Source organism: Apus apus, chromosome 5 (assembly GCF_020740795.1).
Source record: "Apus apus isolate bApuApu2 chromosome 5, bApuApu2.pri.cur, whole genome shotgun sequence".
Taxonomy (NCBI): Eukaryota; Metazoa; Chordata; class Aves; order Apodiformes; family Apodidae; genus Apus; species Apus apus.
In genome coordinates this window covers 62132163-62254058 of record NC_067286.1, presented here as the reverse complement: position 1 = coordinate 62254058, position 121896 = coordinate 62132163, and the positions used below count along the sequence as shown (strand labels likewise).

The 121896-nt window shown below is 46.9% G+C and overlaps 1 protein-coding gene across 17 annotated transcripts; it reads left to right on the top strand.

Annotated features, from left to right (window-relative positions):
* Positions 1 to 2364: 2364 nt before the first annotated feature.
* KTN1 (kinectin 1) lies at positions 2365 to 78758 on the top strand. 17 transcript variants are annotated; one of them, XM_051620455.1, is made up of 44 exons: positions 2365 to 2447; positions 24476 to 24924; positions 26622 to 26759; positions 29137 to 29304; positions 31534 to 31664; positions 33721 to 33837; positions 36659 to 36799; positions 38758 to 38864; positions 40352 to 40484; positions 41260 to 41347; positions 41664 to 41830; positions 42481 to 42549; positions 44183 to 44220; positions 44820 to 44910; positions 45233 to 45301; positions 46044 to 46081; positions 46199 to 46289; positions 48640 to 48708; positions 50035 to 50069; positions 50189 to 50279; positions 51189 to 51257; positions 52100 to 52137; positions 52813 to 52903; positions 53059 to 53127; positions 54712 to 54749; positions 55408 to 55498; positions 55603 to 55680; positions 56576 to 56613; positions 57595 to 57685; positions 57787 to 57855; positions 58281 to 58318; positions 59214 to 59304; positions 61307 to 61393; positions 63203 to 63292; positions 64373 to 64456; positions 64907 to 64996; positions 65075 to 65167; positions 66478 to 66549; positions 66996 to 67079; positions 67273 to 67356; positions 69687 to 69770; positions 71124 to 71216; positions 76679 to 76802; positions 78264 to 78758. In XM_051620455.1, exons 2-44 carry the CDS (start codon positions 24507 to 24509, stop codon positions 78266 to 78268), a joined length of 3990 nt encoding a protein of 1329 aa, XP_051476415.1. In that variant the 5' UTR covers positions 2365 to 2447; positions 24476 to 24506; the 3' UTR covers positions 78269 to 78758. The 17 variants fall into 17 exon arrangements, with proteins under 17 accessions (XP_051476415.1, XP_051476406.1, XP_051476405.1 ...); XM_051620446.1 differs by having other exon boundaries at positions 24476 to 25029; positions 64376 to 64456; XM_051620445.1 differs by having other exon boundaries at positions 24476 to 25029.
* Positions 78759 to 121896: the final 43138 nt, after the last annotated feature.

Genomic DNA, 121896 nt, shown 5'->3' with positions numbered 1-121896 from the left:
ACCATTAGCCTGGCTGGCTGAGCTCTGCAGGGAGTTTTTTTACCTCAGGTTTCTCAGTCCCCATCATCGAGGTGGTTTATTGCCTTACATCTTGGGCACTGGCACACAGCTTATGATTTACAAGCATTTGCAGATCCTTAAGTCATGCCTTATGCTGTGATGTTGTGGCAAATGGATGAAACACTTGAAGGATCAGAAATGTCAGTGGTACATTTTTTGGCTGCCCTTCAGAGCAAGCAGTGACCAGACAACGGGACAATTGCATCCGAGTGCTGGAAAGCAGACGAAAAGAAAAACCTGTCACTGTAGCAGCTGGATCGGAACACTCTGCTCCTCCATTCCAGCTCAGCTCCCAGGAGGAGGAGCAGCCCTGTCCCTCCGGCACCCTTTCCTGGCTCTTGACTCCAGGTTTTTCTCTCCCTGTGGGCAGGACCCTCCCTCCAATATTGGTGGGGTGGCAAATCTGTTCCCACTCCTGGGAAATAGTTCTGGAAAACTCTGCAGTGGACCAAAGCATTTAAACATTGGCAAAATCTGCTAGTGCCAAGCCCCACAACAACCACTGCAGCTCCCAAAGTGATCATTGTAAGCAAGATTTGGCTTTAAGTTGGCACCTCGCAAGCGCAGGGTGCAGATGCTGCCTTTGGCTGGCTCACGTGCTGCTCAGCAGCATTCCTGCAGGAGATGGGTGACCAGCTGGGATGTGCTGAGCCAGGGAAGCTCTGGGATGAAGCAGCAAAACCCTGCCTGGCCAGATGATGGCCAGTGCATGCGAGGGCTCAGCTTCCACCAGCATCTGCCTTGCACTGCTGCCTTGGGTTGGCCCAGATAGTTTGGAAACGTGGCAGGAGCTTGAACCTGAACGCCACACCCGAAGAGGGTGATGATGAGCCCTTCGTGTAGCTCCATGCAAATCCTTTTTTGGGACCAAACGCTGCCGAGCAGTTGATTTTTCAAGGATTCTTTGGGACAAATAAACAAATTGTTTGCTCTGAGTGACGAGGCCTGGAAGTTCTACACTGTGGAAATGAGGGGGGGGGGTGAGTGCAAAGCCCTGAGGTGGTACCAGCCTTCCCAGTTCTCTGGGAAAACTCCCTTTTGCCTCTTGTGGACAGGATGCAGCTTTTCCACATCAGCGTTCCGGACTTTGGGAAGCTGAGAGTTAATGTCAGTCACGGAGCTGGATGGGTGCCCTTGGTGGCTTCTTGGGCTGTTTTTTCTTGTCCCCAGGTATGACAGAGCATCAGTGTTCATCCCACGGACCCCTAAGCTGCTGATCTTAGGCACCAGCTGCTGCCATGTTTAAGGTGAAAAAAAATCTGTCCCACAAGCACTTTGGGAGGCGTCCACATCTGAGGGAAGAAGTCAAGGCTTTAAAAAGTCAGAGCTGAAAAAATCTAGTTAAACTCCCCCCTGCTGTGATTGCAGACTGGCAGGGCCGTGGTTGAATGAGGCCCTGGTGTGTTCTCTGCAGTGAGCAGATCTGCTCCATGCTGCAGATCCAGGCACTTTTAAGGCAATTAAAGGGAATTTAGGGGCAACCCTCGATTCTGGTCGTGAGGAGGTGTCCCTCATGTCCCGGGGAAGGTGCTGGGATAGGCTGGGAAGGAGGTGGAGAGGGGTGCAGTGGGAGCACTGAGGGGGGTCATTAGGAAGGGTGAGGGGGTCTCGGTGGGTGATCCCCGTGTGTGTGGGGGGGATGGAAGTGGATAGATACATGGACGGTCTGGGCAGTGGGATCCCCACCTGGGGTAGGTCTGGGGAGGGGTGGTAGAGATCCCCACGCACGGGTGGGGAGATCCCTGGGAACCTGTGTGTAGGAGAGGTCCTGGGGTGTGTGTGTGTGTGTGTGTGTGTATTTCCCTGCTTGGGTAGGGTCTGGGGGGATGTACCCAGACGTGTGGGAAAGCTGAGTGGGAGAACCCCTGCGTGCGGGGGGTCTGGGTGGGCGATCCCTGTCCACGGGTGGGCGATCCCTGGGGACACCCGCGTGGGACAGAGGTCCGGGTGGGCGATCCCTGTCCACGGGTGGGCGATCCCTGGGGACACCCGCATGGGAGAGAGGTCTGGGTGGGCGATCCCTGTCCATGGGTGGGCGATCCCTGTCCACGGGTGGGCGATCCCTGGGGACACCCGCGCGGGAGCGAGGTCTGGGTGGAGCCACCCCCACTTCTGGGGGTACCCGTGTGGCTCCCCCGGGGGCTGCCCAGGGGTGACCCCGTGCGTGGGGCAGGCAGGCGGGTGCCGGGTGCCCGGGGCCGGGGTGCAGCCGGCGGCAGCGCCGCGCCTTTAACGGGGGGGCCAGGCCGCGGCGGACGTGCGGTGCCGCCCCCTCCCGCCCGCCCTCCCTTCCTGCCCGCCAGCGCCGCGCAGGCACCGGCTCGTTGCCGCTCCGCCCTGTTCGGCTCCGCACGGCCTGGCCCGGGCTCGGCCCGCCGCGCCTCACGGTGAGTCCCGGCCTGGGGAGGGGAGCGGAGCGGCCCGGCGCTGCGGAACGGAACGGAACGGGGGGGCCCGGGGCCCGCCCGCGGCCTGCCCGGCGAGGGGCTGCGGGGCTTGCGGGCCTAGGCCTCGGCGTGGCCGGGCCGCGGGGCGGGCGGGACCGGCAGGTGGGCGGTGGGACCGGCCCCGGGGCTGCGGGTCCCGGTGCCGCCTGCCGGGGCCGGGGGGGGGTGGGGGGCTGCGGGCGGAGGTCGCGCCTCGGGCCCCGCTCCCGGGGGAGCGGCCGTGGGGCCGGGGGCCTGCAGCCTGCGGGGCAGCCGTGCTTCCCGGGCAGCCCTGCCGGTAGCCTCCCCGAAGGCAAGTTAACCGCTAAAAACGGAGGAGGGGGGACAAAAATACGAAGTAGCAGCCGTCTGCTGTGGGTCTGCGTCGTTAGGTGCCCTCTGCCAGAGGCGCGAGCCTGTGAAGGGCGGCGAAGTTAGGGGAAAAAAAAAAAAAATCAAGAAAAATCCCTCCCCAGATCTGATTGACGAGCGCTTCCCGTGGCTTGCAGCCCGCTGGGTAAGGTTGAGGCGTGACCCGCAGGCTGCGGCGCCCGGCCGGCCTTGCAAACTTGAATGAAACGTCGCGCCCGAGCAGCCCGGCCCGGTTGGTGCTGCTGCCCAGGGCGCCGCGTCCCGCCGCCCTCCCGGCGCTTGGGTTGTTCTCCTCGGGGGTGTTCTGCTTGTGAAAATCGCCTGCGTGCTTCGGGTGCAGCGCGGGTTAGGGGTTGTAGCCCCTCCTGCCTCTCCTCCTCTGCTGGCAGCTTCCCCCTCTGCTGGGAGCCGTCCTCTGGTCAGCAGGCTGCTGCGGAGGGGAGAGAAAAGTTAAGGTGGGCAGCTGCCTTGTACCCGACTCGTTTCAAGGGTCGAGGTGTTTTAATTAAGGTTATTAAGAAACAGGCAGCCTCGCAGCTTTTCTGCATCGGGCAGTGCCGAGTGCTGCTTTCTTGTGAGGGTGCATACACACATCTGTGTGCTTTAGGCTTGTCAGTTTATAACCTTTTTTTCCCCAAAGGCTCTGCTGTGTGTTTTGAGACCGCTGTTGGAAAAACGACAACGCTTCCTTGCTTTGTGGAAGAGGAGCTGAGCTGATACTTTGCAGTAGTCCTTTTCTGTTTAAAATTACCTTCACCCCCCCCCCCCCCCCCCCCCCCCCCCCCCCCCCCCCCGCCCAAATGTTTCCATTGCTGCCTCTGTCCAACAACACACATGGTATTTAGTGGATGTAACTGACAAGTTCTACTTAATGTCTCTTTACATGACAAAGCAGAAATCCCTCAGTAGGAAGTCTGAATTGCTTGCTGCGAAAGTGAAAAGGGGATTCAATTCCCACATTCCACCTTCTTTCACATATTTTTTCTTGCCTGTTCTTTCTCAGTAGATCGCTAACATCATCCTGTTTGGTTTGAGCTGGAAGCATTTCTCTGCCTTGTGGACCTCTTCCCTATAACTGTGCTATAATTTCTGTCCACGAACAGGCTATGCAACTGGCTTTACCACATATTTTTTCTCTTGCCTCATATGCTGATGCTGCTTTCTGCTCACAGTGATTAAAATAACTTTTGTGTGTAACTGCAGCAGGGAAAGGTTGAGGTTTGGATAGAAATGATGATTCTCTGTTAGAGTTATTACCAAATACCTTTTCTGTTAGATTTTTTTTTTCCCCCACTCACCCTTAAACCAGTCTCAAGAAGCTGCTTTCTGCTCTCAGAAGCAGCAGCAGTAGGATGTGAAGAATACAATGAGTTTTAAATTTGATCCTTTATCCCTTGCTGTCATAAAACTGCTGTCACAGATAGCTTGGCCTGTTAACTACTTTGTTTTTGAAACCCCTTGAAGAAAAGGGGAAGACTTGCTCAAGCCCGTGTGTAACTGTGGTGTTACTGGGTTAACCACGTAACAGCTTTCCTGTGCATCATCTGCACTTGCTGTTGGAGACTAGATGGTTGTGGCTCAAAAGTGTCTAATCATTGCTAGACCATCGGTACTGTAAACCCAGGGTTGACAGAATCCTTCAGAAACTGCAATTCCCTGTGAATTTCAGAGGTGATGTGTATAAATAAGTTTTTGACTAGGACCCCTGACTGTAAGGACAGGCGGGGAGAGGACATGTTTTATTTTAAGCATTGAACTTGGTTGCTCCTAATCCCTTCCCCCGCTGCTGCCAAGACACCCACTTCTTGCCATTGACTTCTCAAAAGCTTCAGCTCCCGAGTTTAGTTTTCTGATCATACCCCAGTTACGTGCCTGAGTAAATAGCCTGAATGCCCCCCATGCCACCCTGCAGGGGTGGGAAGAAGCAGAAGATGGGAGGGTAATTCTTCATTCCTCCTCCCTGCTCCAAAAGTCTTATCAGCAAGAGGGCTGATAAGAACCTGGGAGCAGAAGACAGCCCCTGATCAAGTTTAGTTTCCCTGCTTATAGCACCCATCTGTGCTGTGGGTGCCTTTTGTAAAACTTGTTGGGTTTGTTCTTTGCCCCCATCTCCACGGGAGAGCTGCTCCTAAATCTTGGAGCAGTTGCCCAGTTTCCATCCTCGGTGTTTATGGCCTGTTCCTGTAGTTTGTTTTTGTTCGAGCATTGCTGTTTGCTTTAAACAGTTGTTCTCCCTCCCTGGTGTAATTAGAGGGAGCAATTGGATCCCTTCTTGACCACTTGTTTTGGTAGGTTACACAAGTCAAAGTCTTTAAGTCTCCTCCTGTTCTCTTGTCAGTCATCTCAGGATTTCCTTGATGGTGAAAACCTTTTGCCTTTACCCATCAAAACCTTTTTGGTATAAAGGGTATTTTGTGGATCTCTGTTTAGCTCTTAAGTTTCCTGCTCTGTGTTGGCAAAGCAGCAGGATTGGACTATTTAAAAAAAAAAAGAATATTTTGGGGGGGGCCTCCTTGCTGCACTAAGCTCTCAAACTTCTTGACATTCCTCAGGTCATTGTTTAAGGCTAACGAGACAGGGAGTTGCTGGGCTAAATCTGTCCCAGACATATCACTTCTTATTAATGACTGTGCATAAACTGTGGAGATGATAGATTGGAGAATTACCAGCTCATGACTCTTAGGAATCTGTTTCTCCTCTCATCGTTATACAAGGCATCCAAGCAAATAAAACACGATACCTTTTGAAAAAGGCATCTATTTGTGTTTTTGGAAATGTAAAAGCTTCTTCCTGTTGGCATGTCTGAACTACATCTGGTTGTGGGAGAGAGGGTACTTCTGAGCTTTGAAGACTCCATATTTTTTTTTTTTTTTGCTGGAGTGGAGTCTTGAAGGTGATTTCATACAGTGTGGACTTCTTGGCACTTTTTCCACTCTGATGCCTGCGGTCTCTAGTTTGGGAACACATCTGCACCTGCTGGCATGGGCACTGTGTGAGAGACTGATTCCTGCTTTTTTGCCCCCATGGAGCTTAATGGTGGCTGTTATTTTGGAGTTCCCATGTTGTCGTGAGTTGGGAGCAGGAGGAACAGCCCTTGCATGGACAAGCACTGTATGTAGAGCTGGACTCGTCTGCTTCTTCCAGTTGAAGAATTGATCTGTACTGGTAATGGGGGGAGAAGCAGAGTGGATCCAGGTGCTGCTCAGAGCAGGGAGACAGTATGCAGGCATCTGCAATTCCTGCCATTCCTCTGTGAGGGTTTCCCCACCACGTGAGAGCTAAAGTAGCATCTGGGCCAGGTTCCCTGCATTTGAACTCGTCCTCTCTTGGTTGCTGCTATGCCTGTGTGCAGGAGCACTGCAGTCTAATTAGATTGCATTAGAATGAATAAGTGAATCTTAAATGAGCTTATGGGGGCACTGTCAGGTCAATTTAGGCCCTAAATATAGGTACTGGGCAAAGTGCAGGCTCGGTGCACTAGCTATCCATACAGCAAAGTTAAACAGAGATCTCCTGGGAATGCATAAATTGTGCTGCTTTCCCATCCTATTGGCCTGGATGCTTGGATGTCTTGGTACAAGAAATGCCAAAATCCACTCAAATATGGGCATTCCTTAATTGGAGCTTGGTGGGGAGTTGGAAGGGGAAGTTGTGGCTGTGGAAATTGTAATAATCTGAGGTACTAAAGAATGCAAATCTCATGATCCTTTTTAATGCTTCCCATTAACTTTATTTTTTTCCCTAAGTCCTTTAGATGCTGTGGAAACCAGGTAAAAAGAGAAATGGTTTCTATTACACATATGGGCATGAAAACTCTGGAAACCTGCTTTGACTCCTTTCAACACAATGTTGTCTCCTCTTCTTGCAAGTATATGATGCAGAGAAGTTCAGGAGCTTCAAGCCTTGGATTTTGCTGTGCAGCATGTGGGGGATGGGACAGGATCTAAGGTTTTGGGTTAATCACAAGTGAAACAGTTACTTTTCTGCAGCTCTCCTTGTTCTTTGTTTTTGTTAGAGCTTTGTGGCTACCCTGCTTTATCAAAATTCACAGCTCTAAATTCCTGTTACTGCAGAGAAGGAGAAGGTTGTGTTCCTTCCCCTTTTCTTTCCAAGAAGACTTATTTAGAGTGGCTTTTTTTTTTCTTTTTCAAATGTAACCTCATCTTTGCTTGTGGATCATTGAGGCCGTGTTAAAACGCAGAGAAAGTGTCTGCAAATTAGTCTTGTGGGCAAGCTACTAATTTTCTTGCACTAATAATCTTTATTATAATTAGTCTTGTCCTCAGCTAACAATAACAGCTCCTTGCTGCTGTCACTGTTAGGTGTGCAGGATTTTCGGTGGTACTGAAGTATTGAAGGCAGCACTTCTTTCTGGTTTTTGCTTTCCCCTTGAGCACCCTCCCTCCTGGCTGATCCCACTGCTTGTGCTGCTCTGTCTGGATCTGCTTTCACCCAGGCAATCCTGCAAATCACTGCTCTGCTCAAGAACAGCTGGTACATTGCTAACCACTCCCCTGCTGCAGGACACGTCTTTAAGCCCTTTTATGCTGTAAAGTTGAGGAAATAGGAGTGAAACTCCTGGTTTCCTTCAAGTTGTAGTTGAATGACTGAGCATCAGCGAGGGCTTTTTCTGCCTCAGAGGAGGTGTTGATGTTGTCCAGCAAAGCATAAGTTCTTGTTTTTTGGATTGCACATAGATTGAATAGCTAAACTTCTCAGCCTGCCTAACTGGTGTCTGGCTCATTGAGCATGTGTTGAATGACCCAGAGAAAGAAAAAAAAAAACTTGGATTCAGAATTACGTAGGTGTTGAAGGCTTTAAAAGCCTGGTATATTTATGCTTGTGATTCATGGTGCTTCCAAAAACAATCCAGCTCTCATCCTGCAGAGGGGTAGTTCTTGGGTCCAGCATTATCATCTTTCGTTTAGCTGTGTCGCCTGCCAGAGCAGTATAAACTGAACCCAGGTTATTTTGGGCTCCTTATTCTTTTCCTTCCAAATCCCCCCCTGCAAGGGTTTCTTGTAGAAGAAGTGCTGGCTTGATTCTGCTTTACACTCTCCTTATGGGCTGAAAATGGTAAGCAGAGTATTTTATTTCATGGATATGACAACTTTTAGTACATCTTGTTCCTGTCGTCGATGTGAAAATGTGTCTTTTGTCTGCCTGCAGCCGCACAGGAAGGAAGTTGTTGAGTCCAGGAGATAGTGCTTTTATCTTCTCCCCTCTGTCGGGGCAAGCTGCCTGCTTCTCAGCTCTTCAGTTCTCTGTTCCTGTCCTGCTTCTAGTGGGGTGGAGGGGAAAAAATTTCATGGGAAAATAAGAGTGGACTCATAATCTTTTTGCAAGTGCGTTGCTGTCAAGGAAGATGATGACTAAGCTATTACACAAGGTGCAGCTCTTTGGGGAGTATGCCAGGATTGGACTGTATTGTGACTGACTGATAAATGAGCCTATAATATAATCAGCCAGCTGATAATTTTTTAATTAGTGGTTTTATATGATCATTCGTTACAAGGCCTCTTTTTTCTCAGCCTGTTTGTTGTGGAGTTTTAAGTTGAAAAGTCTGTACTCTGTATGAAGAAAAAAGCTCAGTTTGCTGGAGGAATGAATGGTTCCTGAGCTTCTGGTGGGGAGTGCTGGGTGGCAGGAATTTTTGAGGCTGTTGCCTTGCATTCAGCTCCTTTGGGTGTCTCTGCCACGTGCCTGCCCTGTGCTGCTGCCAGGCTTTTGGATGGTGCTGTCGACCTGTCCTGGTGTGCAGGCAGGGTGGAGGGTACTTCCCCTCCCATTTAACTGAAGGGAAAGCTGAGGCCAAGTGCCTCTGGTTGAAGATGCCAAGAGGTCACCAGCAGACCAGCTGCTGATGCTGTTCTCTTGGTCCCATTTGTGTCTGGGACTGCTGAGCTGGCAGGTGGTGAGTGAATGGGAAACAGCTCTACTGTGGTGACCAAGGCTGCTCCTTCATGCAGTTTCTTTTCAGGTGTCTGCTGCAGTGTGGGTGGGAGGCCAAGCCTGGTCCCAGAAAGTGTTTCTTCCTGCTTTCCAAACCAGTTTGAAAGGCTGCTGTGATGATTAGTATTGCTTTGTCTTCCAAGTCATTGCTTGTGTTGTGTGGGGACATCCCAGCTTGGTTTTCATGGAGGTATTGCCTTTTTCTTGGTGCTATGCTGCGCACAGTACCTAAAAACAAGGATGTGAAACCCATTGCAGCATCTCTGCTGCCCTGGGTCAGCTCCAGATATACCTGAGAGCAGCACCACAGCTGCAGCAGATCATACCCATCTCCAAACCTGAGAAATGTTCTGAGTGTAGTGGTGCTGTGCCAGGAAGGACCCTTTCCCTAGGGCTAGGTGGAGATTTTTCTTCCTTCTTTAGCTTGCTGTCATCTTGTGAGACTCAGCATGTCCTTCCTTGTCTTGGACCAGGCAGCATCTGCAGTTCTCAGTGTGGTGCCTTGCTGGAAGGCTGGCAGTAAGTGGAGTTTGCAGGTGGATGTTGTATCCCATGTCACACCTACCGACCTTTGCTTGTGTAAATACCTGTTGGCAGCACATGGATGGGCTGATGGAGGGCTGTGCTGCTTTTTCTCTTAGCAGTGCCTTATTTTGTATTTCCAGCAGTGGTGGTGGAGATGGTCCATCAAAGCTTTGCTTCTTCATGTTCAAACTGACTAAGGAGGACGTGTTTGCTTTAACATTTGTTGAGAAGGTGTCCTTGCCAAGCCTGTTCTAGTGTGGGCAGTGAGAAGCATTGTCCAGAAGAGAGGCAAAGGTAGCATCTCGGAACCTTGGAAACCATCAAGCTGCAGAGAAGTTTTATTGAGGTTTTATTAGGATTTTACTGGGTGCCCAGGGCTTTCCTGTGGCAGCTCAGTGGGGAGTGCCAACAGTCCTCCCTTGTTACCTTCACCTAAGGTCGTTTCCGTATCTTCAGCTTCTGCTACAGTACTGCTAGGATTGGGTTGCAAGCTAAATTTAGTAAACCTCTTTGCAGCTTAGGGTGTGTGTGTGTAAAAACAGATTTAATTTTTTTTGAAGTAACTTTTAAGGGATTGGAGCCTAGTACATAATGTACAATAAAGCAAGTCTTTATCTGCAGGGGTGGCAGTGCACCATGCCAGTGGTGGGAAGAACAGGTATGCTGCTTCTCCACCTCAGGGTGCTGCAGGGCATGGGTTTGGTGAGGTGTGGAGCAGGGTGAGAGGGAGTGTTGCTGAGGCACAGTTATGACTTGGGTAAAATGGTCAGTCTGAGGAGGTATGAAAAGTGCTAGTGAAGGGGCTGGGTTTCAGGAGTTTTAAAAGCTTGTGAAAATTCTTGGTCAGGTGTTTCCATAACAAGTCTGCCTTTTCAGCTCTTCACCCTCCATCTCCCAATTTCTAAGTTTTTTCCATACTGGTTGGGTGCCAAAAGAATTTATTTGCTTCAGGTCCAGCGTACCTATTTCTAAGTAGATTTCTTAATCCTGGCTTCCCAGCACCCCTGGGGCCCTTTCTCCTGGGCACTTTCCAGCTGCACTTCCCCAAGCTTGTAGCATTGCCTAGGGTTGCTGTGACTGAAATGCAGGACCTACCTCTTGGTGGAGCTGTAGCTAGTGAGGTCCCTGTCGTGGTGCAGGAGGTGTTTGGGATAGGTGATGAGATGGGCTCTTAGTGTTGCCCTCTGATGGGGCTACATGCGTTGCCTATAAGAGTGGAGAGGGACCTAAACACATCATGTGGCTCAGAAGGGAAATGGCCACTGTTCAGCAGCAGTTTCTTAAACTTAACGTTGTGCTTTTGAAGTGAGTTAAAAGTTCCAGCTCATAATTAAATTTGTACTTTGAGATACACAGGGGTAACTTGTATGGTGCCAGTGCTGTAGGGATTATTGCTTCTCAAGTCTCTCTTGTTCCTTAACCATTTTGAAACTTTGTTTCTAAAGGTATTAACAGTTCTATACCCAAGCTAGATCCCTCATGCTGTAAAAGTGCTATCTTTATGCCTGTATGATAACATGCTTTAGGATAGATGTTGAAGGACAGCTTTGCTATGGAGCAGTCAAAGTGACGCATTTGCTGTGGAAGTCTTGGGGATGGACGTCTGTTCAGCCTTCAGCTGATGAAAATTTGTGCTGGAGCATAAATACCGGTGTTGTAGGAAGTCCATCCTCAGCAGAAGCTTCTGTGGCCCAAATTCAGTCCTGAATGCACCTCTACACTTTCTGTGTTTGAAGGGTTTATAAAACCAGCATGAACAGTGTTTTAATCTGGCAGATGATTTCAAATTTAATGTACAGTTGTAATAAAATCCAACCTTCTTTTGCAGGTATCATTCCTAATGTGAGTAGGGATTAAAACTCTTTGATTGCTACAAGCAAAAGAGTGGTAGATGCCTCTTGTATCAGTTAAAACATGTTCCCTGCAGTCTAGGGCCTTGCTTAACCTCTGTTGCTAAGCGGGAGGAGTGGTGAGTAGGTGTTGTCTGCTGCTGCATGGGCAGGTGAAGTAAAACATGGCACCCAGGCTCTATATGGAGGCCACAGATTGGCCATTAAAGTGCCCAGCACCTTGTTGGATTGTTGGTTGAGAGTGTGTTTTCCAGCTCGCATTCACAATGTGTTCATGGCCTGTTCCTGTGCCAGCATTGTCCTCTGGCTCCAACCCCACCCTGCAAGGTGGGAGCTGGAAGAAGCTGATCTCTGGGATATGGCCCCTGTTGGTTTGGGTGAAGTACAGAGCAACTGTACGTGCACTGAGGAAGCAAGGGTAGCAAGTCATGCCTGCTCAAGCCTGGCTGTTTGGATTTTTCAATGTTTTTGTGTCTTTCTGTGGGTTTCTAGTAATGAAAGCAAAAATAGGCACACTGATGCAGTGCTTACACAGCTGTGCAGGCTGAAGAGGTGGCAATTCCAGCCAGGGAGGCTCGTGGTACTCATACTTCCAACATCCTCATTTGGTATTTGTGCTGTGCATGTTGATGATAATTCTATTTATGATGCCTCTGTCAACTTATAGGAACTTTGACTTCTATATAGAGTCTGCATTTCTCCTATCATCTAGCCTAAACTGAAGTTACCCTTCTAAAATCTCGGGATTGAGAACTAACTGCATACCCTGAGTTTTAAACTCCTGGCATATTTGAAAATTGATTACCATTCTGTGAACTTGGATTGTTTAACTGATGGATGATTTCTTCCACTTCTTTTTTTCACTATACTATATGTGGTGAGAAGGGAGAAAAATCTTGCCTGTTGATTTCATCTCCCTTTCCAGCTGTGGAATTATCAAGACTTAGCCTAATAATAGGGTACAGCAATCTTGTTTCAAACGTTGCTTTCTGATGCTCTCATTTAGGTAGGTCCCTGCCACACTTACAGCAATTTTGATGCAGCAATCACACCTTCTTTCCCTTCAGAGAAAACTGAAATCACTCAACTGCTTAGAGATAATGTGTGCCTTAAATAGTACCTTCAAACTTCAGGTAGTTAGAAGAAACCACATGAAAGCATCTCAATCTGATATAATTCACAATCACTTAAGAGGTTTGATTTCCCTCTATGAGTTAACAACTCTCCTTTAACTTGCAGCCAGTTTCCAACTCAGGTCAATCTCATTTTCCTCTAGGAATTCAAATAGAGAAGAGCATCCATCTGCTGTCAGCTTCTCCTTTTGTCCATTCCTGGTTAACAATAGGAACGTTGAGTCACTGAGAGGTTAACGAAGCACTTTTTTTCTTGTCAGTGGTCCAATTTCTTTGTGTAGCTGTGTCAAACAGCAGACTGAACAGAAATAATGGGAAAAATCTTGTTGGTGGAATGACTGGGGTTGTCATTTTGCAATACCAGGGTAAAGACCTGCTTAAGCTTCAGGCTTCTAGCTGTGTATGTGGTGGTTGATTACAAATCCCTCGGCAAGAACATGAAGTATTAGTTCCTCTGCATCTTTTGCACTTAAACAGTGTTGGAGCTAGGGAGATCTGAATGATTCCAGTTGATCCAGCAGTAGCTTCCCGCACAGTATTAACAATGGTTTTGTTACAACAAGTCTTCTGGGGTTTGGCATTTGGAAAAGGGTGAATTGTAGCCCTTAATTATGAAGTGCAGGAACAATTGCAGCCGGACAGACAGGCAGCAGTCCAGCTCCTCTCTCACTGGGCAAGCAAAGCTTTTGTGCTGTGCCATCCCACTGCACAAATGACCCTAGCAGGCTGTTGCTAGATTGATTGGGTTTGATCTCTTTTAGGTAGGGCTCTGAAAGCTCTAATTTTGGGTTTATCACAGTAGTCCTTCAGGCTTCTGCCCTGTTGCTGTGAGCAAATGTGTTTCTGTGGCTGCCCCATGGAGGCAGCCAGCGGGGGAGTGCAGGATTAAAAACCAGCTATTAAATCCAGTTGTACTAGAACACTAGTGGCTTGGTCTGTGTAGGTGCTGTGGCAAAATAATTGCAAGGAAAGCTTTTTTTCTTTAGATTGGTTATTGGGAACAATTTCTTCCCCAAAGGGTTGTCAGGCCCTGGTCCAGGCTGCCCAGGGTGGTTTTAGGGTCCCCATCCCTGGAGGGATTTCCAAGCCATGTAGATGTGGTGCTGAGGGGCATGGGTCAGTGGTCGCCTTGGCAAGGCTGGGTTAATGGTTGGACTTGATGTCTGAAAGGTCTTTTCCAACCAAAACAGTTCTGTGAAGGAGCAATGTTTTGCTGGCAGCTTGACCCCTTTGCTTCTGCAGGTGATGAAGAGCTTTGAGGAGTCTGGGGGAATTCAGGATGGGAAGGTGTGGGACGGGTTGTTGTCTGCACTGTATGGGTGAGCTGTGACTTGCTGGATGCCACCTGGGACAGAGAGACTTCTTTTCCTCTGTCTCTTATCAGCCAGTGGGTGAGGGCATCCCTTGCTCAGAAGAGCTGGGTGGTGATGGGACTTGCAGCCATCCCTGCCAGCAGCAGCGCTTCAAGAAATCCTCACCTTTTCCCTCTGGAGCACCTCTCCAGGCTGGTTTTCTCCTACAGTTGGAGCCAAAGTGCACCCAGTATCACAGAGGTGTTTGCTGCTTGCCCCAGCCCTGCTTCCTTTCTAGGTGTGTCGTTAGCTGAAGATATCATCAGCCAATTCACAAATGCACTTGGACCCTGCCGTGAGAGCTCATGCTGGGAAATGGAAAATACAGAACTCCTCTCTGGGACACAACTTCACTTCTTTTTTTCTTTCCCCTCCTGGGAGCTGCTGAGCCTCTGTGGCAACTGCCATACGTATGGCAGTGCCTTCTCCTGTTGGGAATGTTAAAAATACATGCTACAATTTTCCTTTTCAACATACCAAAATCTATTAATGTGCTGCTGCTTTGGTTAGTCATTTCCTCTTCCTTTGTTCCTTTCACAACAGGGGAAAGGACTGCGGCCACATACTTCAGTAAAATCTGGTATGGTTAAGGAGAATCTATTTAGCTTCAGACTTCTGGCTTAATACCTTTTTTGGCAGAAGAAGACTTCTGTTCTCATCTGTTAAATACACATTTATAAGTGTGGATAAAGTCACTTTTATGGTATTTAGACTAAGCATATCTTTGCCTGGTTTATTTTTGTAGGGGAAAGAAATTCTAGTATGAGCAAAGTTAATACTCCTACCATGAACTTAATGTATTCTTGCAGGAAAACTTGGGTGATATGTTGCTACAGGAAAATTTCCAAATTCTCTCCTTTATTTCAAAGCTTCTTGTCTTCTCCTGTGCCATCACCTTTGTGCAGGCACGCTGCCCCTTTCTTAAGTTCCTGCAAGACCTTGTTCGATGTGGGCAGAAACTTGGTAAAAGCACCAGCATGACACTATTTGGCTGCACCTGGCTCAGTTGTGGGATTGCTTTGGCATTCTCCATGCCATTGGGGTGTGGAAGTACAAAGGTTAATGAGTTCAATTATTAGGAACTGGATTCAATTCTGAATTCAGCTGTATAAATTCTGCTTAAACGTTGCTTCAAGTGACTTGCTGAGACTGGGTATTTTTGTTTTTTTTGTTTCTCTGTTGCTGCTGCTTTGACAAAGAATCTGGAGAAAAGTTTTAGCACCGGGTGGTCTGGAGACCTGCAGAACAAGTGGTAGGTTTAAAACTTTCTTGTGTGTGTCTGGAGAAATTGGAGTAGGATAAAATGTCTCCTGACTGGAATGGTTAAGGGCGAAATTTGGAGAATTGAGCAATAAATTAAAGACAGACCTCTTCAGAGGTGTGTGGTAACTTCAGAAATAGGTCCTCTAAATAAAATGCCATCCTTGTTAGCAATCTGTTGTGGTTTTCCTGTCGTTCTGGTGCTGAGGACATCTGCTTTGCCCTGGATTCGAAGCAGAGGACAGCTTGTGCCTGCCCGGGGAGGCGAGGCCTGGGCAGTGGGGCTGTGCCTGCCAGGCAGCCTGAGGGAAAACATTGTTGGTGGGGCTGTGGGAGGCTCCTGGGCAGGTGAGTACCTCTTCTGGGATGCATTGGCAGATAAGCTTGGGTCTTTTCCTTGGCTATTTGCAGCCCTTGTATACAAAAACCTTGGTTGTTTTTTTTAATTAGCATTAGCCAACCCCCCCCCCCTCGAATGCCATTCATACTTTCACAGAAATCTGTAAAGGCAAAAAAAAAAAAAGCTGGACCAAAGGCATTTTCCTCTTTTGTTTCTGCTTCATCTTCTTTTGCTTTTATTTTTTAAAATATAAACAAGAATACATAACACAGGAATGTATATTTAGACATTTACTGTATGCACTGGGAAAGGGAAAAGGTTTCATTCCAGCTGTTTTTTCTTGGCAGATTTGTGAAAGTATGTGAGGAATTTGAGTACTGAGAAGCTACTACTTGTACCTGCTTCCCTCTGTAGAACTGACTTGAATGTAAAGCCAGGAAAGAGCTGTAGCATTCAGCTTCCTAGTTTACTTGGAATTTGAGGCTCTGCCTCCATTGTGACCGAGGGGGTCAACTTGTGTAATTGCTCTGGGTGTGGTAGAGCTTGTTTTAATCAAGCTAAAGTAATTGAGCATGGCAAGGGTAGGTCCAGAAGTCTCAGAATAAATGTGCTAGTGCAACTTACTCCTGTGTCAGGAAAGGATTAAGTGGTGTTGGAGTAAGATAGCCTGATACCCTCACAGCTGAGACAGTTCACCTGCCTGGTTTTGGCAGAGCCAACTTTGGGAATGATGTGGTTATGTCAGCAGAGGGAGCAGGGGATAAGATGGGTGATGAGCAGCTCTGTGACCCCCACGGTAAAGGACATGCAGACAGTTGTGCTGGTAATGCAGAAACCCTGTGTCCTAGGAAAGGGTGCTGTGCGTGCTGAAAGAGCCATGGCAAAACCCCGAGCCAGCCCAGCTGGAGCTTTCTTACCTGCCCCCTGTTTCAGGGAACGATGGCTGTGCTTGGAGGCTTTCTGTGGATCTGAGGTGAGGATTTTGCTGTGAATATATATTTATACAATAGACCACAATATATGTCAAAAGGCCTTTGTTGAGTTGCGTAGTGGCTTTAAACTTGTGTAAATGGCTTTTGTGTGTGGTAAACCCGAGCTGCTATGGACTGTCACATCAACTTGGCTTGTACAAACTTTTGTTAACTTTCCAGACAGCTAATTGGAATAACAAAACAGACATGGCCTGATTCCTCCCTCCTGTCCAGGTGCTGGGCACAAACACGTTTCAGGTGTGGTTATGAGTGTTTAATGCTTCTGCCTGGCTAACCCAAGAGTTCATGTTGCAGGAGATCCCTTGATACTCAAAAACTACATGACATGCAGAACTGCTGCTCAGACTGGTAATCTAAACTCAGCTTTGGCCATTAATCTGCTAGCTTTGTCCTTTATTTTTAGTATGTAATCCTGCATTAAAGCCAGAACTAACGAGTTAATGGATGTTGGGTTTATTGCAATGTGGTGTCGTACCTTCAGCATGCCTGTGAGAGCTGCTAGTGCGAAGCAGCTGGGGGGAGGACAGCAAAGGTTGTTTTTAATCAAGTTGGTATGTTGAGACTATTAGAAATGTTAACTTAATTCTTTGCTAAAATGTGGTTAAAAGGTGCAGCTGCCTTGCTGGCTGGGTTCTTTGGCTCTATCTGACAGCTTTGGAGAAGTGAGAGTTGACTGCTGCCCGGCTGGCAGAGGCAGTGCCTCTCTCAGTGGCTGTGCTGGCATTTTTTCTTGCCTTAGCATCAGAATGGTTCCTGCTGTTGGATTCGTGTGGTGACTTGTGCAGCCCTCCTTGCTCTTGACCTGTGCCTTCGAGTGTCACGCACGTGACAGAAAGCAACAGATATAACAGGATCTTCTGGAGCTGCTGTGTGAGCGAGTCACTGGCCTTGGCTGCTATCGCTGCCCACTTGAGCAAAACCCCAAGCTGAGAAAACCAGTGTCTGCCTTCAACCTTTACTTTAGATTTTGCTGCTCATTGATACTTTGTGAGAACCTGTGAGAAAATGCAGTGAGCGTTTTTGTTGGGTTTTTTTCCTTCACATTTTGAGAAGTATCATCTGCCAGTTCCCCATGCACAGAAGCTTGTGGTGATTGAAGAGCAAATGCTGGATCTGGTCTCTGCTTGCAATGAGAGCAGGGAAGGGGAAATACTTAGCTAAAAGACTGAGCTTGCTGCTAGGGTGCTGAAATACCTCTTGAATAGTTCATGGTGTTGTGGGCAGAGCATGTCTGTACATGAGGGTGTGAAGGAAGGAGCCAGGGAAGCCTCGGGAACTCCCTGGAAATAGCGATGGGAAGATGCAGACTTGCTAAGTAATGCTCTGAGCCCTCTCAGGGTGCAGTCCTCCCCCAGCCTTCTCCTGCTGGAAGAAAGAAACCTTTGATCTCCGCAGGCACTCTGGAAGAAGGTAGTGTAAAGATAATTTGTTATCTTCTGACTTTGGAGATAAGGTGTGTGTTAGAAGTCAGTGATTTTAAGGGAAATCTTGTGGAGTCCGGTGGGGTCAAGGACTCTTTCCTCTGGCCCTGATGCATGCCAGTTTTTTATATCCCAAATAATATGCACTTGCAAAAGATGCAAGAAATGCTTTGGTTTCCTAAGACTTTTCAGTCCTGAGCAGTATCAGTGTCTTTGTGCTCATGCTTGGATGAGCCTTGTGGGTTGCTAGTGGGAAGGGGTCTGTGCAGTTGTGGGGTACTGGGGCAAGCTGCTGGGCAGGGGAGCAGGGCATGATTTTCCAGCCTGTTTCCCGCTCTGTGCCAACAACCAGCGTGTGTGCTTTTATCCCTGGATAAATCTGAGATTGCTTGTTCCACTTTCACTGGTGCTAATTCCAACTCTGGGCTTTATCCCACAGCCCAGGTGGTTTCAGGGCGTCAGCTACTGCGCGGTGAATCCCTGCCCTGCCTTGGCTTGTGTGAACTTGCCTGGATGGCCGGGATGCGGTGGAAACCTCCCGCACACTCCCGACAAACCCCTGCAAGAGGTACCTGGGTGCTCACCAGTGTTGCTTGGACCAGAGCAAGGTCATCTGCCAGGTAGTGGTGGCAAGATTGTGTAGTCATGTTGTGCCCTGGGCTTGTTCTCTGTACCACTGCTGCACTTGGCAGGTGTTGGCTCTGAAGATGTATTAAAAAACCCTAAAAGTAAAGTCTTTTGCTGAAGCAAAACTACTCTTTTCTGGAATTTAATAAATAGTGTGTCTGTGTTAACTAACATCAAGCAACTGAGAGCAGACAGAGCCCAACAGATGGTACAAACAGCGGCATGTTTGGAATGGAAAATATTTACCTAGAGGGTATTTGAAGCACTGAGATTGTGCTCAGCAAATGGCTTAATTGTATCAGTGTAATCAAGTGAAGAAGAACAAGATTTATTGACAAGTCTTAGTCTCCTCTTGCTGTTAGCAGCTAGTAGGGGGTGTCAAGCACTGTTGAGCTTCACTTGAACAGGTCTCCTTCCCAGAGAAGAGCAGCTTCAGTATGTGAATGGCTCACTCTGTAATTTTGAGTGTCTACAGATTTCTTCTATAGCTTCACAAATTGTGCTGTCAGGGCAAGTATTTAAATGAAAGAAACTGAGCTTGAACCACTGTTTATTATGCTTCCCCTCCCCCAGTCTTAGTTCTGAGAAGACTTCTGTAAACAGAGCATGGAAATATAGCTACAAAAGTTTGAAAAGAATATGAAAAGTAGGTTAAATTTTGCCATCTGGGTCAAAACTGGCAGGGCCATTTAGAGATACAGCTTGTCCAGGTGGTGGATGCTTCGTGCACACCCCTTAGTTGTGCAAAGTTAAGTGACCTGTGAGAAGATTGCCTGTGATTTTACTGGGAGTTGTGCCTTTTTCCTTACATAGGTGGCAGGTGAGATTTATATATCATATCTTATTTTCCTGTCTTAAAAACAGTGCTTAGGTGTAGTTGACTCCTTGCTGGCGTTCACTGGACAGTATTTTTTGGGGAATGAGTAACCTTGGAAAGGGAAGGCTGAGGAGGATGTAGAGTTGTTGCACGGGGTCCCTTCATTCCTAGCATTGCTAATCTGCTGAAATTAGCCTGAAACTAGTTAACCAACTCAGAGCAAGTTTGATGGATTAAAATCTCTGCCTGTTCTGACAGCTCAGTTTTCACTCTCTGGCTCTTACTGTCACCTTGCAGAGTCTCTGCTGTTTTTTGTCTTGTCTTGGGGCTTGAGGAACATGTCTTGTTTTTTCAGTGACATAATAAGGCTGCTTAAAAACCCAAAACTAAACCAACCTAAGTTTTAACTCTGCTGTTTTTCCTTAGGCTGCAGCAGGGCTGATGTTGACTGAATTGCCTTGAGGTTTTTTTGGCAGCCCTCCTGCCTAGAGCTTGAGCCCAGCAGGGCTTTGGTTAATTAATGCTCGTTAGCAAAATCAGAAAGAGCTGCTTGCTCCCACTCTATGGATGAGGAATAGGTGTGGAGTGGCTAAATATCTTGTTTAATATTGTATTTTATTGTGGCAGATCTGGATTGTTTCCTTGTCCAGCCCAAGCTGCTGGGCATCCTCTCCTGAAGACCTCTGGGGGAAGAAGAGTTTGGGAGTGAAGCTGTTTTCAAGAGAATCCTCTTTGTGGCTGGCTTGATATGGAGCATGTTGCTCACTGTGCAGCTTAAGGAAAAAATACTGTTATCTATGTGAGGAATTTATTGAATGCAGCTACTCCTCTGAGACTTCTTGCTGTATTCCTAGTGACTGTTGAATGTGAGGGCTTGCTTTTAGTCCTCTTGCCAGCATGAGAAAGTCCCAGGCAAAATACACCAATTAAAGAAGCTGTTGCCTTAGCTAAATCATGTGTTGTCTCTTAAACTGCTTAGTATTTAGGAAAAAAACACCAAAACAAAACAAAAAAGCCTTGGTACCTATATTTTCCTTCCTTTAATGTTATTTTTTCTAAAAAGGCACAAATCCCTGGAGATTATATGCACCTTGGGACCCAAGCATTTTACAGAAGCTGTTCATCTAACATGCTGGGGCTGAGCTACCAGTGACTCATTGGCCAAACGGACCTATAATTTATTTCTGTCTTTTCTAGTAAGCTAATCTTCTGGACCTAAACTGAAGGAATATACAGTGAAATGTGGTTGAAACTTGAGATTTAAAAGCCAAAAGCAAAGGGTGTGTTACAAAACTCAGGGCCGTGTGAACTAGCGGAGGAAGTCAGGTGCAAGCAGTAATACTGTGCTGGAGTTCAGAAATAGGGATTTTCTGTGGCACAGGCTCTGCTGAGGGGAACAAAAGTGCAATTCTTTTGTTAAATGAAGGGAGGGAGCAGTAACGGAGTCTGCGCGAGGGCTGGGACAGATGCAGTTTGTTCCCCTTTTTCAGAATGACTAAAGGGATGTTGTGAGCTCTTCAGTTTACCAACAGGACGGGAGCGTGTCTGCAAGTGGGGTGCCTGGCACGGGTGCTAGGCAGCTGGGCTCCAACAAAAGTGCCCAGTAAATATCAGGTTAAATATGAAATATGGATGAAAGGTGAGTATTGAACCAAATACCTGGACATGTACAAGTATCTAAGGTTGTTGTGTCTGTTGTTGGCAGCAGCAATGGGATGTGTACGTGTGATTCCTGTTGGGTGTGCCTTGCCTGGGGATCACAGCTTTGAGTGGGTAGAGACCTGATGCAACTGCCTTGGAAAGGTGTCTGAAGGAGGACTGTGAGTGATCAAAGTCCCCATACCAGCACTTGTGGGGAGGAGAAGTAATATTTTTGTGAGGGCATCTCATATTTCCATAGCTAACAGGAACAGGAGAAATAATAAGATTAAATCCTGAGAACTTAAGCTGATAGATTAAGGTTTTTAAGTTCATGTAGCATTCACTTTTTTTCTGGTTTAATTGAAGGAGCTTCTCTGTCCTGCTTCTTTTTGTGTGGCATAGGATTTTCTCCCTATAGTTTGCTTGTTTTTTCCTAGATGGCTTGTGAATGTAGTATAGGAGGATAAATGGAAATGGAGAAACTTGTTCAGTGATTGTAGATTGTTGGAGGATGACTGGAAACTGTGTGAGCCAGATAGCTCATAGCAAGGATGCCACTTCATACAGATGTCTTGACAAGGAGTAGATGGTGAAGGATGTCATGGTGTCATTCTGCATCCAAGCCAGAGGCAACTCTAGCCTTCAAGAAGTGTTTTTTTAAATGCCCTTGCTCATGCTGGGCTGAGATGGGAAGTCAGTGAGTGTATTGCCATCAGAGCAGAGCTCTGGTTTGCCATTCCTGAGTGTCCTTAACCAGTCCTAGTTACATCCTGAGGCTTTTACTTGTTTGGTTTTTTTCTTTGAACCCTGCTTCCCTGTGAAAAAGCCGGATTTGTGAATGTAATATTTCCTGCTGGACTTTAGAGATCAGATTTGCGTGCCTCTGGTCAGGGTGTTTGGGGTGGAAGTGATGATTTGGCTCATGCTGTGCTTCGCCCTCACAAGCGAGATGAGGAGAGGAGCAGCAACAGGGTCTGCAGAGGCTCTGAAACTCATTGCAAATCTGTGCTCCAGATCCAGCCTAGGGTTCAGATGGTCCTGTTGTACAAGTGGAGTGAAGCACTTGGGGGCCTGGAGCTCCAGAGGCTCAGCAGAGCTAGTGTTGCTCAGCCAGCTCTGAGATCAGAGCTCATCTTGTCCGCTACATATTCCCCACTTGGACTAGCTGTTATTATTGTGTATTTATGACTCCTTTTGGAAGCAGTGGAAGCTTTTAAAAGCATCTAGCCTCTCTGGTCTTAAAGCAACAATCATTTTCTGCTTATAATTGACCCTGCCTAAGTGACCATTGTGCCTCTTGACACTTGATGTCTTGGACCTTACACTGTCTGTTTTGCTGAGTGCATCGTTTGGTCTCAGCATCTGGTGTTGGGTGCTGGGAGATGTGTAGGGTGTGATCCTCCTGGCTGGGCTGCAGCACTCTGGTGAATTTACAGCCAGCTGCATGTTTGTGTATCAGCAAAGCAGGGGTGGGCTGCTCTGGGCTCTTCATGGCTGGCTATTGTAACTGTTGCAGTAATGTATTGTAATGATCAACTTAATTACACTTGTGAAAAATCTGCTTGATTACATATTTACTTTGGGATTAGCTTTTCCCGTAAGCATTCAATATTGACTTTGGCTGGGACAAACTTTCAAGATCTGCTTCCTTCAAGAGATGACTAATATTAGATCACTTAGTGCAGGAAGCTGGTTTTATCGAGTAGCTGTAACTAATAATTTTGAAAGCTCCAGTTTAGTTTCAGGGTATCTGTGCTTTTTCTTTCCCAAAGACAAGCTTTTCCTCCCAATCCCTCTCAGCCCTTCTGAAACTTTCTCTGCTGGATGTAGTTGTAGACCCAAGTGTTTTTGGTGAGCTGTGTGCGCACAGAAAATAAATACAGACTGGGAGGAGACTCAGTGTTAAGACAACTGATGAATAATTAGTGTATTGAAATGTTAGTCTTTTATTTATATAACTTAATAGCCAAATTAGAGCTCCCACTCCTTGCTTTCTGTGCTGCTCAATGCACTGTACAAATATATTATCACAGTAACTCTTCTCTGTCCAGAAACTATCGCATGTAACAACTTTTCCCTCTTGAGCTAGAGCCAGGCTCCAAACCAAGCTCTCTGCAGTGTGGCAGGATGACAGGCCAGTTTATGATTGCAGCTTCCAGCACAGCCAGGAGTTGAGCTAAGCCAACCTTAAATGTAGTACTATCAGGTATTTAAAGAGTAATCCTTTCTCTGCCCACAAGCAAGGAGAGCCTCACATCTCCCTGCACTGTGCAACTTCTGCATGGACTTTATTCCCTGTGCCCTTACTAGGCACATATATTTTCTTTTAAGTGGCAGCAGAAATACTCCAGGCAATACTGCTTTAGGGTGTGGGGCAGTTTCTCCTACTCTTCTGGGGTCATCTCCCTTGTGTGTAAGCCTTTGTGAAGCTCTCATCCTCAGCCTTGGTTGAGGGGAAGCAGAAGGGCAAACTGATGAGTCACTGGAGTCACTAACAAGAGGAGCTTCCCCAAGAGTGTTGGGGACCTTTGCAGGTGTTGGCTGTGTTGGGGGATGCTGCAGTTGGGCAGTGGCTGCCCAAGAAGGTGACAAAAATCATGGGGGAGACAACCCACTTGCCTTTGGCTCCCAAGAGAACAGGTCTTCAAATGATGCTCAAGTTGAAGAGTAATTTATTTCTATGTAGAGGAAAATGTAGTTGAAGCACGTGCTTTCCGTGGTGGTTTTTAAACCAAGTTGATCAATCAGGAGTTGCACTTGTTCATTACAGTTTTGATTGTGCTTTTTCAATGGTTGGTGATTTTTTTCCTTGTAATAAGCAACCTGGAGAGGATTTGGATTCTTCCTGCAAAAATATCCAGGTCTGTTCATAGTGTTCAGTTGTGAAATGGGAAAATCTGGTTTGTCTTGGCCCCAAAGTTATGTTTTTATCTTCATTCTGATTTTTTAAACTCTGGTTCCTGCTTTAAAAATAAATAAATAAATAAAATTAATGCTTGGGGCATATATCATGTTTTCAGCAAATTATCCTGAAGTCATCTGGTCTGTTAGTGCCCTGGAAGCTGCACATTGTTACATGCACAAAATAAGGAACAGATCTCCTATAAATGTGTGGAATTTTCATGAGTTTAAAGCTGGGTTTTAGACTTCAAAAAGCAGTTTTGAAAAAGTAGATTCTTTATGGTTAACTAGAATTTAGGGCTTTCTCTCCCTCCTTTTCCTCATTCCATTTGTGAAGCTGTCATAAATCTGGGAACCAAAGGAAGTCGAAATTTAACTCCCACTTGCGAAGATAAAAATCTTAATTTGTCATGTTTGATTTATGGGATAAAAAAAGTGTTGCTCTGCATCTACTGGTCCTTATTTCACGACCTCTTAAAGTGCTGGCTCATGTATTTCTGAAATCAAAAGCTTCAATTTTATGTAATTCACTTGGGAAGGGAGAAGGAAGAACACGAAGAAAAGGAAGGAGCAGAACTGCTCCCTTCCAAGAGTGGCTTTTTTCTATCCTGTATAACAACTGTGAAGCAAGTAGTAAGTTATTCCAGAAGTTGTTTTATTATTGATACAGTTTGGTAATTTTATTAAAAGCTATTTTTAGGCTTCTCTGAAACAATGACAAAGCTTCTTTTATTATTAAAGTTGGTGGGGGAAATACTGTGAAGGAAAAACTGTTAAACTTTCTTTTTTTTTTCCCCCCCCTATAGGTTTTTTAAAAAGTAGCCAAGAAAAAGCACAATGGAGTTTTACGAGTCTACCTACTTCATCATCCTCATTCCTTTTGTGGTTATCACAGTTATCTTCCTTTCCTTCTGGCTTTTCATGAAAGAGACTTTATACGATGAAGTCCTTGCAAAACAGAAAAGGGACTTAAAATTTCCACCGGCCAAGTCTGATAAAAAGAAAATGGAGAAGAAGAAGAACAAGAAGAAGGAAGCTCAGAATGGGAATATCCATGAGTCTGACTCTGAAAGTGCACCTCGGGACTTTAAGCTCTCTGATGCCCTGAGTACGGATGAAGAGCACGTCGCTCCTGTTCCCTCGAGCGCGACTGAGGCCGCTACCGGTGTTAGAGAACGGAAGAAGAAGGAGAAGAAGCAGAAGGCAGTTCAAGATGATCATGTAAATAAGGAGTCGGAGGGATCCAAGTCTTCAGGCAAGAAAGTAGAACCAGTCCCTGTTACAAAACAGCCCACTCCACCATCTGAATCCTCAGCATCTAAGAAGAAGCCTGGGCAGAAGAAGCAGAAAAATGGAATGGGTATCTGATGTTGCCTATGCTTCCTGCACAGAACGCCAAGCCGTGTTCTGCTTTTGCAAGGCCGCAGAGTGTCTCTCACAACTGTTCTGCCTGATTTCTGTGGGGCAAAGCTCACTTCTAACCTTTTCCTTTTAACGAGCTGTTGCGTTTTTCTCCCTGTTTGCATCTGGCAGCAATGCTCTGGTTTTCCTCCTCCTGTCCTGGCTTTCTTCTACTAAAGATGGTTGAATGAAACAGAGTTGCTCGCATCTCTTCTTTGCTCTATGGTCTGGATGCTTTGTTCTCAAGCTGTCAAAATTTTGATGACCTGAAGTCTTTAGATGTTTGCTGTGTGCATTCTGATGTCAAGCTGTGAAAAAGTAGAGTCCTAAAAGTGGTTGCTCTTATAAGGAAGGGCACCTAGGGAAAATTCCTAGCAGACTGTGCAAAACAAATTAGTGTTTAAGTGCAGACTTAATGTACAGAGGTGTTTGGCTGATTCATGGAAAGAAGTATGTGCAGCTGCTTCTCACCTGCTGCACCTCTATAATTTAATGGAACTGATGCTAAAAGAAAACTGGTCCAGCCATTGCAACTGAAATATCCAACCTAGAACAAATTGAAAGCTAGTTGAAATCACCTGTGACCGTCTTGACCATATCCTCAGCAGAAGTTGACATGTCTCAGTGTGGTTGTTTGACTATGAATAGAAATTAAAGAATAAAAATATCCAGTTTTAGAAAGAAGTGAATACCCAAAGTATTTGCAGATCACCCTTTTGAGATGCAGGCGTGACAGGTTTGCTACAGGGAGTGAGGAAAAAGAATGACATTGCTGCTTGATGTGGTGGAATTTTTTTCCAAAAAAAAAAAAAAGGGGAGAAAAAAGACCCACCCACTACCAACAACAACAAAAAAAAGTACCAAATCTTGTTTGTGGTTGTTCTCTGGAAATCTCTGTGGCATGGTTAAAATGTGGTCTGCAGGCACTGTTCTGAGGGCAGCCACAAGTAACTCTTTTATCCTTGATTAGAGGAGCTAACACCGTAACTATGTGTGTCAGCCCTGACAAGAATGTTCTGCAGCACAGGCTGTGCAAAGAGATACAAAATTTCTTTTAAAAAGAACAGTTCCCTAATGTGAAACACTTATTTTCTGCTTCTCACAGTCCCAGTAGCTATTGGGGGGGGTGGGGTGTAAAATACCCAAGTGAGTTGTTCGTGGGTGGGGGGGAATAAGATACTTCCTGCATGTGGGAAACTAGTATTGGTAACATGGGCTGTCTGCTCTGTCCCAGGAAAGCCTGGGTTGGATTTGGTCAACTGTTACCTGCATTGCTATGTGTTTTGCTTGTAGATAAGATTCCTGTCTGTCAATACTCTAGGTGCTGTGGCTCTTGACTCTGCTAAACCTTTCTACTGCTTTGGGGTCTCATCTGATACAGGAAGTGTATGCGTTTGTGTTTGTGTAACATGGATAACTTTGTATTCTGATTTAAAATACATGAGTTTCTCTTTTCTGGGGGTGGATCTCGGCGGTTGATACAGATGTACTCATTTAAAAGTGTTCATGAGAATATACAGAAGAGCATATTGTCTTAATTGTCTGTTACAGATGATCAAGATACTAAGACTGATTCTATTGTATCTCCTGCCAAAAAGCAAGAGCCAATGCTGCTCCACCAGGAGATAAAGCAAGAAAATGTAGCAGGAAAGAAAAAGGTCTCTGCAAAGAAGCAAAAAGTTGATAATGGTGAGAATACAGTATGTGACTTCGTTCAGATAAACCTGACTGTTAAACTTTTTGCTATCTGTACTTTAGCTTCTCTTCCTTTGGAAAAGAAACTTAAAGGATAACTTTTAATTTGAAAAAGGAGGAATTCCAGTTAGAAAAGATTTGTTCAGCCTGAGATACTGTTACATTTTATGAACATCTGGTACCACTAAGCATGGGATGATTTGAACCTTTTTGAGCTCTTTTGCATCCAGACATCCATGCTTGAATTGAGGAGTAAATATGTTGACTTAATATAAACTGACTAGGCTCTAAGTTGACCTGAGCAAGGCATGTCTGGAACTGCTGCAGTCATCTGCCCCAAACAAGACTGCAGTTCTTTATCTGGTTGCTTTGACCACGTTCCTCTTTTATTGTCCTTTTGTTAGCTAGCTGTTGCTCCAACATAAACTGCTCATCTTTGCTGTCAAGGCCTTTACTGTTTGTCATCCCTCGTTCTCTGCCAAGATGCTGCTTCTTGTCTCCTCTTGGCTCAGTCTGCCTCTGTGTTTGTTTTTTTTACAATGAGTGCCCTTGTGTCTGCTGCTTTGGGAAGAGCGTGACCATGAAGTTCTGTGAGGCCACCTTGTTAGCTTCTCACAGCTCTTCTTTACTGGGACAGCTATGAAGAAGTTGGCGGCTGGTGGACTGCTCCTGGAATAGACAATGTCACTTACTGTTTCCTTTATGCTTTGATCAGGTCTTCACAGTCCAGATCAGTTGTGGGACCTGGTCAGACCAAGGGGGGCTCCCAAGTAGCGTAGGGTTCCTCTGCATTGTAACAACTGATAAAACTTTCAAATTATTCCTGAGAGAAACCTACTGATGGGGAACTTAGTGTTTGTGATTTGCCTATTATGCCTATTCTGTGCTTTTCCTGATGCACTCCCTGAACTTGCTTGAGGGACCACTTTATGGACCACAAACTTGTCTGTATGTGGCTAATGCTCAAATAAGTGTTGGAACCAGCTCAGCTAGTATTAAAGTTAAGCTGTCAGTGTTGCACTGAAATAGCTCATGCATTATTTGAATGTCAGCTGTTTTCTTTTAAAGCCAGCTCTCCAAAATGACAGAGCAAAAGTTAGCTGCAGTGGCCATCTGGATAACCTGAGATGGTACTTGGAGGACTTCAAGTGTTACTGACACAGCAAGATGTCTCATTGATACTAAATAGATTTTGAAAGAAGGGGAATAAAATGAGGAGTGGAAGTTAATAAGGAGAGGAAGGGAAGAGATGAGGATGGTAACTGGATTATGTGGTGGATGTTTGTGCTAGAGGAGAGCTTTTCTCACTTCTGGGCTTGCAGTGTATCTGCATGTGTTTGTGGGCTACTTAAATGGAAAGATTCTAGCAGGTGATGTAGGAGGTCCAGAAACCTATTTTGCTCCTTAACAGCAGCCAGAATACAAACTTTTTTTCTAACTAGCTCTCTGGCAGCCAGGAGTGTATATTTGTCTTACACTGATGCCTGAAACCTTGCATCCCACCCAGTTCCTCTCCTTTCTGGTCTACTGCCTGGTATCTGTTCATCATCCGTTCAGTCTGGGCTGGCTGGGTTAGTGAACACTCCTGCTGTCCATGGCTCTGTGTATGATGTCTTACATCCTGTGGGCAGTGTGGACCAGCAGCTCAGGTGTTGGGCAGGCAGCACATCCTGCTCTTTTGCTGGCTCTTTGTTGTCCCTGGTCTGTCACTCCTTTCTTCCCTCCACTGCTGTTGTCTCAGCAGCACAAGCTCAAAAGTTCTTGAGGCAGAGGCTGATACTCATCCCCATTTATACAATGCTGTGGAGACTCGAGGTCAGTCAGTACCTCTGGGTACCTCTCTGAATATTAATGATGCCTAAAGCCTGCTCTGACAGATGAGATGTCTTCATTAAGTGTAGTTCAGTCTGCATGTGGAATAAGCTTGACTGCTGTTCCTACCATGTGCTCTGCCTAAGTGGTTCAGTTCACTGGTGAAGTAATCTGGTTGAAAATGCTGGCAAGAAGCTACCAGCTTTTAACAGCATTTCATATGCAACCACAAGTGAACCAGTCTCATTGATGCTGTGTGTAACTTTCTCATTAAAGTGAAATGAAAGTAAAAATCTGAAGAATCTTTTCTGCTACAGCTTTGGAAATAGAAATTTAATTGAAAGTATTAAATTACTATGCATTAGAGACCTTTTTTTAATGAACTTACCTGAAGAGCTTTAAGGAGTTAAGCTGTGAAGGATGGTAGAAAATAGAGTATAACTAACTTCTGAGGTTAGAGATGCTTTAATCCAACTCTCTAATGCTATGCACCTCTTCTAAAAATGTTGATGTTAATTATTACAAAGCTTTAACCCGTCCTGTGGACTTCTGATCACAGTTTTGGTGGATGAACCTCTTATTCAAGCAACTACTTACATTCCTCTGATGGATAATTCTGACTCTGGCACTTTGGAAAAGCGAGAAGTGGTTGAAGTAGCAAAACAAAATGTGAATGAAGGGATCCAGAAGAGCAGTGGCAAGAAAGTGAAGAATGAAGCTGATAAAGGTAAGGAACTGGTGGTGCAGTCTGTCTCTGGCATAGCCTGCTTGGAAACCTGAACAGGGCAAGCATGTTGTGCATGTGGGGAGCAGGATTCTCTCTTATTTGCTAGGAAGAAAGGATTTGAGGAGAACATTTGTGGCTGCAGTGCACCATTAGTTCTTGTCTGCGCTCGTTTCTCCCCTCTCTTTGGCACTGCTGAAAGGGCTTTGTGCCATCCGAGTCCTTGTAACTCTGACTGTAGGCTTTTGTGTCCTCACAGTGAGCCAAGGGTGATGGCAGACCACACAGATGCATGTGAGCTAGTTTTACAGGAGATAGTTCAGGCATTGCTGACAGAGATGGACTCTGGGCCTTGCAGCAGAGGCTGTTGGGAGTCTGTTTGAGACTGGGAGTGCAGTGTGTGTGTCTCTGAGTGAAGCACACAGTTACCTGAAACAAATTGCTGGTGGAGAGAGAGTCTGGTAACTTCCAGCAAGACTCTCAATTTTCCTTTTAAGGCAGTTGGAATTGGTAAGGACAGAAGAGATTCCTTCATGCTTTCCTACGGAGGCCTGGAGTGATTGGTGAGCATTGTGTCCCACCCTGAAACTTTAGCAGCAGCCACTGACCTGGCTCAAACCTTGCCAACCTTGGTGAGCCATGAAGTGAGACCCTCAGATTTGTGGGTAGCAAGAGAGGAGAAACCATGTGACTGAGCAGTGATGCCCAGCTCAGGTTTGTGCAGAGGGATGGCTTTTCCAGCATTGTCATCTTGGTCATTCCCTGCACTCTCTTTGAAACTTCTCTTTTTATACTTCTAAAATGCTCACTTGAAAGCTTTCTGGCAACTCTGTGGTATCTGGATAGGATTCCCACTGGCCTGAGGCTCCCGTTGTGCTTCTAGCTCAATGGCTGCATCTCAGTGCCCTGCAGCACCAAAGCCTCTCATGTGCACCCGTCCCCTCTCATTTCCTTTGCAAGCTGTAACCTTCTGTGTGAGCTCCTAATTCTCCTGTGTCAGCTGGGATTTGCCCTCCCAATATAGAAATCTTCCCCTATTCTAACTGTAAGCTTCTTGGGTGCAAGGGCAAGGTCTTCCTGTCTTCAGGGAGCACAGGGCTCAGGCTGCTGTAAATTCCTGGTTAACTGGCCTCTGCTCTCAGGATTTTGGCATATTCCTGGTAACAGCATCATTGATGATGTCAATGCAGCAATGATGTGACCTGAAGTCTCTGGCCAAAATGTGGCTGGATTTAGGAGTAGGAGAGAGTGTGCTAGAATTTCTCAGCATCCTGGAGTCTGTTGTTCAGTGACTTGTTTCTGTGCTCAGTAATTTCTCTTCAGGGTTTACTAACACCAGCAACTTCTTGTTCTGCATTAATTTTTCAAACTCTGGAGAGGTTTGGGTTTGATGTGTGCCTTGGTTTTAGTGGCACATTTAGTACCTGTGATGGGAAACCTGGATGCTTTTCTAGGAGCTTTGTGACATTTCCTGATCCAAGCATCACTTTTAAGCTTTTCCTTTTTTTTTACCTCTATTCCTTCACATACTTTGTGCACTGGTGAATACTTGGCAGAGATACTCCATGCCTCGGTCTTGTGCTTCCGTTTGCTTAAGTTAGGGGGCCACCTAATGACCTATGGACATGCAGCCTGTTCTTTATCAGCAAATGATGAGCATAGTTGAGTTGAATTGTGTTTCCTTGTGTGTCTTTAAACACTGATTAATCTTCCGACTGCTGAGCTCCTTCTGCAGGAATTAATTTCCAAGTTTAGACTGATGGAATATTTTTCTGGTTTCCACATATTGTAATCAGAAATGTGCCAGTTCTTAAACTAATTATCTTCTCATCTGCATATTGCTTGTGGAGCCAGGCTGTCCTTTAAATTGAGAGTTCTGTTTGACTGTCATAATACACTAGAAAAGACTCTTCAAGTTTACACATTCATGCTGGTTTTCCCCCCCCCCAAATCTGTTATGCTTTTTCTTCTTGCTAGCAACACTATAAATGTTACCAACTGTACAAACAATGGTGAGATTTTTTTCCTGAAACTGTCAGCTGGCAAATTGTTATCAGATTTAAATCAGAGATATGTTATGTTTGCTGAGTGTTTGTGACCTCTTGCTTCTTGGCATGTCAGACTGAAATGAAATATAATACATAATGCTCCCCCATCACATGCTCTTTTGAGGCAAAATAAATCATTCTGTATAGAATCCAAAGTAAATATAACCTCCCTTTTGTGTTGCAGAGAATGCTGAAGTAAAATTTAAAGACTTTGTGATGACCATGAAGAACATGATCTTCACTGAAGATGAGGCCCGTTGCATAGTGGAGATGCTAAAGGAGAAATCCAGTGCCATTCATGATGTCTTGCAAAAGGTAAGTGAGTGTGGGTGGAAGGAAGAGAAGATGATTAAAAGAGCAGAAATTGCAAGAGGTGCTGTCAAATTAGCTATATCAATGTTCTGTTGTGATTTCTGCATTCTGTCTTTGGAAGGCTTTTTCCAGCTGGTCTGTGCTTGCTTTGCATGCAGAAAGCAGTTGTCAGATGTCTGTGTGCTGCCATCTGCCATCCCCTGGGCTGGCTGATGGCTTTTGACTGCTCATAAAGAGCAGATATAACCATAAAGAATGAAGCATATAAACCAGGACTGCTGGTGGTGCATGTGTTGTTGGCACTGGGGAAGGCTTTCTGGTGATGTCAACGAGTCATCTTTCACAAATGTGTCAATAGGATAAACCACAATAGAAATAAAGAAGCTGCTGTGGCTGTGCCCTATATCAGCTACTCCTGTGTTTTTACCAGTGTCTTCATCTTAACACCTTTGTACATTCTCATCTGCTGATTTCTTAGATAACTTGCATGGGATCACAGGGTATTTCAGATTTGGAAGGAACCTCAGGGGGTTTGCAGTCCAACCTCATACTCAAAGCAGGACCAGCTCTGAGGTCAGCCCAGGCTGCTCTAGGCTTTATCCAGTCTCCTTTGAAACCTTCAGGGACTGAGACAGCACAGCCCCTTTGGGCAGCCTGTGCCAATGCTCAGCAGTTCCTTTTGAATTGTTGTAGTAAGGCAGTAGTGAGTGGTGACTACCAGTATCTTACAAATACCTACTCCTTCCTCCCGTGACTCATTCTGACTGTTTGGTGCCTGTAACAGCCAGTTTGTTACACTTGAAATCTTGCAATTGTGTGCTCTTCTACAGAATGGAGAACTGGTTGTGTCAGTTCAGTTAATGCAAGAGAGTAGCAAAATTCGGATTGGAAGGGACTTCAGGAGGTCATGCAGTTCAGCTGTCCCCTCAAAACAGGGTCAACGTTGAATTCAGAGCAAGTTGCTCAGGGATTGGTCCAGCTGGGTCTTGAAAACCTCCAAGGACAGAGACTTCACATCTTTCTGGGCTCTTGGTTCAGTGCTTGAGTGAGAGCCCAGCAGTGGTACACTTGAAATGGTATTCCCTGTTTTATTTGGAACAGTGGCCAGCTTGTTTCCTTTTTTTTTCATGTAAAGGGGGGTTTGGTGTTAAAGCTGAACCTCTAGGATGAAAATGGGTTAATGGGTTTGTATAAAACAAAAAATGTAGGTTTCTGTAGATGGTCATGTGAGTATATGCCTATTAGTAGCTCCTGCAGGACATTGGCAGTGTGTTTTGTGCTACGTGTGTACAGCATAACACTAAAGGAAAACTTCAGACAGATTCAGAGTGCATTTATGGGGCTGACACTTCTTTGCTTCTTCAGTTATCAGACTTCATGGAGTAAAGTCAGAGTGTGAACATCCAGAAGGTTTGCCCCTTACCACAGGGGTTTCATTTTTAGGCCCAGTATGCAAGTAGCAGGACCCTGGGGATTGTTCCTCTAGTTCTGTTCCCTGTAGTATCCAGAACTTTGTGTGTCAGTGTGCCAGCAGAAATGTAATTATGTCAACTGGAGCCTCTCCTGTGAAGTGAGAGACCAGATCAGTGTTCCCTTTATCCCTTTGTAGTGGGGTATTTCGAGAGGTTGGGTTTGTTGCATTATGCCTGGTTTGAGGGTGGGTTGGACCAGGTGATCTTGGAAGTCTCTTCCAACCTCAGCTATTGAATGATTCGGCATCTCTGCTTCTTTTTCCTTTCTTTGCCTTAATGGCTGTTCTTTTTTTTCCCCAGTGCCACCACAGCAGCTCTCTTCCCACACTGAAGCACCTTAAGAGCCCATTTATTCTCCTAATTGGTTTCAGTGTGTCTCAAAATGCATTTCCTAGTCTAATGAAATGGGCGCTGCAGGATCCATTAGCAGCAGTATTGGGCACTGGTGGTGCCATGTGCCACATGGAGATGGATGATTCGGGGGCAGGAAGGGGTGTTGCTTCCTCTCAAGTTTGCTGTGCTGCTTGCTAGTGTGCTGTGCAGGTACTTGTGGCATGTTTGATCATTTTAATGTCCTTGTGCTGCAGGCTAGCAAGGCTGAGTCGGCTGCAGCTGTGCATCAGCTCCAAGACAAAGAGAAGATGCTGGCTGCAATGAAGGAGGAGGCAGCTGTGGCAAAGGAGCAGTGCAAGCAGCTCACCCAGGTAATCATGAAGAGGTTCAGATATGTAGAGGGCTGTGGGAGAGGAGCAGGGGCTTTAGCACTAGCAGCCAGCAAATACTGTTTTCCTCAGCTTAGTATAAATTGAAAGGTGGATTTTTTTTTATATTGGGAAAGCTTAGCAAGACACTGGGTTTTATGATGCTATTAATGTATTGATGCAGTTATTTCCCTGTAGTTTTTCCAGACACTTCATTTACTGAGACTTTTAAGTCCAGACTGTTTTTCTTTTCAAAAGCTTACTTTAAAAACAGTTCCTTCATGGCTATAATATGGTTTTGTGGATGCAAATACTAAACTCCTTTTCTGCACTGCAGAAAACATTTGATACATATTCTAGTGTTCACTTGCTTGTGTGCTTCTGGGCACAACAATTGTCTGTTTTCTTCAGGCAGGGAGCTACAGAAAGTGTAGAATGGATACTTAGCCCCTTGATTTGCAGCTCTAATTGCTTTAGACTTCCAGGGAGGCAGATGCACCACTCTCACGACTAGTTTATGGAACGTGACTTTTTTATGCAGCTTTCAGAGGAAAGCAGTTAAGTAGAAGAAATAATTAGATTTGGGGTGAATTTGGAGACCTCTGGGGGGGGGAGATTGTAACATTTTGGCTGGTTGGGAAGCATGTGGGCATTAGGCTCAGGAAGGCTGTGTTGTGGGACAAAAGCTGGGCACAGAAAGCTGGAATTGGCCCAAAGTTGTGCCAGGGGAGGTTTAGATTAGATAGCAGGAGGAATTTCTTTACCAAAAGAGCAATCAGGCACTGGAACAGGCTGCCCAGGGAGCTGGTGGAGTCACCATTCCTGGAGGTATTCAAGAAATGTGTAGATGTGGCTCTTCAGAATGGGCTCTAGCAGGCATGGTGTCTTTTTCTGGGTTAATGGTTGGACTTGGGGATCTTAGAGGTCTTTTCCAACTGTGACAATTCTGTGGTATTGGAGCAGAGTGTCCAGAGGACACAGGATTTGGGAGCCTTAGCAGATGAGAAGGGAGTGGGTATCATGAGGTCCTGGCAGGGCACAGGCAGGTGTATATTTGTGGGTGGGATTGAGAGGTTTGGGATAGTCAATATGTAACTGTAGGGAGAAAGACTTTTGTGTTTGGTGGAGAAAAAGGAGACTCGGGTTCAGGATTGCAGAATGGAAGGGGAGATGTATCTACTGCTGAAGAAGCAGAGGAGATGTATGAAGGAGTTTGGGTGAGGTGGATGTTGGTGTGGTAGGGGAAAAGAAAAATCTGCAAAGTGGTGCTTGTGAAGGGAAGGCAGCAGTTTGGAGAAGTAGGGGTCACTGTGTTTTTTTTTGCCTTCTGGACTGGGAGAGGGAAGGGAGAAGGAGAAATAAATGGACATTCCTGGAAGCTGGGAGAAAGTGGGTAAAAGCAAAGTTGCTTCAGTGCTTAAGTATCAACATAGAAGAAAAAGCTGAGCTTGACTGACAAAAAGCTCTTATCTTCTAATGAGTGTGTTTCTCTGAAAACACTTGTAGAAGCTACAGAGAGATTTTAAGGTGCAGAGATGTTCCTGCAGGGATGCTGATACAGATGATAACTGGAGAGGAGAAATGAGAGCAAGAGGTGCCTGACCTTTGGAGGTATTTGGCAAAACACAAGCTTAGGTGAAAGTTAATCTTCCTAGAATGTCTGGCATTGCCTTGAGAGGGACCACAGATGGGTGGTGGCATTGGTGGAGAGGCAGAAGGAAGCTGCAATAGGTTTTGGTGCCCTTCTTTTTGCTGCATCTTAGCAGGTGCAAATATCACTTGGAGAAGGCTTTGTGTCAAGCTGTTTACACTGTTTGCAGAAGTAACTTAAAATTTGTGTCATTCAAGTTCCTGATTGCCTCAGTGAACATGGGCTTGGGACCTTGTGTCACTTAGTTCATTCAGGGGGAACAGCCTCCCAAAGCTGGTGAGTTGGATCTGAAAGAGAGAATAGCTTTTATTTAAATTAAAATGTGGAAAGAGCTATAATTACTCTGAAGAGATAGAGGATATTCAGGCTCATAATTCAGAGCACTTAAATTGTGTCAAGGCTCCTTGGCACTGTAAGGAGCTGCGTACTGTGCTGTGTAGCTGCAGACACCTGAAGCTTGGGTGGTACAAAGATCTTATTCTGTGATGGGAACTTGCTGGAAATGGCACTGAATGACTTTGCTTGCTACAGCAAGTGCATTTGTATTGCAGAAGAGCAGCTCTATAGATCTGTCAGGTGTCTGTGTTGAATTACTGGCTAATAAATGATTAATCTAAATAGCAATGTGTATTTTCATTGAAAACCATATTATGGCATCATGCTGGTGGGATCCAGGACTTCTCTGACTGCTGCTGGGTTTCTGATAGCTCATCTCATGTTTTCAGTGTTGGCTTTGCAACCTGCTACAAAAGGATTATTTTTTCTAAATTACTCTATTGTTTTGTCACAGTTCGTTAGCAAAATGGAAGAACACAGGTCAACTTGGGTTGGAAATCTAAGCAGTGTTCTGTGTGGTATCTGTGGTTTTAATTGTTAGGGCTCTGAAACTTGGCCAAACTCGATAGAAATATGACTCCAGCTCTTCAGAAGAAAAGTGTTTAAATTGGCAAACCTCATTTTAATAAATGAAATTATTCTGATCCTAAATCCTCATAAAGGTGCTGGCAGTTGGGTCAGTCCTCGCACTGTAACTTCTCCGAGTGAAGATGGATGCTGACCCTGTTTTGATGCACACTTGCTGTATTTTTAGTTATCTTTAAACACTTGACTGTTGGACTCTAGAAGGGAGCAGGATGACTTCTTTCCCTTTTTCCTTTCACTTTCCCACCCCAGGAGCTGGTTACAGAGAAGGAGAGGAATGGTTTGCTTACAGCCAAAATGCGGGAGCGCATCAACACGCTGGAAAAGGAGCATGGCACTTTCCAGAGTAAAATACATGTTAGCTACCAGGAATCTCAGCAGATGAAGATAAAGGTAAATGCTTTACCAAAGCTGGTTTGAGTTGTTCACGCACAAGCAGGTCAGTGCTGAGAAATTGCTGCTTCAGCCAGGCTGCAGCATTTGTTTGCTCACAGGAATTGAGCCTTGAATGCAGGGTGCTGGTAGCAGAACACATCTGCATGAGGATGGGAAACTTGGTGGCAGTTTCCTGACTTAAAAGAAAGACAAGGTGTTCTCTTAGGCAACGTGCATAGTCTATATAAAAGACGATTGCTAACAAGGCAGCTGGTTTCTGGACTAGTTACTTTTCCTTTGTGATATTTCACTGAAATGCTAGTCAATTAAAGTGTAAAATATAATTTAAATGCTCAGCTTAAGAGAGCCACTAATGCTGATGATCATTTGCCAGCTGATAAATCTCATTTTTTAAATTGCAGTACAGGATGACAACACAGCATAATATAGAGGAAACATCATTGCCTGGGAGGGTGCTTTGCTGAGAATATTTGAAGGGCTGACACTTGCTTTTTAAGACTCTTGCTACTCTCTCTTGAAGGTGTATTATAATGGAGTGACCTCAGAAGAGTTTGTTTCAGATTAAGAAGTTTAGTTTTTCTAAGAAAAGGGGCCCTTTTTATACTAACTTGATTGGTGCTTAGATTTCTCCTGCTAGTGATTTTTTGCTATATAGATGTCAGCCTCAAGCCCCATGTGTGAACTTTCCAGCTGTAATACTGTATCAGCTGTCTTGGCACTTTAGAGGGTAGCATCTGGGCAGTTTGGGGGCAGAGACAACTTCCTTTGAACCTAAACAGAGAGCTGCACACCGAGAGGCTCTCACATCTGGCTGGGGAGGGTGAAGGAGGTGTGGGCAGGACTGGGTGGCTTTTGCAAACGCTGCTGTCCCAGGGAAAGTTGGAGAGAGGATGTGCCGAGGAACCCGTGCTCTGGTTCTGCTCCCCCTGCTGATGTGCTGTAGGTTTGCAGAGAAGCTAAAATAATTATCCAAACTTCCAGGTACCTGGGGTTTGTGCCCCTGCTGCTGTTCGAATCTTTGGATATCTGTTGGCTTTAAAAAAATGGGAACACATATCAGAAAAGAGTAATATCCAAGGGTGTTATGTGCCAAGGTGTCTGCTCTACCAGAGACTGCCATCTCCTGCTGTGGCTGTTACACAAACAGTTGTTTGTTTTTTTTTTTTAATACACAAAATCCTCTTTGGTGAATCAGCCATTTGATGAAACTGGGTCTTGGAAATGGTATCAGCCATATCTACAAGAAAAAGTATTATAGCTGTATGTGCTTGGGGATTTTCAAAGCAGACTGCTGGACTGGGAGACTTTTGTCTGCATAGGCAGAGTAATTTTTTTTCTTTCAATTTTGTCTTTTATTGTTTTATTCTGAAGCATCTTTGGGTTATCAGGACTTCTTTCTGCCTCAGTTCAGGAGTGTGTTGAAAATGCAATCAAAGCAAATTATTGCCTAAATAAAGGATCTGTTTCATTATCTTCAGGATATTAGATGAGGAACAGCCTTTTGCAGTTCATGTGCTATAATCTGTTTATTAGTTATTTTATACTTTTTCTGCTTTGTTTGAAGGCTTTGTCAACTTCTCATGTTAATTCATGGTGCATTTGTTTTATTTCCCTTTGGAAAAGTAATTTATTGACAAGTATCTAAAGTTAGACAGCTGAGCAACAGGTATCCTGAGTACTACTTGTGCACTAGTTGGAAGTAACTTGCTTTGCACAGGTTGGTGCACTGTTATAAAAAGAAACTGGTGCTTTTAGTGGAGCAGGAGGGTCTGAGTTGCACAATTTAATTGGAAGAGCTGGTGTGTGAGAGAGGAGGTAAAGCTGCCCTCTGCCAAAAAATCCACTTAGTTTTATTTACTTAAGCTGTGGTGGTATCTACTGTTATAAGTTGATGGGGTTTTATTTCTCCCTACTTTAATCCTTTTTAGAATTGATCTTTTTTTTCTCTCCATCAGTTCCAGCAACTCCGTGAGCAGATGGAGGCAGAAATAAGCCACCTGAAGCAGGAAAATGGTATCCTGAGAGATGCTGTCAGTACCTCTACCAATCAAATGGAGAGCAAGTATGTTAACAGCTACTCCCTGCTCTGTGTGTTTTTAAGCCTTCCCTGAAGAGTTGTTCTGGCTTCTGCTCCTTTTGTTTCCATCTCCTTGGTTGTCTCTGAATTTATTTAAAGAACAGAGTTCTTGGGCTGGGGAGGTAGCTGCTGGTATTTGCATTGCAACAAGGCTTTCAAAACAGGGTGGGTGCTGAGGCTTTAATAGGAAGAAGTGCACAAGTGGTGGTTTTTGCAGGGTATGTATCCTCTCCCCTGGGGCTTGAGGAGAGGTGCTGGTCTCTTGGGAGAACAACAGCTTGAAACTTGTATATGAGTCTGGCAATAAAGAAAACATCTTGACACCTCACAGTTAATGGTGCTGCTGGGGTGGCACTGGGATTCATCTGCTGGTGTTGTGCAAATCTTTGGAGACACAAAAAGGCATCTTAAGGTTTTGTCTTTTGAGAGTTGTGACTTAAGCTGTCCCTGAGCTGGTGGAGAGGATGGTACCAGTTGTAGTAAAAGCTCAGTTCTCTGGTAAGGAGTATAAGTGGATTTCTGCCAAGGGGCTGCTGTCTGTAGAAAGCAAAACCAACACTTCATGTGCTCTCAGATATTTGATTTCTTACTATTGGAGACTGGAATATCAAAATCACTGTCAGGATATAGAAAGAGCTTCCTTTCTGGGCTGTGATTCAGATACTGCTTCTGTGTGGACCTTTCTGTTAACAGCTTCTGCACTGCCAAGCACAGCTCAGCAGAGGTGCCTTCTGCTCCCTGCACGTATCTTGCTGGGTCAGGTTGGTATGATGGGCACTAGAAGGGCACTGGTACTCTGATTTTAGGTGTCCTGCTTGTAGCAATGAAGCACCATTATCTCTAAGACAGTTGCCTAAATGAAGGATTTTTCAGGGTAAACTTAAGATAAAAATAAAATGCTTTTTATTTGCTTAGGCACAAAGGGAAGCCTTTTAAAATTCTTCCCTGAGGCTATACAAGTGCATCTTCTCTCTCTAGGTGAGGGAGTGCATCAGATACCTTAATTTAATAGATAAGGCCATGCAGCAATGTTTAGTCTGAAGAGATGCCTGCAGGTAGTAGTCCAGGAGGAACAGTCTTGAGTAAGTCTGAGATCAATGTTCCTTTATGGGAATAGGAAAAAAAATGTGAATTTTGACATGACCTTTCCTTATGCTGAGCTTCTTCATTCTATATAAGGCTGTCCAAATTGATGCCCATCAGCTTGCAAACATTGTAAAGGAGCTGATGCTGGTGGCTTGTTGCTGACCTTTGGTTTCTGCCTCTGGGTTGTTGCTGCTGTGCTGTTGGCCAAGAGCACCTGACCCTCATCCCTTGCCTGGGATGAAACAGTGTGGGGAGGAAAAAAAACCCATCAACCCAGCTGTTACAGCTCTCTGGCTGCAAATACAGGGCTTAGTGTTGATATTGGAGTAGCTGTTGTCACGGCCTGTGCTTCTTGTCAAAAAGCTGTGAAAAATGTTTATTTTTAGGCAGTCGGCTGAACTGAACAAACTGCGCCAGGATTGTGCGAGGCTGGTGAACGAGCTGGGGGAGAAGAGCAGTAAGCTGCAGCAAGAGGAGCTCCAGAAGAAGAATGCAGAGCAGGCAGTTGCTCAGCTAAAGGTGACTTGGGTTTTCTCTGCCTGTCAAGTTATGCTCAAGGCTTTATTGGAGCCAAGTTCTGAATTGGGCAGGATGCGAGTGGAGTGTGTGGGAATCGCTTTAGCTGTTTCCCTGGCCCCTAAATCTGTCGTTTTTATATGTGCAAGTATCTGTTTTCAGATAGGTTGAGGGGTTTATTTAGTGTTTTTTGTTCAATACTCTGGTTTGAGTGGTTACAAACCTCCCCGTGAAGTGAAACGTAATCTTTCTGATAGATACCTTTAAAAAACTTAGCTGGTGGTGTTGAACTTTGCTTTCTATTCAGGTGAGAATGCCAATCCAGACTTCATTACTTTTTTCATATTTGCAATTAAGTCTTAGTTACCAGAAGTTCTCCCTGCCTCTAGCCCTTGTGGGTGGAGAGTTGGTATCTGGAGTTGAGACATGTTATAATTACTAGATGCAGATTTATGTGGTGCATGGCTAGTCTGGCTTCTGGTGTTAATTCTGATCTTGCAGGGCAAAAATGCTACACTTTTATATTACAGAAGCCATCCTGTTAAGAGCCTGTAATAAAATCCTGCTCACAATTTGCATTTCAAATTAATAGACTAAACTACTCTAGGAGGAGAATTACAGGGCACTCTGTCTCTCTGATGTGCCCTAATGGAAACAAGAAACAGTTTTACTTCATTGCCATATGTTTTGGGAATAGCACCAGAGAGATGCACTCTGAATGTTTCAAAACAAATTAAAGCTTAGACTTCTTTTCATCAACTCTCTCTTCAATGTGAAGGTCCAGCAGCAGGAAGCAGAGAGAAGATGGGAGGAAATCCAGGCTTATCTCAGGAAAAGAACAGCTGAACACGAAGCAGCACAGCAAGGCATGTATCATAGAATTCCCACATAAGACAATTCCCAAGTAATGCTTCCTGCAGAGATTTGGCTGTTGCCATTTGTAACAAAAGGGCATTTTGGAGTAAACGGCTTCAATAAAGCTCAGGTAAAGTCAGAACTGCTTCAGCACCCTGGGGAAATGGTTTGTTGGGATACCAGTTAGTTTGGATGCTGATAAGAGAGCTGAACCTTGGCTTGCTGGGAATCAGGCTTCTAGTCAGCCTCCCTGTTTGCAGTGAAAATGATTTCCCCCAAAGTTAAATATTTTACTTCTGAATTAAAACCCTGACGTTTCTGCTACAGATGTGCAGAATAAGCTTGTGGCCAAAGACAATGAAATCCAGAGCTTGCACAGTAAACTTACTGATACAATGGTGTCAAAACAGCAGCTGGAGCAGAGGATGTTGCAGTTAATGGAGGCTGAGCAAAAGAGAGCTACTGCGGAGGACTCCATGCAGATGCGGGTGCAGGTAGTATTGCTCAAAGGTCTTAAGGTTTTGGCTTCTTTCCTCCCACTTTGTGGCTATGGAAACACAGCAATAGCCTTGAAATGGTGCTTTAGTAAAGCTTTTCCTTACTGAAGAAAGGATGGGAAAAGTCTCTGCCAGTCTATCATTTGGCAACTTATGAAGCAAGACCTTGTGCGTGGTTCTGTGAGGAGGTCTGGGGCCATCTCAGACCTGAGAATCATGCTGGGCAAGTCAGGGAAATGTGCTGACCCATGCAGTTTCCCAAGCTGTGAAATGATGGTAGAGTCTGGGGAACACCCTGGAAGAGCAGCCACGTACCTTTGATGTTTGTGTGAGCTCTTCTGGAGTGATCTCTCTTCTCCTGGCATCAAGTGGTGAGAGGCAGTGTGGACATAGCTCTTGAGGGCTTCAGGGAAACCAGAGGTGTTCAGTGGGGCAGGGTGTATGTTTCTCTTGATACAGAACAGGTTCTTATGCTTCCACTCAAACTGGTTGATCTTAGTGAGGAGAAAAATAGTGTCTTTGAAAGTGTCTTGACATGTAAATGCTAAACTGTTTTCACTAACATAATCATGGCTAAGAGCTAATCATAGCAAAAATTGGCTAGCTGCAGATCTCAGCCTGCTTTTCTTTCTGTGCTCTCTTACAAGGATCTGATAGAGCAGAATGATGCTTTGAATGCTCAGCTTCAGAAGTTTCATTCACAAATGGCAGCCCAGGTACAGCATGTTCTCAGACTTCCTTTTGTAGTCATCAATTGTGAACTTTTAATGAAAGTCAGATTATTTTGGTAACTGCTGAAAGCAAAGACTTGTTAGCATCCTCTTTTCTCATGTTTCTCAAACTGGTTTAAAACTAAAGCTTCTGCTGTCCTTTTTAGGGGAAATATCCACTTATTTCCTCCTCTACTGGCTTTCATTTAAAATCAAAGGGTAGAATACCTTTTTGAATGTTTGTTTTCTGTAGCTTTGCATGTGTATGATTCTCTCTTGTGGTCCTTTGGTCTTTTTGCAGTCCTGTGATCTGCCTGATCATGGTTTTCTCTTGTGCATCAGATTGAGAAAACAGTGTCTTATGATGGCTCCCATATAAAGCTATTTGTTCCTTCCAGAGGTGATTTCTGTGCAGAAAAACAGCAACAACCAAACAAAAAAACCCACTGAACTTGCACAACACTTTTCTCAGTTCTTTTAATCTCTACAATTTTAGTTAGTTGCTTTGAGAAATTATTGCTGTTGTAAACACTGTGTAAAACCTCAGTCACTGAAGTTGCTTCCATGTGGAGCTCGGTGCCAGAAATAAGCTCATGGATTGGATACTCTCCCCATGTAGTTGGGTGCTGAGTTGTTTTAATCCTGGACTTGCCTGATGTAGTTTGATAAAGTTCAACATCAGACTAAAAATGTGTTGTCTGGCTTCTCTTGTGCTGTAACCCTTTGGGTGGGGAGAGTAGCAAAGAAAGAGGCACTTTGCATTTACAGCAACTTCATGATCTCCTCTTCTCATCCCTGGTCCTTTAAAAGGACTTTGAAAATAAATCCCTAGGTTTGTTTGCAGACTGGGTACTGCTCTGGGCATCAGAGTTGGTGAAAATGTTTTGGTCATTAAGAATAGACCCTCTGGGACTGGAACTTTCTGTTCCCTTTTTTTTTTTTTTAATCTGATGCTGTTCTCTTATGGTATGATCCAGATAAGGCCAGAACAGGAATTGTTGTAGAGTCCCATGGGCACAAGCTCTGTGAGAACTAGGATTTTGGGGAAGAGGGTAAGGCTGGATAAGGAGAACCATGTATCTGAAGCACAAATGAACATGGAAGTTCTGTCACAGCTGCCACCAAACCAGATATGAGAGAGTCTGCACAGTTCCCTTGATACCCTGTGTGAGGGGTTTCTCCTGCCCTGTTGTGGGTGAACACATAGCAATAGGCTTTTTCCAAGGGGAAAAAAAAATGCCACTTGCAGATTTAATGCTGCTCTTTCTGTTCCTAACACAAGTCCTGATGCACTGTCCAGGGTTTTCTTCCCTTACATTTGAGTGGTTTGTCAGCAGAATGTCCTGTAAAGCACTTAGTTCTTGGGAAACAAGTGCTTGTGATCCCCATAGCTTGTTTGAATCTGATGAAGGATGAATTCATTTTTTTCCTTTATGTTGCCTTTGGCCAAAGGGGAAGGGCCATCAGCATGTGCTGGTATTCTTTCAATGTTCCTCAGGCAGGAAATAGTTGGAAGCATCCCATGCCAGTTTAACTAGACAAATCTTACAAATGCTATTCCTGGCTCACTCTAGATGGTGATTCTTTGACTTGCTTTACTTTCAGCTGTTTTTTGTTTTTGTTTTTTCCCCTTCTGCAGACCTCAGCTTCAGTCCTGGCAGAAGAACTACACAAAGTGTGAGTATTCATTTCCTGTGGTATTTGGGAGGTGTTACTGGCTTGTCAGGCATGCCACCTTCCCTCCACACACATGCAGAGTGTGTTGGGGGGTACAGGTGAAGGAAATGTCACCATCTCTGCTTTTAATTTCTCCCTGTGGGGTTGACATGGGAGCTGGGAACCCACTTCCTGCAGATCTCCCTTCCATGTCTGGCCTTTGGTTTGGAGCCTGTTGTACGTGGCTCTATGTGCTGCACAGAAAGTCTCCCCTCCTCTTTCCCTCTGCCTGTGTGCAGGGATCAGTGCAGGAATGTGCGTGACTGGGAGGATTGTTAATATTTGGGCTGTGTGGCTGTGCCAGGAGATTGGTCCCTTTGGGAGATGGGGGAGTTGTTGTGTTTCAGAGCTAGAGAATGTCTCATAAGTTTTTTTGGCAAACAAGAAGCATTTAAAATGGATGCAAAAGCTTTTGGACCCAACCTGTACTGTCAGCAGGATTTGGAGTAGGAGCTGGGCTTAAGGGCCAAGATGTATTTGGTGTTTAGTCTGGTGCTTCGTGTGCCACTTTCATCCAAGACCTTTGAGTTCTGATATGCCGTAATTTCTCATTTGTGCAGGATTGCAGAAAAGGACAAACAGATTAAGCAGATGGAGGACTCATTAGGCAATGAACATGCCAACTTAACCAGCAAGGAGGAAGAGCTCAAGGTATAATAAAAGCATGTGGAAGTGCCAGCTGATACAGGGAAGAGGTTCCTTGGCTGTGTGTACAAAATAAAGCCCACGAGGCTGCTGCCTTTGGGTTTAGGAACAGCTCTTTTAGCTACAACTCTGCTGATTTTGTTCTTCTAGGCCAAGCCAATGCTTGATGCTGAGAAGCTGTTAATAAGAAAGCTTGAGGTTTTTTCTTACTGTTACCTCTAGAGTCTTTCAGAAAGTGACCTAAAGTACTTTGCACTGAAGGGTGAGCTGACCTGAAACACTGTCTCTATGCAAAGTGCAGCTTCTTCCTTTTTTCTCCTTCCTTCAGGTCTTACAGAATATGAACCTGTCGCTGAAATCAGAAGTACAGAAATTACAGGCTGTGACAAATGAACAGGTAAAGTAATTGTTTCATTAAGTATTTGATGTTACTTTCTTCCCACTGCCTGTCCTGCCATAAATGCAAATGCAGCTCCCTTGGCTTTCAGCGAGCCACCCTTAAGCGCATTAAAGGTGTGAGGCTGCTGAATCCGGCTAATATGTGATTCCCTGGAGTTCTTCATAGCTGGTGGGAGGCTTCTTGCCCTTCCTTCAGCAGCAGCATCTTTCTTACTCGGATGCCCAAGTTACTGAAGCACTTTGCTTGGTTGGTTTAGATTTGTGGGCATGTGGAGTGCAGGCCACTTCACAGGCGTGAGCACCGCTGTGCTGGGATATGCAGTCCTGCATATCCATAAACATCCCTCCACAAACCCCCAAAGCACACAAAATCCCTCACCTACCTACCTAAGATACCTACCTAAACAAGTATCTTTTTAGAACCAAACAAAATGCTGTCCCTCTGTTGCTGCAATGTGACCTGTTTATGACAGAGGTGGAAATGAAGTGTTTCATTAGAGATAATCCTGATTGTCAAACAAACCTCTTAAAGATCTTTCTCTCTGTGTAATTACATGCTTGCCTGGTATTTATCAGTGTTTTAAAGGTGCATGAAGACAAGCTTACCCCTTTCCCTCTTGCTGGAGAGTCACGTGCTGAGAGGCCAAATGACTTGTTCTGGCTTTTTAATATTGTGGAATGAAAGGTTGATTGAATCATGTGATGTATCCTAAGTCCGTGTTAATCCTCTTTATATCTAGGCTGCTGCTGCACATGAGCTGGAAAGGATGCAGAAAAGGTAAATAGCTCTGGGGTTTGATAAACAATGTTTGTCAGTCTTTTATGCCCTTTTGAATTGGTGCTTTTTGTAAGACTTGGATGAGGAAATGCATTTAACTGTTGTGCTGTGTCTCAGCATCCACATCAAAGATGACAAAATAAGAACTCTTGAAGATCAGCTGCGAGAAGAACTTGCTCAGATTTCAAATACAAAAGAAGAATTCAAGGTAAGAACACAGAATAGCTATTCTTGGGCTTATTTACAGTAAATGTTCCAGGCTTTGGAGATTGTAGAGCAGTTCATACAATTGATTGTTGATTTGTAAGATAGAACTGGCTTTTGGGTGTTGAGGTAAATGACAGTGTTCTGTTTGCTGAGGCAAGAGCAGTGTGAGCTGTCACAGTAGTAGCAACAGACTGTGCAGCAGAGAAGAGGTGGGGTAACAAGTTGGTGCAGTGTCTGCAGCTGTGAAGAGTGAGGTCTTAGAAATCCAGAAAAGGAGGTTGTTCAGTAGAAGCTGTTGCAGTTTTCCTGCATTCCACCATTCCACCTTCTAATACGACTTTCAAGGCATTGGTGTGAGCCTTTGTTGGTCAGATTATCATGTTGTCATGTCTTTTTTTTTTACATCTACCTTGACAAAAAAAAGCTTATTTTCTCCCTCTGTATTTCAAATTGTTTCTCATAAGGCTGCAGCTAAATTGCCAAAGCTTTTAGTTCTGACATCTGGAGTCTGCACAGCTATGCTGGTACTTGTTTCTAGGTGGTGTGCACAAAGAGCAACTTAACTCCTTCTTGCCCTCTGCCACTTTAGGCTCTTTCTTCTGAACTTGAGCTGTTAGAAATAGATCTGCTTCCTGAGAAAGGTGATGACTCCATCTTTTTAACTCCTTTAAAGCCCCTGTGAGGTGCTGCTGCTTGTCTGATGTTTCTGGTGAAGAGTCACTCACTCTTGAGTCTTGCAATGTCAAGTTGGTAGGTTTGCTAGTGAGGAACAGAGGGTAGTGGGCAGAGGCAGCATCCTTTTATAGAGGAAGCCATGCCTCATGAGTCTCCTGGTACTCTTGGGAGACATTAGCAAGCAGGTAGTAAACTTGATTTGTGTATTAAAGTGGCAATTTTTAAAGAGGTTTTGATGAGAGTCCCTTGCAAGTCTCCCTAGTTTCTCTAAGCTGTCAGAGAATAAGAGGGAAGACATTTGCTCAATGAATAAGAAACAAAGTGCAGCTTCAGTTGCTTTTTGTAATAAAGCCCTTGACTGAATCTTCAGTGAAGTGTGTGCTGAGTAATGGCTGCATAAATTGTCTGGAAAGGGAAGTGGGAAGAGATGGCAGGCTTGAGTGAGTTGGCAGGTTTCAAGTTGGTGACAGTTTCGGGGCTTTCAGTGTGGTGGAACCTTCTGAAATGGCAGGTAAAGTGGTGAAAATGCATATGAGGAGGAATAATCTGAACTTCCTTCAGTGTGATGGTTTCTGCAGTAGCTGCTACCCAGGAAAAAGGCCTTTTAAGGATGTTGTGGATGGTTATGTGCTGAAATGAACTCAATGCTAAGTGACAGCAAAATCATCTGGAGGCAGTTCTGGTAGTTCTGGGGAAGTGAATAGAGACCTGAATGCAGCTCATCATAGTGATGCTGTGGAAATCCATAGTGTGCTCTCAGCAGGAATGTTATGTGCCCTTCTAGTCTCTTCTTCCTCCTGTCTTTAATCCCAACCATAAGCCAGACCAGCTCTGATTTCAGTGCTTTCACCTGAGGAAAAGCTGCTTTTTCCCCTGTGCATATGAAACTGGGAAAAAGCAGGTTCAAAACAGAGCATTTCTTTTAATCCTTGTGTTGCTGTCCCTGCTGCTTGTGTTGTTCCTCTAAGGCTTCAAGTCTGAAGCACAGATCATGTGCCCTGCTTTTTACTCTTGAAAAGCACCAAGCAAGTCTTCAAAAACGCTTTGTAAAGCAAAAAAAAACAATAATAAGGGAGGATTTAAAAATACATGTGAGGAACACAGGCAGCTTGTCTGTTAAGGGCTGCTGTGTGTGTTGTGTGGAGTAGGAATGCTGGTGGGGATGTAAGGTCTGTGGTCTGGCTGTTTGTCTTCCCCCATTCACCTTTTTCCAGCCTGCTGTTGGATCAAGGTGGGGGAGCTTTGCAAACCTCTGGTTCCTTGCTCTGCATCCTCAGTGTAAAGGCAGCTGAGAAGAACTAGAGAGGTGATCCCTGACCACTTGCTTTGCCAGATAAATGTGTTGTACAAGGCAGCTATCAAATCTTGACACAATGCTGATGCTGCTTTAGGAGGAAAATGCAGTTTAACTGGCCTCTCACACTTGGTCCTGTCTGATCCTCTGCCAGGGAATAAAGATGGTAAGTGCTGAATTTCTCATGGGAACAGAAGGACAAAAGTATTAATACAGCAAAACAAGCAAGCAAGAAAGAGAAAGGACTCTTTATAGCTTTGTAGCTTCCAAAGAACTCTCTGTAATAACTTCTGTGTTATTTAATTACCTCATTGCCAACATGAAAATGCTGTAGTTGGGATGTGCAGCTCTGGACTGATGCAATGTTTAAATTTTCTTCCAGATTCTCAAAGATCAAAACTCAACTCTGCAAGCTGAGGTTCAGAAGTTGCAGACTCTCTTGTCTGAGCAGGTATAGCTGATGTTTGCTGAGGATGTATCAAATATCTGCTGTTGGTTTGAATTGAGTATTTTTTTCTTAAGCTGGTCCTAGGCTGAGCTCGTTGGTGTCAAAGACTGTTGATTTTTAGGCATTTTCTCCTCTATGGAAGTCTCAAGTAAGGCAGTTGTGGCTGTCCTCCAGACCTAGTCAAGACTGTTCAACAAAATGTTGTTTTTTATTTTTTCCTCCCTCCCCTGAAGGATGCTAGCTTAACACCAGCATCTGCAACCCCTCCTTGTTTTAATGGCAATTTTCTGGAATTAAAAAAACCAAACATCCCCTGAGCAACCAGCCCTTCCAAGGGATTGGACTTTTTACTGGGCTCTGGGGTGAGTAGCGTAAGATCTTTATCCTACTTGTTTTCTTCCATCCTGGAATGAATTCTCAAACCAGTACGTAACCAAAGAACAGACTGATGGAACAGGAAACCTGTTCACATTGTGATGCCTTTTGTCCCTCCTCTTCCATATTTTTGCCCATGGCACACCTGCTGCAGCCTGTGCTCACACAGGATGCTGCAGGCTCAAAGCTGTCGTGTTGCTCAGCCCCATCTCCTTTGAAAGTGTTACCTGAGAGAGCTTTCATGAACACCCCTGACTTTGTACCACTGTGGAATGAGAAAACTTCTGCAACACTGGAAAAAGTCTTGCAGGACAGGAAATTAATTTTCTTTTCTGCACTGGTGTCTGCTAGCCAGCAGCTCTGTTGGGAGCAGCTCCCTTTCTCCTGGCAGAGAAGCAGATTTGCAGCCTTATTCCCCTGGGTCTGGCTGGGTTGGGATCCTGTCTGAAAAACAGGCTGTTTTTCCTTGGTAGCTGTTTTTTTTTTTTTCTTTCTTGTGTGGTCTCTCACAATGGGATGTTGTTCATAAATCATAAGTGCTTTGCTAAGAGAGCCAAAAGTGGAGCTTGTCATCTTGATAAATGCTCAGAAGAGGCACATTTTTCAGGTACTAAGCCGGCTGCTGTGGATTAGATGCTGCACAGTGCTTGGCATGCTTGGCACTCCCTAGGATCACTGGGATCCTTTGTCTCACAGCATTTTTTTTTTTTGCCAGAACTCCTGTAGTCCATCAGTGTAGAAGTATCAAGGCACAGGGGCTGGATCTGTCTCTCCCCTGCAAGACTGACATCTTCCCAGCATCAAACACACATGCCAAGACAACATTCTGCCCTGATTTTGTTTTCCCTTCTTGATTAGTGTGATAACTAAGGTTCTGGTTAACTTGATGCTTTCCAGTTGTTTCTGTTTTTAAAATCCTAAATCATAATGATCACCCTATTCTGTTTTTTATAGGCAAACAAAGACTTGTTAGAGCAGATGGAAAGAAGGTAAGAAACTTTCAGAGGCTAAAATAAAAATCTAATTTTGTTGGCAACAGCTACTTTTGATAACTAAACTCCCTTCAAATGTTAACTCATTTTCCTAATACTCATTTCTGATTTCTCAGCATGAGGGAAAAGGATGATAAAATAAAGACAGTTGAAGAGCTGCTTGAGGCAGGACTCATACAGGTGGCTAATAAAGAGGAGGAGCTGAAGGTAAAAATCTCTCATATTGTCTTTTCATGGGGAATTAAGAGATTAAGTGCTCTTGTGCAAAATGTGTTGGAGTGCTCATAGTGCAGTCTGAGATAATTCCCTTTGACTGAGAAAAGCATCTAATGAAGGTAAGGTTAAGATCTTTTAGGTAAGATGGGCTGAGCATGAGCTTTGGTGTATAGTAAGTGGCTGTTCTCTGCTTAGTCTAGAGCAGGTTTTGCCAGGATGATTACCTGGTGTCTGTTGAAATAGAGTGCCTGTATCTCCAGAGCTGTATGTGTGCCTGCAACAAAGCTGTCTTCAGGGTGTTTTGTAAAACTGGGCAGTATGGGACTCTTGCATGTCTTTGTGTAGTTGATAATCTGAAGGGTTAAATGGATCATAAACTGGTGACACTTTTGGGATGACACTAAAGGTGCTTCCTTCCTGATCTTTGTAAAGAAGCTAATGGTGAGAAATCTGAAAAGCTAGGACAAAAAAAAAAACCCAAACCCCTATCTCTTTTCATCTGGGTTTTGCTGGGAAGCTGTGTCCTGTCTACCTGAACATAGCCAAGACAATGCTCATTTCATAAAGTTCCCAAAGTCCAAGTGCATTGCTGAGACCCCTGAACTGGAGGGGTGGGTGTGTGTTTGTACCCCAGCAGACTGTCCCTTGGCTAAACAAAGATGGGAGCACCTCACCTTGTTTCTCTGAACTCTAGCTTCCTATAGCTTGAAGTCCACTCTGAGGTGTCTGTAGTGAGTAATTAGTTCACTGAATACTTTGGCTCCAACTGCTGCAGAGGGGATCTCTTTCAGGCTTTCAAAGTCTTTCACTTTTACTAAAATAAAAGACTTTCCTGTCAAGCTTAACACTTTTTTTCCCCAACAAATGAGTCTTTCATTACCTGTATGTCTGCTTTCAAAGGCACTGCAAACAGAAAATTCATCCTTGAGAAAAGAACTTCAAAGTCTGCAGATTCAGCAATCAGAGCAGGTAGTACTTTTCATCTAAAACTTTTATTACACCTAAACTAAATCTGAAAGAATCTTGCTGTGGTTGCAAAAGTCAAGGGAAAAACGTGGAGATGTCTTTGAAGCCTGTTGGCAAAGCAACCTGTTTTCTTCTAGGGCTGGTCTGGAAGCTGATGCTTCTGTCAAATACTTGCTTTGCAGAAGTGGCAGAAACGTGACAGATGTAAAAGCTCCAGTCAGCAGTGGTTCTGGGTTGGCTTGAGTTGGCCATGTACTGGTGTGGCTGTGAGTTGCCCTTCTCCAGAAGCCTGGTTGCCCATCCTGCAGCAGCTTCATTATGCATATTGGAGCTTTCTAATGTTAATCCACACCCACACAGGTGTGACTTAGTCCCATCCTGGTTATGTCCCTGTTCAGTGGCACTGCCACAGTATTATTTGATGTGCACTTGGTGGGATTGGGAAATGCCTTTCTTGGACATCCAGCTCTGCTTGAGCAGCTCAGGGGAACACTTAATTTCTAGAAAATCATTTGTGGGAGGGCAGAAGCACAATAATGGTGGAGAGGTGTATGGTAGTGCCAGTGTGGAGAGGTTAGCTGATCAAATGCTGGTCCTGAGCCTCAGCCTCTCCTGGTAAAGGTGGTGTGAGTTTGCTTTTTTTTTCCTGGAACTTACAGCAGACCTGGTTTTATTGGTTTGCCAAGAGCTAATTTTCTCAGGAGCAGCCAGACAGATAAAATCTTTAGGCTGCTACATAGATTACCCAGTGCCAAAGAGCTCAAGCTCTCTGCTCCTTACCCCCAATGCTTGCAGATTATTTTTCTCCCTTCTGTTTTTCTGAGTCAAAGCTCTGTTTTGAACAGGTTTCCTTTCAATCACTGGTGGAAGAACTCCAGAAAGTGTAAGTTACTGCACAGATTTAATTCCTGATTGGTACTTCTGTCTTTATTCTCTGACTTACAAGTGTTTTGCTTCTCTGAAACCTTTTGCTTTTAACTGTGGGAAGTGTGTGTGCGTGTCAGGAAGTATTATCACTTTAGAAACAGATCAAGTCAGATCAAGATCTGTGGAAAATCCAGTTGCTTCACTCCTAAGCAATTAACTTCATAAACCTAATTTTGGCTAGATGAGGAATTGTGCTGAATTGTCAGATAATTGTTTTTCTCCAGTAGGCCCTCTAAAAGTAGTGAGTTGTTTGTTTGTTTTTCTCTGTGTATTTGAATTGATAAGTAATTTGCTGGAATGTCCAGTGAAGGCTGAAGTTAAGTGTGTGTCATTCCAGGGACTCTTGATACCTTAGTTTGCATTTTAGATAGTATCTGTTTAGCATGTGAGCTACTGGGTATACAAAACCAGCTTGTTCTGCCATATTCCCAGTCTTATTCCTCCTGTTTGTTTCTCCTGCTTGTTCTACCTGGATTTGGGATTGCAGTGAGCAGTGGCACCTGCAATAGCAGGAGGCCTCACTGTGGATCCCAGAGGCTGCTGATGTGTTGTGGCAGCAGAACCAAAGCTTGTGCATTTCCTCAAGTAGCACATTTGTTCAGCTGCCTAATCTTGTTCCTCTGCTCTTAAGGATCCATGAGAAGGATGGAAAAATAAAATCAGTGGAAGAACTCCTACAAGCTGAAATCCTTAAAGTAGCAAGCAAGGAGAAGACTGTCCAGGTATCTCTCTCTGCAGCATCTCCCTTCCTCTCTGTGTCTACTGACCATTCCTTTGTTGCTGCCAATCATTTGATCGTGATCGATTTTGTAGCATCCATTCTTGTGGTGTTTTTGTGTTTCCATTGTCCAACCCTGTCTGTTTTGTCATTGAAAAGGCCTTGACACAGGAAATAGAGGCTCTGAAAGAAGAAGTAGGAAATTCCCAGCTTGAGATGGAAAAACAGGTAAAATACTTCAGTGCCAGCAGTGTGAAACGGCCTTGCCTTGGATGCGCTGCTCACTCGTTGCTGTTCTGGTGTCTGTTCTTTTACTGGTGAATGTCATTGGGTAAGGGAGCTTTTTAATGGCAGAGCTGCACTATTCTGGGATGTAAAGCCAAAAATCTGTAGTATAACCACTGCTGTCCTCCTGAAATCGCATTCCTCTGGATGCTTTTTGGACTTTTAGAATGACATTTGGCAAGAACTGCTATAACTTAAAGCATTGGAGCACTGGCTCTGGCTGGGCATAATATTGCATACTGTCCTGCAAGCACAAAACCCTGGGATGTCCTTTGAGGCTGGCACCTCAGAAATCTCAAGTGCTGAAGGTGCTTCTCCTTTTGTCAGCCTTCCTGTGTTGCTAGAACAATACTACAGGCCCAAATAATATCTGGTTTCCAGGTAAACCAAAGACTGTTTTCTTTCCAATGTCCAAAGAAAGCCTGTCTTGGCAGAGGAAGTTTTCCTCTAGCTCTCAGGAATGCAGAATTGGGGGAGTATTGGCTTTTTTGGCATACTTGCTGTCTAGCATCCAAACCAACAGGAACCTTCTCTTCCCTAGGGAGCCCATTCTGCAGGCAGATTCATCCATCCATCGTGCTGTCAGGAAGTTTGCTTGTTTGTGTGGGGTGTGTGGGTTGTTTTGTTTGCACTTTTTTCAGTCTTTCTAGCTACTTTCCAACATGTGACCCCTTTTTCTGCCTTCCTTAGTGTTAAGGCTTTGTCCTTTTCAGGCAAAGCTTTATAGAACGTGTTTCTGTGTTGAGCTCTTCCTCCAAAGCAAATTCCCAGGAACTGGAGGAATTATTTCTGTGTTTCCTTCCCTGGAACTGACACAGAGCCCAGAACAAAATGCAGTTTAGAGTTGCTGTCTTTGGAAAGCTATGTATGAGGGATGCTAGCTCCAGAGGTGGTGGTTTAGGCACCTTATTCTGCTTACAGGAAACCAAGAGAGTTTTGGGAATGTTGTGTTGTGGTGGAGGACTAAACTATGGCTGTTTGGGCAGGCAGTTATCTGCACAGATGACCACTGTCAGCCAGTTTTATATAAAAGGAAGTACTGTCACTAAATCTTGGTTCTTCAATCCCTGTTCAGCCTTGGAATGGGAATTTAAGGGAGTGCTGATACTGCAGAGAGCACTTCAGAGCACTTGTGCAAAGGTCTAAATGATCAGGGATGATCTCTCTGATGTTAGCTGCAGTTGCTAATGAGATGGTTGTCATCATCAGTGTCTGCTGCTTCCTTTGTTTCTCGTGGAGGAAGGGTGCTCTGGAGGGCCTGCTTGAGTTCCCATTTCCATTGTTTTCTGCTCTGGAAGTCACCACATTTGAAATGTGGAGAAAGTAAACAGTGGAGACGCTTCAGTTGTCTTTAATTTATTTTCTCACTCAAAAAAGGGCATTTTTATGCTTATGTAACTGTAACAAATAGTGCCTATTTTAGTCATGTCTAATGGCTTTTTCCCTGTATTTCTCCCTGGAGCAGTTTCTAGCATTTGTGTGTCTCTTCCATGTGCATTGAACTGAAGTACTGATTATTTTCTTTAGGTGTCGATTACATCACAAGTCAAAGAACTTCAGACTCTGTGAGTACAGTTGTTAACATGTCTGCTCTGCCCTGTGCACCCCTTGCTTCCCCTCTCCAGTCTATTTTAATTAAAAATGTTTCTTGCCTGGTGTCTGCTCTGCATAAAGAGCATCTTGGTAGATGTGTCCTTAATAAATAGCTGGTCCTGTCTGAGGCAGCAAACAAAGTCAAGTGCTGCATAGCTTCATGAGCCCAAATTAACCTACAAGGGGTTAAATTCAAGGCTGGAAGGAGGTAAGCAAGGCACTGTGGCAAACTTAACTTGGTGATATGTGTGCTGTACCTGGAGGGTGAGTGAGAACTGAGTCACCATGGTCATCAGTTCCTCCTGTCCCCAGCTCGGGAGGAGAGAGGGATTATTTTCAGATGAGGAAGGCAGACCTGTGTGCAATCCCTGTGACATATGTCAGGGCAGAATTTGTTGGCTTTCACTTAATGAGCAGGTACCATTGATCAAGGGATCTTCTGATAACCCAGACTGAAGTGCAAGTGTTCACACATTGATTTTAGCAGGTGAATTGTTTGTGCCTTTGATCACACAGTTTGCTTTTGTTTGTTATGTGCTGCAAAGCATAGGATGTCTTTTTTTTTTTCTTTCCCCTCAAATGGATAAAAGAGCAAGGGTTTATGCTGTGTGTCTGTGTTTAATGGTACAGGTTGAAAGGGAAGGAAAAACAGGTGAAAACCATGGAGGCCTTATTGGAAGAGAAGGAGAAAGAGATTGTTAAGAAAGGAGAATGCCTGCAGGTGAGCTTCCTTGGTATATAAATGTAAATATATTGCAATATTTCTGACTGTAGAAAAGTTAATTTTACACTTCTAAACTTGCCTTTTTTTTCCTCCGTTCAAAGGGTCAGAAAGATACAATTGCACAATTAACCAGTAAAGTTCAGGAGCTAGAACAACAGAACCTGCAACAGCTCCAACAGGTATGGCTTGCAGAATGGGTGTAGTTTGGGAGTGCTTCTCAGTTCAACTGGGAGATGTTGGTTTTGTTTTCTGCCTCTCACAAAGGGTTTGCATTGGATTCAACCTACTGAGCTATTTTAAATCCTACTTCACTAAAATGGTAGTCTGCAGTGCAGAGAGCCCACTAGTTCAATTGTGTTCATCCAAAACAGGTTTTACACAGGTAACAAGTTCTGAGAGTTTTTCTTTAGCTGGGTGATACTGTCCTTAAGGAGGAGCTTTAATGGTCTGAAAACTTGGAAGCTCCTAGGCAGAATCATGGCTGTGTCAAAGGTACCTCCTTGCCACACTGAAGCAGAGTCTGTAGAGCTATGGTCATGGAGGAACTCCTGCTGTAACTGAAGGGAGCAGCTCCTCTTGAAGTGGTCAGGCCTTGCTGTGGTCCCTTACCTGCTGCAGAAGTTGCAAGTGGTCAAAAGTCTTTTGGCTTTTGATTTTTTGCACTGGACTTGAGAACAGGAGAGTGGGCATCCTTCAAGCCAGGTGTTACTAAGTGGAATATTTCTTACAATAAGGTGATTTTCTAGCTCAGTTTGTTTTTGTCAGTGATAAAGAGGAGAAACTGACTTGCACTGGTATTTTGGGTAGATGCCTAGACATACATTTATCCCAGGGGGAAGGTGGAAAGGAGAGAAACTGGCTGGTGTGAAGTTTGGGATGCTTGCTGAAAGCTGTGCTTCTAAAATCCATGATGTGTTTAGATATTCTTGGAGCAATGAGTGATGCAAAATTTCTGGTATTTCTTTGGTAAACATCTTGCAAGCTTTGTGGTGCCCCAGCTCCTGCAGAGTTCCTGTGAATTTGAAAGCTTTGCTGTGTCACCAAAATGAGGGTGGGAATTGCTTTGTTTTTCAGCTACCTGCTGCATCACAAGTCCAGAATCTGGAAAATCTGTGAGTATGCTTCGTAGCAGTTTCTCAAGTGTCTGCTGCTAATATACATTCAGTGCTGGTGTTTGTCTCAAACTGGAATGTTTGAATTGGTTTCAAGAATTGTATGGGTTTTGCTAAAATCAGCTGTTGGTGGTGCTGGCTGTGCAGCAGCCAGCACATCTGGTGTCCCTGCCCAGTGTGCCAAAGCTGCAGGGCTCTCAGGCTTTGCACAAAGTGAATGATCACCCAGGACTCTATTAATGAGTGAAATTGCTGCTGATTCTTGCATCTGGTGATGTCTCCTGCTTAGTATGTTTAGAAGAGTGTGGATTTAAGTGTCTGTGGCTGACTCGGTGAAAGCAGTGAGCAGATCCCCTTTGCCATTCTCCATCTGAGATGCAACAGCCAATTCTGCAGCTCCTGTTTTATGGAGAAATGCTGCCAGATTTCCCTCTGTTTTGACTCTGCCTTGTCTGGCTGCTCTAAGTCAGAGGAAGGTTGTATGAGACTGCCAAGAAGGGCTCTGTCTTCCATGTGCTGCCCTCCCAGCAGGGCTCCTGTATATCCAGTATGTGTTACGTGGGGCAGCCTCACCTTTGGGAGACTGTCCCTGGCACCTCCAGAGCCAGCTGGCTTGTCACACTTGCCCAGGTGATCCAGGGCTTCTTGGCTCTGGATGCTGTTGAGATCAGCTATGACTTAATGTATTTGCTGATTGACATGTGAAGTGACTAGTCTGATCAGGCCAGTTCTTAGCAGGTGAGTGTTTGCAACACATCTTGTTGCAGCTGGTGTGTATTTTTGTTAGTTTTCTTTGTTTAGAGCCATAGTGCAGTGTTGTTTTTTTTTCCCCCTCCATGTTTATGTGCTGCTTTTGGCTGATCATTATATATAGCATAACAAAATCTATCTTCTACTGCTGAAAACTGTCCCAGCTAGACTGTCTCTTTTTAGCATTAATTGTTACTTTAAACCTTTTTTTCTTCTAAACCACCTCTGCAGCTTGAAAGGGGAAGAAGAACAAATGAAGAAGTTAAAAGCTGTACTGGAAGAAAAAGAGAGAGAAATTTCAAGCCAAGTGAAACAGTTGCAGGTGAGGTTTCAGTAGAAGTGTCTGGTGTTTTAAGGAGGGTATGTATTGTGAGTGTGTATCCATATTTACATGTACATATATTGCTTCTTTTATCTCAACAGGATGTGCAGAAGGAAAACGAATCTTTCAAAGTTCAAATTCAAGAATTAAAGCAGGAGAATTGCAAACAGGTACAGCTTCCAGTTGCAGTGTTACTGAGAATTCAAAGGGGAGGGTGGTAGCTTGTATGGATGACATGGAAGACCAGTGGATGTATTGACCATGCAAATCCAGAGACAGCTTGAGGGCTGAACTGTGCTCAGCCAGCTTTTCTGGCTGTTGCCTGTCTGTTCCTGCTTCCAAATTGTGGGAATTTGCAGCTTTGTGCTCTTTCTTATGCCTGCTGAGTTCTTGTCTAGCTTTTCACCCCTGTCTTTCCACACTTTATCACAGCCAGAGGTTCTTCTGGCTGAAGGAGGCTGGACAGGACTCCCTGAGAGGCCAAGGCTGCAGCTGCTTAGTGTTGCAGCAGTGCTTGGTTAACAAGGCAGGTCCTGCCCTCTGCATCACTCTCTGCTGCTGATCTGCTCCTCATGAGTTTTTGATCTGTTTGTAGGCATCTCTGGCTGTCCAAAGTGAGGAGCTTCTGCAAGTGTGAGTACTGCCAGAAGTTGAATGCAATAGCTAAGTGCTTCATTTCACTTACTGCTTGTGAATTTTAAAAGATGAAATAAATGCCAAATGTACAATATCAGTGCGTGAGAAGTGGCCAGTAAAAAATCTTTATTATCTAATGAAACTGGAACACGGAGATTCTGCTCTCACTAATGATCTTCAGCTGCAGTCTTCTTCCAGTATGTTGTGCCCACAATGTAAGTCAGCCATGATGGATTTAATTTTAAATGCATGCCAGCTTAGCTATGTCTGAAGAGTTAAATGTTGGTGTTTCAAGCAACAGTGACAGGCTTTTTTCTTGGAACTTCAGCATAAAGTCTGAGGGTTGTTCATACTATAAAATCGTCTGGTGCAAATCCTGTCCCAGGGAAAACCTCAGGGGTAAAAGTGTGTTACCTTGTGGAGCTGCAGTGTCAGCTTATACTCTGCTGCACAGTTTGCTGCTGTCATGCATTTTTGGCTGGCTGAATTATTCTTCTTTTAAGTTAAATCACTTCTAAATTGTGGACTAGGCGCTTGAACAAAGAATGCTCTTATCCAGCAGGCAGCTCCTGGTTTGTGGTGTTGTACAAGTGTGGGCTGGCTGACTTATCCTTAGCTAATGTGTTGCCTTTCCATGGCCTTGATAAACGTGTGCAGATGACTGTTGTAGGCAAACAACAGCTTCACAGTGGGCTTTGCTCTGGCAGCCTGTGGTTCACAGAGCAGTGGGAAGCAAGCAGTACTGCCAAGTCAGCGAGAGCAGCTTTTCAAAGAGTGTGTGTTGCTGAAAGGGAAGGGAAGCTGTTTAGGTATATGAAAGGGTGTCAGTGCTTCACTTGAAATTTCTTAAATGTCTTCTGACTTGTTTATGGTTTTTTTTTTGCTAATTCAGGGTTGCAGGGAAAGAGAAGGAAATCACCAGTCTCCAAAACGAGCTTGCCTCCCAAAGAAATGCTTTTGAGCAGCAGAGGAAAAAGAACAACGTAAGGAAATTAATCCAACACCTCCCAGAAAGACCCCCCTAAACCCCAAAGAACAACCCAGACATGTCTGCACAGGGCTCCTTAATGCCCAGGACATGCTGCTAAGAAAATGTTTGACAGTTGTCTGCTGTATTGTCTCCTGGACACCCCTCTTCTCTTGGGAGTGACAAAGCATGCCTTACTTTACTGCTCCAAGTTTCCATTGGCTCTGTGAGTTGCTGATTTGGAGATAGGGAGGAGACTTGCTGGGGGACACATCCCATAGCAAGTTCTCAGACTTGGATTCTAGCCTTGCTCAAAAACGTGTCCATTGCCAAGGGAAGAGGAGGGGTTTTGGGGAGGGATGGTGGGAGAACGAAGGGGGCTGTGCTCTGACTGAGTTATGGTCCTGGTGTGGGGATATGGGAGGAGGCATTACCTTCAGGGCTCTCAGATCTGCTTCTTCCCATCCCTAAGATTGTCTAGTCCCGATCTTCTGAAGGAGATGAAGGGCAATGATCCTTCCTTTACAGCAGCTGCTGATGGTGCAGTATGGGTTGTTTTGTGGGTGGAAGTAAAGATTGTATCTTCCAACACAGAGCTGTGAAGTTGCCTCATTGTAATCTATTACCTGTGTAGAGCAAGATAACGGCACCTTTTAAGTTATACAGAAGAGAGCTGTTAAAATACAGAGGTTTTAGTTCACCTACCACTCCTTGATAGAAGGATGAAATCCAATGAATACTGTGCAATAAGCTTTATTGCTTAAAAGTGGGGCAATATAAGAAAGGTGCACAAGGAAAGTACTGAGAAAGTGAGCTTTTGAGCAAGTAGTGTTGCTTAAGAGCTGGAATAAAGCAGAGGAAAAGTTGCTGGGTATTTCTAGAAGACAGATGAGCTGAGAAGTTAGAACAGATGTGTGCCTGTTGCCTGGGAAATTGCAAGGTCTAAGTGCCCTTGGTGCTGCTAGGGGCAGACCAAGCCTGTAGGTCCCAGCTTTCCACCTCACAATTTTATCCAATTGTGTTTTTAATTCCTGTGAAACAGCCCCTAGGATAGCAGTAAAGTAAAACCAGTGTAGGTACATGCTAAGATTTGGATACCACTTGGTGTGGTGATTAAAACAAGAAAACATTGTCTCTCAAAAATAGCTCCTTGGAGAGTTGGAAAAAAGCTGAAGTCCCAAACACCCTAATCTCCTCCCCACAAGGCCCACCATCTTTGCTAGAGAAGAGCTGAGGCTCTTTTTATAAGAGCTTTCAGCCTCCTAACTGAGCCTGCATGTTGATGTCTTGTGGAGTACACGTTTGATGACCTCGCCAAGAAAGATGCAGGAGCGCAGAACGGCGCGGTGGTGTTTCCGTGCGGATGGATCTGAGGTCTGCTCATTCCTGGGGAAATCCCCAAACCTCACAGGAGGGTTGGTGAGCAGCACACCCGTTTTCTTTGGGCACAGTGGAGAGAGCTGCATGGGTAAATGCTGTAAACTAAGGCCCCCAGCTTGTTGTTTCTAAACTCAGCCCTAGCGTAGTAGCCTTGGGCTGAAGCCCAAGGATCTCTGCAGCTAAACCTGGTTGCAAGGTCAGAGGCATGAATGTGTGCACCTCCATCTACACTGGGGTCCATGCTGGGTTCTGCAACGTGACATGCCTAACACTCTGTTGTGTAATCTGTGGTTTGGTGTCTGTGTTCCTCACTACTTTTGGAAACTTCCCTCTTTCTTCTTACAAACGCAGTCAAAGTGTGGGGTTGCTGCGGCGACACGCTCCGCAGTGACGCTTGGATCAGTTTTGGACAAGGGGGCAGGTTGGGTGGAAATTTTTTTTCAGCCCCCCTTTTCATTCACGCTCTTTGAACGTCACACTTGTTTTTGCTAGTGTATGTCATCCTACCAAAATCACCTGGCAATAACCAGCATTTAAATGCAAATGGTGGAATATAGTGCAAAATAGATCTCTGAAGCGCAAGCGGAAACAGTTTGAATATTGGCTGAACTGAAATCATTCTTTCTAAAAATGATTAGGACCTTCGGGAGAAAAACTGGGAAGCCATGGAAGCATTGGCATCAACTGAAAAATTGCTGCAGGACAAAGTGAACAAGACTGCCAAGGTTGTAATGTTGACTGCTAGAAATTATCGTTAAGCTAGAAGCAGATCTGCAGCTGGTTGGTTTTTTTTTAAATGAAATGGAGCCATTTAACTTTTACTGCAGTTTAAATATAGTCTGTTCTGAGTGGTCATTCACACACTCACCTCTGCTTCTTCCTGTTGTCTTCAGGTGTCTTTTTTTTAATCCTTAGTCTGTGGGCATGCTGATTTTTGATTTCTGTTTGCATAATTGTTAGAGCTGTCTGAGTCATGTTTTTACTTGTGGGGTGCACTAGAATAGAAACTGCTGGTGAGCAACCTGCTTTCTTCTACTGGGCTTTCACTGGGCTTGAATATGTTTATTGGACCTGTGAAGAACTAGGACTAAATTATTATTTAAAAAACTGGGAATTTCTCAGGAGAACTGTGTCACCACAGCTGTGAATTTCCTCCTTGAGAGTAGATGAAGCTCGACAGGTGCTGTCAGAGCCGGTGTTCAAAACGATACGGGCTGCGCGTCGCTCTGAAAGGAGCTTGCGTTTGCTTTGAGCCTGATTGGGTGGTAATTGCCACACTGCAGAATTCAGAAGAAGCATCAAAATAATAATAATAAAAAACAAGTCGGGTAGCTAGAAGCAGAGGAGCTCTGATCTGGGATTGTGCATCTTTGTTGTGGAGGTGTCTCTGCTGGGCCCTGCGTGGGCACAAGTTGTGTACCTGCTTTTGCTCTGTGCTAATGCTTGCCTGCTTTCTCTTGCAGTCGGACCACTTCATCAAACAGCCTTTTGCCACTTCTTGGTGGCTCCTAAATTGCTGCAAACTAACACACTTAGCCCAGCTTCACAACCTAATGTCTCCTGTCTGTTTCTGTCTCTGAATCTCCACCTCCTAATGCCACCGGTCTCTTGCCGCAGAGGAACTCAGAGCAGCAAGGCGCAGTGACACTGATGGCAAATTAGAAATGAAACCAAACTCAAAATATTAGGGAAGGATTTTTGCTGAGAGCAAAATCTGTGCAGGGTTTCAGACTTTCTGCATTAACACTTACGTGGGAGCCTGAGCTATGGCTAAGTTAACCTAACCTGCCATAAGCAAATATCCTGTGGCTGCTCTGCTTTTAAATGCTAAATGGAGCTATAGATCTGGGGTGCCCTTGGCTCTGTATTTATATTCACAGAGCAATGACAAAGAAAACCTGGAGATTGTCACACAGCTCTAATAATTGTTTCCCATTGCACCCAAGCTTGGGGAAGGAGGATGTAAGGAATCTCCCTCTTGAGTACTTCCAAGTTATATTTAGAAGATAGTCTTGCTTTCTTGGCCTGGTTCAAATGTGCATTGACACAAAGTTTCATTTTGACTTAAATTCTCTGGTTTTGATGTGGTGACTTCCCCCCCCTCCACCTAACATTGTTTAAACAAAGTATGGATTTTTAAAAATAATGGTTGATTTGGCCCAACTTCTTTTTTTGAGATCATTCAACTTGAGTGGCAGGGTTGGTGTGATCTGTGGGTGCAGTTACTCAGCACAGTGTAGTTTGTGTTGTGTTGTGAACAAGTGAATGATGCTGTGATTTCTGTACAGACAGGCTAGACTGGAGGAGAATTTAAGGAGATAAAAGCTTAGGCACTAACAGATGTGAAGGCCAAATTCTGAAGCACTTCGGTGTCAATTTTTGGAAACAATTTACTGGCAATCTTAGGACAGTGCCTTTCTGACTTGAAAAATGACTTTCTGGATTAAGTAACTTATTGTAGGCATAGAAGAGGCTATGGCCAGGTCTGTGGAGGGTGTTGCCCAATTTTCACATAGGCCCTTCTCTTGGTTTAGGAGAAGCAGCAGCATTTGGAAGCTGTTGAGGTGGAGACGCGCAAGCTACTCCAGAAGCTGTTTCCTAAAGTCTCTCTCCCTTCTAACATGGTAAGAGAAGTGGTTTTTCCTACCCTATGGCTGGGGACCTGGGAGCTCTGGTCCTGCTGCACTGGGCAATCTGGAACATTTCCCTACAATCCCCTCTGCCCAAGGTTTTTGTGGTGGGACGTGTCTTCTGCTGGTAATACCTGTCCAGCAGCAAAGAGGCAAAGCTGCAGATGATTGTTTCATAAAAAGTGTTAAACAAAGATCGTGATCTTGTTTTTTTTCTACTGCTCCAACATCTGTTTCATCTGGCTGTGTTATCTTGTGTCTAACAGAGTTCATTTTCAGGGGTGGATAAGTTCTTCTGCATGTTTGCTTGCTGATGGGGATCGGTGGTCCCTGGCTGCTGTGCAGATGTTGGCTGCCCACCCTCCCCAGAGGGGCTTCACTGCCTCAGTGCCAGTTAATACAATTCTGGGGGTGGGGTGTGGTTCTTCCCAAAGTTCCTTTTGAAAACCACCCATTTCCAGTTTTACATTTTTGGTGGCTTTCAGTTAGTTGCGAGGCAAGTGTGCTGGGTTCGTGTTGTTTAGGTTGTGTGAATGATGTGAAGTGAGGCTGGAAAAATGGGGTCTGCATTAGATTTGAGACATCTGGAGGTTTTGAGTATTCCTATTGAAATGTATTCTCAAATGTGCTAAAGTCTCCTGATGACCTAGAAATAGTCTTTAAAAAAAAGACTGTTTCTGCAAGGTTTTAGTCTTCCTAGTGAGGTCCCTAGAGTTACATAGCAAGTGTCTGCTTGAACTGCTGAGGGATTTTGGAGAAGATACCTTTAAGTCTTCCAATACTTCTCCTAGAGCCCTGACACTTGTGGGGAGCTCTGTCACCCAGTTGTATTTCAGCACTTCCAAGCCTCCATGAGCTCTGTCTCATAACCTCGTGCTCCTGGATTGCTGCCCGCTGACTGTCAGCTCTGCTCTGCCTGTGCTACCAGCTGAGCAACTGCTGCCAGGCTGTGTGTCAGCTCTGGGGAGCTTGGGGACTGAAACACTGCTCAGGAAGCCTGCAGTGGGGAGGCAAATGTCCTGAAGGGAAGTTTCTTGGAAGTTATTTTTAACTTTAACCAAATGCATTTCCCAGCAGAGCCATAGCGAATGGATGTGTGGGTTTGAAAAGATGGCTAAAGAATATTTGAGAGAGGCATCAGGATCTGAAGACGTCAAGGTAGGCCAGATGATGGACAGCTTCCTCACGTGTGGCTTAGTGTTTTCTGGTATAAATCTTGCAAATTGTGCTTTGGATTGTGAGGTTTAAATTGGGTGGCAAGAAAATTCTTTTGTAGGTATTCGCGTCTTGTAAATGGAAAGTGTATTTGCATCTTTGAAAAGGACCTTGTGGAATCGTTTTATGAAATGGAAGATCCCAGATCCCTTTTGCAATTAATTGCTTTTTCAGGTAGCTCTGAGTTTACTGCAGTAACTCACATGAAGGTTGTGATTGAACAGTGAGGGCTGTAGGTGGACATTGCACTTGCGGTTGATGACCCCTCATGGGTTTGGAAAGACCTGCCACTGTGAATGATACCACCATGCTGCTTGAAATAAGATAAAGAATAGAACTCAAATATGTCAGCTAAGGCATGTGACTCTTCTGGTTCCTTCTCTCCTTTGCCAGGCTATGGAGCAGAAGTTGAAGGAGGCCGAGGAGATGCACATACTGCTGCAGCTGGAGTGCGAGAAATACAAATCAGTTCTGGCGGAGACGGTAAGCAGGACCTCTCTGCCCCTTGATGTCAGCTGCCTTTCTGCTGCTGTAAGCTTTCAAACCCTGCTCTCTTCTTAGGAGGGGATTTTACAAAGGCTACAGAGGAGCGTGGAAGAGGAGGAAAGCAAATGGAAGATAAAACTTGAAGAATCACAGAAGGAACTTCAACAGGTGTGTCTGAAGATCCTCTTTTCGTGCCAGCCAGGCAGGTTGTGCTTGAAGTCAGAGGGTGTGTGAGCCCTGTGAAGGCAGGTGTAGAACAGCCCTGGCTGCCTGGTTTGATGTGGTGTGACCAGTGGATGAAAAGGTGAAGCCTGCAAGCAGTGTAATAGGAATGATCCCTCCTTGTAACAATAGGATTTTGGGTGCTCTGATACTTAGTTTCTTTCTAAGAGCACCTTTAATTTTTTTGAGGAACACTTTCCGTTTTGAAAAAAACCTAAGAAAATGGAGAAAGAGTTGGTGTCTTTAGACTTGTGTGGTTGTTCCTGTTGCCACCTTGGGAGTAGGAAGGACAAATGGAACAGCACAGGTAGAAGGTCTTTGAGCATTTTGGCAAGGCTGTGTCACAGTCCTTGTAGGTGATGCAGGAGGCAGCCAAATGGCACATGGTGATATGAATGCTGAGATGATAGAAAGCCAAGGATTCAGGAATGTACATGTGTTCCATTAATGTGCCCAGGAATATGTTTCTCTGATCCAGCCAAGTCAGTCTGTATTTCTGTTAAGCACTTGTCTTATTCAAAGTCCATTTGTGAAGAGGTACAGACTCTTTGTGCTAACATTTAAGTATCATATAATCATAATCATTTTTTGGAAACTGTTAAAATACTACTTAGTCCATTATGATCAACTAATTACACTCGAAATTTCCTGCAAAGCTTTCCTTTTCAGGAAGGCTCTGTTGCTAGCAGAAGTGGTAAGAAAAAAGGCTTTTATGTGTCTTTCCTAAGCTAGAGTTTAAGTAGGTCAAGCTGCTTTTTCAGAAAATACTATTTCTAAGGTACTTCTGCTTAGTAAATTTGAATGCCAGAGTATGAGCCTGGAGCAAATGGATAGATGATTTATAAGCACCTAGTTTGAGTGGCATATAAAATGCTGTCAGATCTTGAACTACAGATGTGCTGCTGTCTGCTGTGCTTACACAGCCTCTAATAAGGCTGAATATGATGGATTTGGCTACATATAGTACATGGATGGAGACAGTCTTCCCTGACTGGGAAGGGTATTTCCCTTACCATGGCTAAGGGACATCTGGCTTGATGTTCCAAATCTTCTTACACTGGGAGAAGGTAGGAAGAGTGTTCTAATGGAGACTCAGTAGATTGAATTATTTGAGTGAGCATCTTTGTTGATTGCCAGTCCCGGTGATTTCGTCCTTAATATTTAAATTGCAGAAGCATGTTTGTGTGTGTGTGTGGATAGTTTGTCTTAGACCAACCCAACTAAATGATGTATTTCTCTTCTCTTGAAAACTGCAGATGCGTTCTTCAGTTGTCTCTTTGGAGCACGAGGTAGAGAGGTTAAAGGAAGAAATCAAAGAGGTTGAAACTGTACGTGCAGGTTTTTTTTTTTTTACTCTCTTTAAAGCTTTCTGTTACTTCACACATGATTTTAGGCTTATGCTGTAAATCTGAATGTCCTAGGATTTCTCTCCTCCAAGCAGTGTGGCCTGTGCTGCAGTTTAAACTGAATCTTCTGGCCCAGAGAAGCTGGGTACTGGATATTGTCTTATTTTTTTACTTCTGTACTCACTCACTGGGGCTCTTTCCTTTGAGACTGAGCAGTTTACTGCTTGTTGATGATTCTGGGCTTGATGCTTTTTCCTGTTATCTTTTTGAAATGTAATAGTTTAAATCTGTGCAATCACTGGATTTGAAATGCTCTCTAAATGTGATGGAGTATTTGATAGAAATTAATTGTTAATAATAAATCAAGAGAATGACACTGCAAGAAGGCATTGAAAACATCTGTTTTAACTTTGTTTTTCTGTTTCTAGCTTAAAAAAGAGAGAGAACATTTGGAAAGTGAACTAGAAAAGGCAGAAATAGAACGATCTACTTATGTTTCAGAAGTCAGAGAGGTAAACATAACTGACCAAATTGTTCTTTTTGTTTGGCTACTAGTTGGCTGGCAAACTAACCTAATGCTTAGCCCCCGTGGCTGGGGAGTTTATTTGCTTGTGACCTTAGGGTAGAGCAACACACTAATAACTGAGCAGAAGAAAAGTGGGCATCCTAAGGAGACAAATCCTAAAACTCTAAACTTCATTTCAGCTCAAAGATCTGTTGACTGAATTGCAGAAAAAACTTGATGATTCATATTCTGAAGCAGTAAGACAGAATGAAGAGTTAAATTTGGTAAGAAGCTTGTTCTCTGCTGGGCAGAAACCAGGCTCCCAGCACAACTTATCAAGTGGAGACTTATTTCAAATCCTGTCTGTTCTGCTAACCTCTTCAGCTTGATATTTTTGTCCATTGCAATCATTTATGTAGTCTTGACTTTTACAATTTGTCTCTTTCTCTGCTCCTAACAATAGCATGTCTGGTTCTTAAGACTTTTGCTGAAGTCTGTAAGACTTTTCATTCCTGAAACTTCTTGAGAATCAATGTTTGACAGCGTAGATAGATACACTCACCTGCAAATATAATGTCCTTTGAGCAACAGAAGTTGTGCTCTCATCAGTTTAACTTGGGGGGGAAAAAAGCAACCAGTGGATAATCAAGTTTTTGAGGATGCAGCTGTTGTATCTGTGCTCTGCCTGTGCAGAGCCTTTTTCATCCTCCTCTCTATGTACAGAAATTGGCCAGAACTAATGTTAGATGAAGTGTGAGTATCCAGCCATCCAGCAGCTGGCATCCAGATGTGGCTGAAGAGCTGTGCTGGATTTATGCATGCAGGGTGTTTTGCTAGCAGTGCTCTCCAGCCAGCAATGCTCCTATACCAGCTTTTCTCAAGAAGAAGTTGGATGAACTGAAGCCAGACCTACAGACCCAAAGATGCCTGTTTTTTCAGTTTGAGCCTTTTCCCTTCTCACTTGTTTCAGTGACATGTTTAAGGCTGCAGGAGCAGTCAGATCCTTCCTCTGCTTGCGTTTGAGCAGTGCTCTCTTGCTTTTGAGCCAGAACTGGGGAAGGTTGTCTCTCTAACCATATCTTTGTTGGGTTTTTGAGTAGTTGATGGGACAACCTGTCACTGCAGGCTGAGCTGCTGATCTCACCAGGCTGCTGCTGGGTTAAAATAGTTGATTTAAAAAAAAAACCCACAACTCTGCAATAACAATCTGCTGAAGTTAATAGTGTGCTTGGCAAGTCTAGTGTAGCATTGATTAGCATCCTGCCTTGGCAACCGAAGCCTCTCGTTTTGAAAGCAAGGGAAATGGGAATTGAATGGATATCTTGGAGTCAATCAGTAAACACAGACTGCTGGAATATAAGAAGCAACAATTTATTATGTCTGTAACAACAAAAGCTTAAAAAGCTGAGCTCCCTGCTCAGCTTGACTGCAGTCTGATGATGCTGTGCTGGTAGGTGTGTGAGAAGGTGGTAAACAGCTACTGTGGTGCACGTGGCTCAGGAATGCTGTCCAGTGTATGAGAGAGTTTCTTGCAGGAGGCTGAGGGATAGAAATGATGGGATTTTAGAATGTGTTTCCACGTGACTTGTAAGGGGAGCAAGGAGAGAAGATGAAACTGCAGAGGAGCTCAACAGTGCTTCCCCAAAATGTAGCAAAACAGCATCCACCAGTCCAGGTGTTCCAAAGGGTGAGACAAATATCACGTGTAGGTTTGGATTCGGTAAGAATTCAGGGGCTTTGAGTAGCCTATTGTTCACTTCTTTAATTCCTTGCTGGCTCCCAAGAAGATTGACAGCAGTAGTGAACATTAGCACAGCAATACTCCAGAGGCATAAATCCAACTAAATTGGCACTCGAGCTTCTTGTTAACACTCCTGTTTGAGGCTCAAGCCTTAAGTGCTGTGGCTGGTTCTGTTTGCTGTGTTGAGGTGAAATAGATTCTTCAAAAAAAATGTTTATCTCTTTTTGGAAGGGCAGCCAGTATAAAGCACTCATCCCTCTTGACTGAAACTGTTTCACTTTTTTGGATTGAATCTAAACACGATCGACAATTTAATACATGCCTGTCAGTGATTCATGCCTGGGTGTGACATTAACAGACTGGTTAAGTCAACATAGTTGTAGCAATTGGGGCTTTATTAAGATGACAAGTAGAGCTTTTTAGTTTCAGCAAAGTGACTGTTTAGCCTGAATTAGGAAGATGACAATCTACATTTTTGCATATTTGCTGTGAATTAAGTTGAAGGCTGGGCTGACTTCTGTGATAAGAGTGCTGGAGAGGCTTATGTCCTGTCAGTATTGCTAATATTCCTACTGGCAACATAGTTAAAAAGTTGAAAATTAATTGTAATGAAGCTGATGCCAACCATGTCTTTTCTTCTGTAGTTTCCATTCTTTACATTTATCTTCAGAGATGGAGTCTCTCTCCCTTGACTGTCCCTGTAAACCTCATCATACATGTTGACTAATCCAGTGTGTGCGATAATGATTGGTAATCCTTTCTCCCTGTGCAGTCAGTGTGCACTGGGTTAATCCACGGGACAGACAGATGAAATCAGATGAAATCTCTGTGTGTGTGTGAGGGGAACTGATTGTCTTTGTTACTGTTTTGCAGCTGAAAACGCAGCTCAACGAAACACTATCAAAACTCAAAGTTGATCAAAACGAGAGACAGAAGGTAGCTGGGGACTTGCCCAAGGTAAGCAGAGACCCTTAACAGTTGCAGATCTAAGTGTTACTGAAACCCTTTAAGATGTGTAGCTTTGCAGTGCTGGAGAATGTGATTATTTGAGCTGCTTGAGCAGACTGCCTGCCTGGTGGGGTGTCTTACTCCACTCACTGCTTCTCCAAGTGACCTGGACTGGGTGTAGGAGCTCATGCAAGATACCTACATGTCTGTTGAAATGATAAAAATGCAACTAACAGCTCTGTTTAATTATCCTTCTTGAAAGAGTCTCTTGTTCATGATAATTTTATGCCAGTGGGAACAAGTGGTAATTTGGGGCTGACAAAGTAATTCTTTATTTAAAGCAACCCAGCCTCACAAAAAGCCCATCCCACAGCCCTACACCCACACCACAGCCTGAAGCTTTTAAATCCAGTCACAAATGGCAGGGGTTTACAAGTTGGTTTACAAGCCATCTGCACCTTTGCACATGGATACAAATCAGCTCTAACCCAGGGTTAGACTGCAAATCTTGGAAGGTAGCTTTATGCCAGCTTGGTGGGACAAGCAGGTGGGTTGCTGCTGCTCGTCCTCAATGGCTGGTCTTGCAAGAGGGTTGGGGTAGGAAATCTTGAAACATGAGAGGTCTCAGTGCTGTCTGTCACCCCAGAAATGAACCTCTCACAGGAGAATTGATGGAGATAAGAATAGCCTGCAGAATGGCTGAGCTCTGGCTGCAGACTGCAGAACACTTTGTTCCTTCTGTGGGAGGTGCATAGTAAGGAAATTGGGCTAGATTCCTGCAGGACTGGAGTGGGGAGAGCTGTTGGTGGGGCACGTCCTGTCCTGGGACAGATGATCATGAAGGCACTGCTAGGAGATCAGAATACCAAGGAGATCTGCAGCAATAAGGTGTTTGAAACGTTTAGCTCAGGACAAACAGATTAGATGTTGACACAGGAAGGGAGCTGTGCTGATGTCCACGGTTCATGGCATCTCCTACATAAATGCAGGCCTATAATGAGGCTTGTGGAGACCTGCCTGCACTGCTACTCTTGCACAAAAAAAATCTACTGCACATTTTTTTACCTAATCACTTGACATGAGACTATTAAAGCTTCCCTGTAGAACTGCTCCCAAATGCAGGCAGGCTGACACACAGAGTGCTGATTGTAAGGAGACATGTCAATCTTGGCAGATGTGTTGGTCCCCTGAGCAAATCTGGCATAAAACAGATTTCCTCTTGAACACTGATTTCCTGTGTCTCTAGTGCTCTTGGAGAGACAGGCTTTGCTTCCCAGCCTCTGCTAATTGTTGTTCTTCCTTGTGGTGTGTTTTTGTTTGTGGGTTTTTTTGTACTCTTTTTTTTTTCCCCCTCCCCTACAGGCTCAGGAGTCTTTGGCATCTCTTGAGAGAGAAATTGGGAAGGTTGTTGGGGATGCCAATGTTATTGAAAACAGCGACGTTTGCACAGAGTCGGTGAGTGTTTCTGTTGAGCCCCTGCCCAGGGGCAGTGCCAATCTCCTCCTGCAAAGTAGGAGCTTTGGGAAGTGAGGTCCAGCAAAGGAACAGGAGCTGAGCTGCTGATGGTAAATCAAGGCTTGAGGAAGCTTCCTCTCCCCACCAACGTCTCCTGGAGCTGTCTCCCAAGGTTGCATTGGGAGTTCTGCTGCTGTCTGGATCCTGACTTTTTTCCTACAGCTCAAATTGGCAAGGAGGAAGGAGAGAGATTCTGAACGTGAGATCTGGGCACCCAGTGGGTGGCCAGTTTGGCTTGGCCGAAAGTGGGAAGATACCCAGACTTATCCCTTCAAGAAGGGAGGCTGAAAATGAATCTGCTGATAACGAAATGAGCTTAAAATACTGCTGGGTTGGCACTTGCCAACTTCTGTAATGCCAAAGAAGGAAGGCACTTACGTGCCCTGTAACACCAAGGCAGAGTCTGTCCTTAGCCACTGGTAGGTGCCAGAATTCAACTTTAGCTGGTCCTGGGAATTTGTGCTGACCTTGACTTGGTCCAGCGGCAAAATCTTCCTGGCCTGAGCTTCAGTGAGCAACAGGCTTGAGCACTACCTGGTGCTGTGGTGGGAGACTCCAGACTGGTGGAGAGTTTCTGTCCCCTGGTAATGGTGTTGCAGTTGCAGGGGCTGGGATTGGGTGGACTCTGGGGTGGCCTGTTCCCATGTGTGCAGGTGGGTCACCATAAGCACAGATGGTTGCTGAAGTGCTTGTGTGGTGGTGCTCAGAGTGCTGGCCCTAAAAAGACACCGCTGCCAGTGGCTGAGTCGTGGCTTTGTAACTGGGTTTCCACAGCTCCAGAAATGAGACCTTTCACACCAGCTTCAGAATAGCTTCAGAACAGCTTTCCAGAAGGCAGTTGGCAGGAGAAGGCTAAAGGAGGTGCCTTCCCAGCACGTTTTACACAGTTAAGTGGTGTTAATGGAACTCATTACCCATTTGCTTCCAATGGATAGAGTAGAAGGAAATGCTGCTGTTTGAACAGGAGAGAGGAGCAGTTGCTGGTAGGACAAATAATTTCTATTGACTCCTTTTAGCTGCTGAAAGTAACTAGCTCCATCAGCTGCAAGAGGAAGCCTAGGAGTCCTCTGAGGAGTGTTGTAGAAAAGCCTTTGCAGTCATTAGCAGAAATGAAATGGCTTTTCCAGTGTGATCACTCCTGGATGCCAATCGACCCTTGTGTTGTGGGCTCACTGTGTCTAAGCCAGAGATGCAGCTGGGCCTGTGAGACCAGGGGTGGCCCAGCCCTGTGAGCTGGTCTCATGGGAGGGGTGGTAGGTCTGACAAGCCCTCTCCTGTGTTGGACACCAGTCAGTGATGGTGACAGTTGGGTGCTCTGTGTCCCTGTCTGCAGCAAACTGGAGAAAAGCCCTCAAGCCAAGGCCACACAGTTTGCTCTCTGCCTTTGTGGCTTATCATAGAATTCCAGACTGGTTTGAGTTGGAAGAGACCTTGAAGATTATAGAGTTGCAATGCCCCTGCATGGGCAGGGGCACTGGGTTGCTCCAAGGCCCTTCCAACCTGCCCTTGAACACTTCCAGGGATGGGGCAGCCACAGCCAGTGTCTCACCACCCTCACAGCAAAGAATTTCTTCCTCAGATCTAACCTAAATTTCTCCTCTTTCAGCTTGAAACCCTTCCCCTTCATCCTATCACTGCCTGCCTTTGTCCAAAGACCCTCCCCAGCTTTCCTGGAGCCCCTTCAGGCACTGGAAGGTGCTCTAAGGTCTCCCTGGAGCCTTCTGTTCTCCAGGCTGAACACCCCAACTCTCTCTGCCTGTCTCCAGACTTGCTCCAACAGCTCCATGTCCTTCTTGTGTTGAGGGCTCTAGAACTGGCCCTAGCCCCCCAGGGGGTCTCAGCAGAGCAGAAGGGGAGAATCTCTTCCCTGGCCCTGCTGGTCACGCTGCTGGTGATGCAGCCCAGGACACAGGAGTAGTAGAATCCAGGTGGTATATCAGAACAGTGATGCTATCAGCTCTGCCATTTTGTGGCTGGTGACACTATGGAGCCCTCCTGAGCCAGATGTCATTAGTTGTGCCCTGTGGTGGCCCTAGTATGAGAGTTGGATTTAATTGCTTTAGCCTCAACTGCTGTAGCCCCTCTGGCTCATGCCTTGCTCTGCTGTAGCTTCGTGGGCACAACTCTGGAAACCTATCCAGGCTTCCTGTAGAATATCCATCACTTCATTCTGAAGAGGAGTGTGGAAAAACAGTCCTAATAAACCTGTGATTAAGCCTCCATTAGTAAAAATATGTTAATTGTCTAAACAGCCTTCTCGATAGGTAGCCATTGGCAGAGGCTGGAAATAGAACATTATCTTCTTCCCCAAGCCCTCTTTGTTGCTTTTTTTTTGAGGGGAAAAAAAAAATGCTGTCTCCCTAGAAGCCTAAAAACCCAGCTTAAAATAGCTCTCAGACTAAAAAAGAAACTCTTCCAGCCACTTCCACCTAGCAACAGCCTCTTTTTTTTTTTTTTTAAGAAGGACCTGAAAACACATGCTGAAAATTGAGCATATTTGTTCCTTCTGGGTGCTGGAACTAACCCACAAAATTGAGAAATGATGCTTGTGTAAACCCTCAGACACATTCTGTGTGTTTTCTTAAGGCTCCTTTTTTTAAAATAGAGTCATTTGGTTTTTCTAATCAGCTTCCTTGTCACTTGTGGGGCTGGATGATGACTGAAGGCTGCTTCTCAGTCTGCTTTTAAGGAAGTCATTTATATTCAGCAGCTTGCTTAGGCAGTAAACTTATTTTGAGGTTTATATGAAATCTAATGTGCTTTCCCCTCCCTAAATCTCAGTATAAAACATTTCAACATTGAAATCTGGAAATGCTGTACATGTCAAGCCTGTCTTAGCTACTGGGTCTGTGATCTCAGGGTTTCCCCACCACCATCTTCTTCCTCTCTTCATTCCTGTATCCCAAGGACACTTTTTCTCCCTGAATCATGGAGAGCATGGGGCAGGGATGGCTGCATAAGGCCACTCCTGGGTTAGTAGAAGCTGCAGAATGACTGTTGAGCCCAGATCCTTTGGGAGCTGGTCAGGACTGGCCCTGGGAGGGTTGGAGATGTGTCTATAACTTGTGAGTAGACGCACCCTGAGGTTAGTGAAGCCATGAAACAGAAGGGAGAGGAAGCAAGTAAGGGAGAGAAGAGCTTTTCCTGGAGATGAGGGCTGGAGATGGAAAGGCTCCTTTTGTTGCTTCTGCTTGTGGTGGTTTCTACACTGATGTCCATGCCCCTCTCACAGCCAGCACTGCCCTTCCTTCATTTCCTGGGGTGCTAATTCCATTTCCCTCTACACTTCCAGCAGCCTGTATGAGATGGCTGAGCAAAACCTCACTCTTGACAGACCTGATTTCCCCCTTTATTAAAATAAGGGCAAAATAGTTAAAGGCTACCCTAACAGAGATTCCCAATGATTTTTTTCTTTTAAGTAGAAAAATGTCTACCAGTTGCATTCAAGTAGGAGCTTTACCATCTATTGCTTTGTTCTCCTGCCCGAGCCCAGTCGTTCCTGTAATGGTGCAGGTGCTTGAGTTTGATTTACTGCTCGCTCAGTGTTGCAGCAAGTCTAGCAGCATTTCCAGCCAAATGGGAGCTGGGAAAATGGCCCTCCCTGAACTCACTCTAATTTCCCTGAAACTCTAGGGAGAGATTTGCAGCAGCAGGGATGCATCAGTCTCGTTCTGTTAGCAAAAACCACTTTCCACTGGAGCAGAGCCGATGCTGAGCACGTGGAAGTGCCTTGGTGCTCCTGTTAAAAATTGGGTAGATCTGTGTGGCTGACACCAGGGTAGAGGTGCTGATTTTTAGCTGTTAAGTGGCAAAGGAAAGCTCTGCCACAGGCTATCTGCACGTCTGTATCAGGAGCTGAATAAGGAGTAGTAATGTGTGTTTTTAGATGTGGAGTTCTTTGCATGTCTCTGGTGGAGATAATCAATAAAGGTAATAAACCAGGGATTATATCACTGTTAGCTCAGCAAGGCTGACTGGGGGGAGGAGGGCAGGCAAGAGGGAAGAGTCCCTTTTGAGTTATGACACTTCCCTATTAAGAAACCATTTAACTCCTGGAAAAATAAAGCTCTTTCCTTTTAAAAAAGCAAGATCGGCGTTTTTATTTCAGCACAGGAAACCACTTTTAGAATTACAGTCTGGTTTGGGTTAGAGGGGAACTTAAAGATCCTGGAGTTGCAACGCCACTTCAGTGGGCAGGGACACTAGACCAAGTTGCTCCAAGCCCCATCCAGTCTGGCCTTGAACACTTCCAGGGATGGGGCAGCCACAGCTTCTCTGGGCAACCTGGGCCAGGGTCTCACCACCCTCACAGCAAAGAATTTCTTCCTCAAGCCTAACCTAGATCCTCCTCCCTTCCAGTTTTAATCCCTTCCTCCTCATCCCATCATTCCCTGCCCTTGTAAAAAGCCCCTCTCCAGCTTTCCTGGAGCCCCTTCAGGCACTGGAAGGTGCTCTAAGGTCTCCCTGGAGCCTTCTCTTCTCCAGGCTGAACACCCCAACTCTCCCAGCCTGTCTCCAGAGCAGAGCTGCTCCAGCCCTGGGATCATCTTTGTGACCCTACTCTGGTCTCTCTCCAACAGCTTTATGCCCTTGTGTTGGGGGCTCCAGAACTGGACCCAGCACTGAAGGGGGGGTGGGGCTCACAAGAACTCTTGGTACCTTTTTTTCCTGTTCTTCCTGTTGATTGGTGCTTGGACTGTTGGACTGCTTTGCCAAGTCCCCACCCCAGTCTAGGTGTCACTGGCAAGAAGGCTTTCCCAGTGGCTGGGAGCAGAGAGTGAACCTGTGGGTTAGCTGGTGGGCAGCAGCCTGAACAGAAGCTCCAGTGCTGCTGTATTGGTGGGGAAAGGTATCACCAGCCAGCTGTTTCTAATAGCTTCACAGCTGGAGCTGCCTTGTGCCTGGGTGTTACACACTGCTGAGGGCACCATGCTGTAGATCCTTGTACATACCAAGCCCTTGGTGGTCCTGCAGCTTTGCTGTTACAGCTGTGGGGGTCAGGAGTCACCTTCCTGCTGGGTGTACCATCACCATGCTTAGCTTTTCAACCAGGCTCATGAGGATGAGGGTCAAGAGCTTCTGAGGCTGGATCAGCTGTGCTTGCAGCACGATTCCTGCAGCAAGTAAGTGGAGCCTTGGGCAGGGAGGGTGAGAGCCAGAGGTCAGTGAAGCTCTTGGTGGTGTCCAGTGTGCAGGTAATTCCCTGGAGCAGGAAACAGCTTCTGGACTTGGAACTATGTTCTCTCTAAATGTGGCCATAACCCTCTGACTTACAGGAGTTGTTCTCATCTGCCCAAGGAGTTGTAATTTTATATGGAGGATCTAATTCTAGGCTTGCTTGGTGGTTAGATTGTAAATGAGTTTTTAATGTTTTTTTTTTTTTTCCCCCCTCTGTCTTCCAGGAATTGACTGATAAAAGACTAAATGTGGCAGTGAATCTTAACCAGGATGTAGGTCATCTCAAGAAGCTGCTCGTGTCAGTAAGCCAAATGCTGTCCAAGGGACGGGAACACTACCAGCTAGTAGGTGGGTGTGACTGGTGGCCATCCAGTTCAACTGGGTGGCTGTCAGGAAGGACACTGCTCAGTGATGATGGGATTGGAGCATCTCCCTTATGGGGAAAGGCTGAGAGAGCTGGGACTCTTTAGCCTGGAGATGAGAAGGCTGAGGGGAGACCTTATTGATGCCTGTAAGTATCTCAAGGGTGAGTGCAGGGAGGATGGAGCCAGACTCTTCAGTAGCTCCCAGTGACAGGACAAGGGGCAATGGGCACAAACTGGGACATGGGAAGTGCCATTGGAATATGAGGGGAAACTTATTTAGTGTGAAGGTGACAGAGCCCTGGGACAGGCTGCCCAGGGAGGCTGAGGGTTCCCCTTCTCTGGAGATATTCAAGACCTGCCCAGATGCAGCCCTGGGTAATATGCTCTGGGAGATCCTGCTTTAGCAGGGAGTTGGACTAGATGATCTCTAGAGGTCCCTTCCAACTCTGACAATTCCCTGATTCAGTGACCTTGTTCAGATTTAACAAATCTGGTCTCAAAATCAGACTTTCTACATGCAGCTCTTCAAAATCTTCTAGTAGACACCAGATTCATCCCTTTCTGGATCCACACTTCAATGAGCTGAACTCACATTCCTTTGTCCCTCTCTGGGCACAGAACTCTGTCCCTTCCTTCCACTATCTGCCATTTCACGTGGCTTGTGTCCCAAAGCTTTCCTCTCCCTGTGCCTTGTATCTTTCATCCCAGCTGCACGAGCAGAATGTCTAGACTTCCATGCTCTGATTGCTTTGGGGTGGAGGATTTAAAGTAACCCCCTGGGCTGTCACTGAGCTGGCAGCTGTGGCTCACTGGGGTCACGAGGACGTGAATATCTGAAACACTGGCCTGGCAGGAGCTCTTCACCCAATTATAGACACATGAACAAGGCTTTTACGTCGTGATCTAGCCAGCTTGGAAACCTGGGCCTGTGTGGCTGACTGCTTTGTGCTGGTGAACTTCTTAAATGACCCCAGGTTGGCTGGTGGTCAGATCAAGTCCAGACACTGAACTTTCTCGGGGAGCTGAAGCCAGGCCTGGAGGTGGGTTGTCACCTGTTGGGGTTTGGGAGGCAGCAAAGCCTTGGCAGGGAATGTGCTGCTGCCAGAAGTGTCAGAACTCTCTCCCATCTTCTCAGGACTCACCTTTTTCCTGATTTAGGTTTTTTTTTTTTAGACTCCTGCCACTGTAACCCAGTGTGGGCAGCAGAGCTGGTCCTAAGGGCTGGTAACAGTGTTCAGGGTGAGGTGAACCCAGCCTCACAGGAGGGGCTTGGTGCACGTGGGAGGACGGTGGTGGCTGTGCCTTGGCCTCCTCCACCCCTCTGTGTTCCTCTGGGCTTCATCATGGGCCAGGGCTAGCCAAGTGGCTGCTGGGGTGAGGATTTGCTTGCACAGTGCCTGTGGAAACTGCTGGGCTGACGTGGCCTTTTGTGTTTCTCTTGCAGAATGAAGTCATGGGGGAGTCGTTAATTTGAGGATAGCAGAAGGCATTGTATTATATTTTGCCAAATTAAAGCCTTATTTATGTTTTCACCCTTTCTACTTTGTCAGAAACACTGAACAGAGTTTTGTCTTTTCTAATCCTTGTTAGACTACTGATTTAAAGAAGAAAAAACCCAGCTCTGTAGACACCTCCAGAGTTTAGTTTTATAATAAAAACAAACCTGTTTGGATAATTAGACCTTTACATTCCTGGAGAGACAGTAAACACATAATCTTTTATCTTATTTTGCTCAATAAAACTTGTTCAGAAAACTCCAACGTGGTAAAGTCACCAATGGGATATAACATTTTAATACTGATGTTGTACACTGTTTTACTTAATTACATTTTTGGGATTAGCTGCCTCTGACTTCAACCTCAAGTAAAACATTTTTTTTTTTTGGTTGCTAATGTAATCAGTTTTTGTAATGGTGTCAGCAAATAAAGGGATGCTATTATTCAAGGTGTTCCTGCTCTCTTCTTTTAACTGAAGGTGGAGGAGTCAGGTGAGATTTCCAGCTCTCCCCTCCCTGAAATGAGCATCAGGCTGCACTTGGTGTACTCTCCTCTGGGCAGAGGAGGAGGCACAAGCTGAAGAGACAAACTGGGGTGCTTGGGAACTCCTGCAGTGGAAGGAGTTTTGGGGGGGGGGGTTGGATGCTTTGATGGTGGGTGTTTCGTTGGGAACAAATCTCTTTGGGACAGGGTTTCTTCTGGGGGTGTGGGGAGATCAGGTGACCCTCCTTTGCTTTAGGTGATTAAGTGCATCTTGAAGGAGCCCTTCAGTTTTGCAGGAGGTTCTTCAATAAGCAAGGTGAGATGTTGCCAAGTTTTTGATAACACTTGATCTGAGGGAAAGCAACAGAACAGTTGGGGGCCAAAGTGAATTAACTGCAGAAATAAAATGGTTCAAACTGCTCACCCTGAGCTTTTCACTTTATCACTTCTGTGGGATTTTTTGGTTAATATTTTGATCCTTTGCCACCAGCTCCACATGACCAGACAGGAGGTGAAGAACTGTCTTCCTTACATGGACCCAATGGTTTCCTGGGTGATGCAAGTCCTGTTGAAACCATGACATTGCTCAGAAGGAGGAGATAAAACTGAGAAACCTGTTTCTTCACAGAAGCTCCTGTGGGCTTCAGCTGCAGCCTTGAAAACTGTTGTGTTCCTTGGGTGTGTTATTTCATGGAGTAGAAACTCTGATGCCTTTTGTCTACCTGTTTTATAGGTGCTTTGAAGTAGAAAGCATTTCTGGTGCCAGGGACACTCCCTGCAACCAGATCTAAGGAAGATGGGAACCCTGGAGAGGGTCTCCTTGCTTGCCCAGGTTATGGTCAGAGGCTGATCCTTTGGCAGATGACTAGACACTTTTTTTTTGGTAAATAGCAGCTCAGTAGATCTGCACAATGTAATCCACAGGTTTCAGTGATGGTAGTTTGGGCTGGGGGAGTTGTGGTGTTGCTGTGACTAGTCCTACCACGGTGGTGAGTCCCCATGGCCACCCCAGCTGAGAAGCTCCTCTTTGAAGCTCTGCCACTTCATGAAGGATGTGGTCAGGGAGGCAGGTGGTGGTTGTGTTGGAGAGCAGACCTGAGCTGCTGCTGTTGTGCCTGCTTGCTGGTGTGCAGTTCAGTGAAAGCTCAACCTTCCCCTGGATCAGATACTGGCCTTTGGCTCCTCTGTGCATCTGGGCCTGGGTTGTGGTTTTTGTTCCTTTCCTTTCCCCTGATGGATGAGGGCAGTGGAGAGCAGGGACTGCTCATCAGGAGCTGTTTCCCATCCTCTGGCTCACCAGGTAACAATTCCCTCAGTACCTGTGGATCTCAGGGCCTTCCTGCAGGCCCTCTTGCCCCATGCGTGGCTGGCTGGAGAGCGTGCAGAGATGGGCACCAGTGGATTCCTTCTACTGTGGGTCTCATTCCTGGTGTTCAGGTGGGGCAGTTCCTTTAAAAGAGCCTAGAAAAGCCGGTGGTGAGAGAGAGACAGGTTGAACAAGTGGAGCTGGGTTGGAATCACCTCTATCTGTCCCCAGCGTGGTGGGTGCTCCAAGGGCAGAGCAGGTTGGGGACCTGCTGCGTTCATCCTGTCTCCCTGTCCAACTGCTCACCTGGACCTTGGCACAGGTGACATCCCAACGATCACTGGGGTCTCCAGGTAAACTATTGTCCTCCTTTCATCAAAAAGGTGGCTTTGCAAATGCTGATGGTTCCTCTGTCATGGAAGAAACACTCCTGGAAGAGCTGGCAGTGCCTGGAGAGCTGCTGGGTGCAGCCTTTGGAGGAGTGAAGGTGGTGTGAGCGTGGAGATGGAAACCTGGCCATGTCTCCAGGCTCTGGATTCTGTTGGGCTCAGCTGCAGAGCAGGGGTGGAGGTGCTGCTGCTGTGCTTGGTTTAAAGAGGAGAGATTTGCAGCATCATTCCCTTGCTCTCCTGGCAGAAATCCTCCCAGGAGAGGATGCGAGACCTTTCATTTCGAAACTGAAGTGTAGGGTTTTATTTTGCTTTAGGAGATGTACAGGGGTGTTAAAGGCAGCTGCAAAGAGATCCCCAGCAAAGCCCAGCTGATCCCTTCTCTTGAAGAGTGAAGAAAGGTTAGGATGGAGCAGTGGGAAGGGGGATGGATGCTGTGTCCTCTCCAAGCCCCTGAGAAAACGTGGCTGCTGGCAGGTTGCTCTCCAATTTAGGAGGTTTTAGCTTGCTGATCTGGTCACTTAAATTCCTCCTGCTCTGAGCATCTGCTGAGAAATAAATTTATGTGGGAGGCTGGTTGATCAATAGAAAGGCAGAGCTGGTTCTGGGTGTGTTTTCCCAGCCTGGTTCTCCACAGACCTTCAGCCCTTGGTTCCCAGCCAGGCCGGGAGCAGCGGCTCAGTCCCTGCCCGCGCTAGAGGGAGACAATAGCTAATGGATACAGAGATGCTTTTCTTGGAAAAAGCCCAAACGGGGATGTTCTGATGCTGGCAATGGATTTTTCTAATATATTTTTTAATTGCCAAGCCAGGGTGATTTGCACCAGAAGCTGGGCAGCAGCCTGGGGCTGGGGATGGAGTGATGCTGAGCCCTGTTCACCTACAAACCCGGCTTCCCTCTCCCTTCTCAACCAGCCCCATGAAAATGGAAATGGGAAAGGCAGGGGAGGGCTCTGAGCTGCCTGTTTACTCCTGCTGAAGTTGTGCTGCCTCTTCTTTGTCTTTGCCCTCCCACCCCTTCCCAGCTGTAGCCAGCAGACGTGAGCAGTAGGTGGTTCATCTCGGAGCTGCTGTTGGGATTTCTCGGGCCATGACTCACTCAGCTATTTATTATTGTGATTAAAAAAGAAATCTCATGCCATTTTAATTCAGCCCCCAAGAATTCAAATGATTTGGCCCTAAAACCCCTTGGCAGTGATGCAGCTGTGTTGTCCCCAGGGCTGCTGGTGGTCTGTGCCACCATGGTCCTCGTGTCCCCCTTGCTCAGTGTGTGACCTTGGCAGGAGAACTTTTCTGCAGATGGGAATTTCCTTGCCTCGTTTGCTGTTCACTGAGGCTTTTCCCAGACTGGTTTTGACAGAGCTCTGCCTTTCACATTAGATGGTGGGATTATACTCGGGGGGGGGGGGGGGGGGACTTTTCTGCAGGTCTTGGTGGAGGCTGTGAGCAGAGGGACCTGCTGCTGGCCAGGTGTGAGTTTCTAAGGGAGCATCCAGAAGGTGAGAAATGCAATTCCTGCCTGCTTTGTTGGCTTCAAGACCTTGGCTGCACTTAGGCCACTCAAAGAGTTATCAGGCACTCTTAACAGGCTGCCCAGGGCAGTGGTGGAGTCTCCTGTGGTGTGTCCCATTCCAAAAACACACCTTTCCTCCTTCCCAGCCACCAGCTGTTCCCCCAAACCAAGCACATGTCACCAAACCAGCAACCAGACCCGTGCAAGGAGCAGAAGTCTCACACATCCCATGTCTCAACAGCTGGGAAATAAATCATGCCAGCCTAAGGCAACAGCTTTTCCCTGAAACTCTGTCTTCCCAAAACCAGTTTTGTTGTTGTTTTTTTTCATGGAAGAAACAAGAGCCAGAGTCAGGACCAAAGAACTTGCCTTTGCACACTTTTACTCCAGTGTGAGGCTTTTTTAAATTGAAAAATCAATTGAAAACCATTGTAAATGAAAAATGACTCTTCCAAAAAACCTAAACCATCCCAAATCCCAAAAAATGGATTTATTTTTTTTTCAGTTGGAAGAGGAGGAAAAAAACTTTTATATATATATATTTTTTTTTCCTTCCTGTCTGATGTTTTTTCTAGGAAAGAAAACAAAATACTTTCCTTCTGAAATGCCTGGAGTGATGATTTACAACAGCTTGGGAAGAGTTCTGCCAAACAACCTGAACCAAGCAGCCAGGAGGATTCTCCTCTCCAAGCCCACCTCCATCATCCAGAGACCAAGGCTGTCCTGCTGCCACCAGCCTTTGCTGAGCAGCTCCTGCCTGCTGTGTGTGTCAGTGTCCTTCAGCCAATGTCCAGGAGAAACCATGGTCCTTCTGGGGTGGATCAGGTGGGGCGTGATCCAGATCTGCACGAAAGACTCATTATTTTTTTATAATTTATTCATTTTCACAAGCATGTGTTTGGGAAGGTGCTGAGGTCCCTGCTTGAAGGGAGCCTGTTTTGGTGTCCCCCGTGCTTGGGTCAGCTGCAGGTTGTGCTTTCAGCTGGTGCATCCACAGCTCAACCTGCACGTGGCTCCTCAGTGGCTGTTTTCAGCTTCCTGTGGGGATGCTTCTATTTTTGGAGCAGTTGTGCCTAAAAATACCTCTTCAGGCTCCTGGGGAAGCTGGCTCTGCGTTGTTGAGGAGCTAATTAAACTGGGGGAAATGCAGGTCTTCAAGCAGGGCCTGGTCTGTGTTGCTGAGGATGTTTGGGGTTCCACTCTTTCTTCCACGGTGCTCCATGTTCTTGCACCACAGGGACAAAGGCCAGACCTTGGTAAATACCCTCCTGTGTTAAAGGGCAGGTTCACACCTCAGTTCCTTGGGCATTAAAAGTTGCTTTTGTGCATCTGTGGTCCCCCCCCAGCCCCTAAACTTCATCCTCAGCCCCACTGCACCCATCACACAACCCCCCGAGCGGCGTTGGCTGCAGCCCCTCTCAGTGCTTGCCTGGATGGGGGATGTGGCTGGGCAAACAGCTTCAGGGTTTAGGCTCAGAAATTGCATCCTATTCATTTCTGGAGATGTAGGGTTAGTATCCAGCTCCGATGTGCTGAGAGGTCCCAGTGGGCTTTTGCTCTCCAGGCTGGCCATCAGCAGCTCCTTGTATTAAGAAGTCTCCATCAAATACAGCCCAGGAGTCCCATTTTATAGTGCTGTGGGACCAGAAGCTCTGAAGTGGATGGAGGCCTGGGGAGGTGGGTGGCCTCCTACTCTTGTGATGTTCTCACAGGATATATTTGGATAAAACAACACCCCATCACCTCCTAAACCAGGCTTGAAGCACAAATACCCTGAGACCCTTTCAAAGCTTGGGTTCAGAGCCAGCCCTTTCTCTCTGGCCTGGGGCCCTCCTTGAAGACCTGATGTCTCTTGCTTCAGCAAATAGGCTTGTCCTAATCCAGCCCTGCTGGAAACAGCCTGAGCCTCATCAGGAGCTGGGATAGAATTCTTTAAAATCAATATTTCAGGAGCAGAGGGAGGGGGTTGGTGTTGGCAGCACCAGTCCTGGTCATTAATTCAGTGGATGCAGTGGGAAATAGGCTGAGGAAGCACAGCAGCCACAATTCCAAGTGCTGCTTCCCCTGGGATGTTTTCCTGGATCTTCAGCAAGTCTGAATGGGACCACCAACCTCCCACTGGTTGTTAGACATTGTGAAGAACAGGAGCTTTGCAAATGCCCGGGTTTGTATGTCCTGTGTGCCTGGGTTTATAAAGCCAAGAACAGCAGGACTTTGACTCCCAAGCAGTAAATTGCCTCCTATAGGATGTTTTTCCTAAATCTCCAGCTTGCTTCTGCAGTGGAGTGGCAGGCTTGGGTTACAGAGCCTGTGCAACCTGATGGCTGCAGTGACAGCAGTGGGATCTGGCCCTGTTCCCAGCCCAGCAAGGCCTTTCCTCACCCTGAGCTTCACATTTCCCCTGCTGAGATGAGGGGAAACTGATCCTGCTCTTCCCTGAAAGGCCTTTTGATCCCTGAGGAGGAAAAAGCAGCAAGAGCAGCACGTGACTGCTGTGGGGGCAGAACCCAGCTCCTCTCTCCAGTGAGTGTTTGTAGGGAAAAAGCCTGAAAAAGGGACTCCTGGGGAATGGAAACTTCTGTATGTGAGCACGTGTATTTGTGTACAATATATACCTTTGATTTATTGTGTATTTTGTATATTATCTATATTTTATATGTGTATGTGCACCCATGGCACCTCTTCTTCCTGGCGGGGGAGGGTGCTGGGTTCTGTGCTGGTTTTGGGGGGACATGGGGCTGCTGTGTGGCTTGGTGGCAGTGTCCCCATGTCCCCTTGCAGCGCGTGGCAGAGCCCTCTTGGTCTGGCACCCTGCCTGCTTGCTGAGAGGTGTCTTGTGCAGAGCTTTGCAGAACACAGGGGTGTCGAAACACACACGTTGCTGCTGGGGGGCTGTGCAGGCAGGAAGGCTGTCTCAGGGTTTTCCTTGCTCTGGGACTCCTGTTGTTGTTTGTTGGGGTGAGTTTGTAATGAATCTTGTGATAATTGATGCTTTTTTTTGGCAAGTCTCTGTTTGCAGGGTTGTTTAACCAGTCTTGGCTCCTTTTGGATGCTGAAGTGTTTCCATCCCCTGTAGCTGCAGCAAATCCTGTGGGACTGAGACCAGGAGAGGGTCCCACCATGACTCCTTTCTGCACATCTTGTGCCATTTGGGGCTCCTGTCTGATGTATATTCATGTACACATCATGTATGTCCAAATGCATCATTGAGGAGACCTCTCCTGCAGGGCTGCAGCCAGCTCTGGAGCCCTCAACACAAGAAGGACATGGAGCTGTTGGAGAGAGTCCAGAGGAGGCCACAGAGATGATCCCAGGGCTGGAGCAGCTCTGCTCTGGAGACAGGCTGGGAGAGTTGGGGTGTTCAGCCTGGAGAAGAGAAGGCTCCAGGGAGACCTTAGAGCACCTTCCAGTGCCTGAAGGGGCTGCAGGAAAGCTGGGGAGGGGCTTGGGACAAGGGCAGGGAGGGATGGGATGAGACATAATGGTTTAAACTGGAAGAGGGGAGGTTTAGGTTAGATACTAGGAGGGAATTTTTCACTGTGCAGGTCGTGAGACCCTGGCCCAGGTTACCCAGGGAAGCTGTGGCTGCCCCATCCCTGGCAGTGTTGAAGGGCAGGTTGGATGGGGCTTGGAGCAGCCTGGTCTGGTGGGAGGTGTCCCTGCCCATGCCCATCCTAGAGGAGGTTGGTGATGGGGGACAGGGGAAGGGGAGGAGCAGCCTCCCCTTTCCAGAGAGACTGACTGAGAAAAGGTTTTTCTGTCACTGTGTTATCACTCCTCGTTTCTCTTCACTGAAGTGATGCACCTCCATCCTCTAAACTTGCAGGAAGACAATAATTAGCACAGCTAGTCTTTATTATTCTCATCATCTCTCCCCTTCAGGAAGCACAAGATCTGACACACCAGCCATGAATATGAAAATGGGCCCTGGTGAGCACCCCTGCCCTCTCGTAACGAGCGGATTAGCACAGAGTACATATGTGGCCCTTTAAAAGAGAATATTTATTAAAAATACATCAGTGCTGTGGTGCACATGCAGCTTATTAACAGGAGACACCCCCCTCCCCAGCTGGGTTTTGTCAGCAGCAAACAGAGCTGTGGAGATGAACACCAGCTCCTGCAGCTCAGAGGTCCCGTCCTGTTGGTGCCAGTTGCTGTTACAGCAGCAGATCATGGGCCATGGGGCCAGGAGAGCTGACACCACAGCAAAGGCTGAGCCTGAAATGTGGGTTTAGGCAGCGTAAAGTAAGTCTGGATCCTAAGCAAAATGTGAGCAAAAAATCATGCTTGGATCTAGCCTTCCTTGGGCAGCATTAACTGCAAGTGAGGAACTAGTTCTCCAAGCTATATGGGTTATATATGTATATGTTTTAGAATGGTTTGGGTGGGAAGGGGCCTTCAAGACCATCTAGTTCCAAAGCTCTGCATGGGCAGGGACACCTCCCACCAGCCCAGGTTGCTCCAAGCCCCATCCAACCTGCCCTTCAACACTGCCAGGGATGGGGCAGCCACAGCTTCTCTGGGCAGCCTGGGCCAGGGTCTCACCACCCTCACAGCAAAGAATTTCTTCCTAATGTCTAATCTAAATCTCTCCTCTTCCAGTTTTGATCCATCACCCCTTGTCCTATCACTCCCTGCCCTTGTCCCAGGTCCCTCCCCAGCTTTCCTGGAGCCCCTTCAGGCACTGGAAGGTGCTCTAAGGTCTCCCTGGAGCCTTCTCTTCTCCAGGCTGAACACCCCAACTCTCCCAGCCTGTCTCCAGAGCAGAGCTGCTCCAGCCCTGGGATCATCTTTGTGGCCTCCTCTGGACTCTTTCCAGTAGCTCCATGTCCTTCCTGTGTTGGGGACCCCAGCCCTGGCTGCAGCCCTGCAGGGGGGGTTGGCCTGGCTGATCTGCAGCTGCCTGGAAGGGAATTTGGGATTGGTGTGAGCTGTCCCTCTCTGTTCTCCCAAGGTGGGAGTAAGGGCTAGAGCACCTGGGGGCTTCACAACCCTTCCTCTTGCCATTTCCACTGCTTTTGGTAATGAGGAGAGAGATTTTCCTCATCAACATCCAACCTGCAGCAGCTAGAGATGCATCAGGGCATGGAGTCTGCATTTGGGGGCTGCTGTGGAGCTTGTTTTGGGGGGTTGGGACATGCTGCATGCTTGCCTCCCATCCTCTTGGTTTGGGATGCTTCTGCTGGGGAAACCCTGGGCTGAGACATCACAGTCATGGGGAGCTGCTGGTGTTGTCTGAGTCTGCAGCCAAGGGCGATGCTCTCAGAGCTTGTGCCCCATCACTGCACCTCTTTTTTTCCTCCTCTCACAGGCAGAGAAGGGATCCTGAAGGGGAAATGGAAGGTTTGCCTCCTGTTCTCCTTTTCTGAGGAGGTTTAGCACTGGGGGGAGGAGGTGGCAATGGAAATGAGTCATCTGTCTGGCAAGTCTCTTCTCCCCCTTCAGCACTGCTCCCACGCAAGAAGGTGGTGGCTTTTCCTCCTTCCTCATCCAGGGAAACAATGAAGCTGTCGTGCCCCCTCATCTCCTGCAGCGTGAAGCCCTGGTTGCTTTCAGAGATGCCTTCAGCAGGAGTGGGCAGGGAGCCATCAGTGGGGGCACCGTGGCTCTCCAGTGCCATCACAGACCTTCCAGCCCCCTGAGGATTTGGGGGGGGGGGTGTGTGCTTCACCTACAAGAAAAAAAAAAAGGCTTTTCAAGCAGGAGCCCCTTGAGGCCCCTGCCCCATCTCCAGCAGCTGCCAGCACAGGGCAGAGATGTAACAGTGTTCTCCCAACTGCTGGTAGGTGTCCTGAGCAACCTGTGGTTTCCATGTATTTAGAAGCCATCCATGAGTGTATCCAGCTCCCTGTGGATCCCACCTTGCTTTGATGTCCTAAGGAAAGGAGATCCACTCATTAACCAGATGCACTTGCAGGGATCCACTGTTAAATCCAACCCAACTCTCTGCTCTGGGTTTGCAACTCCAGATGTGAACAAAGCTCCCAAAACCTGTGAGATTTGTTCCAGAAACTCCTAGGGTGCTTTACCAGCTCCTGGGAAGTGATTTCATATTTGGTACAGATGTTTCCCTGGCCCTTGTGAGCAGAAGGTGAGTGAACAGCTGGTGCAGCAGCTGCTGGTGCCACAGCTGATTTTACCCTCAAATTTGGCAGCTTTGAGCAGTTTCCCCCTCACTGGGGTTTGATTTGGGTGAGCAGGTGCTGCCCTTTTTCCTGGTGCGAGCTGGGTTCAGATGCCACTCTGGGTGACAGGAGTTTGAAGCAGGTTGTCCTTGGCAGACACCGGGAAATCAGATTTAGCATCTCCTCAGGGCTCATGGGTGCTCCTTCAGTCAGTTGTCCCAGGGAAGCTGTGGCTGCCCCATCCCTGGCAGTGTTGAAGGGCAGGTTGGATGGGGCTTGGAGCAACCTGGGCTGGTGGGAGGTGTCCCTGCCCATGTAGGGGGGTTGGGATTGGATGAACTTTAAGGTCCCTTCCAACCCAAACCAGTCTGAGGTTCTGAGCTTGACAGTGTCCAGGACACTTTCCAGCTCCAGCATGAGAAGAAGGTGACCTTGCAGGAGACGTTTTAGGATTAAAAAGAAACTCCTGCCTGCATGACAGGGATGAACCTCACCAACACCATGAGACCACGAGCTGCAGTGACCTGCTTCCCACTTCCAGCCATCCATCCATTCATCTCTGCCCTCTCAGCTCTTCCTCTAACCCTGTTACCCTCTGGCCCTTCAGCTCTGCTGTGCTGGGGAAGGTCAGCACTGATACTAATCTCCTGGTTGGTTTTTTTCCCCTTTTTTTGGCTCTTTAGACCGTGTAGCTTGAACTAAGCAGCCTATTGTAGCACATAGTGGGCTGCTTGTGTGGCATCCCTGAATAGGAGGGGTGTTCTCTCATCCCCATGACAACGAGCATTTGAATTAAGAGCCCTTTACTCCTGAACAATTTGCTGTCACATGGTTGGGAGGAAACACTTTGAAACCCTTGTAGTCCTTTCAATGGGCTTGATTGTTGGCGTCTCCCAAACTTCATCATTACCAGGGCTCTGCAGCACATCATGACTCTGCTTGGCATTTTCCTGCCCTGCACAGTCCCGGGGACACAGGTCACCCTCAGCTCTTTCTCCTTTTCCAGGAGGTGGATGGGAGAAGTCAGTGATGGACTTTGGTTGGTCTTCAATATTTGGGCAGTGAGCCCAGGTGTTAAAGGGTGGGTGGTTCACAGGAGGGAAGGCTGAGCCTCATGTCATGCTTAGGACTTTCTTTCCTTCCCTGGAATTAGCCAACCCCCTGCCATGATTCCTGGAGTGTGTAGCAGTTGTAAATGAGGGGTTTAAATTGTATCCTAATGCTTTGACTAATTGTAGGGCTCGAGGTAGGACAGTTGTGTGCTGACTGCTCTACTCAATGGCTGGAATTGCCAGCCCTGTGAGGGCAGCACTGGCTGCTCTGACATCAAGAGCAATTTAATTGATATATAGAATCATAGAATTCTTTTGGTTGGAGAAGGCTTTTAACATCACCAAGTCCAACCATTCCCCAGCCCTGCCAAGGCCACCACTGCCCCATGTCCCTCAGCACCACATCTACAGGGCTTGGAAACCCCTCCAGGGATGGGGACTCCCCCCCTGCCCTGGGCAGCCTGGGCCAGGGCCTGACAGCCCTTGGGGGAAGAAATTGTTTCCAAGATCCAATCTAAACCTCCCCTGGCACAACCTGAGGCCATTTCCTCTTGTCCCATCCCTTGTTCCTTGGGAGCAGAGCCCGACCTCCTTGGCTCCAACCTCCTCCCAGGCAGCTGCAGAGCCAGCAGGTCTCCCCTCACCTCCTTGTCTCCAGGCTGGACACCCCCAGCTCCCTCAGCTGCTCCTCCTCACACTTGTGCTCCAGCCCCTTCCCCAGCTCCCTTGCCCTTCTCTGGACACGCTCCAGCCCCTTGGTGTCTTTCTCATTGTCTGTATTAATTGTCTCAACTGTCTATAGAAACATCTTGTTTGAGGGTTGTTTTGTTTTGTTTGTTGTTTTTTTTGCTAATGAGTTTTTATAACCCAGGAGAGGAGACAGTCACTTTGCATCCCATGGAAGGGGCTGCCTGTGGGATGATCCCAGCAGGATCCAACGCTCCAGGTGGGACACTCTTCCCCCAGGCACCACAGCCTGGTGGGAGCATCCATGCTGGGCAGGTTCAGCTGCTGGGCTCCCAGCAGGTGGGCAGCAGTTGGCTGTGGTGGGGTTGTCCCCTTGTCCTGCATTGATGCCATTGGCATTGTGCAGGAGCAGGTGGCAACAACCTCACTTGCAGTTTCTGTGCCTGCCACGTGTCCTTCCAGCACTGGCACTTTGTACCGGGGTGTCAAATCCAGCGGGGCCCAACCAGCAGGACTTCTGCCAGGGAAGGAAACCTTCCTCCACCAGGAGCAGGTTTGGCACCTTCAAAATGCACGTGGGTGGATACTACATTCCCATCCCTCCTTGGCCAAGGCCAGTGGTGCCAGGGAGCATCCTGGACTCAGGAGGTCAGGAACACAATTGGCTCCCTCGTGCGTGTCCATCAAGTGGTGTGATGACATCTCTGATGGTCACAGGGCACAATGGAAATGATGTGCCTGGGACAGAAGGGTTTGAAGGTTTTCCCCCCCGCCCCTGAATTTGGAAATAAACACCTTGCTCCTTCCTGCATTTGTGGGCAGCCAGGGACAGTGTGTGTACCCCCTGCTGATGGTCTTTTTGCTTCAGGCTGTTGATTGATTAAGGAATCAAACTGTGTGAACTGCAGGAGATCCAACAAGGCCAAGTGCAAGGTCCTGCACCTGGAGAAGTGCACGTGTGCTCTGCACGTGGGCTGCTCTTGCCTGCCATGTAAGCCCCAAGTTTTAATTTTTATTAGTATTTTTTTTCCCCCCCTAAATCAGAGATATTTTGTCTCTTCAGGATGCAAAGTCCTGGTGGGATTTGCAGAAGGGTGGAGACCTGGATGTGCAGTGTGCTGGGGCTGGAGGTGGGTGGCTGGGGACAGGGGGCAGGAGGGGATGATCAGTGGGGCTGAGGAAGCTGAGGGATGAAGATGCTGCAGATGATCTCTGCAAAGGGACCTGGGCAGCACCTGCCCTCAGGCTGGGTGAATGAGCCCCTGGCTGCCCAGACCAAATCCCCATAGGGTTTGCTATTGGATCTGTTATAGGTAATTCCTTCTAAACAACAAGTGGATGAAAACGCTCAACTGGAACCAGTGATGAAAGGTCCTGCAGCTGATTCTAAACATTCGGTGTCAGTAGAACTTCAGCAGGAACAGACCTCAACAGGAAACAAGACCAATTCTGCACCAGGAAGACCCAGAACACGTTCTTTTGCACCTCAAAACTTTGTGTTTCAGCTTTTAGGTGGATTAGCAACCTACAAAGTTACACCCATGACTCCTTCCAGGGCAAATGCATTTTTGACACCTGATGCCTTCTGGGATTTTTTAAAGTCCCCAGTGTAAGATTCTTTCTTCTAGTGGCTTAAAATGCAAGTGAATCTCTCTGTGATGCTACAGAGGATCTTGCTTACAATAAAATGCTCAAAATTTCCTCTCCCTGGAAGGGTTCATGTCCAGGTTGGATGGGGCTTGGAGCAACTTGGTCTGGTGGGAGGTGTCCCTGCCCATGGCAGGGAGGTTGGAACTAGATGATCTTTGAGGTCCCTTCCAACCCAAACCAGTCTGGGATTCTGTGGTTTGGAGACTTTTTGGGACCTGCAGATGGGCTGTCCTGGCTGAGGACTTAGGTGTAGTACTTGCCATGACAGTGGATGACACTTAAGTGAACAAAATACCCATCAATATAGTTTTTCTGTTGTCAGTTTTAACTCTATTTAAATGTATGAACTTTAACCAAATTAAAATCTAACTTAGGATAAGTGTCCTGATCTGGGAAAGTGAAGGCATCTCATAAATGCTTTTCTCAGACTTACATAAATTATAACATTTCTTGGAAAGAAGTGAGTTTAGAGCAGTTCAATGGACAGATGTCCTGGGGGGAGGTTGCTCAATACCAGTGGGAAAAGTCAGAGTTGCAAACCCTTCCAGGGCTTCACCTGAACAGGAGGCTGGAGATGAGGGTTTGACTGAGGAGAAGGGTCAGATCCTTGGCTCTGGGTCTCCCTGTGTGTGGGAACTGCAACCTGGGCTGCTTTGGGCTCTCTGGTGTGGAGGATGGTCTTGCATGCTGCTGCAGTGGGAGCATGGAAAGCCTCCTCACAGCTGTGCACAAAAGCATGACAAGCTTTTGCCAGTGAGAGGCTTAATTAACTTTGGCTTTCTAGGGTTAATACCCACATGGGGGTGTTTGGCAGCTGGTTTGTTCTGTTGTATTAGCTGGAGTTTGGCCCTGGCTGCAAGAAATTCCTTGTGAGACCTGCTTGGGTCTGGGCAGCATTTTGCTTGGCTGGTGGTTCTGGGCTGGTGGGAGAGGTAAAAACTGTGTGACTAAAGGATTTCAATGGGGGAAATGTGAATTTGATGGGGATGGAGTATTTCAGGGTCTTGAAAACCTCAAGCCACCAAGGTTGGAGATCCCACCACCCCTTGGACAGCCTGGACTGGTGCTGTAGTGAAGGAGGGTCTTCGTTTGAGTCCTGGCCATCCTACCCATCTTCTGTCCAGCCTTATGGAATCATCCTCACACTGCATCCTTCCTGTCTTGAGATACCCCTGCCTCAGCCCTGGCAGTTCTCAGGGTGTTTGAAGGTGTCTAGTGGAAGGGAGTGGATTTGGGGTGGGCTGCATTAGGGCCACAAATCTGCTCCTGGAAATACATGGCTCCTGATCCCTTTCATGGCACCCCAGGGCTTTGACAGGCTCAGGTAAAAACAAGCCCCTTTCCTCTTTCAGCTGCTGTTTTATGGCAGTGGGGGGTTTTTGGGGGGTCTGACATGGATACCCGTGGGAAGAGCCGTGACCTCCCGACCTCAGGGGGCTGCAGCTAAAGTGTGTGGAGCTGTTGGTGGCTGCAGGAAGAATTTCACTGGGGTCAGCAGCCTGGTGACTTTCTTCTTGTTGTTGTTTTCCCTTCCAGCTGCTGAGGAAAAGGAAGTGGATATTTGTGTCCCTGCAGGAGCCTCGTTAAACGAGGGGAAAATGACACGTTTCCAAGGGTGCCCCTTTTCCTGAAGCTGCAAAACAATCCCATGGGCTCTCCCTGCACCCCCTGGACAAAAACAAGTGTGGATCATCTCTTTTGCAGGGTCGTGGCTTTTCCATGCTGAGCAGGTTGACCACACACCCTGGGAACACCCCAGCCCTGCATGGAGACTGGTGCTGTCTGCTCTAAAAACTTGGTGGTGGGATGAGTCTGAGGAGCAGATGGTTTGTGTTGCTCCTTGTCCTTTGTGCTGTGCCCCATTTTTTCCTTAGCCCTGGCTCTTCAAGCCCTGGCCTTGAGCTACATGTACTTGGATCTCCTTTTCTTCTGCTGGTTGGTTTTTGGGTTTTTTTTAGGTACCAGATGTTTAATTGGATCCATGGCATTCCCAGCCTAGTATTTTTCACTCCTCCCCTCAGGTCCTGGGCAGCTCCTCTGACTGTTCCATCCTTCATCAGCAAGGCCAAACTCTGCCAGGCTGCAGAGGTACTGGAGTCATGGTGGGTGCTTGGGTCACTTTGGATTTCAGGGAATCACAGAATGGTTTGGGTTGGAAGGGACCTTCAAGATCATCTAGTTCAAATCCCCCTGCCATGGGCAGGGACACCTCCCACCAGCCCAGGCTGCTCCAAGCCCCATCCAACCTGCCCTTCAACACTGCCAGGGATGGGGCAGCCACAGCTTCCCTGGGCAACCTGGGCCAGGCTCTCACCACCCTCACAGCAAAGAATTTCTTCCTCAGATCTCATCTCAATCTCTCCCCTTTCAGCTTAAAACCTTTCCCCCTTGTCCCATCACTCCTGCCCTTGTCCCAAGCCCCTCCCCAGCTTTCCTGGAGCCCCTTCAGGCACTGGAAGGTGCTCTAAGGTCTCCCTGGAGCCTTCTCTTCTCCAGGCTGAACACCCCAACTCTCCCAGCCTGTCTCCAGAGCAGAGCTGCTCCAGCCCTGGGATCATCTCCGGGGCCTCCTCTGGGCTCTCTCCAGCAGCTCCATGTCCTTCTTGTGATGGGGACCCTAGAACTGGACCCAGGAACGGGGAACCAACACTGAACTGGGGGGATGTGAAGGGCTGCCCAGCTCAAGGCTTTCCCAGGAACCTGGGGACTTTCCCTGGCATTAACAGTCATGTGCACTTGTACTACAAGGGCCTATTATTGTGTCTTAATGCTGGGTCAAGCTGGGAATTAATTGGGATATTTGGAAGCACCTTAGCTGCCCGTGCTGATACAATATCCTGGGTTTCCCCTCCTAATCTCCCTCAGGAAACCAGGATCTCCTGCAGGTCCTGGCACTGGATAATGTGTGTGAGCTGGTTACAGGGAATTTGTGTGAATGAGCAGGAATTCTGCTCAGGCTGAACACAGCTTCATTAAGACCAGGTGATAATTTGAGGTTGTCTATTTCCAGGCTTTCAAGGCTGCTCTTCTTCAGACTAAACAATCCCAGTTCCCTCAGCCTCTCCTCACAGGACTTGTTCTCCAGACCCTTCACCAGCTTCATTGCTCTTCTCTAGACCTGCTCCAGCACCTCGACATCCTTCTTGCAGTGAGGGGCCCAGAACTGCACCCAGGACTCTAGGTGTGGCCTCACCAGTGCCCAGTACTCTTTCCCCTGCTTCTCACCCAGCTCTGGCCAAATGGGTGTCAGGAGCCGTGGAGCCTGTAGAAAAATCTCAAGCAATGAGACAAGACTCAGGTTTCTGGCTAAAATGACCAGGTGAAAAACTGCTGCACAGCTTGTTGGGGGAGAATAAATGTCCTTCTTCCCCTTAGCCCAGCTGAGCAGCACCTGAGCCCGTGTGCATCAGGCATAAGCAGGATCAGGATTTTGGCACAAATCAGGGGAAAGCTAGAGGGAATTTTAAGGAGGTAGCCAGGACCTCCTGAAGGTCTCTCCTTGCAGTGAAAGCCCCTTAACCAGCTGTTTTGCCCATCTGCAGGGCTTGCCCGAGCTGAGAAGGATCCTAGAATTTGTTTAGAATCATAGAATCCATTCAGGTTGGAAAAGACCTTTTAGGATCATTGAATCCAACTGTAAAGAAATGCTGGAGTTTGTCCTCATTTACCCCAGTGTGACTCTGTGCTGGCACTGGGGGCTTCAGTGGCTCCAGCAGCAGAGCAGTGGGAGCAGATGGGATGTCCCATACCTCAAGGGGAGCAAAATCAGGTTTGGGTTGGAACTGACCAAGGGTCTTTGGGTTAGGGTTGGCCAAAGGGCTTTATTTTGGGGCTGCCCAGTGAAGATGGGGAGGTGGAAGGTGATGGCCAGGGCTGTGCTGGGGGCCTAGGTCCCATCTGGCCACCTTATCAAGCCCAGAACAGCTTCGTGTGTCACGTTGGGATGTAAATCTCATTAAGTGAATTCACTTTTGGGAGCAGACGAGGACCGAGTCAAAAATCTCATTTACATACTGATAAGGCACAGTTGAAAAATGATCCCTCCTAATGAACGAATGGTGTGTGACTGCTCCAGCTTGATATTAGCATTAAAGTGTTAATCACTTTGGCATACAAGTTTATAGTGCTGAGTAAATTTGTCTTCAAAGGGTCCTGAAGCAGGACTCTTGTTTCTGGACTGCCATAGCAACATGGAGACATCTTCATTGTGTGCCTTGGTCAGGGAGCAGGTGCCAGCTTCTAATTAAAGCCTAATTTGCAATTTGTGTCCTGTTCGCTGTTTTCAGGGGAACTTTGGTGGCTGATACAGTGGTGAGCAATAACCAGCAGCAAGGCCTGAAAGCAGTAATGGAAAATCATCCTCCCCTGGGGCTGCTGGGCTGAGTGAGCAGGGGAGAGGGAAGGGGCCAGGGACATGTTGTGACATGTGTCCTTCATCCAGGGGGCTGCTGGCAGTGAGGGAAGGTGGAAACCATCACAAGAGAGGTGATGCCAGCCTTGCAGGGGCAGGTAGTCAGTCATCCTGTTCCAGCCTCCTCGGGGCAGCTCTGGGCCTCCTTCCTTGAAGACAGATGGAAAAGGCTTCATCCAAACTCCCAGTTAAAGGATCCAGATTAATGATGCCTGTGGAGGTCTCTTGCTGCACGTGTTCTCCAGCCTGCCCACTGGCCTGCAGCATCTCATGCTTTCCAGTCTTACCCCTACCACCTAACAATCTCCTTTTTCTGCTTCTAAGAGCTTACAAGCTCTTAGCAGCACCAGTGTCAAGGACAATTAGCAGCAGCAGCTCTGTTGGTACACAGACCCATGGTGGAAGAGTGTCCTGCTGGAGCTGGCTACTGCAGGAGCAGAATATTTAGAGGTGAGTAGAGCCAGAGGGTCAGCACCAATCTATGAGGTGTTGCTGATTAAAAGACTGGGAAAGAGAAGGCTCCAGGGAGAGCTTAGAGCACCTTCCAGTGTCTGAAGGGGCTCCAGGAAAGCTGGGGAGAGGCTTGGGACAAGGGCAGGGAGGGATGGGGCAAGATGGGGATGGATTAAAACTGGAAGAAGGGAGATTGAGATGAGATCTGAGGAAGAAATTCTTGGCTGTGAGGGTGGGGAGACCCTGGCCCAGGTTGCCCAGGGAAGCTGTGGCTGCCCCATCCGTGGCAGTGTTGAAGGGCAGGTTGGATGGGGCTTGGAGCAACCTGGGCTGGTGGGAGGTGTCCCTGCCCATGCAGGGGGGTTGGAACTGGATGATCTTTAAGGTGCCTCCCAACCCAACCCACTCCACAATTCTAAAAAGCAGTGCTGCTCTCCCAGGGCTGTGTTTGCTGGCTGGGGCTTTGGAAAGGGACCTGAGGGGGCTGGGGCTCAGATCCTGGTGTAGTTCAATGCTGTTTCAGATTCCTTTTAACATTGCAGCCTGGGGCACTGGCTGGGCAGCTGCTCCTTTCACAGAGCTCGTCCCAGAGTGGGGAGCTTTTCTGAAGCTATTCCCCAGCTGCAGACACCAACTGCCTGCAAACCTTGGCTGCTCCAGCCTTTTTCAGTGCCCAGCCCATGGGTCTCAGCCCCACTCCTTGCACCACCATGGTGAGAGCCCCTCAGTGCACTTTGCACCATCCATCAGCTTGTTGTTGGGTTTGCTGTTGCTAAGAATTGGTGTGGCAGCAGATTCAAGGGTCAGTGGTCACACCAGGGCTTGCTGAAGGTCCCTGTCTTGACATGGAGACAGCTGATATGGTTGGGCCTGGCAAAAGGGAGATCCAGGATGGGTTGCTGGTCTGGATGTATCAACAGACTGTTCTTAGGATTTTTGCACATGCAATGGGAATCTGCCACCATGTGGGGTACTGGGTTGGTGCCATGGGATGGCTGGGGACAGGGAAGAAGTCCTACTGTGTTATGTCCTTCAAGAGCAAACCACACAAACACAATCATGGATCACACCAATGCTGGTGGGGAGGGACACCTGGGGGTCTGCAATCCACCCTGCTCCTCAAAATGGGATTTTGTTGGTTCCTGTTGTCTAAAGGAGCCCTGAAAAACCCTGAGCTGTGCTCCAAAGCTGCACCACCTTCTAGCAGAGAAATGTCTCCATGTCTCTCTGCTGGCTGCTTCTTCCTACCTCAGCTCAGGTTTTCAGCTGTGTTAAATCATCACAGCTCCACCAAGGCCAATTTTGCACCAGCTGAGTCCCTAATTCCTGCCCCCTTTCCCATTGAATCCATTCCCTCCATAGACACTGTTGGGTGGTTTATCTCAGGGTTTGTCTCCTTATGAGCACATTCTCTTGATTGCCCTACAGCTTAATTACCCTGTGCATGGTCTCCTGAGGATGTGGTTAGTGATGCAGCACCTTGGAGGACACCTGACCTTAGAGCTTACCTCTCCCCTTGCTCCACCTCCTGCAGTCCCAGGAGGACCAGGAGTGGCACCACCAGCCCCGACTGCCCCCGAGAGCTGGTGCTGGGGTGGGTGGGATGGGGCTGGCAGGAGCCTGGGTGTATCAAACTTTCTGCTTCAGACTCAGGGCCCTGGTGGTGGTTAGAACTTCCAAATTAGAAATACAGGTGGAGGAGGCAAGCGGGAGGATTTGCACAGAGCTGATGCTGCCTGTGCCCTGGGAAGTGACCCCCTAACTGATGGTATAGGAAAAAAAAAGGAGGACGTATGCATGGCTGTTTGTGTGACCTGGGACTTCAGCTTCCAGTTTTCTGTTTGTGGTGGTATTTCCTCCCCCACGTGGAGCTGTGCTGGTGTCTCTGGTGGGAACCCTTTGGAACCAGAGGGCACTTTGCAAGCAGTGTAAAAAAAAAATAATACAAAAAATCATCATTAGGGGTTGATGCACGTGCAGAAGCAGATCTATACACACCACACATACTGCAGCCAGGCTGGCAACCCCAACAAATAGGTGTGGTACAGTTCCAGGTGGGACTAAATCAACAAAAAATTCCAGAAGGTCTGAGAGAAATGGAAAAAAAATATAATAATAATAATAATAATAAAGAAACCCACTGAAAACTTTGCTCACGTAACAGGAAAAGCCCCAGGACAGAGCCCCAGGCTCTGTGCACCAGTTCCTATCAGGGAGTGGAAAATGCCTTGCTCCAGGAATCCACCTCTTTCCTGTCTCCTGGGGGATGTGGATGCAAGTGTGTCCCCAGGGAATATCCTGTTTCCCTAAATCCCTCCATGTCTGGACAGGCTCCGCTACCGTTCGAGTGAAGCCCCGAGGGAGCTGAAATGTTTGTCTTAATAAAGAATTGATGAATATGAGGCTTTTGGGCAAGGCTGAGGGAGTGGCTGCAGTGCCTGGAGCAGCAGCACCCGCCCTGGGAATCACAGAATCACAGAATATCAGGGGTTGGAAGAGACCTCTGAAGATCATTGAGTCCAACCCCCCTGCCAGAGCAGGACCAAAAATAAACATTAAAAAAACCCCTAAGGCAGGTCACCCAGAAAGGCATCCAGACAGGTCTTGAAAGTCTCCAGAGAAGGAGACTCCACCACCTCTCTGGGCAGCCTGTCCCAGGGCTCTGTCACCCTCAGAGTAAAGAAGTTCTTCCTCATGTTGAGGTGGAACTTCTGTGCTTGAGTTTGAATCCATTGCCCCTCATCCTATCACAGGGCACAAGTGAAAGGAGCTTGTCCCTGCCTTCTTGATGCTCATCCCTCCTGTATTTATAGACATGAATTAGATCCCCCCTCAGCCTTTTCCTCTCTAGAAAACAGCTTCTCTGAACCCCTCATCTCCCCTCCTGGAGCTGTCGCACCTTTTCCTAATGGATAATCCCCAGGGCTCAGTGCAGATCCTCACAGGAAGTTGTTTGCTCCGACACAGTCTGGAATTGCTTTAAAACATCTGGCTTTAAGCCTCCTTGGCTTTCTGTGGCATTAAGTCATTTAGGCCATTAAAAAGCTTTTCCCAAAGGGCCCAGAGCTGCTTCCCATGGCTGGGAAGGGGCCGGGGAGCGTGCGAGCGAGGGACGTCAGCTCACAGTGGAGAGACAGGAGTTATTTGGCTTCTGGGGCTTCTGCCAGCTGGAGTTACTGCTTGTTCTAGCCCAAACATCCCTTACCACATGAAAAAGATGATCAGTGGTATTAAAATCTTGCACAGGGGCCTGAAATGTTGGAAAAACCTGTTGCAGCACCAAGCTCGGGGGTTGAATGCAGCTTTGGGAGCAGGATCTCTGTGTTCTTAGCATGAGCTGGGTGGGGTTTTTTTTTATTCTTTAGATCAGTTTGGCATGATGGGGGATGTGCAGGGGCAGAGCAGACCTGGGCCAGCCCTGCCAGATGGCACCCTCCCGTGTGGGTCCTTCCCCAGCTCCACGTGGTTCAGATTTCAGCCTGGGACACGTTGAAGGTCTGAACGTAGCTGGGAAAGGAAGATGAGCTGCTGTTTTTGGGGCATGGAAGGGTTCAGCCGTGTGTGAAGGGAGAATGTGGCATCGTGGGATGAAGCTGCTATGGAGTCAAGGGCCAATCCAGCTGTGGATCACAGTTATAGCTCATGCTCCTGAAAGCTTGGAGTCAAGAACATGGTGCTCGAACACCCATTGTGCACTGGACGCCCAAGGTTCCATGGAGCAGTCACTTCCCCGAGTGCTTTGGGGCATAAAACCATGTCTGACACCTTGGGATCTGCATCTAGAATTACTTATGAATTGAGAATGGATTGAGAGCAGCCCTGAGGAGGAGGATGCTGGTTGATGAGAAGCTCCCCATGAGCTGTTCGGACTAGATCATCTTGAAGGTCCCTTCCAGCCCAAACCAGTCTGTGATTCTAGCATTCTATGATATTAAAGGCTCATGATGTCAACTGACAATTAGATGCAACTTAGGTGGACTCAGCTTCTCCTCTTTCTCCACTGTCAAAACAGAGGCTGATGCCAATGATGGCTGTGGAGACAACAGTGTTCAACTCAACTAATTAAAAGCTTGAGTTGGAAGCCACGTGGGGGGAGAGCAGCAGCTCTTGGGAGTTTTGCTCGTTGTTGCTTCCTTCTGTGACACAGTGTGTGATTAGCAAGCATGGAGCAGCCAGCACAGCCCTGACCTCTCTCCATACGTGTGTCAAGGTCTTTTGGAACCTTCAGTTCAGCAGATATCTCCTTGCAGGCAATGAGATGCCTTCCACAAGGGAGCTGGTCTGTGGGAGCAACAGGAGTTACTGGTATTGCTCAAGAACCATTTCCAGTTCTGATGTTTTAGTTGGAGAAGAACTAAGGGTTTGACCCAACACCTGCTCAAGTCTGATGGAGATTTGCAGTTGCTTGATACCAAGCTGGCCTGTGGATGGACAGTCTTCCAGAAGATTCTGTTCTCCATTACCCCTCTGTAAAAGCCAAAATTAAGACAAGGAAAGAGGAGACCTGTGGGCATAGAACTTGTCCCAGGGGCAGGATTTGGCAAGCTGTAAGGAGACAGCACATCCAAACCCCTCCTGGGGGAGTGGGTGATGCTCCAGCCACACTCAAGAGACTCCGGCTGCAGCCACAATTATTTTATACACATTTTTAGGCACTTACCATCTTAGAGTCTTATTTAACACTGACAAACAAAATCCCTTCTTTCCAAGTCACAAGGGGGGCTTAAACTGAAGGGCTAGTTGACTCCACTGAAGAAAGACACTTTTATGGCACGTTTTTGTTGCTATAAAACCTGTTTAAAATAATGAGACTCGTGAAAGGATATGACCTAAACTATAAAATACACTTATTAAGGTTGTATGATAAATCAGAGAGGGACCCACTTGCCTCTTCCTAAGGAACTGAGCGTAGCTGGATAAGAAATGGAGGGAAGGCAGATTGATTCCTGGTGTGTGACTTTCTCCTGGCTGGAGGTGAAGAATTAGTAGAGGTCAAATTGCTCACAAACCTCTGTCATGGAATATATACATCTTGCCTAAATGTCAGGCTAAACAGAAGAAAAACTGAGCTCTGTGGTCCTGCTGCTTCCCAGCATGGAGGATTTAATTAGGTATGTCCTTCTTTGCTCCTGTGTTTGGATGCTGCATCTTTGCTGCATTTCCCCTCCCAAGACACCAAGGGATGGGTCTCCAGGAAGGTGTCCTGCTGTCATGTTAGGTGCCCCAGGCACAAACTGTCAGGATCTCCTGCTGAATTTCCACCCATGTTTCCAACACTGATGTCTGTGTGTTCAGTTCTGTCTTAGGGGTACCCAGGAAAGCATGGACCAGATTTGGAGGGATTTTGGTAAGTCCAGTGGGATCAAAGAATCATGAAAACACAGACTGGTTTGTGTTGGGACCTTAAAGATCATTTAGTTCCAACCCTCCTGCCATGAGCAGGGACACCTCCCACCAGACCAGGCTGCTCCAAGCCCCATCCAACCTGCCCTTCAACACTGCCAGGGATGGGGCAGCCACAGCTTCTCTGGGCAACCTGGGTCTCACCACCCTCACAGCAAAGAATTTCTTGCTAACAACTTCATCTAAATCTCCCCTTTTTCAGTTTGAAACTGTTCCCCCTCATCCGATCACTCCATGCCCTTCTCAAAAGCCCCTCCCCAGCTTTCCTGGAGCCCCTTCAGGCCCTGGGAGGTGCACTAAGGTCTCCCTGGAGCCTTCTCTTCTCCAGGTGATGAAGGTGATGATCTGCTCAAGGTGAGCCAGGGCACTCTGACAGGGTTTACATTGATTTTAATTTGTCTTACACTAAGGTCAGCAGCCAGGGACCAGCTGCCTGCTGGGTGGGCTGGAAGGGACTGGGTGTTGGGGGTGTTAACAGCCCTCACTGAGTGATTAACTGCACCAGTAGAGGGAAGGGGGAGGGAAAAAAAAGAGCTCTTTTTCTTTTTTTTTTTTTTGCTAGAAACATGTTCTCATTCTTCAAATGCTTGGGAATCTTTTTCAACCCACTGAAATGATTTATTCTCCTGCAGAAGCTCTGACTGGAGGGGAGGCCTCCAGAATAACTTCCACCAACACTGAACTGTGACAAGAAGCAAAGCAAGAAACACCATCGAGGAGCTGTGGGATGTTACCCACCTGTGATGTGAAGGCTGAGAGGCATGAGGTTACAGTGGTTTGTTGGCAAAGCTGTTGCCTATGGATGGATTGGGCAGGTTTTTCTCAAATCCCAGCTGCCAGAATACCAAAGCAGCCCCAAAACGACCTCACATCCCTGAGATCCACCCATCCCACGCGGGGCTTATGTCAGGGCCAGTTAAGGTGCAGGAGCTGCATCTCCTCCCTCAGCTCCTCCTGGCACTTGGATGCCTCAGTTCTTAGCTGCCAAGTAATTTTCTTTCTGGGAATGCAATAGCACAGGGAAGAGCCTGTTATTTGCCAGTAGCAAGAGACTCAGCAAGCACTAATTGGACAAACAAGCCTCCAGGGATTTACAAACTAATCAGATGAATATTCAATTGGGGAAAAAAGGCAAACAAGGCTCTGAGCCACCCTGAAAGGCACCTGGGATGGTGCTTTGCTCCTGAAAGTGAAGAGGCACGTGCTGCCTTTCTTCAGCTCTGGTGGTGTTAGGGACCATCCTGTCCAGAGGGGTCTTTCCTTCCCCCTGGACCATCTCCCATCACTGCTTTCTCAGGAGCAGCTCCGAGGAGCAGGTTAGTGCTGCTCAGGGGATGCACAGGCTGCACCCTGCAGCAGGTAGTTGGAAATATTCCCCAGGTTTTTGGCCTCCTGCCCAGCCCACGTTATCCACAGGGACAGGATGCCATCAGTGCTCAGTGTTGGGTACTGTGCTGGGGGGAAGACTTTCTAGCTCCTCACTTGTTCCCTGCCTAAAAGCTTCTATCTAGGAAAGGAGGAAAGAGCAGGAAAGCAAAGGTCATTAAGGGAGAAAATTAAGATTATTTTTTTTTCTTTTTGCCCTCAAATATTCCCTTTGAAAGGATATCCTGAGCTACATCAGGCTCCAACAGGTCTTTTGGAAGCTCTTCCTTCCAGCTATGGGACATCAGCCCAGCTGTCCTCATGATAGTGAGCTCTAGTGAGCCCAGCCACAGCTCACCAGCAAGCCAGCCCCTGACCCCTGAGGGCAGGAGCCTTTTGACTATTTTACATGGGCATGGAGTGATAGAACAAGGAGGAATGGTTTCAGACTGGATGAGGTGAGATTGAGATGAGAGCTGAGGAAGGAAATCTTCACTGTGAGGGTGGTGAGAGCCTGGCCCAGGTTGCCCAGGGAAGCTGTGGCTGCCCCATCCCTGGCAGTGTTGAAGGGCAGGTTGGATGGGGCTTGGAGCAGCCTGGGCTGGTGGGAGGTGTCCCTGCCCATGGCAGGGGTTTGGAGCTAGATGATCTTGAATGTCCCTTCCAACCAAAACCAGTCTGGGATTCTGTGATGCTGCCTCCTCAGTTGATCTGTGCAGGAAAACAAATTAGACAGTGGTTTCCAACACACGTGACAGAAGGCAGTGAAATGGCTTAAAAACATTCCTTTTTGACTGTTTCCAGAAATAATTAATTACCAGTTCACTTTCCCTTCCTTTACCATTGCCCTTTCCAGCAATCCCTCTATGGGGAGAAGCATTTATTGCACCACCATCAAGACCCAGCATATCTTCAAACCACCAAGTCTCCTGACATGAGGTATGTTGTTCTCCACCACGGGGTCTTGCTCCGTGACCCAGGTACCATCAAATGAAGAATAAGGTGCTGTCTTCAATCAATGTCTGGGCCTGAATTCTCTTGGTTCCTGCAGCCCTTGGATGTAACACCCTGAATGCCCCTGAGAGGAAGGCCAAGAAATGACTGATGGTGTTGAGTAAGTTATTGCAAGCCCTTCTCACAGGAAAAAAAAAACAAACAGGTCCTGGCTGGAGTTTGGATGATAGATCACTACTTTTTTTCTGTAGTGCATTAGCACTTGATCTCAGAGGTCGAACCAGAAAATAACCTTCTTCCTCTAATTGACACTCAAAGCCAGTGCTGGGTATTAATTTGGATGGGGGCTGAACTTGGAGCACCAGTGCTGAGATCAGAAAAATGGAGAGTGGCAAACCTGGAGTAAATTGCCTGGGTATTTATGGGCTCTCCTATGTGAAGCATTTGTTTAAAAACCAAATAAAACTGCTGTAGTTCCTAGGGTGGCCTGGCTTTCTGCCAGTGGCCAAGGTCAAAGGGTCCACAGCCTCCTCTGGTAGAAAGAGGAAATGTGTCAGGGCTTTAACCACCCCGAGAGCTCACTGGGGTGGGGGAGGTGGCTGTCACCTGCTTTTTCATGGCTTTAAAAAGGAACGGGTCTGTTTTGCTGTGAGAGGGATCAGTGAGGAAGGGAAATTCTGAGGCTGGAGTAACGCGGGGTGGGGAACGGGGGACCCCGATGCTCCCCACCTTCTTGTAGATAAAGAACAGGAATTTGCCAGGTGAGACATCATCCTGAAAATCCTAGAAAAATAGTAAGAAAGGGCTCCTTCTCCCACCCTTTGAGCCTGTGTTTGCACCCAGTTCGTATCTTCATGCTCCCCTCTGCAGTCCTGCTGGCCAGAAGTGTGTTGCAAAAGTTGTTGTCTTCTTCACACAGCCCCGGGTGGCTCGGTGCCCACAGAGGAACCACGAGTGCAGGGGTGGCACTGGGGGGCACAGATGAGTATCCCTTCAGTTTTGGGGAGCATATCCTTGTTTTAGTGGCACAGCAGGGCTGTAGGTGCTGGGGACAGCAGAAAAGCACCAGAACCTGTACCTTCTGCACTGGTGTTTTCACTTGAGCTGGGACCCGTCGGCTAACCCAAAGTGCAAAACTTCTTGCTAAAGGTGAGATGACTACGTCCAGTGCAGAGAAATGGTCCCTTTAGTCTCCCTTCCAAATTACCCAGTCTTCTAAAGAAAAGCCTTCCAGATCCTCTCAACAAGCCATAAACCTCAGGAATTGTCTGGCTTCACTTCTGCAGGACTGGAGGAGCTCTTCATTACGTCTTCCAAACTAATGGGAGAAGGCAAAATCAGAAAAACCATCATTAAAATGGCTGATGTAAAGGGAGCTGCATCATATAGTCAGCTGCTCCCATTAATCATCACCGTTTCCAAGGGCTTATGAATTCCAACAATTATTTTCTCTGTGCATTTCTCTTGAGAGGAGGACAACAACTAATTGGTCCTGGGCTTGGTTACCTCTCCTGGACACAGCAGGAGTTCCCACCCCTGCCTCCAGCCAGGCTGGGTGCAGGCACAGGCTTGCAGAGGGTGAGTCCACACAAGCAGCTGTTGTGATGGGAAGGGAGAGGACCTTCACCTTTGGGGGGTGGGCATGTGCTTGAACCAGGAATCTGGGAAATGTTCACCTTCTTTTCTGAGTGGGAAGACGCTGGAGCTGGTCTTGAGGGACACGTGTCGTCAGTCCCCCCTTTAGCTTTCAGAAATGCCCTTTTCATCCTGCAGATGTCCAAGAGCTGAAGCTTGGCTGTTTGCTTGACCTGTTTTTCCATTAATGACCTATTTTGCTGGTTTTCACACCCGAGTCATGTGCTGCTCTGATCACATGGAATCTGAGACACCTCAGAAGCTACAGCACAGAGTCAGGGCTGGACCACCATGCGTGCAGCCACCACCACCCCCTGTTCTTCCTCCTTCCCCCCATTATAACTAAAACATGAAGCCTGATTGCAGCCTGGTAACACACAGCTCACCTGCAGCCAGTTGGTAAACAAGGCTGCTTACAAGTAGTTTTTCCCAACAGGCATTTGCTGGAGAAAAACAACAATGGTCTGGTTGCCTCTCCTTGCCCAGACACAGTCTGTGGAGCGCATTTCAGGTAGCACCAGCTATGCACATCACCAGGCTGCTGCTGATGATTATTATTAAAGGCAATTATAATAGCAGCAACAACAATAAATATTGAATTTTAAAGCAAACTATTATTATTATTATTATTATTATTATTATTATTATTATTATTATTATTATTATTCCACCATTCCTGACCTCAGGATGAGATGTAGCTGATTTAAGCCTGAGCACAGAGCAGACAGAGGCTGCAGCAGCAGCAAGCAGATGCTGGGGCTGGGGAAGGGCACGTTGAGCTGCCTTCATCTTTGAAGCCCAGAATGATGCCATGTCCTGGAGTGTGGGATTAATGAGCCCCGACTGCACGGAGACTGAGCACTCCCCAGCCTCCTGCTCGGGTCCCGTGGGATGCCTGGTCTTCAAGGAAGCCTCAGGGTCTGACTTTTGAGGCTGATTGTGGCCCCTGATCGATGGCTGTGAGGCTCAGGGGGTGCTGCTGGGCGGGACAGGATGTGATGGGACCTGATATGTATTGATTGTGGCCTGTGGAGGGAAATTCAGGTGATCAACCAGCTCGTGCTGAAGGGATTCCACTCCTCACCCCAGTAATCCAGGGCATTGCCCAGTAACCATTTGACAGCTTGGTTTGTCTTGCTGAACCTAAATCTAGACAGATGCACTAGTGGAAGGGACTGGCTGGAAGGCAACGCTCCCCACCTGCACAGAGCTGCCTTGGTCTGCCCCACCTTTCAGTTCTTAAGGTGATGCTGCAGCATGGAATTATGGAATAAAATCATAGGATCATGGAATCATTCTGGCTGGAAAAGACCTTTCAAATCACCAAGTCCCACCATTCCCCCAGCCCTGCCAAGGCCACCACTGCCCCATGTCCCTCAGCACCACATCTACAGGGCTTGGAAACCCCTCCAGGGATGGGGACTCCACCCCTGCCCTGGGCAGCCTGGGCCAGGGCCTGACAGCCCTTTGGGGAAGAAATTGTTCCCAAGATCTAATCTAAACCTCCCCTGGCACAACCTGAGGCCTTTTCCTCTTGTTCTGTCACTTGTTCCTTGGGAGCAGAGCCCGACCCCCCTGGCTCCAACCTCCTCCCAGGCAGCTGCAGAGCCAGCAGGTCTCCCCTCACCTCCTTGTCTCCAGGCTGGACACCCCCAGCTCCCTCAGCTGCTCCTCCTCACACTTGTGCTCCAGCCCCTTCCCCAGCTCCCTTGCCCTTCTCTGGACACGCTCCAGCCCCTCCATGTCCTTCTTGTGGTGAGGGGCCCAGAACTGACCCCAGGATCTGAGGTGCCCTTTCACAAGATCTGAGTGAGCAAAAAACTTTCCTGTAGATGTTCTCCGATCTCTGCCAACCTCTGCTGCTTCCACCTCTAGCCTGGGTATTTTTCAATCTGAACTTCCAGGTTGAGGTAAATTTGTACAGTAGGTTTCTGATGTTGCTTGACTTGCACAAAGAACAAGGACTTCATCACTTCCACGTCATGAATCCTGCTGGGACATGACAGAGAAGACACTATTTAATTAAAACACCAACAACTGGAATTTCTGGAAAAACATCAGAGGTTCTTATAAATTACCCCATTTTCCCATGTTTCACACTCCCAATCTTCCACCTTTTGTTTAGTCCATATTATTTTGTGGTGTGTTTCAGGGGAATACTTATGGGCAAAGCACGTTCCTAACTAGGACTGGCTTACTTACAAATCACCCTTTAATCAACAGATTTGATATTAATTAATAATTCATAGACTGCTCTTAGGATAAAATTGCATAATAATGCCTTTGATGCAGCCCAAAGTGTCCATTGTAGATGGCATAAAATGTTAATTAGCAGGAAAATGCAGTTAAGAGAAAACTCTTTTAATTATGTAATAGGCCTCATTACAATGGGTAATCAACAACACTTCCAAATTAGCCCACTGACAGCATTTATCTATACATAGCAAATCAACTTTTGTTTGCAGAAAATACATTTAAATAGTCAGCTTCTTAATTGCTTTCAGGAGGGTTTCTTTGGGTTTTTTTTTTATAAGTCATTGCAGCTCCCACCAGTATTTTAGAAAGGACTGAGCTCCCCAGTTGCTGGGGCTGTATGGAAAGCTTGGAGAATAATGGGGAAAATGTCTCACAAATATTTGTTCAGATAGGCAAGAAAATTTCAATTTGACCTTTTCTAGGACCCTCATCCGGATGAGGGAGTGTTTTGCTGACAGCAGTGCCCAGAGAAGAATGTAAAGCATTGGTGCATGAATATCCCTTGGATTTCACGTGGTGCATTAGGGCCTCTGACTCACCCTGGCTGCTTTGTTGATGAGCTGCATAAATCACCCAACAGGGCAACTGCAAAACATGGGGCCAGGATGGCCAATATGACCCAAAAGTGTGCACAAGTAGCTTATAAACCCAGGTTTCCCTGTGAAGGGACACGGGAAGGAGCTCAGCAAGCAGATGTCTCGTTGCTAATCTCTGTCCCTGGCTGACTCGTCTAAGCCAGAATTTAGTGAAACGAGGGGTTTTGTGCCAGGATGGTTGAAATGAGCCAAATCACCCAAAGTCCACGTCACGTCTAGATTTTCCACCTTGAAGCATTTTGCTGTTCCTGCCTTGATTTTGAGAGTTATCTGGTTTTCTTCAGGGGAGTCTGCAATCCTTATTTCTCTCCAGACTCAGCCAAATCTAGGACTTCACTAGGTTCCTTACACAGATGTGGCCCAGCTGGGTCCAACTCAGACCTTTTGGGTCAGGATGATGGATTTCTCATGTCACAGGCTCTTGCCAGCCCAGCAAATATTCATCTCTCCCTACAGATGATTAGCAGGGGTAACAATATCCTGCAGTAGGTGCTGTGCAGCACTAATGGCTGCTGATCTTCCTCAAAGGGATGGCACAAATCCTTGGGACACCACGACCTGTTCTTCTTCTCTGTGGTCCTGCTTGTGATTCTCCTTTTAATATTGCACAACATCCACAGCCCAGGTTTATCCATAGTTTTGGACAGATGGATACTCTATGATTAGGTTTGTTCTTGCAGACACCCAGCTCTAGTGATCCAATGCAATTTATAGTCTCTAAAATCTGTGGACACAGATTTCTGCCTCCTTTAGTCTCTGGTCATTTCTACTCATTTCATCTCTGGAATCTAATGTAATAAAATTCTAAAAGGCTCTAACTCCTCAGCATTTAATCAGCTTAACACAAGAGAATTACAGCAGCAGCCCTCAGGTGTACTTTATCCTGCAAAGGAAATCTCACATTAGGAGACAATCTCATTATTTCGACTACTAAGGATTGCATGAATTTCTTGAGAGCCACTGAGAATGGAGAAGACTTGAGGCAGGCCACACCTTTATTGATAGTAGATAAAGAGTAGGAGGGTTTTGCTTCACCAGCAAGGCCAGCTGAAGGTGTAGCCTGGACCCAGAGTCTGCATCCTGGATCCTCTGGTAAGATCTCCAAACGATCCAGAGTCCTAGACAGTGCTTAAGGTTAGGTAGAAACTTGGTAGAACCATCCCCATCCCTGTTCAAGGCACTTTTCATGTTCACAAGATCTAGATCAAACCTGTGTTCAGCAGAGGATTCAGCAGGGACTTCAGTACCTACTAACTTAGAGATCCTTTTTTTCTTGACACAGATATTTTGGTGCTCTCCTCTGTTTTTTGATCTTAGTTTCTAGAAAACTTCTCCTGAGTTATATCACACCCACACGCCTGGGTTTCTCATCCTGAAAGAATCAAGCTGTTTCTGGAAAGGTCCCTCTGTCCTGCACAGGTCCTCATGTCCCTCTGTCTCTGGGCCCAGCTCTGGCCATGGACTCCTTAATTCAATGTATTGCCTCGGAGGACACTGATGAGGTGTCTTTCTGTCTCCATTGGGTCTGGAGAAATCACAAATTTTACTTTATTGGCTTTTTTTGATACCCATTTTAGGTATTTCAACCTGCAATAAGGTGGACAAAGAGGTGGTGCTGCCTTCTCCAGGCAAGGCAAGAGATGCTCTTGAGGGTGATGTGCCTTGCTCACCTGCCCAGGGTTGCACAGAACTCGATGGAGAAGCAGGAGCCTAAATCCAGGTCTTCTTTGGGTTACCTGACTGCAAAGCCACCATGCCCCAAGTCTGCTCCTCAGCCCTGCCCATGGGTGGCTGAAGTTGGGCAAAACCAGGATTTCTGAGCCTATTTTTAGGACATCCAGAGGCAGGTTGGGCTGAGAGGGAAAGGAGGAGGCAGGAAGGGAGAGAAATGGGCTGTTTCATGTAGAACTGGGACTGGAGATTTTCATTCTCCCAACATATTGAGGCTGGGGTTGTCCAGACCTGTCCTTCTCTCCTGCCTCATGGATCCATGCCACCCCAATCCCACGGGATGACATTTCTGCCTCCCTGGGCCCTGGAGTTATTTTAAAAGAAAACAACTTGCTTATTTTCCAGCCCAAGTTGGCTCGGCCAAGCTCAGCCCCTCTAACCACAGTCTGGGCATTTATTTTTGTCCTCCAGACTTTCTGAGGTATTTCTTGGGGTTGTTCGTCTGGTTCTTGCTGGGAGTGATGGCACAAGATAAAAATAGAGAGGAGTTCCAGGCTTGGGTTCATTCTTTTGAAAAATTCACAGTGAAATCTCACAGAACGCTCAGGGCACCCAGGCTGGGTCTCGTTGCCAGAGCAGGATTCCTGATCTGTCTTGGAGCCACCCATGGGGCCTGGGTGATGGAGTACATTTAGGGTGGCTTCCAGCCTGCCCTTGGGCTGGACTTCAAAGTATGGGTTTGTTAAAATATTTAAGGAATTGTGTCTTCAGCTCCAGTGTGGGCTACAGGGGCTAAACGTGGTGGCAATACAAAGAATGGAGCCACCTCCATCATCATGTTGCCTCCAGAACCTGGGACTTCAGTCAAAATGTTAACCATGAAGAGGCTTGCACCTCAGTTTGAGGGTAGCCCACACTGAGTCCCATTCCTCCAACACCTTTGGCAATGTCAATGTGAAGGGAAAGCACTGGAAGGTCAGAGCCCAGGTTTGTCTCCCAGCCTGGTGGGCGCACCACATGGGAACCTCTCAGAGTCACACCTGGAGCCAGGTGGCCAGCATCTCCTGGGTGTTCCTCTCCTCTGGGAGCAAGATGAGCAGCTGCTTGTGTTGTTTTGTCTCTGTTAATTTGAGAACATGTTGTTTTGCCTACCTGAGGTAAGGCAAAGGTTCTCTGCATGTGGCAGGGAGGTCTGTGATGGTTCCTGGAGGAGTTAATCTCCATCATCAATGACCCCCCTGAGAAAGCACTGCTAATGCACAGCTGAGCTCTGCTCTCCTCTGCAACACCATTGGCTACCAATTTAACTTGTTACTGGTGTGTTCAGCTGGTCTGCAGCCTGACCACGAGGGGCTTCAGAGGTTAAGATGGTGACTCAGAATCCCCAGAGGAAGAGAAGACAGGACAGGATTGAGGAGGTGAGCTGCAACATCCCCAACTCCCTGGGGTTTCTAAGTCCATGATGGCCCCGACTTGGGTCTGTGTCACACCTGCAATTCAGCCTTGAGCTGGAAAGAAGTCTGTCCCAGGACAGGTCATTGTCTGCCTGCCTGGGTAAGGTGGTTCTTCGTGAGGATTATGGGAACCATGCCAGGGTGCTGTTTTGATGGCTGAGTTAATCACTGATGGGAAACCAGGAGACAAATGATGCCCTGACCATGCAAGTGGCTGCAGGCTTTTTTTCTTCAGGAATTGCTCCATCTTGGGCTATATGGTGCAAAGGTCTTTTCTTTCCATCAGGTAATGTCTTCTGGCATATTTTGAGCATTTCTAAATATTCACCCATAACTTTTAGTATTTGTGAAGTCTTGATGAGTAATGAGAACCCACAATGTCACTGCAGCAATGTTGAGGGCTGATGTACATCCAGAAGTCCTGGACATGTCTGGGTATGCTTGGACTATGTAACACCTAGAGAAGAAGAACTAGGGCTTCTCTCCTTGCTTAACTTGAAACATTGGTGGTGCAACTGGTTGTGCCAATCCATAGCTTTGGAGGAAGCCCTTGGAAGGCAGGCTGGGGGCATGTCTTCAGGGTTTGAACTCCCTGGGACCTCAGCCTTGCTGCAGGGCTGATCATAATCCATCTCCTCTTGCTCCTGTATAGCTTGTCTTTGCAGATCCATAATTCAACCAGCATTACTATGGTCTGCTGACTGTTGCTTCCAGCATGTTTCCTCCTAGAAGTTGCAGCACAGCCCTGATGCCATTATTTTTGAATGTCCTTTGGGCAGAACAGTTCACACCTCTGGATTCAGACCTCTGAGAGTCTCTCACCATTCCCACCGCCCACCCGAACGTATCGTATTTCGAGGTCTGTTTTGTGGTCATAAAAATTTGCTGTTGGCACGCAAAATAGAACTGCTGGATCTTAGCCTCTTAACAAATGTGTTGGGTTGGGTTAGGCTGGAAGAAAAGGGGCTTGAGGAGTTTATAAGAAATGGCCCTCCAAACTGGAACGCTCTAAAGCTCATCTCCAGACTCGTCAGTTCAAAGAAAACAAACCAAGCCTGCAGGACTTCTTCCCAGACTGGTTTGGAGTGGAAGGGAGCTTCAAGATCATCCAGTCCCAACCCCTGCCATGGGCAGGGACACCTCCCACCAGACCAGGTTGCTCCAAGCCCCATCCAACCTGCCCTTCAACACTTCCAGGGAGCAGCTAAATAACTACACACATTATGCTGACTGTAGGTTGATGCCCATCACTGACCTTAGAGAAGTATTTCCCATCTTGTAACTCCATCAGCTCCTTCATTTTTTTGGCTCAAATTTGACTGATGCTTTTCTCAGCCTGGATTTGAGTTGCCTTGAAAAACTGGAGCAACACTGATTTGCCTGTTCTGTAGCAACAAAACAGGAAAGGCAAGGAAAAGTTTGCAAAGTGGGCTGAACACTCCATAGTGCCTTCAGGGTGGGTGGAAGAAGCTGCAGGTGTGGCGAGGTGGTTGTCCTTATCCTGCAAAAGTTTCTTTGAATGGGCTGCAGAAGATGATCTTCCAGTTCCATGAGAGAAAGTGGGAGCAATGGATCTGGGAGATCTGCTAAAGCTCTGCATACATCTACATCTCTGGGAGAACCAGAAGGGTGGAAAACACAGTGTCAAGATGAAGGGACCAGACAAAATGGGAAAAAAACCCTCTGGAAAGGGTGTTTTCAGAGCAACAGAAGATCTTGGATGTGGCAAAGGGATCTCCTCCCTCTTTTATCAAAGCACAGGCAAAGCTGGATATGGGCTCAGCGGCTTGGCTGGCAGGATATTGTGAATTCCAGCCCAAATCCCAGGGAATGCAGACTGTGCTCTTGGCAGGAAAACGTTGCCTTTGCTGCAGGTAGGGCAGTGGGTGCAACCTTTGCCAAGCTGGAGATCAAGTTCTCTACAGTTTTCAAGGCATTATCTGGACGAAATGCAGCTGAGCTCAAATAGTTATTGAACAGGAGCAACGCAAGGAACCTGTCACCCTGGGTCAGAGCCCTGGCTTGCAACTGCAACTCAGTTCTTACAAATTAATCCCTGCTTGCAAAGGCTGTTCTATCAGCCCACAGATTGCCCTGTAGCCCTGAGGATTTTGCAGTCCAGTAGGGATTTCTGGAGTGGAACAGGCCTGGCATCAAGTTTGGGTCAATGGAAAGTGCCTCTGGACTCCAACAGATTTGTATCATTATTATCACACAGCAAATGCTATTTTATCCCTCATTCAGTCCCAAGGGAATCAGTGGTGAAGTACATTTAGATGTATCAGTGGGGTCTAAGACAGGTCTCTCACACCAGGGATGTTTTCCAGCAAGGGAAACAAGGGTAACATCTCACCAGGGATGTTTCTTTCCCATAGGTGAAACTGTTAACTTCCAGCCTGCTGGCAGAGCTGTCTGATGTCCAGCCTGCTCAATATGTCATGTGTGCTTGGTTTTTAAATCTCTCCCTTTCCTTGCCACTGTGGCTCAGCTCCTTGACTCAGACAGAATGTGAGTGGCAGTTGTGCATTATCTGCACCCTGTCTCAGGTTCCAACTTTGTGCACCCTTAAAAACAAAGTTTAACATGTCTAAATATATAGAATCCCAGACTGGTTTGGGTTGGAAGGGACCTTCAAGATGATCTAGTTCAAACCCCCCTGCATGGGCAGGGACACCTCCCACCAGCCCAGGTTGCTCCAAGCCCCATCCAACCTGCCCTTCAACACTGCCAGGGATGGGGCAGCCACAGCTTCTCTGGGCAACCTGGGCCGGGGTCTCACCACCCTCACAGCAAAGAATTTCTTCCTCAGATCTCATCTCAATCTACCCTCTTCCAGTTTTAATCCATTCCTCCTTGTGTTCTCACTCCCTGCCCTTGTCCCAAGTCCCTCCCCAGCTTTTCTGGAGCCCCTTCAGGCACTGGAAGGTGCTCTAAGGTCTCCCTGGAGCCTTCTCTTCTCCAGGCTGAACACCCCAACTCTCCCAGCCTGTCTCCAGAGCAGAGCTGCTCCAGCCCTGGGATCATCTCCGTGGCTTCCGCTGGACTCTCTCCAACAGCTCCATGTTCTTATTGTGTTGGGAGCTCCAGAACTGGCCCCAGCAGGGAGGTTTCATGACTGCAGAGTAGAGGGGAAGAATATCTTTCTTAGTTGCAGAAATGATGCTAGTAGAGCTGAGGGGAATCTGAGCTGTTAGCTCCTGCTTATCACATCAGCTCTGGGACTGCTTCAGGAGTATCCTGGCTGCTCAGGAAGAATCATTATTTCCTGAATGGGGATGGAACAGAGTGATGGGAAGGGATCTGCCATCCACAGCCTGCTTCAGAGGTAGAATTGTATCAATATCTGCAAGTTTTTGCCCGTCCTCATGAGGCTGCCCAGTTTCTGCTTCCAATGCCTGTGCAGAGGGATGTGAGGTTTACTCTAGCTTTGGAGCAGCAAAGCCAGGGAAAGGGCAGGAGGAGAGGTGAGATGTACAGCCTTTGAGGTCTGCACATCTTGTGGAGACAATGATTCACAGTTGTCCTTGTTACCTGAAATCTGTAGGACACTCAGGTGACTAATTTTAGAGTTGCTCACATAAGCCTTTTTCTCATCCGGGCTGTGAAAAGCAAAGCACAGAAGTGAGAATCCCTTTTGGAAATGCATTAATGATCATAGAATCACAGAATGGTTTGGCTTGGAAGGGACCTTAAAGATCATCTAGTTCCAACCCCCCTGCATGGGCTGAATCAGGGACATATCCTTCTGCTTTCACAGCCTGGCTTTTCAACTATGCTGCACAGAGAAAATGTCCAATAAAAACTTGTTTTCTCTTAAAGCAACATCCTGAAGCTTTACCAAATGCAACAAGAGCTCCTTGGGCCATGTGGAAGAGGGCTCTGCTATAACGTGGCTGAGGTCACATATTTTTATGGCCCTTCTGGTTTCCCTCTGGCAGATGGAGGTTGTAGTTCTTTCCTCTTTGCCTGCAGCAGGGTCTTCAGTGCAGGGGCCAGTCTTGTCCAGCATGGCTGGACACCAGTTTCTGGGCCTCTAGATGCTTCTGCAGTGCAAAAACCTTCAAGGAACAGCTCAGGGATCTGGTTGAGCACATACTGCAGATGTTGCAGATGTTGTGCTGCAGATGTTTTTGCCATAGATGTAGTGAAGGCTTTGGATTTCACACAGCTCCACCAGCCAAGATATGTATGGGAGGGAGGGGAGGAAATGGGGTGGACAGCCCTGGGGTTTCTGCCTTGGAAAACACATGGGACCATGGCCCAAAGTCTCCTTGAGGTCCTCAGTAAACTATGGGAAGTTTTTTTTCCCAGCCAGCTGACTGCAAGGACAGTTTGGAAATCACTGTGGGACTCACTTTGGATAATTCCTTGTCCTTAAATACTTTTGCCCTGGAGCTGAAGGAAACAATGCTTGTTCTTCCCAGCCTTTTACCTGCTGGGCTGAGTCAGTCCAAGTCCTGCATCCTTCATGTTCACCCCTGAACTATTTAAATCTTGCTGGTAAACAAAGGTAAAGCAGAAGCAGGGGGCTAGGCTGCTTAACCCCATTCAATCCATGCTGGGTTTTTTCACCATGGAGTTGGAGGGAAAGTCCTCTCCTCTTCAGCCAGCTCATGGCTGCCCCATTGCTGCAGGGCAGGAGCTCTGGGAGCAGCCCCTGCTTTCCTGCAGCAGCTCTCTGGTCCTGCAGGGCTTCACCTGATCAGCTCTCTGTGTCTCCCAGACCACCACCTCTCCTGCCCACTGTCAGCACCGTGGCTTCCTGTTCCAGCTGCTGACTCACATGGTTTTTGCTGAATCTCCCTCCCTTGCTGTGCAGCTTCCTCACTTGGCAGGTTGTTTCCCAGCAGCAGCAGCACAAACACCTTCCAGTTGTCATCCGAGATGGTTTGGGCTGGAAGTCCCTGGCTCTGGTGACGTCTGGTTTCCTAGAGAGGCCAAGCAGGGGATGTCAAAGGGCTGAATGTGCTTTTCTCTGTTGCATCTCCTGGAAATTGGCTTGAGGTCAATGAGAAGCCAGGAGGTGGAGTGGGCAGTCAGTGGCCAGAGGTCCCCTCCAGCTGACACAGTCTCCCAGGCAGGGTGCAAGGTGACAAAAGCTCATGAGGGCAGAAGATGGGCTGTTTTTCCAGAGACAAGGGTATTTTTCAAGGTCAGCTTTGAAGGGAATTGGTTCAGAAGATACACAGTTGGACTTGAGGATCCTGGAGATCTTTTCCAACCTTAATGATTCTATGATTTTGTGACTCTATATAAGAAGGTAACCTGAATTAATTCACCTAGAAAGAGCAGAGAGGTGTTTCAAGGCTGGTTTGATGGCCAAATTATGCCTGTTGTTGATGCACAGAGGAAGGTTTCCTTCTGCTCTGCCCCTGAGTCACTTGTGGTTGTGGAGCAGAGATTCCTACAGAGGCATCTCTGATGGCAGACACCAGGTTGTAGAGGAACCAGAGTATGAGCTGCTGTTACTGCTGAGCAAGGGTAACTTCAAGGTCTTCTTTTGTAGTATGTGCTTTTGGTGGTGTGGGGTAGTAGTTTTAGCCAAGTCCCTACATTCAGACCATGGCAGAGGAGGAGAGACACCCGTTCCCCCTGTCATGTTTTGGAGATTGGAGAAGGAGGGAATGGAAAACCTGGTTGTAGGATTTCATGGTAACCAGCTGCCCCATTTCCTGCCATGGCTGTGGCCTGAGGAGAGCATCTTTCCTGCCCTCTCCATTTGAGAACAAGTGCTGGGAGCAAACATTCCCTTGCTGCTTGGATGCCTGGAGATGTCCACTGCTGAGGAAGGGCTTATGCCAAAATCTCAGCAGACTCTTGATATGTCGTGGTCTCCTGACTGAGTCAACTGTGCTTTTGCTAGTGTTCTCAGCACGAGTGAAAAAGGGCTGTTGATGGACAGGAGAATCTGGACTGTGGGGCTTGCCTAAGCCTGAGGAGTTTTCAGCAGAGGATAGTGCATGTGGTTCCTCTTGGTCTTCTCTGAAATACTCAGCCAGGCCAAATGTGTTTCTTCTCTATCTTGCCCACCTTTGAAAGTTGATGGAGGTTCACCTCCTCTGGGCTCATCCTCTGGATGTTTCTGAGAGGGTTTCTGTGTGACATCAAGCCTGCTCTCAGTATCTTTGGTTCTTCAGTTGATGCAAAATGGGAAAGGCTAATCAGCCAGCCCTGTCTGCAACTGATGAAGGATGTAATTTCAGCTGTTGCTTCTCTTGATAACATTTAAACATTTCATTCAATTCAGGGAGAGGTGGTCTGAGGAAGAAATAAACCCATCCAAGCAAAAAATACAAACTCCTCCAGTGTCAAAAGGACAATTCAGATAACTGATTCTCCTTTGAAGCAAATCCAACCTTTTTGGACCTTCTTGTGGCTAGTGGGGGATGAGGAGCAGGGAGCTCAGCTTCCAGCAACTGACATGATTGCACACGAATGTTGCTTTGTGGTGGGAAAAAATAGGTGTTTGCAGAGAGCAGCTGTCCCTGAGGAGGGGCTCTGAGGGGACATGGGCTGTGCTAATGACAGCAATGTGTTCATGGAAACATGGAATGGTTTGGGTTGGAAGGAACCTTCAAAATCATCTAGTCTCAACCCCCTGCCATGGGCAGGGACACCTCCCACCAGCCCAGGCTGCTCCAAGCCCCATCCAACCTGCCCTTCAACACTGCCAGGGATGGGGCAGCCACAGCTTCTCTGGGCAACCTGGGCCAGGGTCTCACCACCCTCACAGCAAAGAATTTCCTCCTCAGATCTCATCTCAATCTCCCCTAATTCAGCTTGAGACCATTCCCCCTTCTGATATAACTCCCTGCCCTTGTCCCAAGTCCCTCCCCAGCTTTCCTGGAGCCCCTTCAGGCACTGGAAGGTGCTCTGAGTTCTCCCTGGCCTGAGGATCATGGGGGGAGAGCACAGGGGAGGTGGACAGGGGCTGATTTCTCAAGTCTTGAGGGGGGGGTGGCCAAGCAGAGCTCTCTTGTGGGTCTGGCAGGGCAGAGAGAGGAAGCAAACAAGGACCCATCCCCTTTGTGTTTCTCGTTAGCTTCTGAAGCTGCTGCTTCTCAATGAGCTCCTCACAGCCCAGCCCAGGAGCTCTATTTAAGGCTTGGGAAGCGACATGTTTATCCAGACACTGGGAGCAAAACATGCTCCCTTTTTTTTTTTTTTTCCCCCTGGTCTGGGACATCTTATTTTAGGTTAAGGAAAACAGTAAGGAAAGGAAGAGCAAATATAACTCCCCAGGAGGCTGCAAGCCCACTGTGTCTGCCTCGGCAAGGACAAGGAAGTCTGTAAAACTCAAACCACCAACGTTCGGTGGAGGAGAGAAGTCAACAACTCTCCATGGCCATGCAGCCTGTAAGGAGGGAAAGTTTCAAAGAGGAATTAACTATTAACAAGTCCCTGGGCTGGGAACTAGGAGACCTGACACTGCTTCTTCAGTCCTGGTTGATCAGAGGTGTGGGGTGCCTAGGAACTTGGAGCATGTCTGCTCCCCATCCTACTCTTTGGCTACACGAACCAAAAGCTCTCCTGGGCTGGCACTGGCTCTCTGAACCTACCTCCACTCACTTAATATAAAACCCAGACCCAGCCATTTCTATCTGCTGTGATGTGACCCACCTCTGGGAAAGGTCCTGCTCAGATCCAGAGTTCTGGGAGCTGTTTCTGCACTTACAGAACCCTGGATTCTGTGGGAAAGTGAGGAAAATCTGGCTTTTCTTTGGAATCAGGTAGTTACTTTGTTTATCTCTGTTAAGTCTGGTGGAGAACTCTGGTTCTGTGTTTAGACTGGATCTTGGGAACAATTTCTCCATGGAAAGGGCTGTCAGGCCCTGGCCCAGGCTGCCCAGGGCAGGGGTGGAGTCCCCATCCCTGGAGGGGTTTCCAAGCCCTGTAGATGTGGTGCTGAGGGACATGGGGCAGTGGTGGCCTTGGCAGGGCTGGGGGAATGGTTGGACTTGGTGATCTGAAAGGTCTTTTCCAATCAAAACAGTTCTGTGACTCTATGATAGAAATGAGGATGCATGGATGTCCCTTCCTTTACCTGAAACAGAGAACAGGGGAGCTTGCTCTGAAGATATGGGAAAATAGGAGCTCCCACAGTGGTGGGAGAGAGGCAAAGAGAAATCTAGGAATGAAGAGAAGGGGAGGACATTTTCAAGGAGGTATTACATTGTAGAACATTCATTTAGCAAAACACAAGCCTTGGAATGCATCAGTTTAGAGGATGTCTGCTCTGGAAATATGGCAGGACAGTTGGTTGCTGATTCTGCCTGATCTTCTCCTGAGTTAATGCTCAGGGGCCACAGAGGCTTGTAGCCAGATTTTGTGGCAAAGCTGGGCTTGTCTGTTAACAAGACTCTCCTTTCTGATCCTTACCCTAAAGCAGCAACCTCCCCCCACATTTTCCCAATACCCACCAACCTTTCACCCTGGTTTCCATGTGCTAGGGGCAGGTGCAGAGCCCCAGGCAGGAACACTATTTTATTTTAACCAAGCAAAACCCAGCCCGAGGTCACCAGGGACCTGGGTGCCACCTCGGGAGATCCCCTCACAGCCTGAATGCAGCTTCTGTCCCAGCTCACACTGGCACCTCTATGTGAGATGCTCCAGGCACCCCATTGTACTGGCACCCCTTGCCTGGGGGGGCAAGGCTGTGCCACCCTGATGTCTGAACCCCCTGATGATGCTGGCAGCCCCTGGTCCACATGTGCACCACTGCATGTAAGCCATCAGGCCAGGAGCTCCTGAAGAGCTGGAGGAACAGTAATGCCTGATTTTTTTGCACGGTGAGGGCTCTGCTGGTGTCTGGTTGTCCAGGGGGTGAAGAAGTGCTGGCTGACCTGTTCCTCTAAGTATGATCCTCTGCTCCACCAAAGGCATTATTTCAACACTGCAGTTTCCCTCATGAACTTCACAGCCCCTTGTTAAAAATAATTTTTTGGGTTCTTGCCCTGGAAGGGATTTGATGTTGGAGGTGAAGTGTCTAAACATTTAACCCCTGCTCTCTCCCATATTCTCCTCCTTTCCTTCAGTGCCAGAGGGCCTTTTGTATGCTCTTGTCTTGAGGTGAGCAGCTCAGGTGAGGGGTTCAAGGTAAGAGGACCAGACCCAGGTTTATAACCTCACCCAGAAGATGTAGATGTTGTGCCCTGAGCGAGGGAAAGACCCACGGGCTCCTCATGATCTGTGGAGGAGGAGGGAGCCCAGAGGCTCCAGATCAGATTCAACAACAGCCCATAAAGATGTCCACACCTCCTACAGAGAAGCTGTTTTCTTTGCCCTGGTTTAGATAGAACATCTTGGAAGCTGAGGGAACCCCAAGAGACCTTCACAGCAATAGATGGCATATATCAAGCTCCCAGCTGCTTGATGTGGGACCCCAAGTGTGCATCTATATGGGTTGGTCTACATTGGTAATGATACTTATTCCTGAGCTCCCTAAAATGCTCATTTGCCTTGACATTTTCTCCCAAACGTATAACTTGAGTTCACCTTTGAACTGCAGTCCCCCAAGGGCTCTGTATGTCCCGACCTCTGGCTCCCTGGTCCAGCTTTTTGACCCGTGATGGGACCTGTGCCCTTTCCTGAGCAAACACAGTTCCACGGTGGGCACAGGGAAGCCAATGCAGAAGGCAAAAATAGGGGAAAACAACTTTCCTCTCAGCACCCCCTCCCTTGCAAGTCCTCCCCACTCCCAGCTCCACATCCAGAAGCTTTTCAGATTTATGTGAATCTCCGAAACACTTTGACCTTCTTTCTTCTACCTTGGTGGCACCATCCACTTCACTCTCTTCCTTCAAAACTCACCGTTACTACGCAGGGGAAGCAGCAATTTCTCCCCAGGAAGCAGAGAGCTGCTGTCTGGCCAGTGCAGGCAGAGAAAATATATACAAACACAAGTAAAGAGAGAATTTCGAGTCATGAATACAACTCAAGTGCAAGGAACTAATGTTTTTATGAAGGAACCGTTGAGCAATTGCAAGTCCCAGATGTAAACAACAGCAGCAGGCAGCGCTCGGGAAACGTTGCCGAGCCCAAGACGTGGTGGTTGAAGCCTTTGAATGATCCATCAAAGAGTGCAATATAAAAATGTTCTCACTCTCAAAACTGGGGGAGCTGGGGAAGGCTGCAGAGCATAGAAAGGTGGTCACAGAGGACTTGGAGGAGCTACGTGAC

What these genes read in the sequence shown, in the direction of transcription:
- KTN1 (XM_051620445.1), top strand. Translation starts at nt 24,507, where the DNA reads ATGGAGTTTTACGAGTCTACCTACTTCATCATCCTCATTCCTTTTGTG. An exon ending in CTGGAAAGGATGCAGAAAAG is followed by an intron (nt 46,082 to 46,198) that starts GTAAATAGCTCT and finishes GCTGTGTCTCAG; the next exon opens with CATCCACATCAAAGATGACA. An exon ending in ATGTTTCAGAAGTCAGAGAG is followed by an intron (nt 67,080 to 67,272) that starts GTAAACATAACT and finishes ACTTCATTTCAG; the next exon opens with CTCAAAGATCTGTTGACTGA.